Source organism: Callithrix jacchus, chromosome 7, assembly GCF_049354715.1.
Source record: "Callithrix jacchus isolate 240 chromosome 7, calJac240_pri, whole genome shotgun sequence".
Lineage (NCBI taxonomy): Eukaryota > Metazoa > Chordata > Mammalia > Primates > Cebidae > Callithrix > Callithrix jacchus.
The window spans coordinates 39431801-39553696 of record NC_133508.1 but is presented as its reverse complement, the minus strand read 5'-3'; the positions used below and the strand labels follow the sequence as shown (position 1 = coordinate 39553696).

At 60.6% G+C, this 121896-nt stretch overlaps 12 protein-coding genes and 3 long non-coding RNA genes across 55 annotated transcripts in view; 7 read left to right on the top strand and 8 right to left on the bottom strand.

The window, feature by feature from the left end:
* Nucleotides 1-9863: 9863 nt before the first annotated feature.
* MXRA8 (matrix remodeling associated 8) lies at nt 9864-14788 on the top strand. 2 transcript variants are annotated; one of them, XM_035307299.3, is made up of 10 exons: nt 9864-9964; nt 11673-11696; nt 11914-12216; nt 12300-12401; nt 12483-12953; nt 13117-13272; nt 13390-13429; nt 13531-13607; nt 13706-13786; nt 13970-14788. In XM_035307299.3, exons 1-10 carry the CDS (start codon nt 9916-9918, stop codon nt 13993-13995), a joined length of 1329 nt encoding a protein of 442 aa, XP_035163190.2. In that variant the 5' UTR covers nt 9864-9915; the 3' UTR covers nt 13996-14788. The 2 variants fall into 2 exon arrangements, with proteins under 2 accessions (XP_035163190.2, XP_054092797.1); XM_054236822.2 differs by lacking the exon at nt 11673-11696.
* A 1877-nt stretch (nt 14789-16665) lies between these two features.
* Nucleotides 16666-30438, top strand: DVL1 (dishevelled segment polarity protein 1). 7 transcript variants are annotated; one of them, XM_035307294.3, is made up of 16 exons: nt 16722-17200; nt 18492-18601; nt 22750-22819; nt 23022-23143; nt 23332-23435; nt 23676-23814; nt 25324-25417; nt 25508-25577; nt 25648-25787; nt 25988-26064; nt 26152-26219; nt 26360-26512; nt 27120-27251; nt 27337-27504; nt 27578-27784; nt 29194-30438. In XM_035307294.3, exons 5-16 carry the CDS (start codon nt 23360-23362, stop codon nt 29565-29567), a joined length of 1698 nt encoding a protein of 565 aa, XP_035163185.3. In that variant the 5' UTR covers nt 16722-17200; nt 18492-18601; nt 22750-22819; nt 23022-23143; nt 23332-23359; the 3' UTR covers nt 29568-30438. The 7 variants fall into 7 exon arrangements, with proteins under 7 accessions (XP_035163183.1, XP_035163185.3, XP_035163184.1 ...); XM_078330031.1 differs by lacking the exon at nt 18492-18601 and adding an exon at nt 28651-28689 and having other exon boundaries at nt 16903-17200; XM_078330032.1 differs by lacking the exon at nt 16722-17200 and adding an exon at nt 28651-28689 and having other exon boundaries at nt 18386-18601.
* LOC144576910 (uncharacterized) lies at nt 18311-22829 on the bottom strand. Its single transcript, XR_013519723.1, has 2 exons — nt 21935-22829; nt 18311-21010 (listed from the first exon to the last, which is right to left on the bottom strand). It is a non-coding gene; the product is annotated as an uncharacterized LOC144576910 (long non-coding RNA).
* On the bottom strand, nt 30385-35347 carry TAS1R3 (taste 1 receptor member 3). Of its 3 annotated transcripts, XM_078330022.1 has the most exons (8): nt 35098-35347; nt 34398-35001; nt 34090-34150; nt 33710-34010; nt 32845-33627; nt 32528-32731; nt 32277-32397; nt 30385-32148 (listed from the first exon to the last, which is right to left on the bottom strand). In XM_078330022.1, exons 4-8 carry the CDS (start codon nt 33974-33976, stop codon nt 31190-31192), a joined length of 2334 nt encoding a protein of 777 aa, XP_078186148.1. In that variant the 5' UTR covers nt 33977-34010; nt 34090-34150; nt 34398-35001; nt 35098-35347; the 3' UTR covers nt 30385-31189. The 3 variants fall into 3 exon arrangements, with proteins under 3 accessions (XP_078186148.1, XP_035163173.1, XP_035163172.1); XM_035307282.3 differs by lacking the exon at nt 34090-34150 and having other exon boundaries at nt 35098-35289; XM_035307281.3 differs by lacking the exons at nt 34398-35001; nt 35098-35347 and having other exon boundaries at nt 34090-34384.
* Nucleotides 35348-35620: 273 nt separating this feature from the next.
* Nucleotides 35621-39931, bottom strand: CPTP (ceramide-1-phosphate transfer protein). Of its 10 annotated transcripts, none has more exons than XM_035307304.3 (5): nt 39633-39931; nt 39166-39347; nt 37634-37946; nt 37103-37542; nt 35958-36198 (listed from the first exon to the last, which is right to left on the bottom strand). In XM_035307304.3, the coding sequence occupies exons 3-5, from the start codon at nt 37861-37863 to the stop codon at nt 36038-36040; spliced, it is 831 nt and encodes a 276-aa protein (XP_035163195.1). In that variant the 5' UTR covers nt 37864-37946; nt 39166-39347; nt 39633-39931; the 3' UTR covers nt 35958-36037. The 10 variants fall into 10 exon arrangements, with proteins under 10 accessions (XP_078186174.1, XP_035163198.2, XP_035163195.1 ...); XM_078330052.1 differs by having other exon boundaries at nt 37103-37499; nt 37742-37946; XM_078330048.1 differs by lacking the exons at nt 35958-36198; nt 39633-39931 and adding an exon at nt 35621-35756 and having other exon boundaries at nt 39166-39284.
* Nucleotides 39932-40015: 84 nt separating this feature from the next.
* Nucleotides 40016-52720, top strand: INTS11 (integrator complex subunit 11). 4 transcript variants are annotated; one of them, XM_054236820.2, is made up of 17 exons: nt 40016-40117; nt 44502-44599; nt 45055-45128; nt 46031-46259; nt 48795-48893; nt 48976-49010; nt 49366-49504; nt 49914-49978; nt 50415-50604; nt 50829-50912; nt 51284-51373; nt 51456-51618; nt 51704-51811; nt 51895-51956; nt 52032-52174; nt 52249-52378; nt 52464-52720. In XM_054236820.2, exons 1-17 carry the CDS (start codon nt 40090-40092, stop codon nt 52527-52529), a joined length of 1803 nt encoding a protein of 600 aa, XP_054092795.1. In that variant the 5' UTR covers nt 40016-40089; the 3' UTR covers nt 52530-52720. The 4 variants fall into 4 exon arrangements, with proteins under 4 accessions (XP_054092795.1, XP_035163187.1, XP_035163188.1 ...); XM_035307296.3 differs by having other exon boundaries at nt 40016-40408; XM_035307297.3 differs by lacking the exon at nt 51284-51373.
* Nucleotides 50526-55545, bottom strand: PUSL1 (pseudouridine synthase like 1). Of its 4 annotated transcripts, XM_035307302.3 has the most exons (8): nt 55396-55545; nt 55158-55215; nt 54857-55044; nt 54562-54711; nt 54315-54485; nt 53617-53671; nt 53373-53535; nt 50526-53064 (listed from the first exon to the last, which is right to left on the bottom strand). In XM_035307302.3, the coding sequence occupies exons 1-8, from the start codon at nt 55470-55472 to the stop codon at nt 53015-53017; spliced, it is 912 nt and encodes a 303-aa protein (XP_035163193.1). In that variant the 5' UTR covers nt 55473-55545; the 3' UTR covers nt 50526-53014. The 4 variants fall into 4 exon arrangements, with proteins under 4 accessions (XP_035163193.1, XP_035163194.1, XP_035163191.2 ...); XM_035307303.3 differs by lacking the exon at nt 53373-53535; XM_035307301.3 differs by lacking the exon at nt 50526-53064 and having other exon boundaries at nt 53155-53535.
* Nucleotides 55546-55601: 56 nt separating this feature from the next.
* LOC128928309 (uncharacterized) lies at nt 55602-56463 on the bottom strand. The gene is made up of 2 exons (XM_054236848.2): nt 55953-56463; nt 55602-55809 (listed from the first exon to the last, which is right to left on the bottom strand). The coding sequence occupies exons 1-2, from the start codon at nt 56308-56310 to the stop codon at nt 55745-55747; spliced, it is 423 nt and encodes a 140-aa protein (XP_054092823.2). The 5' UTR covers nt 56311-56463; the 3' UTR covers nt 55602-55744.
* ACAP3 (ArfGAP with coiled-coil, ankyrin repeat and PH domains 3) lies at nt 56194-70752 on the top strand. 5 transcript variants are annotated; one of them, XM_035307286.3, is made up of 24 exons: nt 56194-56355; nt 59971-60028; nt 60751-60870; nt 61046-61099; nt 61935-61993; nt 63346-63529; nt 63816-63860; nt 63949-64044; nt 64118-64192; nt 64662-64673; nt 65348-65460; nt 65544-65595; nt 65838-65938; nt 66024-66135; nt 66534-66742; nt 66832-66901; nt 67003-67097; nt 67173-67375; nt 67527-67634; nt 68273-68371; nt 68457-68683; nt 68882-68991; nt 69195-69305; nt 69469-70752. In XM_035307286.3, the coding sequence occupies exons 1-24, from the start codon at nt 56309-56311 to the stop codon at nt 69614-69616; spliced, it is 2508 nt and encodes an 835-aa protein (XP_035163177.1). In that variant the 5' UTR covers nt 56194-56308; the 3' UTR covers nt 69617-70752. The 5 variants fall into 5 exon arrangements, with proteins under 5 accessions (XP_035163177.1, XP_035163179.1, XP_078186149.1 ...); XM_035307288.3 differs by lacking the exon at nt 68273-68371; XM_078330023.1 differs by lacking the exon at nt 68273-68371 and having other exon boundaries at nt 56194-56822.
* A 971-nt stretch (nt 70753-71723) lies between these two features.
* SCNN1D (sodium channel epithelial 1 subunit delta) lies at nt 71724-78009 on the bottom strand. The gene is made up of 13 exons (XM_054236819.2): nt 77905-78009; nt 75289-75653; nt 74593-74800; nt 74149-74348; nt 73849-73937; nt 73609-73772; nt 73408-73506; nt 73043-73160; nt 72879-72957; nt 72740-72797; nt 72485-72543; nt 72302-72377; nt 71724-72191 (listed from the first exon to the last, which is right to left on the bottom strand). Exons 1-13 carry the CDS (start codon nt 77938-77940, stop codon nt 71868-71870), a joined length of 1875 nt encoding a protein of 624 aa, XP_054092794.1. The 5' UTR covers nt 77941-78009; the 3' UTR covers nt 71724-71867.
* Nucleotides 78010-80815: 2806 nt separating this feature from the next.
* On the top strand, nt 80816-84280 carry LOC108592487 (uncharacterized). Its single transcript, XR_004745649.3, has 3 exons — nt 80816-81059; nt 81215-81336; nt 84168-84280. It is a non-coding gene; the product is annotated as an uncharacterized LOC108592487 (long non-coding RNA).
* LOC128928312 (uncharacterized) lies at nt 82662-85196 on the bottom strand. The gene is made up of 3 exons (XR_008473183.2): nt 84567-85196; nt 84092-84207; nt 82662-84004 (listed from the first exon to the last, which is right to left on the bottom strand). It is a non-coding gene; the product is annotated as an uncharacterized LOC128928312 (long non-coding RNA).
* Nucleotides 85197-86747: 1551 nt separating this feature from the next.
* On the top strand, nt 86748-105098 carry UBE2J2 (ubiquitin conjugating enzyme E2 J2). Of its 13 annotated transcripts, none has more exons than XM_035307275.3 (10): nt 87521-87790; nt 89806-89939; nt 92148-92278; nt 94083-94358; nt 96839-96879; nt 102151-102253; nt 102327-102465; nt 102556-102728; nt 103057-103137; nt 103706-105098. In XM_035307275.3, exons 2-9 carry the CDS (start codon nt 89925-89927, stop codon nt 103094-103096), a joined length of 918 nt encoding a protein of 305 aa, XP_035163166.1. In that variant the 5' UTR covers nt 87521-87790; nt 89806-89924; the 3' UTR covers nt 103097-103137; nt 103706-105098. The 13 variants fall into 13 exon arrangements, with proteins under 13 accessions (XP_078186165.1, XP_035163163.1, XP_078186168.1 ...); XM_035307276.3 differs by having other exon boundaries at nt 102559-102728; nt 103706-104251; XM_078330039.1 differs by lacking the exons at nt 89806-89939; nt 102556-102728 and adding an exon at nt 86748-87231 and having other exon boundaries at nt 87474-87790; nt 103706-104251.
* A 3234-nt stretch (nt 105099-108332) lies between these two features.
* On the top strand, nt 108333-113542 carry C1QTNF12 (C1q and TNF related 12). Its single transcript, XM_003733313.6, is given in 8 exon segments — nt 108333-108682; nt 110713-110829; nt 110930-111014; nt 111101-111252; nt 111617-111725; nt 111999-112089; nt 112246-112324; nt 113444-113542. Coding segments are annotated over 8 exon segments (942 nt in total). The 5' UTR covers nt 108333-108472.
* A 7677-nt stretch (nt 113543-121219) lies between these two features.
* Nucleotides 121220-121896, bottom strand: part of B3GALT6 (beta-1,3-galactosyltransferase 6) — a 2695-nt gene continuing 2018 nt past the window's right edge. Inside the window, exon 1 of the mRNA XM_002750192.6 lies at nt 121220-121896. This exon is cut by the window's right edge and continues 2018 nt beyond it. The gene's annotated coding sequence lies outside the window, so the exon portion shown is untranslated.

Below are 121896 nucleotides of genomic sequence, written 5' to 3'. Positions count from 1 at the left end.
AGCAATTTTTCAGGCTCCTGGCTTTGCTTTCTAAACCTGCTCAAGCTTTTCCTGTGGTTACTACGCCTTCCTTTAGACACTGGAGCAGATGTTTCTGTAACTTCCTCAGAGTTTTGGCCCCCTGCATAACCTGTCACACAGGCTGTCCCTGCAGGGCATAGGCACTTCCTCTAACCCTTATCAGTTCTCTCAGCTGTTATCTTGGTCAGATAATAGAGCTGGTCCAGGAACAGCTCGCAGCTGGCCATTTAAAACATTCTAATAGTCCATGGAATACTCCTATTTTTGTCATTAGAAAGAAATCTGGTAAATGGAGACTCTTACAAGACCTTAGGAAAGTAAATGAAATTATGGAAGTCATGAGACCTCTACAACCTGGTCTCCCTTCACCTGTTGTTGTTCCTCAAAATTGGGAATTACTAGTTATTGATTTGAAAGATTGCTTCTTTTCCATCCCCTTAGCACCTCAAGATTGCTGCAGGTTTGCCTTCAGTGTTCCTGCAACCAATTTTGACAGGCCTTTTGAACGCTATGAGTGGACTGTTCTACCCCAAGGTATGGCGAATAGCCCCACCTTGTGTCAGAAATTTGTTGCTCAGGCAGTTGCGCCCCTCCATGAGTGCTACCTGGATGTTCTTTTGCTACAATATATGGATGATCTTCTTTTGGCTGCTCCTTCCCCTGTCCTCCTACAGGAAGCCTTTCGGGATTTAAGCAACCTCCTTACAAATTCAGACTTAGTTATATCTCCTGATAAAGTCCAAAAGGTGACTCCTTTCCATTACTTAGGTCGCCTCATTGACTCCAATCAAGTGTCCTCTAAGACTCCTGTCTTATCTACTGCCCATCTCAGTACATTAAATGAATTCCAAAAGTTTTTGGGAGACATTAATTGGATCAGACCTAGACTTAAATTAACTACTGGTCAGCTCAAGCCTCTTTTTGATATGTTCAGAGGCCCTGCAGACCCAAAGTCTCCCTGGACACTTACTGATGAGGCTAGACATGCCTTGCAATTGGTGCAAGATGCTGTCTCAGAACAAAAACTAAACTGTGTCTCTATTGGGGTATCTTGGTGTTTATGCGTTTTACGCACCTCCTACACCCCCACAGGCCTCTTCTGGCAAAAGGGAATCTTGGAGTGGCTCCATCTGTCTGCCAGTCGGCCTCGCAACGTTACTCCTTATCATGAATTAGTGTCCATGCTAATTGCCAAAGGCTGCCTCAGGGCACTTGCTTTCTTTGGCTCTGACCCGCCTCTCATAATTGTTCCTTACACCGCCCAAGAACAGTCCTGGTTATGGTCATTCTCTGACTCGTGGCAAATAGCTCTTGCAGGTTTCTCAGGGCAACTTTCCTGTCATTATCCCAAAGACAAAATATTGCATTTTTATTCTCAATATAATCTCATTTTTCCCAAAACTTGTTCTTTGCAGCCAATTTCTCAGGCCGCTTTGGCATTTACAGACGGTTCCTCAAACAGACTTGCTGCTGGACAGATTGATGATGTTCCCTTTTCTTTCCAGATGCCTGAAACTTCCACCCAAAGGGTGGAATTGCTTGCTGTTCAACATGTGCTCTCTACTTGTGGTCAATAAGTTAATATATACTCTGACAATCAATATGTAGTTAACTTGATTAATCTGCTGGAGACAGCACCCCTGTCATTCTCTGACAGTTCTGCTATAATACACCTACTTATTCCTTTACAGCAGACTATCCGCAAGTGGACTCATCAATTTTTTATTGGCCATATTCGTGCACATACTAACAAGGCTCACGTAGCCTGCAACTGCAGTTTCATATCACCAGAGAACAGGCTCGTGCCATTGTTAAGCAATGCCCTGCTTGTGTCTCACTTGCCTCAAACTACTCACACTGGAGTAAACTCTCGTGGCCTACAGCCTGGCCACATCTTTCAGATGAATGTCACCCATATTGCTTCTTTTGGTCATTTAAAATATGTGCATGTAACTATTGACACTTTTTCTCATTTCATAGTAGCTTCAGCCCATACAGGAGAGGCAGCAGTCAAGGACGTGACTGCTCATTGTCTACTCGTGTTTTCCAGCCTAGGTGCACCAAAGATTTTGAAGACTGATAATGCTCCAGCTTATACCAGTTCTTCATTCCAAACCTTTTGTTCTCAATTTCAGGTGATTCATAAGACAGGAATTCCCTATAATCCTCAGGGACAGGGAATTGTTGAACATGCTCATGCCACCCTTAAAACTTTATTACTTAAACTAAATAATTCACCTCCTTCCTTTTACAAGTCTCCACATGATGTACTTCAGCATGCTCTTTATGTTCTAAATTTTTTAACCCTTGATGCCCAGGGCCACTCAGCAGCTGATTGTTTCTGGCACCCAAGGGACTCAGCCACGCCTATGGTGTTATGGAAAGATTTTTTCTCTAATCAGTGGAATGGCCCTGACCCAGTGTTAGTTTGGGGCAGAGTTCACGTTTGTGTTTTTTCTAGATCTGCCCCCTCACCTATCTGGGTACCTGAATGACATGTCAAGCATGCCCCAAAGAGGACAGTCCTCTCCAAGACCAGTGACCATCCCATTTCCCCAACTGACATCTCCCCATCAGCCGTGCCCTCAGATGACTTCACTGAACTCCCTTCTCCCGAGAATCCGACGTCTACATCTGCAGAGGACAACGCCCCACTGTGCCCATCACCCTCGGCACCAGCTGGCGCCTCCTCAAGAAGTCCCAGTCCTGACCTGGACCCAGATGCAACGCCTGGTGACTGATGCGTCGCACATTGTTTGTCAGTAAGGACACTCTCTTAATCCGGCTACTCTGTTTTTAGCCATGCTAGCTGTTTTGTCCTGTGATCCTATGTTGGCACGTTCTGTGTCCACTTATGATTCCCCTGATGCTTTTTGGGCCCATGTCCCTGATCCTCCTTTACTCCGCCCTGTTACTTGGGATGACCCTGGCTTTCTTAACGACACCTCAATATTTGGCACCCCTTCAGCCACTCATATCTATCCTCAATCAGCAAATTACACCTTCTTTGGTCAATCCATTTCTCCTCCTATGTGTTTCCATGCTGCCAAACTGCACCTATGCCCTTTTGCTAGGGCCAGCGTCTTTTCATGTTCAAAATGGTCATTATACTATTTCCTGTTTAAATTGCCTACTCACAAATTGTATTGATGCTCTCCATGTTCCCTGTTGATACAATTCTTGTTGTTATGCTCCCTGTAAATATTTCAGGTCCTTGGTATGATGAGCATTCATACTCTCTGTTCTACAAAACCCAATCTCTGTTCCTTTGACGCCTAAAACGTTTCCTTGGTTATGCTCATTGCTGGAATTGTTGCCATTGTGTCTGTAATAGCTTCTACAGCTACAGCTGCTGTCGGTCTTACTAAATCTGTTAATACTGCTGTATATGTGAATCACTTAGCAAAAAATGCTTCTATTGCTATGAGAACTCAAATGTCTATTGATGACAAATTAGAAGCTAAACTGAATGCCTTAGAGCAAACTGTAACCATACTAGGGGACAAGGTGTATAACTTACAAAATAAACTTTCACTTTACTGTCATGCTCATTATAAATATATATGTGTTACCAGCGGTCCTTACAATGATTCCCAGTGGCAGTGGCCACTTATTAAGGCCCATTTACAGGGCATCTGGTCTTATAACAATCTCTCTCTTGACATCTCACATTTGCAGCAAGAAATTTCGGCCATTGACCTTTCTTGGTCACAATTACCTGATGATGACTCTATTGCTAACAGTTTTGTTGATGCCATGTCCTCTTGGGTACAACAGTTTCATATCCCCTCCTTTTCATCACTGCTTGCCATTGCTGCTTGTCTTCTTGTATTGCTGATGTGCTTGCCATGTATCTTCCACCTCTTGTTCTCCACCCTCCGAGAAGTGCAATTAAAAGTGTTTGCCCTTCATTTGCAAAGTAAAAAAACTGGGAGATGGCAGTGTTCACACCAAGGGCTTGAGACAGTAGCGTGACTCGCCCCATCTTGGCTGCTGGACCTATCTGCTCTCTCTCCCCGCTCTGGAGGGCTGTCGAGTTGAGGGGAGAATGGCTAAGCCACTGAGGCAAAAAACAGAATGCAGAGTAAGGGCCTGCGGTTTATGAGGACATTGTGCTGGCTACTTTATATCCCCTTTAGTCTCTGTGTAAGCAATAGGCTTGCTGCAATTGAGATACCTGAGAGGGGCAAAAGACCCCTGCCCATATTTTCTCAGGAGCTGAGCCTTTGCTCTACCTCCTGATGGAAACATAGTTAACAAGCCACCTTAAGGGAACCATTGTTTGTTTGCACTGTGTATCTTTGAAAAACATATATTAACTCTTGAACTGCTTTGTAAGCTATTATCACAAGCCCCCTTGAAACTGTTTTGTGAGCTGTTATCACAGGCCCCTGATAACTATTTTTGCATGATTTCTGTTCCTTTTTCTGTCTGCCCCCTTTTTCTGCTGAGCTAAAGTAAATGCTGAGCTAAAGTAAATGTAACAAGAAAAAAGGTATAAAAGCTGTCACCCACAGAAATAAAGTTGCTGCTTGACTGCAAGTAGACCTCCAGACTCCACTTTCCTATATTCTTTCACTTCCACATGCTCTCTCCCTCAGGTTGAATGAGACATCTACGTTGGTGGTCTCGGGGACTCCCGCAGGTCGGTAGCCCCCTCGCAGATGTGCCGGACCCCAACAGGACACAGTAGCCAGCAGAGGTGGCCTGGGTACAGGCCAGGGCGAGCCCTCCAGGTTTCCTGTGGCTGAGAACGGCACTGCAGGGGCACTCCAGGTCTCCACATTGAGGGAGCGCGGAAAGGTCACTGCAGGCTTCTGGATGACCCAGGGACCATGTGCTGTGTGCATGAGGCTGGGGCTGAGCTCCAGGGGATGTCCTCACACCCACCGCGCTGACACCAGAAACAGCAAAACTCCCTCCTCCAAAGCGCCCCCAGCACCCACTGCTGGCAGAGCTCAGCCTCGCCCTCCCCGCTGCAAGGAGCGATTCAGGATCCCCTCCAGGACCTGCAGAACATGGCATGCTGGGGGCTCTGGAGCAGAGCAGTGTAGCTCAATAACCAAGGCTCAGATCCATGAGCACTGGGATCAGTACAAACCTGATCGTTTTTCTTTTCTTTTCTGAGATGGTCTGGCTCCATTACCCAGGCTGGAGTAAAGGTGGTACAATCACAACTCACTGCACCCTCCACCTCCCCAGCTCAGGCAATTCTCCCACCTCAGCCTCCTGCAGCTGGGATCACAGGTGTGTGCCACTGTGCCCGGCTAACTTTTGTATTTTAGTAGAGACAGGGTTTCACCATGGCCAGGATGGTCTCGATCTCCTGCCCTTGAGATCTGCCCACCTCGGCCTCCCAAAGTGCTTGAATTACAGGCGTGAGCCACTGCGCCTGTACTTTTTCTTTTTGAGACGGAGTTTCACTCTTGTTGCCCAGGCTGGAGTCCAATAGCGTGATCTCAGCTCACCACGAACTCCATCTCCTGGATTCAAGCGATTCTCCTGCCTCAGCCTCCCAAGTAGCTGGGATTAGAGGCACTCGACACCACACCCAGCTAATTTTTGTATTTTTAGTAGAGACGAGTTTCACCATGTTGGCCAGGCTGATCTCGAACTCCTAACCTCAGGTGATCTGCCCACTTCAGCCTCCCAAAGTCCTGGGATTACAGGTGGGAGCCACCACACCCAGTCATGTTTTATTTTTGACTGAGTCTTGCTATGCTGTCCTGGCTGGTCTCCAACTTCTATGCTTAAGCAATCCTCCTGCCTCCACCTCCCAACATGCTGGTATTATAGGAGTGAGCCACTGCACCCAGACGATTTTTCTATCATAATTGCATACCCAATTTTTTTTAAAGAGACGGGGTCTCCCTATGTTGCCCAGGCTGGAGTGTAGTGGCTATTCACAGGTGTGATCCCACTGCTGATCAGCACCGGAGTTTTGACCTGCTCCATTTCCGGCCTGGGCCAGTTCACACAGGGCCCCCTGTGTCCCAAGGCCATTCCTGGCAGTCCCGCCACAGCTGTGTCCTCAGGCCTGGTGTGGCATTTGCTGTCACAGGTTGCTCCCTAGAGTTTGTCCTCACCCCTCCAACCTGCCGCACCCCACCGTCTCATTCCCGCGAACACATTCGGCATAGTCCAGGAGGCTGGGGTCTGAGACGGCAGTGCCCAGCAACCCTGCCACGCAGGAGGTGCACAGCACATGCTCAACAATGGGCAGAGGGAATACCTGTCAGCTTCCACTGCGTAGGCACAGGCCCATGTCTCTGTCTCTGTTTCTGTGTGTGTGTCTGCGGGTGTCTCTGTGTCTGTGTGCGTCTTTCGAGGTGTGTGTGTGCCTGTGTGACTATGTTTCTGTATGTGGCTCTGTGCATGTGTTTCCATGTGTCTTTGTGTATCTCCGTGTGTGTGTGTGTGTGTGTATGCATCTGTGTGGGTCTCTGTGTTTGTGTGTATCTGTGTGTGTCTGTCTTCATGTGCATGCATGTGTGTCTGTGTCTGCCTCCACCTGTCTTTGTGTGTGCATGTGTGTGCATATATGTGTATGCATGCATGTGCACGTTAATGGGAGTATGAGCTTGACATGCTGTGCATGTGTGTGTACATGTGTGTCTGTGTGTGCATGCTCATTGGAGTATGGTTTTGGCTATGCTGTGTGCATGAGTGTGTATGTGTGTGTGCATGCTCATGGGAGTATGCGCTTGGCTGTACTGTGTGTACATGTGTGTGCAAGCATGTGTATGTGTGTGCCGGTATGTGCACTCATGGGAGTATGGGCTTGGGTGTGCTGTATATGCATATGTGTGCATGCGTGTGTGTGTGCACACTTGGGAGTATGGTTTGGCTGTGTGCAGTGTGTGTGCATGCATGTGTGTGTACACACTCATGGGAATATGGGCTTGGCTGTTCTGTGTATGCATGTGTGTGTGTGCACGCTCATGGGAGCATGGGCTGTGCTGTGGGTGCATTTGTGCGTGTGTGCACACTCATGGGAGCATGGGCTGTGCTGGTGCATGTGTGTGTATACCTGTGTCTGTGTGCACGCTCATGGGGTGTGTGGGCTTGGTGTGCTGTGTGCGTGAGTGTACACGTGTATCTGTTTGCACGCTCATGGGGTGTGTGGGCTTGGTGTGCTGTATGCATGTGTGTGTATACATGTGTCTGTGTGCATGCTCATGGGGTGAGTGTGGTCTGCACGCTCATGGGCTGAGTGTGGGCTTGGTGTGCTGTGTGCATGTGTATGTATACATGTGCCTGTGTGCACACTCATGGGGTGAGTGTGGACTTGGTGTGCTGTGTGCATGTGAGTGTACATGTGTGTCTGTGTGTGTATGCTCGGGTGTGTGGGCTTATTGTGCTGTGTGCATGTGAGTGTACATGTGTATCTGTGTGCACGCTCATGGGGTGAGTGTGGGCTTGGTGTGCTGTGTGCATGTGAGTGTACATGTGTGTCTGTGTGTGTATGCTCGGGTGTGTGGGCTTATTGTGCTGTGTGCATGTGTGTATACATGTGTCTGTGTGTGCAGGCTCATGGGGTGAGTGTGGGCTTGGCGTGCTGTGTGCATGTGTGTACACGTGCGTCTGTGTGCACACCCATGGGGTGAGGGTGGGCTTGGTGTGCTGCCTGTGGCTCTGAGTGCCTGTGGTTTTTCTTCTCAATGAGCCGGGCTGCCTGGAATGTTGAGTCACCAGAATGGCAGCCTACATCAGGTCCTCAGTGTGGGCATGGGGCCAACTGACCCCTCTCGCTCCACCCTGCCTCCGAGAGGAAGACAGTCCAGAGCACTGGTTTGCTGGGGGCTTGGCCAGGGCACAGCGATGCCAGGGGCTTTGTTTTGTCCTGGTCTGTCCTCTTTCCAGAGGGAAAAATGCCAGGCCAGGCTGGGAGCTAAGTCACATACTCTCAACTCTGGCCATGTCCCCGGCTAGCAAGGGCTCCACAGTCCCAGCCTAGGAAGGGGCAGGAGGGGCACAGGTCAGTGGCCACAGGAGGAGCAGGTGGTCTGGTCACTGCTGGTCCTGCTTTCTCCTGTGGCTGTTTCTTGCTGAGGACCTAACAGGCAGGAGCAGGTAAGAGGCCTGGGGGCCTCCACAGCCTTTTGCTCCTTGCCCAGGGCCCCAGGGAGGTCAGCTGCCCCCGTGGCGCTCTCAGACCACAGCCTCTGGTCTGCAGGTCGGTTGGCTGGAGCTGCTGCCCAGAGAGGGAAGGCTCTGCAGGGCGTGTGACGTGCCCTGCCCTGAGGCTGTTGTGTGCATCAGGTACCCCTCTGGGCCTGTAGCGGACCTGGCTCCCCTCCCAGGCCCTTCCAGACCCAAGGGCTGACTCTGTCCCCCACACCCGAACTGCTGTCTGTCATCCTCCCTCCACAGGGGAGAGAGAGAACAGGGAGTGTGACCGAGGGAGCCAGAGAGGGAGCCAGAGACGGCAGAGGCCAAGGTCCCAGGGTGTGTGATGGAGACAGACCCGCCGGCAGGCCGCCAGCACTAATATAAACCAGTTGGAAAAACAGGAGGAGAGGCCAGCAGAGGCTAGGTCTTGAGGCTGGCCAGGTGGGGCTTGTTTTTCCAGAATCAAAAGCCCAGGGAGGGAGCCAGGCTGTCCAGGCAAGTTCAACCCAGAAGCTGGTTTGGAAAGGGGCTCCGCCCACCTGGCCAGCCACGAGTCTGACAGGTTCTGGGGGCTGGGAGTGGGGGTCTTGTGTCCTAACAAGGTCCCGGTCCCAGCCCTGCCCGTAGCCGCCCCCCCCACCACACCCTCTCACTGGGGCAGCAGCAGGGTTCCTCCCCTTGCCCTGAGACCAAGACTGATCAGACTGGGTTTCCCACTGTCCGAGAACTTGGGGAGGACTTGGGGACCAGAGCGGGGCTCAGGGGTGAGTCCCCCACCCACCGGGGCTATAAGGAGCACTCACTCCAAGTGGGCGGGCTGAACTCTGGGCTGAATGTTTCTTGTGGTTGTTCAGAGTTTTTTTTTTTTCTTGAGGTTTGCTTAACTAGAAGGCGTGGGTTTGGTACACAGTGTGGCTCTGTCATTTTGCATTTGTTTATGTGACTTTGTGAGTTTTCCCAGAGTTTCAAATTTGTGCCTTCTGTGGTGGGATCCCACTCTCCCCTTCCTGCAGGAACCCCTAACCTGGGACCTGGTTTCAGGGACAGCAGGACAGCCCTGGGGGACAGGGCCAGCAGGGGAAAGGTATGCCACACTCAGGACCCCCAGGCCTCATAGTACTCAGGGCAACCCCCCCCTCAGCTGACTCTGCAGGTTGTAAAGGGGATGACTGGCCAGCAGTGTCCAGCATCCTGTCCCAAGAGAGTCCACTGTGGCCCCTGAGGAGATGGTAATAAGGTCATGCTGGCTAAGGGTTGGAGCCGGAAGGGAATCTGGTCTGAAGGAGGGTGCCAGGGCGTACAGTGGGTTGGGGGGGGTCCCTGCACCAGAGGACTTTCTGGGGCCTGGAGCAGGCAAGGGGAGGCCCCTGCCCTGAGGTGGCTCACATGGGGGGAAGCCAGAGGCAAAGCCAAGGGGACACCGGACAGTCCCAGCTCTGCGCAGTCCAGAAGGCTCCCAGATGTCAGACACGCCCATACAGCATCAGGGACCCACGCCCTCCGACTGTCTTGTCCCTCCAAGGGTGGGGTCAGTACCCCCTCCCCAGGCCTGACCAAAGAACGGCTGGGCCTCTGCTCCCACACTGCCCCTCCCCAATAGCACAGCAAGGATGGGGAGCTGAGGGGCCCGGGAGGAGCCAGAGGGGGCGGTCCTCAGGCAGCTGACCGGCCCAGGGTTCCGTGATGTCACCGCGGGTGCTAAGGAGGGGGAGGGGTCGAGCTGTTTTTCTGGAGACAGACTTAGAGCTGAGTGGGACCAAGCCTGGGGCTGGACGGGGGGCCATGGCGCTGCCACCCCGAATCCTGCTTTGGAAACTGGTGCTTCTGCACAGTGAGTGTGGGGCGCTGGGAGGCGGCTGGGGGGCAGCATCTGGGGCTGCACAAGTCCATTTCGACAAAACCGCCTGTTTGAGCTTGGGCCAGGAGGGGAGGGAAGGCCCCACGGGGAAGAGGACAGGTCTGGGGGCACTCGGGAGAGCGGATCTCGGAGGGTGTGACGTCTTTAGTCAGCCAGCCTCCCCTTGCTAGGGAGCGGAGCCCAGAGGGCCAAGAAGGGCCAGGCAGCCTTTCTGTCAGGGCCCCTCCTGCACCCCAGCTTGCTGGGGGTCTGCGCTTTTCCCAGTTGTAAGGAGTGGGTCAGGGATTGAGGGGAGCCAGAGAACTGTGGGGCCTGAAGGGTCTGTTCCAGCCCCCGCTCCCAGGCTCGGGCCGGCCTGCTGACCGGGCACATTCCTCTGGGAAGCTCCCAGGCTTCCAGCCACGTCTCTGGGGCAGTTTTCATGTAGGATCTATGGGACGGAGCAGCCACCAGTGTCGAGTCACAGGATGGAAACAGCTTTTATTACCCACGGGCCCCGGTGTACAGGGCCCGCTGGGAGACTAGGGCAAGCGGGAAGAGACAAGGACCCCAGCCCAGGGCTTTCCGCACACAAGTTTCCCTTGAGGAGCTTTTTTTTTTTTTGGAGTGTCTCTCGTCATGGAGGCTGGAGTGCAGTGGCTCGATCTCGACTCATTGCAACCTCCACCTCCCAGGTTCAAGCGATTCTCCTGCCTCAGCCTCCTGAGTAATTGGAACTATAAATGCTCACCATCACACCTGACTAATTTTTTATATTTTTAGTAGAGTCAGAGTTTCACCACGTTGGCCAGGCTGATCTAGAACTCCTGACCTCAGGTGATCCACTTGCCTCAGCCTCCCAAAGTGCTGGGATTACAGGGATGAGCCGCCATGCCTGGCCGGAGAGTTTTAACTGGTGGGTTTAAAGCAAGCAGCACGAGCCCGTGGGGACATACTGTGACTGTGTGGGGACTCTGTCGTGTGGCTGTGGAGCTCGGGGTCTTTCGGGACACAGGGTTTGGTCACCAGAGGATGGTTGTGTTGGGCGGGTGTCTAGGTGGGCCAGCTTGAGGAAGGGGGCCACGAACTGGAAACTGTCTCGGGTGGCAGCCCTGCTTCCAGTCGGAGGAAGTCCAGCCTAGATTCAGGATGGATGCTGAGGCAGCCTAAACCAGTGCCAATTCCCTGCAAGCAGGAACGTGGGCCTGTGGGGTGGTGGCTGGGGTCACCACCCACATTCACCCTTCAGCCTCTGCCCCTATGGGGCTGCTCTGAGCCTTGGGTATGGTGTGGGGTCTGAGGACCCTGGGGCCTGGGGCACACACTCCCCCGAGGAGCGTGGGGGACCCCACAGACCCAGCCTTGGTCCCAGCGTTGGTGCTCTGGATGACTGGGCTGCAGCCAGGCAGAGTGGTCCCAGGGACAAGCACACACCCCAGAACCAGCCGGCTTGGGGCCTGGCGCTGGGGCCCACACCGACGGCCTGGCTTCCCCACCCCACAAGGGTAGGTGGCATCCACAGCCCAGCAGGGTGACAGGGAGGGCTACCCGAGCTGTGTGAGAGGTGCCCTCCACGCACCTAAGTGGACCGCACAGCACCCACCTTGTCTGGGACCACAGGAGGGATTCCGGGGGTCAAGGGGGGACCCCAAGGCCGGGTGGGGCTGCGGTTGGCCTCTCCAGCTCACTCATCTCCTTCCAGGCTCTGCTGTTCTTCTGCACTCAGGTTAGTGACCCTGGCCACAGCTGCATGTCCCCAGTCTCCCTCAGCCCCTACCGTCTTGCCAGGCCTCTCCCGTGGGGTCATCAGGCCCCACCCCTCCCCACTGACTCCCCCATCTTCATCAGGACCCTCGGGGCCCACCCCTCCCCAACTAACCCCACTTCTCCACCAGCACCCTGGAGGCCCGCCCCTCCCCCACTGACTCCCCCATCTCCACCAGGGCCTTCGGGGCCCTCCGCAGCCGGCAGTTCTGTGGTGTCGGAGTCCGCAGTGAGCTGGCCGGCGGGCGCCCGGGCGGTGCTGCGCTGCCAGAGCCCGCGTATGGTGTGGACCCAGGACCGGCTGCACGACCGCCAGCGCGTGCTACACTGGGACCTGCGCGGTCCCGGGGACAGCCCCGCGCGCCGCCTGCTGGACTTGTACTCGGCGGGCGAGCAGCGCGTGTACGAGGCACGCGACCGCGGCCGCCTGCAGCTGTCCCCGGCGGCCTTCGACGACGGCAACTTCTCGCTGCTCATCCGCGGTACGGAGGCGGGGGCGGGGGCGAGGGCTGCGGGGCTAAGGGGCACCGCCGAGCTCACGCGCGGCTTTCTCCCGGGTGCGCAGCGGTGGAGAAGACGGACGCGGGGCTGTACACCTGCAACCTGCACCACCACTACTGCCACCTCTACCAGAGCCTGGCTGTTCGCCTGGAGGTCACGGACGGCCGTGAGTGCGCCCCCGCCTTCCCGCCCCCGCCCCTCGACCCCCGCCCCGGCCCGTGCGCCGCTGACCGCGCCCCCTTCGCAGCCCCAGCCACCCCTGTCTACTGGGAAGGCGAGAAGGAGGTGCTGGCGGTGGCGCGCGGCGCGCCCGCGCTGCTGACCTGCGTGAACCGCGAGCACGTGTGGACCGAGCGGCACGTGGAGGAGGCGCAGCAGGTGGTACATTGGGACCGGCAGCCGCCCGGGGTCCCGCACGACCGCGCCGACCGCCTGCTGGACCTGTACGCGTCGGGCGAGCGCCGCGCCTACGGGCCGCCCTTCCTGCGCGACCGCGTGGCCGTGGGCGCGGACGCCTTTGAGCGCGGCGACTTCTCGCTGCGCATCGAGCCGCTGGAGCCCGCCGACGAGGGCACCTACTCCTGCCACCTGCACCACCACTACTGCGGCCTGCACGAGCGCCGCGTCTTTCACCTGACCGTAGCCGAACCCGACGCGGGGCCGCCCCCCCGGAGCTCGCCTGGCAACGGCTCCAGCCACAGCGGCGGCCCTGGTCCAGGTGAAGGAGGCCGCCCGGGGACCCGGGAAGGCGGGAGCCCACGCCCCCGGGGCTGCTCTGCCCCTGCCGTCCCTCGCCTGAGGCCTGTGGAGCCCAGCGGGGGTGGCCTTGGTGGGGCGCAGGTCGCGCTGGGGCCTGACGCCGCCCCCTCTCGCCCCCGCAGACCCTACGCGGGGGCGCGGCCATAGCGTCATCAATGTCATCGTCCCCGAGGGCCGGGCCCACTTCTTCCAGCAGCTGGGCTACGTGTTGGCCACGCTGCTGCTATTCATCCTGCTGCTGGTCACCGTCCTCCTGGCCGCCCGCAGGCGCCGCGGAGGTGAGGCTGCCTCGCAGAGCCAGCAGCTCCAGGAGACTCAGGGGGGCGGGGGGCGGCCCTCTGGAATGGCGGACTTGTGGAGAGGGCGGCACTGCCCCTGATATGTCTCCTTCCCAGGCTACGAATACTCGGACCAGAAATCGGGAAAGTCAAAGGGGTGAGTGGCCCCCTCCCGACCCTCCTAGGGACCAGCCTCCCCCTGACCGCCCCGCCCCGCCCCGCAACCAGCTGTAACCTCCTCCCACCCTCGCTTTCCAGGAAGGACATGAACTTGGGAGAGTTCGCTGTGGCTGCTGGGGACCAGATGCTTTACAGGAGTGAGGACATCCAGCTAGGTGAGGGGTGCTGGGACACCAAGGCACAGGTGCGGCTCTTAGGCCTGGGCTGGGAAGTGCATCCTGGGAGAGGACCTCAGCCTGCTCTCCTCCCACAGATTACAAAAACAACATCCTGAAAGAGAGAGCGGAGCTGACCCACAGCCCCCCACCCGCCAAGAACGTTGACCTAGACAAAGGTGGGGGGGGTCACCTCAGCCCATCTCAGAGCCTGCCCTTCCCCCCACTCCACCTCACCCGGGATCCCCGGGGGCCCTGCCACCTCCGGCTCAGAAGCTGGGGAGTGCTGCTGGGGGTCTGGGTGCCTCCCACTGGGATGAGGTGGAGAGCAGACACCGACCCCTGGTACCCTTGGCTTCCAGGGTTTCGGAAGGAGTATTGCAAATAGGGCGGCCCTGAGCTCCTGGCTGGACCAGCAGCTGTGCCTCTCCTGTCTGTGCCCCTCAGGGCGTCTCCTGATGTCCTGGGCTCGCCCCCTTCTAGCGGCTGGTCCCGCTTTCCTGGAACTTGGCCTGGGCATGTGCAGAGGTCGCCCCCACACCCCTCTTCCAAGGGTTTGGTGGCCGAATAGCCCCCGCCCCTTCAGCCTTTGCTCACTGGTGGCCCTGCCCACCCCTGGCACAACAAAGATCCCCCTGATGCCCATCAAGCCCTCAGACCCTCCTGGCTTCTGCCCACTGGGGGGCTGAAGACATTCCCAGAAGACTCTTGTCAGAGCCTGGCAGCCTGGAAGCTGTGGTCAGCCTCAGGGAAGGAGTCCCCACTCCTCCCGGGATGCTGCCTGACGCCCAGGGCTCCCAAGGGCTCCTCTGCCTGTGCCATGCACAAGTCCAGGCACCATCTGTTCTGCCCAGGGACCTGGTGACTGGCCCCGCTGTGCTGCTTTGGGCCACCTGGGGCTGCACCCCCTGCCTTTTCTCTGCTTCCACCCTACCCTAGCCTTGCTCTCAGCCACCTGACAGTCACTGGGCTCCCTGTGACTTCTGACTTGACACTCCTCCCTCGGCCCCTGCCTGGGCTGGAGTCTGGAGCTGGGGCCATATTTGGCTTCTGTACTGGCTGAAGACAGGGGAGGGGGTGAAGGTGGTTTGGGGTGGCTGGTGTTGCCACTCTCAGCACCCCATGTTTGCACCTGCTGGTGGAGCTCCCACTATCACAATAAAGTCCACATCTGATTTTTAGACTTGGCCCGGGTATGCCTCTGAAATCCTCCCCGCCCCCCACATGCCTTCCTCTCTCCAGCTGAAGCCCCTGCCATGGCGCAAAAGGTCTGGGTCTGGGTCCTCTGGGAGCCAGTGTCCTGGGAAGGGGACATTTGGGCTAGTTCTGTGTGGCGTGCCTCTGGTCATGAAGGAGTTGAGATCCTCTTGAGGGTGGACCTGGACGTGGGGAGGGGGCGTGCATGGTGGTGGCTGTGAGAACCCAGGGGAGCAGCTCTCTGAGACACACCAGTGGGATGTACTGGGAGTGGGAGTAGCAGGATGCGGGTCAGACACTTGTAAAGGGGGCCAGAACAAGGAGGCTCCCGCAGAGGCAGCCGGAACAGCAGGGCAGCTCCAAAAGAGTCCTGGCCAGGCCAGCTCGGACCCGGCCCTAGAATTCTTTCCCGCTCAGTTATAGGCTGGTCTGACCCAGAATCTCAGCACAAGTTCAGAGGGGGAGGTGGGGGCAGGAGGGCCCCGCGGCCCGGGGTCCTGGCAGCACAGACCAGCGACAAAGGGCTGCTTCTTGAGGCCGGCGTCACCACCCAACCCCATCCTCCAGTCCTCCCAGGACAGTGGGGATGGAAAAGGGTAAGGTGGCCCATGAGGACCCCACAGCAGCACAGGTGGGGAGGGAGGCTGATCTGGGGAGGTGTGGCTTGAAGATACACCTTCCTCCCAGCCCGGTGACCTCTGGCCCCACCAGTGCCCACAACGTCACTGGACAAGGTCCTTCCTGGCAGGGCCCTAGCTGGACCACGTCTGCCAGCACCGGAACTGGCCTCAGGCCTCTGGCTTCCAGCCTCTTTATTAACTTGTCTGGGATCAGGCCCCGGCATGTGTGGCTCCTCCTCCTCTGCTCTGTGGCTGCTAGCGTCTGACCTGGGGCAGGGACTGGCTTCCTCCCTTCCTAGTCCCTCAGCAGACGGCCCTCTGAGGTCTTCCTGCCTGGCTTCCAACGTCTGGGGAAACCAAGGGCTGCGGAAGGTGGCCCAGGCTCCAGGCACAGTGGGCTGGCTGCCGAGCTGGCCGGGCTTGGCTGGGTGGACGCCACGGCTCTCCCGCCCAGAGCCGGGGTGCAGGCAGGGCCAGGACACCGGGTCCAGCTTGACCGTCCAAACGCGGGGGCCTGCACTGGGTGATGGGTTTCTCTCTGAGGCGTTGCAGCCCCGGGCATGGTCATGGCCCGACAGATGCGAGAGTCCCAGAATCCTGCCGGCTTCGTGGGGACGGGGCCTAAGGGGCTCCACGAGCATCCACGCGCCCCCTTCCCCCTTGCTCCAGTCCTGTGCAGGCCCCTCCTCGCTCTCCCCAGCCTGGGTCGCCCTCTAGTGGCTTCCACGCTGCCTGCTGGGGTCGGGCCGGGAAGGCCTCCAGCCCCGCGGGCCCCGGAGCAGGGAGCCCGGACGCCCAGCGGCATTAGGGGGCTGCTCGGGGTCCCCCCTGTCCTGCAGAGGACCCCAGGACGAAATCCCTCCCGCCGCCGCGCGCTCCGACGCCTCCGTGCACGCCCGTGCCCACGTGCGCGCCGCTCCCGCCCGGCCTGAAGCCCGGACCCCGTGGGACCCGGCAGAGGGCCCTAGAGCCAGGAGCCTTCGCGAGGGCGCAGAGGGACCGGGCGCGTCCCTAAGGTCCCTCCGCCCGCCCCGCGCGCCCCGGCGCCCACGGGCCCAGGACCTGGCCACACAACACAGGGCCTCACCGGGGAAGCTGCGGGCGCCCGAGCGCGCGGCGGGGAGCGCGGGCCCGAGCGCGGGGGCGGGGAAGGGGGCGGGGCGAGCGAGGGCGCCTGCGTCTGCGCCTGCGCAGCCTCTCGCTCCCACCTCGGGCTCCCGTGACGTCACCACCGCGCGCTCGGGCGCCCCCCCGCGGCCGCGCTCAGGGCCCCGGGCCGGGCGGTCCCTTTAACGGCGCGGCCCAAGGGGCGCGGGCGGGAGCGCGGCGGGGCTGTGCGTGCCCTCCGTGCGGCGACCCTTGCGCCGCTCCCGGGCCAGGGGCGGATGGGCGGCCGTGGGCCGCGGGGCAGCAGTCGGGACGCGCGCGGGAGCCGGGGGCGGCGGCCGAGGCCTGGGCGGTCGGGCGAGGGCGCCCGGGGCCCTCGGCGCGGCGGGGCCGGGAGCGGCGCGGGCCGGGCGGGGCGCAGGCGGGCGGGCGGGGAGCGCCCCGCGTCCGAGCCCCGGGCCGGGCCCTGAGCGCGCGGGCTCCGCGCCGCCGCCGCGCCATGGCGGAGACCAAGATCATCTATCACATGGACGAGGAGGAGACGCCGTACCTGGTCAAGCTGCCCGTGGCCCCCGAGCGCGTCACGCTGGCCGACTTCAAGAACGTGCTCAGCAACCGGCCGGTGCACGCCTACAAATTCTTCTTCAAGTCCATGGACCAGGACTTCGGGTCAGTCGGCCGCCGGGCCCACGCGAACCTGGCGCGGGCTCGGGGCGGGAGTCCGGGGCCGCCCGCGCTCCCGAGACCTGAGACCGCGACGCGCCTCTGCCAGGTGCGGCGGGGGTGGCGGCCTCGGCCCGCGAGCGGCGCGCGCCCACCTGTCCGTGAAGCCGGGCAATGTGGCAGGCGGGGGTCCAGGCCGGGGTCGGACCCCGTCGGCCGCGTTTCTTCCGTCGGTGCGGGCCGGGGTCAGGGGCGTGTCAGAGGGAAGGAAGCAGGGAGGGGTTCTCCAGCCGGGATGGAGAGACTGAGGGGACAGGTTCACCGACCTGCCTGCTAGGGTTTACGGAAGCTTCGAGAGGCCCAAGACAGGTCGCCCCGGTCCCCTTCTCGGTCCCTGTGACAGGGTCGAGGCCAAGGACCACTGGTGTCCGTGAAACTTTATTCACTTGCCCCTGCTGTGACCTTCCTGTCGGCCCTTGTCCCCGCTGAGCCACAGAGCAACGCAGGCCAGCGGCTGTTTCCGGGCAGCCTGGGTTAGCGACTCAGCGCTGGGCCTCGGTGGTGGCAGCCCCGGCTGAGGAGACCCCTGCTGTGCTGAGCTAGGCCCTCTGGGACGGGGAGCAGGAGGCCTGGCCCTGCCCGGCCAGCGGTAACCTGAGTCCTGAGTCCCGGCTCAGCACTACCGGGGACGGTAGGCCCCATCGGCCTAGCAGGTGAGCCTGGCCGCTGTCCAGCAAGCTGTGTTCTTGTGTGTGGCCGTGTACTGGGACTGTGACATTAAGGCTGTTTGCTGGATTCTGTGGTTGCAGGGTTCCCCAGCAGCCCCAGGTCCCGTCAAGTTGGGTCCCCGCTGGGGCTGTCTGGGCCCAAGGGACATCTGGACAGCTGCACTTTCCTTCCCCACCCCCCCCCACCAGGGTGAAGCAGAGAGGGCAGGGTGCGTCCTTGGCAGCCTCTGAAGGCTGGGCGCTCCCCGCTCAGTTCGGCAGCCCTCCTGCCCGCTCCCGTGGTTTGTTTTCTGAGTCTGGTGGGTGCCTCCCCCTCTGGGGGACCTTGCAATCCCTGCTTCTCTGGGCCTGGGCTTTGGCCTTGAGCGTGGAGTTTGTGTCAGCACACTTTTGTTTTTGTTAGTTTATTATCATTACAAGTTAGCAGAGTCACCAGTGTTCTTTGTCACAGACGTGTGCTGCCAGGAAATGTGTGGTGAGGAGGTGCCCAGCCCCCAGGTTCCTGCCCCTGGACCATGCTCCGGGTGAAGCCCTGGGAGAGCTTGTCTTCTGCTTCTGACACCCACCAGGAGCTGCCCAGGGGAGAGACAGCCTGGCTGCTGCCCCTGTGCACTTCCAGCAGAGGCTGTGCCTGCTGGGCACACGTGGAGGACCTGCGGGTGCCGGGCCTGGGAGCACGGTAGGCAGGTCTGGGTGTTGAGGCAGGCTTGGTGATGAGGGCAGGGAAGAGACAGGGGAGCTTCAGTGTACAGCTGTGGAGGCTGCAGGCTCACGGGGGCTGGGAGGCACTGGGGCTGTGGAGGTCAGGGTTGGGCTGATTGTGGGGGTTGGAGGGATGGACTGGGGTGTTGCTGGAGGCACGAGACTGGGGCTTGCTCTGTGTCCTCTGGCTGGTGGCTTCAGGAGCCTACAGAGAACCTCTATCAGCTGCTTGCTTCTCCCTCCCCCGAGTCGTCCCAGCAGAGCTCTCAGCACTGCTCTGTGGACTCTAACCCTGGGGCAGGGCTGGTCATTCACTCACACTCTAGCTTAAGCGAGAGCTGAGCTAGACACTAGCCCTGGATGCCAAGTGCATGCAGCTGGAGGCTGGGGGAAGAGGAGGCAGGCCCTGGCTGGTCTGCGGTGGCTTCCACGAGAGAGGGAGCCTCAGGCTGGAGACCTCTAGAGGCCCTGAGTCGGGGCTCCCTGTGCCAGTCCCTGCTACACTCAGCCCAGCCCTGGTTCCAGAGCACGGCTGACCACCTTGCAGTGCAGGGAGCCTGGGTCGTGGCCACAGCCACGTGCTCTGGACTGGGCCCTACTCCCTATGCACGGCTTTGGCCCAGTAGGGGAAGGTCCTCCACCTGTCATCTACTTTTCATGCCCTGGTCACGGGTATTCTGACCCCGGAGAGAACTAGGGAGGGTCTCTGCCTGATGCTGAGTTTAGTAGTTGGCAGGGGTCTCACCCAGCCTTTGGCTGAGGCGGAGGAGGGACAGTGCTGGGCTCCCGGTCCCCGCTGCTGGGTGTGTGGCACATGCCGGGCCTGCTGGACTTGGAACTGAGCCCGTCCGTTGGGGACAGCTCCCGCAGTTCATCTCTGAGGCGGGGGTGACCCAGGCCCAGGGGCTGGGGGTTGGGTAGAACCAAGACTGTGGCTTCAAAGCCCTGGTCCCCAGGGCCGCCTCCCATGGGCCTGGGTGCTGTGACAGCTCCTTGTGCCCTGGGTGGTGCTGTGTGGACTGTGGAGTCGGGGAGGCTCTGCCTGGCTTGGACTGCTAGGGGAGCTCCCACTCCACTCTCCCTGTTTGGGGCCTGCAGCTCAGCCTCTCTGTGCCCCGAATGCCTCTCTGGTGTTGGAAGAGTCCAGGCAGTGCACCTCTGGACTCAGAGACACGGCCCAGCAAGGACACTTGAGCCTGTGTGGCCTGAACCTGGGGAGGGGCTCAGAGAGACCCCAGGACTCAGCACCACCCAGGGGACAGGCTGCTGGGAGAGCTGCTGGTTCTGGGATCACAGATTGGGAGGCCATAGACCCCCAAGGCTGAGGGCCCCGACCTGGGGGATGCACAGAGGGCTCTGAATGCATGGGACGCCTCTGTGCCTCCTGGCCTGGTCCAGCTATCCCTGCCAGCTTCCTGCTCTACCTTGGGGGAATGGGGTGCAGTTGGGGCCATGCCACATGGGGGGCAGCTGGCTGTGGCCTCTGGGAGATCAGAGTCTTCTGTGGCCAGTGTGGCCATGCTGGCTCCCGTGGCACTGTGTCTGAGTGGATTCCTCGCCAGGGTGGGTCTGTGGAGGCAGCATGCAGAGGTTAGCTGGGCCTCACGGGGAGTCCTGAGGTGGGGGCACAGAACTAGCAGGGGCAGCCCTGTCAGCTGCTCTGAGTTTCCACAGAGGCTTCTCCAGAGGTGCAGGGAACCCGGGTGGTGGATGCATCCCCCATGCCTGGCCAGCCTCCGGCACCCTCCCCCAACTGGCTGGGGTGGGGAGGGCAGGGCTCTGCCTGAGGCCTGGGTCTCTGCCCCCTGGAGCCCCAGGCAGGCCCCACCCTTCCTTCTTCGCTGTTTGGGTTCGGCTGCCGACCTCCTGACCCAGCAAGGCTGGGGTCTGCACCCTGCCAGGGGCAAGGCAGGACTCGTCACCCGGTTGGGCTGAAGAAGGTGGAGGCAGTAGGGCCTCTGGGCCCTAGCTGAGTGTCTGTGCAGGGGCAGGGGGCAGGGACATCTCAGGCAGCCTGGTGTCTTCATGCACTGCCCTGGGGTCCCTCATGTCCAAGTGTCTCCCTCAGATGAGTCAGAGGGTGCTGGGGTTGGGTGTGGCAGTGGAGAAGCTGCTGCCGGCCAGGCCACCTGCAGCCATGTGTCAGGGGCTGAAGTAGGGACCCTGCCAGGGTCTCTGCTGTGGCCAGACCCCTCAGAGGTAGGGCCTCACTGTGGGCCCTGGCCCCCTGGCTGCCGCTGGCGGTGGACTGGTGTCCATGGGGCCCGCCTCACCCTTGGTTGCTCCAGCCTTCCAGGTGTGACAGCACCTCATGGTGGCTCCCTCATCCTGGCATAGGGTAATGGCTTACCTGGGAAGCTGGCTCTCCTCCTCAGGGCTGTGGCTCCTGTGTGGGGCAGCAGACATGAAGGGGTCTGAGAAGTGATCCTCTCTGCTCTTTGGGGGCACCCACCTCATGGCAAAGTGGCTGCAGGACCCCAGAGGGCTGGGGAGGGGTGTCTGCTCCCACCCAGGCTGGCCCTGCCTGCTGTCCACTCTGCCCTGAGGCCTAGGGCCTCCTCCCAGCAAGTGGGTGGGCCAGGGCTTCCGCCCGGGTTTGCTGCTTTGCCGGGGGCTTCTGCTACCTGCTGCTGCTGGGGCCTGGCTGAGTCAAGGTGCCTGGAGCCAGGGGGCCTGGAGCGGCCAATAGGGGTGGCCCTACAACTGGCAGTGGGCGTGGTAGCCATAGGCCACTGCCTGCCAGGTGTGCACCCAGGCTGAGCCCGGTCTCCAGGCTCCCATTTCTCTACTGGGCTGAAGTCCCAGTGTGGAAAATCCTGCTGTACTGGGCATGGCAGGGTGCCAGGAGGTGGACTTCCAGATCCTACCCGGCCTGTTGCTTGGGCCCCCCTAGAGGTCACGGTGTGAGTGTTGGCCCTAGCCCTGCCTGCCTTGCCCCTTGGCCTGGGGACCTGCTCCTGCCCAGCCACCCCTCTGCGCTGTGTGGGTTACCACCCTGCCCTCTGAACTCTGAGCTCAGGTCACCTGGCCTCCTCCTGGTTCGTGTCCCATGACCCTCTGTAGCCTGCCTGGGTGCCCTCTGCCCCATTCCCAAGCCCATCTGACTGGGGGGTGGCATCTAGACACTGGGTGAGGCAGCTGGCCAGCTTGCTCTCCTGGCAGCTCTGCCAGCTCTGTGGCCCCTGCTGCCCTTCTATGTCTTGAGGTGTGGGGAGGCATGGTGGGGGGGGGTCTTCATCTCCCTGGGTAGGTGGACAGGACATGAGGGTGGTGGGCTGCCTCTTGGGGTCTCTGTGCCCTCCCAGCCCACCTGTGTCTGTCTGTCAGGTCTGAGCATCCTTGTGTGTGGACTGTGAGCCTGACTTGGAGTGGAGGGCAGGGGCTAGGCAGAGCCCCACCCTCACAGAGCCTGACTCCGGGCAGGCAGGCACAGGGCCTGGGAGCAGGGCGGTATGGCGTGGCCAACCTGATGGAGAGGAGAATGACAGGTCTTAGTGTAGGGTCAGGTGCATGTGGCCTGATGCCCTGAGTGCTGAGGGGTCGGGGGCTGGTCTGGAGCTGGCTGGAGGTGGAGTGGTAGACCTGTGGTCTGGGGTGAGAGACAGGGAACAGCCTGAGGAGCCTTGGCCCCCAGTAGGTGCAACTGCTGTTGCTGAGGAGGCTGGGGCCCAGCCTTGAGGAGTCCCAGTGTGGGGGCAGCCCTGAGGGGTCATGGCCTCCAAGCCCAGGGGTCAGATGAGATGGGGGTGGTTGGGGACAGGCCTGGACGGCGTCTGAGGCCACCTCATGGATGAGGTGAACTGTGGAAAGCTGGGCACAGGGGCTTTCCCAAGGAGTCCTTACCTTAGCTGTCTCCTGGGGGCTGGGGCCGATGGACCAACACTGCAGGGACTGGGAGCCTTTGGCTGAGCCTCCTCTGTGGGGCTGGTGGGGTCGGGCAGAGGCCCAGGATGTGACAGAGGAAGGACGGTTCCCAAGAGGAGAATGCAGTCATGGGGGCGTCCGCAGAGTGACATTGCCCACATGGGGGATGCGCCTGCTCTCCGGGCCCCAGGCTTCAGCCTCACCTGTAGAGCTACAGGGTTGGGCCCCCAGGTGGGGCCTCATGGCCGCATCTGCCCACAGGGTGGTGAAGGAGGAGATCTTGGACGACAACGCCAAGCTGCCCTGCTTCAACGGCCGCGTGGTCTCCTGGGTGAGCCCCCGTGTCCTGGCCCCAACTGCTCACCTGGGGAGCGTTCCAGGATGGGGCTCTTCCTGGGGAGGCGGTGCTTGTGGGAGGCCCTGGCAGGCTGGATGCAAATAGGGAATGGTGCTGGTCCCCTGCACCCTGGCTGCTCTGAGGAGGCGTCCTGAAGGCAGGTGGGCTGCCCTGAGTGTGCCTGCTCCCTCCACAGCTGGTCCTGGCTGAGGGTGCTCACTCAGATGCCGGCTCCCAGGGCACGGACAGCCACACAGACCTGCCTCCACCTCTTGAGCGGACAGGTGGCATCGGGGACTCCCGGCCCCCCTCCTTCCAGTAAGGACACCGCAGGGGCTCAGCCCTGCTACCCCAAGCCCATCATGAGGGCCGCTGGCTGGAGGGAGGGAGCCCTGCCTGGGCCAGTGGGTGGGCGTGGCACCTGCTGGGGCTGGGGTCCCATGGCCGAGGGGTGGCTGGACTGGGAGGCAGATGCCTCCCCACCCCACCCTGCTCTTATTGCACAGCCCGAATGTGGCCAGCAGCCGTGATGGGATGGACAATGAGATGGGCACGGAGTCCATGGTCAGCCACCGGCGGGAGCGTGCCCGCCGCCGGAACCGCGAGGAGGGTACAGTGATCATGTCTGCCCAGCTGTGGGCCCCCAACCTCCCTGGGACCTCATGATACACCCACATTCTTACCACATCATTCCTGCCCCCCAGCCAGTGGAGATGTCTAGTAGAGGCTCAGACCCAGCCAGCGAGCTGTCAGCTCCCAGACCCACAGGCGTGCAACACTGCCCAGACGGCCCCAAACCCGTGACCTCTGGGAGACCTCCCAGTCAGCTCCCAACCTGCTGCCCCCACAGCCACCCGGACCAATGGGCATCCAAGGGGAGACCGGCGGCGGGATGTGGGGCTGCCCCCAGACAGCACATCCACTGCCCTGAGCAGCGAGCTCGAGTCCAGCAGCTTTGTGGACTCAGATGAGGATGGCAGCACGAGCAGGTGTGTGTACGTGATGCGCATGGGTCTTCACACTGCATGTCTGTGTGTGCACGTATGCGAGCTGGGGTGCAAATGTCTGTACGTGATGTGCACGTGTCTGTGAGGTGTTTTCACACTACACACGTGTCTGCCTGTGTGCATGTATCTGTACACGTCCCTGTACATGTTGCTCATGTGTCTGCTTGTGCACATGTGCGTGACGTTTTTGCCTTGTGCACGTGCCTGTGTGCAGATGTACATGAGCATGTGTCTGCTTGTGAGGTGTTTTCACAATGTGCACGTCACCTCAGCCCCCACAGCTGTCTCTCCCCGAAGTTCCTGCAGACCCACCACAGCCTCATGTCTGTGCGCAGGTGTGTGCACATGTGCAGGTATGCCTGTGTGCAGGTGCCCAGGTGTGTGCATGCCAGTGGGTGTGCAGGTGTAAGTGCATGTGTGCCAGCGTACTGTGTGGGTGTGTACCAGTGTGTGTGCAGGTGTACGTGTGCCAGTGTGCCCATGTGTAGGTGTGCGTTTGTGCCAGTGTGTGTGGGGTGTGTGTGCACTTATGTGCATGTGTGCCAGTGTACACATATGTGGGCAATGTGCATATGCAGGTGTGCGTGCACAGGTGTGGGTGTATACAGGTGTGTACACACCAGGGAGTGCAGGCGTGTGCACGCCAGTGGATGTGTGAAGGGTGTGCATGCCGTGTGCAGGTGTGTGTGCTAGTGTACGAGTGTGCAGGTGTGTGTGTGCCAGTGTGCATGTGTGTCACTACGTGTGTTCAGGTGTGCATGTGCAGGTGTGTGCACACAGATTGTGTGGGTGTGCAGGTGTGTGCACGCCAGGGGGTGTGCAGCTGTGTGCATGCTGTGTGCCAGTGTGTAGGTGTGTGTGCCAGTATACTGTGTAGGTGTGTGTTCGTGCCAGTGTGTGTGCAGGTGTGAGTTTGTACTGTATACGTGTGCAGGTGTGTGTGCACACTTAAGTGCGTTTGTGCATGTGTGTTGGTGTACGTGTGTGGGCATGTGTACAGGTGTGCATGTGCAGGTGTGCTTGTGTGTGCAGGTGTGCGTGCACAGGTGTGCTTGCGCAGGTATGCTTGTGTGCAAGTGTGCACAGGTGTGCATGCACACAGGTTTGCATGTTTGCAGATATGCATGTTTGTGGGGTGTGTGCAGGTGTGTGCAGGTACATGTATGTGTGCAGATATGTGTAGATGTGTATAGATGTGTGTGCACAGGTGTGCGTGCATGTAGGTGTGCATGTGTGTGCATGTTTGCCAGTAACTGAGCTGGCTACATTTGTTTGTGTCTCTATTTGCCTGTCTCTGGGGTTTTTGTGTGTGTCCATATGCACATCATGTTTGCAGGACTTGGGGTGTGGATGTCAGGCGCTGAGCCTGCTCTGGAGCAAGCCTGGCCTGGGCCCCCCAGTTCCCAGCTTCAGCTCACCCAGCACTGGGGGCAGAGTTCCATCCCCCATTTATGTTACCAGCTCCTCTGAGCTCTGATGTCCTGTCCCCAGGCTGAGCAGCTCCACGGAGCAGAGCACGTCATCCAGGCTCATCCGGAAGCACAAGCGCCGGCGGAGGAAGCAGCGCCTGCGGCAGACGGACCGGGTAGGGGGCGGGGCAGGGTAGGGTCTTGGAGGGTGAAGGCAGCGTCGGGCAGCCCTGTTCCCCTCACATGCTCCCCACTCCTGTCCACAGGCCTCCTCCTTCAGCAGCATTACGGACTCCACCATGTCTCTCAACATCGTCACCGTCACGCTCAACATGGGTGAGGTCTCAGGGCGAGGGTTGGGGGGCAGGGGTGGGGGCTTGGCCATGGCTCACTGCCTTTCCCGCAGAGAGACACCACTTCCTTGGCATCAGCATCGTGGGGCAGAGCAACGATCGAGGAGATGGTGGCATTTACATAGGTTCCATCATGAAAGGCGGGGCAGTGGCCGCTGATGGCCGAATTGAGCCCGGGGACATGCTGCTGCAGGTGGGGCTGCAGGGAGGCGTGAGGCTGTGGGTGGGGCTGCAGGGACTTCGGGAGACATGAGGCTGCGGGTGGTTCTGTGGGACTTCCGGAGACGTGAGGCTGCAGGTGGGGCTATGGGGTGACTTGCGGCTGTGGGGGCTGTGGGGGCTGTGGGCTGAGCTCACACCCTGCCTGCACCACCCTAATCCCCACCCCTGCAGGTGAACGATGTGAACTTTGAGAACATGAGCAACGACGATGCCGTGCGGGTTCTTCGGGAGATCGTGTCCCAGACAGGGTGAGGGCTGGGGGTGCTGAGGAGGGAGGGGCCGGGCAGGGAGGTGGGGACCGTGACACTCTTGCTGTGTGACCACTACTCCTGCAGGCCCATCAGCCTTACCGTGGCCAAGTGCTGGGACCCAACACCCCGAAGCTACTTCACTGTCCCAAGGGGTGAGTGGCCCTTGGAATACACGGGGCAGGGTGGGTATGGGGCGCCTGCCGAGCCTGAAGGCCTCTCTCCTCTGCCCTGTGCTCTGCCCTCCCACCCCGTCCATCTGTCCTCCTGTCATTGCCACATGGTGGCCACCCAGCTGACCCGGTGCGGCCCATCGACCCTGCTGCCTGGCTGTCCCACACGGCGGCACTGACGGGAGCCCTGCCCCGCTACGGTACGAGCCCCTGCTCCAGCGCCGTCACACGCACCAGCTCCTCCTCACTAACCAGCTCCGTGCCTGGTGCTCCGCGTAAGTGGCAGCTCCCAAGGGGCCCAGCAGAAACAGGCTTGGAGGGCGAGGCTCTGCCAGCCTCCAGCATGGCCTCCTGGGCTGTCACGGGGACTGTCCCCAACACCCTGCACAGATGTGTTTTCACAGGCACCTGTGCCCACCTTGCGCAGCCCCGCCCTCCGTTCACCATCTGTGCGTTGGGAGCAGGGGATGTATGTAGGTCCCTGTGAGGGGTGCACCCAGGGGGTCAGAGGCAGTGCCCGGTCTCCACTCTGCTTCCTGCCACTAACACGACTAACAGCCTGCGCTTTCAGGGGTGGAGCATGCGGGGAGGGAGGGGATGGGGCCTGCCCCATTCTCATTATGCTGTGGTCTGCAGGGAGGGGTGTTCTCAGTCCAGTTTGCACCTAGGATCCTGATGAGAAGTGTCTGCAAGAGTGGGAGACAAATGTCCGGTCCCCCTGCCCACATCCCAGCCTCATGGGGGTCCATCCTGTGAGGGGCAGGGCCTTGCTGTCACGCATGCTCCAGCCTGGGCCGCTGTGCAGCCTCCACCCAGAGGCTACCCTGGGCCGTGGGCCTGCAGCCTGTCTGCACTGGGGCTGAGGGGGGCTGTGCCTTGCAGAGCTGGAGGAGGCGCCGCTGACGGTGAAGAGTGACATGGGCGCCGTCGTCCGGGTCATGCAGCTGCCAGACTCGGGACTGGAGATTCGTGACCGCATGTGGCTCAAGATCACCATTGCCAACGCCGTCATTGGTGAGTGCCCCTCCCCACTGGCCGACAGCGCCAGGGGTGGGGATGCATGCCTCAGGGCTTCGGGCTGACTGCTGGTGCTGGCCAGGAGCGGACGTGGTGGACTGGCTGTACACACATGTGGAGGGCTTCAAGGAGCGGCGGGAGGCCCGGAAGTATGCCAGCAGCTTGCTGAAGCATGGCTTCCTGCGGCACACGGTCAATAAGATCACCTTCTCCGAGCAGTGCTACTACGTCTTCGGGGACCTGTGTAGCAGTGAGTGAGAGCTTTGGGATTGGGGCGGGGGGTCTTGGCCCATGCGAGGCCCTCACCCACCCTCCCCCGCCAGATCTCGCGGCCCTGAACCTCAACAGTGGCTCCAGCGGGGCCTCGGATCAGGACACACTGGCCCCGCTGCCCCACCCGACCACCCCCTGGCCCCTGGGTCAGGGTTACCCCTACCAGTACCCGGGGCCCCCGCCCTGCTTCCCACCTGCCTACCAGGACCCGGGCTTTAGCTATGGCAGCGGCAGCACTGGGAGTCAGCAGAGCGAAGGTGAGCGCCCCACCCCCGCCCTGCCCTCTCCTGTCCCTCCCTGGCTCTGCCCCCAGCTTTGCCCCACCCCACTGCTGCTCTGCCCCCAGCTATGCCCTGCCCCCCAGCTCTGCCCCACTTAGCTGCTATTCCCCAACCCATGGTCCTGCTGTGTGCTTGGGCCCTGGGTGGGCTTCTTCTGGAAGGGGCAAGTGCCAGGGGGACCAGGGAGCCAGTGTGAAAGGGGAGGGACAGGGAAGTGTCTCACACAGGCAGCCTGGACCCCACCTCACCTGGGTGGGGTTGAGAAGGGGTCCTCTGGGAGCCTGAAGGCCTGGGTGACTATGCCTGGCAGGGGTGGTGACTGGTGCTCTTCCTGTGGTAGAGGCAGGAGGAGGCCACGTGACAAAGGCTGTGTGACAAGGACAGGGCGGGGTGGCCACGGTCAGGCGGGGTCACTTTCCAGGCCTCAGGACACAGGAGGGTGGCAGCTGCAGCCCGGGCAGGGAGCCCATGTGGACAGTGCCATGCACAGCCACGCACCCGTGGCTGGGATGTACCGGAGGATCCAGGGTGTCCCTGAGGGGTGGCCTGGTAGATGGGGTTGGTGAGGCCAGTAGGGTTTCTGCAGGCCAGGACAGGGTGCAGATGGCAGCCCAGAGGGCCTAGGAAGGACAGAGAGAGAGGAGAAGCTGCTAGAGGGCGTGGGGCTGCAGAGAAGCCATGCTGGGTGTCTGCTGACCCTGGACTGGCCCTTGCACCCACTTAAGCCCCACCCAGCCCACAATCAGGCCCCACTGGTGGCGGGTGGGTGCCAGGTGGGTGCTAGGCGGGTGCTAGGCGGCGGGCGTGTAACTCGTGCTATCCCTTGCCTTGTGCTGAACAAGCCTTAGACTGAAGGACTAGCGGAGTGGAGCCTTGGGCCGGTAAGCCAGGGTCCCTCCCGGCGTCCCTCTCAGCATGTCCCCACCTGGCCACATCCTCTGGCTCCCACTGCGTCTCGGGAGCCTGGGACGGGGCTGAGCTGAGTTATCCGTCGGCCAGGGCCCTGGGTTGGGGGGACAGTGGGGCCTCGGGTGGGGAATCCAGGATGGCCATGGGGGCACTGGGCACACGGGGCCCTCACTGGCACCTCAGTCTTTCAGCTGCAAGACCAGGCCCTCAGCTCAAGCATCAGGGTGAGGCATGGGGGCGCCCAGCTCACTCCGGAACCCCGCCTGCCTGCCACTGCCCCCACCAGCCTCTGCCTGCTGCAGCTGCCCCTGCAACCCTGGGGGTGATGCCCTGTCCTCGCACCTGCTTGGCTGTCCTACCTACCTGGCCTGCTCAGGCCACCGCTCCTGCCCAGTCACCTGGCAGGGGGTGGTTGTTCTGGATGTGACTGAGCCTGGCACTGATGGCCTCCTTCCCCCTCCTGTTCTCACCCCCAGGGAGCAAGAGTAGCGGGTCTGCCCGGAGCAGCCGCCGGGCACTGGGCCGTGAAAAGGAGCATCGGGCGGCAGGAGCCGGGGGCAGCGGCAGCGAATCGGACCACACGGCACCGAGTGGGGTGGGCAGCAGCTGGCGGGAGTGTCCAGCTGGCCAGCTCAGCCGAGGAAGCAGCCCACGCAGTCAGGCTTCAGCCACTGCCCCGGGGCTTCCCACACCCCACCCCGTGACCAAGGCCTATACGGTGGTCGGGGGCCCACCGGGGGGCCCGCCTGTCCGGGAGCTGGCCGCTCTCCCCCCGGAATTGACAGGCAGCCGCCAGTCCTTCCAAAAGGCCATGGGGAACCCCTGTGAGTTCTTTGTGGACATCATGTGATCTGTGGTGCCCACAGTCCTGCCTGGAGCAGGGAGCTGGCAGTCCTGGTGCATGCAAAGCTCGAAAGGGCTAGCCTTAGTGGGGGCAGGATGGACCATCGCAGTCATCTGCCTGACAGCCTGGCGGCTCCGGCTCCTGGAAGCAGCTGTGTCTGAGCAGTTGCGTTGGGGTGCTCCCTCTTTGCTCCTCAGTGAGAGCCTTGGGGACCTCCCAACCCCTTGTGTCTGGTGGTGACCCCTCCTAAGACGAGGAAGACTCCCTTGGGCTCCGGGCTGACCCCCATACCTCCTGCACAGTGGTGCACAGGACCCCTGAGGGACCCATGAGGTGCACGCCTGCAGTGCACAGGCCCATCCCTCTGACCCCAATGGGGCCTCCTGTCGGTGGAGCAGAGCCCCCAGGTCCCTCCTGCTGTCTGGGGTAGGGATCTAATTTATTTATTTATTGCCTGGCTGGTGCCTCGGTGGAGGAAGTGGCCCTACCACCTGTCCCACCCACCCCCACCCTTTGGAGCAGCCTGCACCTTCCCACCTCTCCTTCAGCCACACAGTCGAGTCTGAATGTGTGGAGGACAGGACGTCCTGCCCACCGCATCCCAGCCAGGGCAGAGGGTCTGTGGTCCTCAGGGTCAAGGGGCCCCGATGTTCACAGCTGCCACAGGGAGAGAAGTCTTGGGGAGATGAGTGGTCAGCAGGCCTGTCTTTGGTGAACGCACATACGCTGCCCGCACGCACCATGGCCCGCACACTGGCCCCCGTGTCTGCGCTGTAGATAACGTATCAAAGTCCCAGCGTCTAGATGGTTAACATAGAGCTGCTTCTGTGTAAATGCTGTTTATTTTAAACACTAAAAAGCATTTAATTTTATGGGACGGACATGTAGCCTGTGCCCCTTCTGTCTGGCTGGGCTGACTTGGAATGAGGCGTAGGGGACTGGTCAGGCCTCCACGGGGCCCTGCTGGGAGCTGACCCTGGGACCCTGTGTGGGCCTGGGGGGTTGCTGACCTTGGACTCTGGTGTGCAGTTTTCTGTCCATGGTGCTGGTTCTTGGCTCCAGGTCCCTGCACCAACCCCACTTGGGCTCTGTCCTTTGTTCTGGTGAGTCATGACACTACCCACTGGGCCAGGGGCAGAGAAAGAAGCCAGGTGCCACTCCCACCTGAGGAGGGGGGTCTGTGCTGTGCGAATGCCTGTGTCCCCACACCCAGCCTCCAACTACTCTGGTGCCTGGGTCCGATGCTGGGTGGGTGGGCCCCCCCCAAGGGGCATGGGCTTCCAGCCATCTGGCTAGGGACCTTCCTGCATCTTTTTCCTGAGCTCACAGGGTGGGTTTTGGGGATGCTGGAAGCCCTCCAGGTGTCCTGGAATGGTGGGGCTGGGTCACCTGGGCAGTCCTAGTCTGGGTGGAGAGGGACAGCGACAGAACTCAGCTCTGGGGCCCAGATGGTCATAGGGGTGTCCACATGCTACAGGCTCAGGGATCACTGTGGGGTCAGGGTCAGGCAACAACCCAGGGTCAGAATCTAGAGCTGGAGAGTCTGTAGGGGACACTGGTCATTGCTGGCTTAGGAGACATCTCAACTAGTTCTGGGTTCACCGGGGCTGAGGTCACAGGGGTCAGGGTCACTCAATTTTTCCCTGAGCTTCCTCTGTCCCCACCGCCATTCCAGCGTTGGGCATCCGGGCCCCTCCCAGGAAGAACTCGGGGGTGTTGAGCCCCGGCTGCCACAGGAGCAGGTAACATCTCGGCAGGTGGAAGGCGGCCAGGATGCCCAGGGTGCAAAGCAGGAAGGCGCCCATCTGCATGGCGGGCCTGAGGGCCACCTGCACGTTGGCCAGGAGGGGCACGAAGGAGACCCAGGTGATGAAATAGGCCAGCATGGCAAAGGTGAGGCCACGGGCGCGGTTGTAGCGGCCAGGCTGGCTCTGCACCAGGAAGGTGCCCAGGAAAGAGAGGAAGGCCAGTATGGCATTGGTGGCATGCACCAGGCCGAAGCTGACCCAGGATCGTGTGCAACAGTGTACCAGTGCCTCTGTGGGCAGCACGCGCCAGTCTGTCACCACCTCCGGTGGAAAGGCCAGCAGGTACCAGGCACACAGTGCGGCCTCCACCAGCATGGCCAGCAACACTGCCAGCCAGGCCCGGGAACCCCGCAGGCAGCCCCGCACCCGGTCTGCCCAGCTCTGAGGTAGCTCCGATTCCACAAAGGTCTCGGCTGCCTGCAGGAAGAGCGTGCTCAGGCAGCCTGTAAGTGGGAGATGGGATAAGGGCTGCTGGGCCAGGCAGCGGGCAGGGCTGGGCTGCCCAGGGAACAGGAGGACGCTAAGGCATACCAGGCCCAGACAGACCAGGCCGAAGCAGGCCAGGCCCCCCCCTGAGGCCTGAACTAGTGGGCTGTCCCGATGGTGAATGAACAGCCCCAGGGCAGCCAGCACAAGCCCCAGTGCCAGGCCCAGCAGCAGGAGCAGCAGCAGCACAGCCGGCTCGCTCCATGTCAGGAACCGAGGCCTGCGGCGGAAGCAGCGTGTGCTCCGCTCCGGGGACCACTGGTCGTGGCGGCAAGGGGTGCAGGTGGGGTCGTCTGGGGGAGAAGAAGAGAAGGGGGCTGGGGGCTGGCTTTGCCCCACCTCCCCCGTAGACTCTGGCCTCAGAGCCAGGACTCGGCAGGAACCCTGCCCCCATGCTGCGCTCTGCCTGTGCCTGTCTCACCTGGGTTGCGTCGGTAGCTGCCTGCCTCACAGTCTACACAGTCGTAGCAGCAGGAGTGGAAGCCCTTGACCCGGCGCACCTGGCCCTCCTGGCACTGCCGCGAGCACTGGGACACGGGCTCCTGGACACAGGCCTGGGGTCTGGCTCTGCTCGGTGAGCAACGCCCACCAGAGACTGGGATGGCCCCCACCCCCAGGCTGCGCCCTGCTGGGGAGGCTGCCACGGAGCACGGCCAGCACGCCCACCCTCACCTGGTTGTCGGGTGTGTGCCAGCGCATCTTGAGGCGCTCCGGCCAGAGGCTGCCGTTGAAGACGCCCACGTCATGCAGCTCAGGCACTGGGCCCCGCCACACCCACAGCTTCAGGTCATACTCCACGTCCACGTTCCCGCTGCTGTCAAAACGCAGCGCCAGCCCAGCCGCGTGGAAGGTCATGTTGTACATGTTCTGCAGGAGCTGTGGGCAGGAGACGGGGCTGAGCCGCCAGCCACCTCCAGCCCAGATACCATGGCCCTGCCCGGTGGCCAGGCATGTGCAGAGGTCGGCACAGCCCCTTCTCGCAGGCCCACCTGCCAGGGCTTCACAGGGTCCTGCTTGGGGCAGCCCGAGGCGTTGCAGCGCAGGGTGTTGTGCAGGGCCTGGGCCACACTGTACACAGCTGCGTAGACAGAGAACGTCTGGTGGTGCTGCAGCCTGGTGGACATGTTCTGCAGTGTGACATCGTCACACTGCGGGCAGCGTGGGCCCACCACGTGCTCCTCCAGGCCCTGTTCCCTCTCGCTCAGCGAGGCGCAGAAAGCCGGGTCAGCGGCCAGGGCCAGGTGCGTCTTCACGTACTGGGGGAACTTGGGCAGCTGGGCACCCCTCTGCAGGAAGCCAAGCACTGTGCCCACCTCGGCCATGCCGGGCAGCCCCATGACCAGGTCAGAGGTTAGCCAGGCCTCGCTGGCCACCCACACCTTGGGCAAGAGCCTGCGGTTGATGCTGTGCCTGAAGAAGGCGTGGGCAGCATGCGCGGAGGCAAACAGCAGCACCACCTGTATGCTGCTCTGGTTCACCTGGGGCAGCAGCTCCTGCACCTTGCCCACCCACAGGCCGTCGGCACGGGGCAGCGGCACCAGGCCCTCGTGTGCAATGCAGATGCCGCGTGCCGCAGCCAGGCCTGAGAAGATGCTGAGGCCCTGCCGGCCGTATTCGTCGTCGCTGCCCAGGGCGGCCACCCAGTTCCAGCCAAGCTGCTGCAGCAGCTCCACGGTGGCCATCAGCTGCACACGGTCACTGGGCACCGTGCGGAAGAAGGAGGGGAAGGTCTCCCGGGTGCTCAGCAGGTCCATGCTAGCCCCATAGCTGACCTGCGGGGGCCGAGAGGCGTCTCCTGATGCAGGGGCTCCCACGGGAAGGGCTGGGTGGGGGGTAATGGCGGGGGGCGCCGACCTGGGGCATGAGGAAGAAGCCAAAGAATTTCCCCGTGACCAGGGCGAGCTCTGACGAGTGGGGCCCGATGACGGCCAGCACTCGGGGCTGGTACTGCGTGTAGTTGCAATAGGCGGCGATGTCGTGGCTGTTCACCTTGGCCAGGAACATGAGGCTGGGTTTCATGGTGACCACGGACTCCGAGCACGTGTCAAAGAGGTCGTAGCCCAGGCGCAGCCCTGGCAGCAGGTCTGACTGGTTGTTGATCTCCTCCACGGCCATCTTCATGGCCAGCGCCCAGAGCAGGCCATTCCAGGAGAACCTGGAGCCACATGCAGCTGCAGGCAGCACCCCAGGCCTGTTCACCCTGACCCCCACCCTGGGCTGTTTCCCGTCCGTACCTGGTGCACACGAGGCTGCTGGGCCGCGTCCGGCTGTGGAAGGCAGCCTCCCCGGCCTCACCTAGGGGGAACAGCCCCCCCAGCATGTAATCCCCCTTCATCTTAAGTTGCCGTGACAGGCACAATGGGGCCCCTGTCCTAAGGTGTAGGAGAGCCCAGAGGCTGAGGCCCAGGACAGCGGAGCCCAGCATGGCAGGGGCAGCTTCCAGCAGGCACAGCAGGTGGCTGCCCCGAGTGGTGCCTTACATGTGAGACGGGGGCGGGGGGCGGGCAGAGGATTTGTTTAGCAAAACCCTTGCCATCCTTACCTACCACGTCCTGGGGCCCTGGTGGCAGTCCTTGATTTCCAGGCCTGAAGGTTTGTGCACCTCAGACTTCCTGAGGCCACTGCCAGGCTCTGCAGCCAACACTGATCTGCAGGCGGGCTGTGCTCAGCCACTGGCCTTGGACTTGTTCCCTGCCTGTGCCCGAGCCCCTCGGCACCCTCCATTTCTTGAGCTGCCCGGCAGGCTGTGGTGAGGAGCAGGAGTGGGGGGCCTGGAGGGCTCCGGGGTCTCAGCTGCTGTGGGAGGGGTGCAGAGACACCCAGCTCTAGGCTTTTCACAGGCACAGAAACACCTCCTACCCAGCCCTGGGAGCGTCAGGCTTCCAACTCAAGGCTGTGCTGTCAGGAGTGGAGGGCAGCCGGCTAGTCAGGCCTCCACCCTGCAGCTGGGTGGGGAGGGTTCTGCAGTGGCGGCAGTGACCTCACAGCCTGCTTTGGAGCAGTGTTCCTTGAGGGTCTCTGCCCTGCTGGCGTCTGATGCCTGGAAGCTGTAGGAGTTGCATGGCCAGCTGTCCTCATGCTGCTGACCACTCCTGCCTGGCAGGCACACAGGTGGCTCCTGCTGGGGATGGAGCTCAAGGCTGGACCTAAAGGAGGGGGCCACGCAAATGAGGGAGGAAGGGCCACAGGCAAACGAGTGGCAGCTGGAGCGGAACTAGGTGTATGGTGGGGCTCCACCTCACCTCCTGCTCCTCTGTGCAGGGGGGGCTCCTCCTCTGCCTCACTTTGGGGGTGCCCTTGGGGACACACCAGGCTCCAGGTGCAGACCCTCCGCTGAGGAGAGCTGAGGGGCACTTGACTTCAGCTGGGGCCTGGCAGACCTTGCGGACATTTACCAAGAGGTGCACCCCAGCTGGTGCCTCTTCCCCACAGTGCTGTGAGGGAGGACCCGTGAGGTACACGCATGACCACAGCACACACATACAGCACAAACACATGCACACACACGAGCATGGCACACAACAGGCACAGCACACAGGAGCAGGGCATGTACACATGGTATGCACAACACGGCACAGGAGTGTGGCATATGCACATGGCACACAACACGCACGGCACACATGCTCATGGCACACAGGAGCAGGGCACACCCAGAGCTCTGCAGTCAGCAGCCTTTGCCAGCACCTCATGCAGCTCCCACAGACCCTGAGGTTGGGTGGCGTCCAGGAAGACCCTGCCAAATTGCATTTCCTTTCTGTCCAGGCCTCTGTTGTGGCTGGGAGCAGCCCCTACCTCCACCCACACATCCCACGCAGGCCTCTGCTCTTCTGCACGGAAGCTGACTTTCTCTGCCTTCCCAACCCAGCCTTTTGGCTCTGGATGAGTCTGTCTGTTGCCTCACCTATAAAATGGGCATGACAGGGATCTTTCTACCTCTTTCTGAGGGGGACAGGCATACAGCAGCCCCAGCCTCAAGGCTGGCCTTTTCTCAGGGCGGATGGGTGCACCTGCCTCAGCTGTGTCCCTGGGGTGAGGACCCTCCCCACCCTCACTGGGTACCTGTGTCCCCCCCGGGCAATCAGGCACTCAGCACACCCCAAGGTCCATGGGATGCTGTGATTTATTAACGTTGGAAGACATCAAATGGGTTGCATTCCAAAAGCCTGTGCACCTGCCAGGTAGTCAGGCTGTCCCTCTGCCACCCTGAGCCACTGTGGTCCACTGTAAAGAGCCAGTGGCCAGGCCACAGGAACTGGCTGGTGGCTGGGCTGGGTGTGGCTGGCTGGTAGCCACTTGCCAGGCCATGGGGTCCAGGCCCTCATGCTCCATGCCCCTTGGGTCTCCTGGGGAGAAGAGACACAGCTTTTTGTTGGGAGTAGCAGAGTCCTGGCTCCTGGGGCCTTGGGTGTGCTGTGCAGACCCAGGGCAGCTGCGGGAGGCAGCCTGCTGCGTCGCTTGGGAGCTGGTGCCCTGCAGGGGCTGCAGGGAGGCTGTCCCAAGGGAAGGGCCTTCTCTGGCCCTTCTGTGAGGAGCCTCGATCTCAGCTCCTGGCCATTCCACCCCCAGTCTGCCTGGCACGCTGATGGGCAAACAAGGAAGTGAGAGGTGGTGAGACCCCCAAGGGCCCAGACCGCTCACTGTTGGGGGCTTTCTGCTAGCCTGGGCATGGAGGGGGCTGAGGTCCCTGGACTAAGTGTTTACCACCTGGGCAGACATAGTGTCCCAGGCCTGGGCCTGAGAGGAGGACACACTGGCTGGCAGAGAAAGGATGGAGTCTCCACACTCGTGACCAGTGACTTCACCCCAGTCCGCAGATCTGCCCGACAGGCTGGGGGGTGGCGACCTTTCAGGCTTTTGCAGGCCCAGCCCCCGCCCCTGCCCCCTCCATTTTCTGCACCGGGCTAGGCCTGGCTGGGCACGTGTGTAACAGGCTGAGGGGGAGCTGTGGCTGAGATGTCCTGTCCTGGACTGGGAGGGTGGGCCTCTTTGGACTGGGTGCCACCCTCTCTGCCACAGTGTGGCTCCTACCAAGCTCAGCTCACAGGGACAACAGCAGATCTCCTGTTCCTGGGAAAGGAACTGGAGATCCCCTAGAAAGTTCTGCTGTGGGGCCTGCAGCCCAGATCTGCAGCAGAAAAGCCCGCATGGCCTTGGATTCCTGCCACTACGGCAGGTTCAGCAGGGAGTGCTTGGCGTACAGCTTCTGGGAGACGTCATAGACACGCTCGATGAAGGGGAGGGCCTCACCCAGCATCTGCACGGCCTGCTCCGGGGGCCCCACGTTCATGGCCTCCAGGAAGACCTTGCGTGTGGGCAGGGCACAGAAGGCCACGGTGACGGCACGGCGCACGATCCAGGGGTGGTAGGCGGCCAGTGAGGCGTTGTAGGAGTCGGTGCAGAGCACGGAGGTGCGCGCATCCTCGGGGCTGGTGCGCAGGCTCTCCAGGAACAGCTGCAGCCAGTGCAGGGCGCGGTGCAGGCGCAGCAGGGTTCGGCAGCCGGACTCGGGGTGGTGGGAGCGCCGCTCCAGGTCCACCAGCTGGCTGCCCAGTTCATGGGCCACCATGGCCTGCAGGGTGTAGTAGTGCTCATGCTGTGGGCCACCCCTGAGGCGCTCCATGATCTGCAGCTTCGAGACCACGTCCTTGGAGATAAATGAGAAGATGGCACCCAGGCTGTTCAGAAACCTGTGGGAGGGAGCAGGGCTCGAGTCCTCGCCCAGGCCCGGGGCAGCCCGCTGGGGTGCAGGGGACGCGGCCCAGCCTTCCAAGAACTCACACACATCCGCAAACAGGCAGCAAAGCTGGTGGCAGCCAGCGGGAGGCAGATACCACATACGGGACTCGACAGGTGAGCGCCCTCAGGGAGCAGGTCCTGCGGACGCACCTGACCAGGCCCTTCCAGCTGGCAATGTAGGGGTCCAGCAGGACCTCTTCCTTCTCATTGAGACACTGCTTGAAACTGACCAGGACGACTTTCAGATTGAAACCTGTCTCCGAATCATCCATTTTTTGATAGGAACGGCAATACGGTTGGGCTGGGAAATACACTCTCACTGGGGTCAGCTTGATCTGTGGCTCATTTTCTCTGTCTGTGGAAGGGAACAAGAGAGCTGCGATCACTGCTGCCCGCTGAACACTCACGCCCCCTACGGAGCTTCCTCCGAGGAGCCGCCTGGCTCTGCTCCCAGCCAAGCGGTAGGCTCTCAGGCACACCACGCTGACGCACCCTTCATCAGGGTCTCGTACCCACAGACCTTGGCACGGCCCCTCCTGTGGGTCAGTCCCTGACTCCTCTGGCTTTATCAGACCACTCGATCGTGCCGTCCGCAGTGGGCGTCTCTGCTGTTGCTCTCCTGCTTATTTGTTTTTGTTTCTCTCACTAGAGGCTGTATCTGTTTTTTGCCAGCTGAAGAAATATTTGCCAAGAGCCCTGCCTAGAGCCAAGCACTGTTCTAGGCACCTGCGTGCACAGGGAGTGAGTGAGTGGGCAGCCATCGGGGGTGGGGTCAGACAACAAAGACAGGAAGTTCTGAGGTCATACATAAGGGAAACAGACACAGTAGAAAGCAGAGTCGGGGGAGCAGGGAGTGTGGGGGGTGCTGCCAGGGGTGGGATGGGGGCAGATATGCTGCCAGGCAGACTTCCCCCATCTTCCTCAATGCTGCATCCCCAAAGCAGAGGAAAGGCTGTGGGGCCAGCGCTTGCTGGATGGATAGATGCAACTGTTTTCACTACCGTTGCTGAAACTCTGAGTCCCACAGGGATGGGTGCCTGCGCTAAAGGTTTTACCACACTCAGAAGATTGCCGCAAGGCCCTCCTAGCAGCCCTAGGGAACCTTCCATGAGTGGCCCAGGCCCTGCTCTGCATTCTGCTGGCATTCACATAGTCACTCCCCAGACATCCAAGCACCCTTGCCCCATCTCCCCAAGTGCCCCAAGGGCCTGCACCTGCTCTGGGGACCCTGGGACTCAGCTGCATCCCCCTTGACCAGGAAGAACACTTGCCCCACTGGGCCTGGAGGTTCCTCGGCCCCCTGACTCTGGGAGCCCTGTCCTAACTTCCTTGACTGCAGGGACTCCAGCAGGGGTGCGGAGGGCACCCAGCCGTGGTGAGCACTCCTGGCCAGGAGCAGATGGGCAGGTTGCTGGGCCCTTCATCACTGGGGAGCACGGGCTGCAAGCCCTGCCCAACCCATGGCCCAGGCTGCTGGAGCACGGTGGCCCGGAGGTGCTGGAGCCTTGCCTGGCAGGCCCCACAGGTTGGGTTGCATGCTTGGCACCAGGCAGAGGCCCCAGATGTGAGCTCACCGGGTTTCAGGTGTGGGCGATGGCTGCTCTTGGGCCCCAGAAAGATGGCGCCCCAGAGACTTCCAGCACACTCCTCCCCTCCTCGGGCCTCCGTTCTGTCCACTGAGAAGATGGTCTCTGAGGCTCCGGGGTTTCCTTCTTGGTCACCAGATATTCTGCGGGCCTCGCCTTCCTGCCCAGATCTGAGCCAGTGGCCAATAGGAGCTGCCAGGAGCCTCTCAGGGCTGTGGCTGGTGGCTCAGGGACAACAGGAAGGGCAGTGGCAGTGCAGGAGGCAGGCAGCTCGCCAGCCCAGGAAGGTAACACAGGGCACCTCCAGTCTTTTCCGAGGGCAGCCCACCGGCCCAAGGTCAGGGTTGGGCGCAAGGCCGTCTGAGCACACAGCCTTGTGGGGGCCAGCAGGAGACGCGCCCCCAAGGCGCTTGGGTGGGACCAGGGCCCTGTTCAGCGAGCGCTGCGAATCTCACCTGGGAAGGGGCTTCAGATGGTACCGGACTGGGTGGGCACTGGTTCGAGTCCCTACTCCGCCGAGGGGTCCAGGAAGGGGCTGAGGCGCGGGGTGGTAGTGGGGAGGGGGCCGACCTGAGACAGCTCTGTCGTGCGCGGGAGCCCGGACCTTGGCCTCCCGCCCGCTCCAGCCTTCTAGGAGGACGTCCCCTCCCGCTCCCGGCCCCTCGGCGACCTTCGGACCCCACCGGTTGGGTCAGGCAGTGCGGCTGCCGAGCCCGGAGGGGCCGCATTCGGGGTCCGGGCCCCGCCCGCCTGCGTCCGCCGCTCTGATTGGTTCAATGCTGCCCAATCAGGCGGCCCGGTGAGCCGACCCTCATTTCCGGCAAGAGCACCGGAAGTTGACGCCGTGGTGGCCGCGCCTGTGCAGCGCATCTCTGTGCGGGCGGCTCGCGGGCCGGTAGCGCGGTGGAGAAGATGCCTGAGATCAGAGTCACGCCCTTAGGTGAGTGGGAGTCTCCCGGAGGGCTGTGGGGCGGGCTTCGGATGCGGCTCCCGGCGGGCTGGGCGCCCCGCTGCCTCCCGGTTCTCGTCGCGGAGCCTGGTGCGCGTCGCGGGCATCCTTCCGTCACTTCCTCCCCGCGCGGGCGCTGGTGGGAGCCGGGAGGCGGCCTAGTGCCGGCACCCGGGGCCTTCCGCAGTGACGCGAGAACGCGAGCCCCGAGGTTCAGGCGGCCGTGAGGGGACGACGCAGATGGGGCCGCGGGGCCTCCGCGTTCGCTGTGCGCTTTCCTCGGTGCGTTGACCTTCCTGTGCCGCGTGCTGCCGCTTCTAGTTCCTCAGTCCCCCAGCCCCCCAGCCCCTCAGCCCCTCAGCTCTCTAACCCCCAGCCCCTCAGCCCTCTAATCCCCCAGCCCCCAACCCCCCAGCCCCTCAGCCCCCCAGCCCCTCAGCCCCTCAGCCCTCTAACCCCCCAGCCCCTCAGCCCTCTAGCCCCCCAGCCTCTCAGCCCTCTAACCCCCCAGGCCCTTAACCTCCCAGCCCCTCAGCCCCTCAGGCCTCTGACCCCCCAGCCCCCTAGCCCTCTAACCCCCCCAGACCCCTAACCCTCCAGTGCCTCAGCCCCGCAGCCCATCAGCTCTCAGCCCTCTAACCCCCCAGCCCCTCAGCCCTCACTCAGCTCTCTAACCCCCCAGCCCCCAGCCCCTCAGCCCTCTAAACCCCCAGCCCACCAGCCCACCAGCCCCTCAGCCCTCTAACCCCCCAGCCCCCCAGCCCCTCAGCCCCTAGTCCTCTAACCCCCCAGCTTCACAGCCCCTCAGCCCCTCAGCTCCTCAGCCCTCTAACCCCCCAGCCCCCTAGCCCCTCAGCCCTCTAACCCCCCAGCCTCCCAGCCCCTCAGCCCTCTAACCCCCCAGTCCCTCAGCCCCTCAGGTCCTCAGCCCTCAGCCCTCTAACTCTCCAGCCCTCTGACCCACCAGCCCCTCAGCCCCTCAGGCCTCTAACCCCCCAGCCCCCCAGCTCTCTAACCCCCCCCAGACCCCTAACCCCCAGCACCTCAGCCCCCCAGCCCCTCAGCCCTCTAACCCCCAGCCCCCTAGCCCCCCAGCCCCTCAGCCCTCTAAACCCCCAGCCCCTCAGCCCCTAGTCCTCTAACCCCCCAGCCTCCCAGCCCCTCAGCCCCTCAGCTCCTCAGCTCCTCAGCCCTCTAACCCCCCAGCCCCCCAGCCCCTCAGCTCTCTAACCCCCCAGCCTCCCAGCCCCTCAGCCCTCTAACCCCCAGCCCCCCAGCCCCTCAGCCCTCAGCCCTCTAACCCCCCAGCCCCTCAGCCCCCAGCCCCCCAGCCCTTCAGCCCCTCAGCCCCTCTGTCCCTCTGTCCCTCAGCCCTCTAACCCCCCAGCTCTTCAGCACCTCAGCCCCTCTGCCCCCCAGCTCTTCAGCCCTGAGACGACCAGCCCCTCAGCCTCTTGGCCCCTCAGCTTCCCAGCTCCTCAGCCCCTTGGCCCCCCAGCACCTCGGCCCCCCCCAGCTCCTCAGCCCCTCAGCCCCCCACCCTCCCAGCTCCTCAGTCCCCCAGCCCTTCAGCCTTCCAGTCCCGCAGCCCCGCTTCTGCCTCCACTTCTCACTTTCTGTCCACCACCCTTTGTGCTCACATCTGACTTAAATCAATTGTCAGTTCAGCTCTTGTTCTCCTTGATCTTTGCAACATTGAAAAGATAGAAGAAAACACAAATGCATACTCCTAAAGGTCCTAACAGGCTGGGCACTGTGTCTCATGCTTGTAATCCCAGCACTTTGGAAGGCAAAGGTGGGAGGATCGCTTGAGCCCAGGAGTTGACGACCAGCCTGACCAACATGGCAAGACCCTGTTGCTCCAAAAAAAAAAAAAAAAAAAAAAAGGCAAAAATTAGCTGGGTGTGGTGGCTCAAGCCTGTGGTCTCAGCTATTGGGAGGCTGGGGTGGGAGGATCACTTGAGCCCAGGAAATTGAGGCTGCAGTGAGCCATGATGGTGCTACTGCATTCCAGCCTGGGCGACAGCAAGACCCTATTTCAAAAAAAGGTAAAAGTTGTACAGTATAGAACAATACGAAGAAGGAAAGAATTAATCAAAATCCAGGGTCTCAGAAACAACTGTGGGGACATGGTGTTGGTGGCCAACCCTCCTGATGTCCCTGGGCTTTTTCCGTACATGCCTGCCATGTGCTGTCTTGGAACCTGGGCCTTCCACTGAGCAGGAGGTCGAGGGCATCTTCCAGTACAGACACCTGGACGGGACTCCATGTCCTTCTCCATGATGTGAGTGCTTCCTCAGAGGGTGCACCCGCCCCAGCAGGGACACTGTGCTGTTTTTTTGTTTTTTTTTTTGAGATGGAGTCCCTGTCACTGGTCTGGAGTGCAGTGGCGTGACCTCAGCTCACTGCAGCCTCCGCCTCCTGAGTATCTGGGACTACAGGTGTGTGTGCCACCACGCCCAGCTAATTTTTGTATTTTTAGTAGAGACGGGTTTCACCATGTTGGCCAGGATAGTCTTGATCTCTTGACTGTGTGATCCGCCCGCCTCGGCCTCCCAAAGTGCTGGGATTTCAGGTGTGAGCTACCGCGCCCGGCCCACTGTGCTATTAATAGCTGCATTGAACACCCCGGCCTGCCAGGTCAGAGTTCATATCCCATTTTGCAGCTGTTAGTGTGAGCTCTGTTGCCCTCCCCTGCCCTCTGAGGCCTCTGCAGGGTCCTCCCAGCCTGCCCCTTTCCCATTTGGCCTCTTGGCTGCCTGTTCTGCCCACTATCTGGACAGTCCGATCTTTTTTGTGGCTTCAGTTATCCCAGACCTGTACCTGGGTATCTTCTCAAGGCACTTCAACCCAGGGATCGTCAAAGCAGAACCCGTTTCACCCTTCCCTGCACCAGGTACTGCCTCTCGGCCTCCATGGTCACTGAGCCAGTGCTGTGTCCTTGGGGTCACTCCCACGCCCTGGCCTTTGTGTGGCTGTTCTCCCACCCTGCCTGTCTGTCCCCACCCTGCTCAGACGTTGGCTTCTCAGGGGGAATTTTTCGTCATGGTTCTGGAAGTTTCAGGGCTTCCTTGTACTCCTACCTTGCTCTCCCTGTCACAGAAGCCTCTGTCTGGCACGCTCAGGACGCCTCATTTACTTGTCTGCCAGCAGTCTCCTTGCAGACAGGGATGCTCTTCCTCTGCCTTTTGAGCCCTGTTTCGTCCTCTAGTTCCAGGCTCTATTCCTGCACCTCTGTTGTCTTTCCTCCCTGGGATCAGCGTGGGTCCTGTTGGGAGACAGGGCTGCCACTGCCTAAGGACAGGGCTTTGGAATTCAGAAAACCAACCGAGCCCCACGTTTCGGGGCTGTGTGCCATGAGTGCTTCTGTGGCCTCAGGTCCTTGCCTGGAAAGACGGGCAACTCTCCCCTCCCACAGATGTTGGGGGGCCTCTGCAAGCCTGGCGTGGCTTGGGGCAGGACGTGCAGAGGGAGGAGACATCTGAGGCCCTGGCCTCAGAGAGCCCAGTGAGGGCAGAAACAGGCCTGTAATAGAACCTGAGACCCCCATCTGTGGCAGGCAGGCCCTTGGCCCCGTCACCCTGATGTATGGTTTTGGATGCTTCAGGTGGCTGGCAGAGGGAGGTGGGTGGGATTCAAAGGGCAAACCAGGCTGTTCACTGCCATCAGACTCCTGTCCAGGCGCAGACAGGAGCAGAGGAGCAGAGGCCCTGGCCCTTTCCTCATGGGCCCCCAGGCCACATGAGGGGCTGAGTATGCCTTGCCTGACCAGGGCCTCTGGCTGGAGCAGCTGGGCAGGGCTTCGTGGTTGTCAGGGGTATGGGAGGGGTGCAGATTAGGGTCCGCGTTGGGGACTGCACGGTGTGCAATGGTGGGCTTGTGTTGCCCACACTGGCCACTGCTGGACTGCTGGCACTGTGTTCGCTGTGGCTTGGCTGAGGCTGCATGGCATCCCTCCACAGCCGCACCACCAGCAGGCACCCAGTTCCAGCACGCAGGCACCTAGGCCCTTGCCTGCCTGGGGACAGATCCTGGAGGAGGTAGCCTTGTTGGTCTGCAGCTCTGCTGAGGGTCCAGCCACAGCCCAGGAGTGACCCTGATTGAGGTCTTGGCCCCACAGACCAGCACATGTCTCTGTTGGGCACCACGGACTACCACACAGTGCCCCACTACTCAGCCAGCAGTCCTCAGCCACTTTGAGAGGCCAGGGGAAGCTGGCAGGGGAGGGCGTGTGGGCTGCAGGCCCCAGCCCTGGGCGTGGTGGTGTGGGGCTTGGTCCCCTGTGTCCCTCTTTCTGTGAGTGGAGGTGGCTCTGCTTCTTAGCCCAAGTGTCTGTCCACACAGCAGTGCCTCTCACCTGCCCTCTCTTGAGTAGGGGCTGGCCAGGATGTGGGCCGAAGCTGCATCCTGGTGTCCATCGCAGGCAAGAACGTCATGCTGGACTGTGGGATGCATATGGGCTTCAATGATGATGTGAGTCCCTTGGGAAGGAGGCCCAGAAGTTGGGAGGGCGGGCCGTCCACAGTAGGTCCCTGGGCCTTGGAGCTGGGACAGTGGGGCAGTGGGCAGCAGTGGTTGTGACTGGATGTCTGTACCCTGCAGGGAGCAAGGATGGGTGGGTGTGGCTGGTGCGAGTCCCTACATGGGGAGGTCCCCTTGTGCTGCACTGGGCCCCAGCCCCAGGGTCCTATAGGGTGGGCTCAGCTTCCAGCTCAGATCTGTCCATGAGGCTGGGGGGAACCCTGGCCTCTCCGGATGCTGTGAGCAGCCAGGGATCCTGATGCCACCTGCGGGGTGGGAGTGCCCAGCCTGGCCTTGAGTCTGCACACAGAATCCTACTTCTTGGGAGCCGCTTCCTGGGGTGTGGGTGCTCCCACATGCTGCCTGGAGACCATGGCCGCAACCTGACGCCCTCATGCCCTTCGCAGCGGCGCTTCCCTGACTTCTCCTACATCACTCAAAACGGCCGCCTCACAGACTTCCTGGACTGTGTGATCATCAGGTGGGCACCCGCTAGGGACCTTGAGGGCCCCACGTCTGTGCCTGTGGGGCCTGAGCCGCCGTACTGGGCCTTGGCAGCATTTGGCAAGGGGCCTGCATCATTCTTGATCCTCAGGGGTCTTCTGGGCCCCAGGATCTGCTCCCTGCTTGCCTTACTGGTCACACACATGACCTGGTGTCTGCCTGTTCTTCTGGCCCTGCCCTCTGAACCCTGCCCTGCCCTCTGAACCTGGACCTCCAGGCTTCACCCTCTCCCATGCCTTCGCTGTCTCAGGAGCTTTAAACACTGTCTTGGCAATTCCAGAGGTCCGAGTCCGCCCTGACTCCAGCCTTTAAGGTCCAGCATCTTATGACCCACTGGTCTGGGTGGCCTTGCCTGGATGGCCACAGCATTCCTGCTAGTCCCCCCTTCCCTGCCCTCTCCTCCCCAGCAGCCAGAGAGGCCCGTGAGGCCTGGAGAAGCCCCTCTCTGGAGGCAGTGTCCTCACCCTCGTGGTTGTGGTTTCTTCTCTGACACGGCAGGGCCTCTGGTGCCTTTTCGGGGCTCGCCAGGCAATGTCCTTGCCCTCGGGTCTGTGCCCCCTTCACCTGTAGCTCCACAGCCTGTCCCGACCACCTGAAAAGCCAGTGGCTCCCCACTCACGGTTCCTTAGCGGCTTTGCATTGTTTGCAGGCGCGTCACCATCACTAACGTGTTCGCTTACTGCCTCACTAGATTTTCAGACTGAAGGTTCGAGGGAGACAGTCTTGTGTTTGCTCATTCCTGACTCTTCAGTCCTTGGGACAGGGTCTGATGCACAGTAGGCACTCAGTGAATGAAGGGATGAGTGACCCGAAAGCCCAGAGCGGGGCTGAAGGCTGGGGTAGGGTGGGCCCAGGCTGACCCGTGCTTCGTTCCCCCAGCCACTTCCACCTGGACCACTGTGGGGCACTTCCCTACTTCAGCGAGATGGTGGGCTACGATGGGCCCATCTACATGACGCACCCTACCCAGGCCATCTGCCCCATCTTGCTGGAGGACTACCGCAAGATCGCCGTAGACAAGAAGGGCGAGGCCAACTTCTTCACCTCCCAGATGATCAAGGACTGCATGAAGAAGGTGGTGGCCGTCCACCTCCACCAGACAGTCCAGGTCAGGCTCCCAGGGCCACAGATGGCAGTCACTGCCCACCCCACACCAACTGTGCCTTCCGCATGCTCTGCACAGCCTTGGGAAAGCTGGGGACTTACTCTTGTGCCCAGCACCAAGGGGACACCAGGAGGGGGCACCCGGCGAGCATGCGGGTCCCAGACCAGACTGGGTGCTGGCCCCAGGAGAGTGCATGCAGGGTGGGGGTGCACCCTGGTCTCTGAACCACTGGGCTCTGTCTGCGTAGCATCAAAGAGGCCAGAGTGGGAACTCGGAGCACTCAGAGTTGCCAGACTCGCTGGAGTTCCTGGGGTGTCACCCGGAGGGAGACAGGGACTGGAAGAGAGATGGGCCAGCCCTGAAGGGCGCCCAGTTCTGGGTGTGGCAGCTTGTGTGTGGGTCAGGGAGGAAGTGAAAAAGGCAAGTGACAGCTCAGATTTGTGAAGTTTCTCCCAAAGATGATGGATTTGTCTCTCTTATTAGAGTCTGTGGGTGTTGCTTTTGTATTTTTGAAACTGTATTATGTTCCTATATATTTTGGAACATTTCATCTTTCTGCTTGAAATTCTTGTCAGAATGAAGTGTATTTATCTTCTTTGGTTTGAAATTTTTTTATTTTTATTATTTGAGACAGGGTCTCCGACTCTTGCTCAGGCTGGAGTGTGATCTTGGCTTACTGCAGCCTTAGCCTCCCCAGCTCAAGTGATCCTCCCACCTCAGCCTCCCAAAGTACTGGGTTACAGATTTGAGCCACCGCACCTAGCAGCTCCCTCACTGTATTTCAACCCAGCAAGTCCTTATCTCTAATGCTTGGTGACATCAACATGTGCTTAGTCTATTTTTTTTTTTTTTGAGGGGACAGAGTTTTACTCTTGTCACCCAGGCTGGAGTGCAGTGGCGTGATCTCAGCTCACTGCAACCTCCGCCTCCCAGGTTCAAGTGATTGTCCTGCCTCAGCCTCCTGAGTAGCTGGGATTACAGGCATCTGCCACCATGCCCAGCTAATTTTTTCGTACTTTTAGTAGAGACAGGGTTTTGCCCATGTTGGGCAGGCTTGTTTTGAACTCCTGACCTCAGGTGATCCGCCTGCCTTGGCCTCCCAAAGTACTGAGATTACACGCGGGAGTCACCGCGCTCGATTGCTTAGTTTTATTTATGCTTGTTTTTTCTCTGTTGTGCTTCCTGCATTTTTCCCATCTTTTACTTGGGATAATTTGCTTTTTGCCTGAAGAATATCAGCATGGGTCTGCTGGTGATTCCATCAATTTTTATTTGCCTGCAAGTGGATTTATTTTACCCTCGTTCTTGAAGGACTTTTTTCTCTCAAGTGTGTAGAATTTTAGGTTGACTCTGCACTGTGCATGCATCCTCCTTTCTCCTGTCTGAAAGGCCATCTCTGGGCACAGGCACCTGTAGGGTTATGGCCTTCACTTTGGTTTTTGGTGCTTATGTGCTGATGGACCAATTTTTTTTTTTTGAGACAGAGTCTCACTCTGTCTCCCAGGCTGGACTGCAGTGGTGTGGTCTCGGCTCACTGCAACTTCTGTTTCCTGAGTTCAAGTGATTGTTCTGCCTCAGCCTCTTGAGTTGCTGAGACTACAGGTGAACACCACCACACCAGGCTAATTTTTGTGGGTTTCACCATATTGACTAGGCTGGTCTCGAACTCCTGACCTTGTGATCCACCCGCCTCAGCCTCCCAAAGTGCTGGGATTACAGGCGTGAGCCACCACGCCTGGTCCCAACACGTATTCTCAGCCTCTTCAGAGTTTGAGGCCTCTTGAATCTGTGGCTTGATGCCTTTCACAGGTTTTTTCCAGTGTTGCTTCTGTCCTCCGGGGCCGAGTTTGACGTTCCACCTCTGGAAACTTCATCATCCGTTTGTCTTTCCTGTTTCCTGATGGATATTCCCTCCAGTGTCTTTCAGTTCACGAATTCTGTTTTCTGGCGTTAAATTTGTCCATTGAATTCCTAATTTGGGTTGTTACAGTTCCTAGTTTTAGAATTTCCACTTTTGTTTTCGAGCCCAGGCTGGAGTGCAGTGGCACAATCTCAGCTCACTGCAACCTCCACTTCCCAGGTTCAAGTGATTCTCCTGCCTCAGCCTCCTGAGCAGCTTAGGCACACCCCTCCATGCCCAGCTCATTTTTGTATTTTTAGTAGAGATGGAGTTTCACCATGTTGGCCAGGCTGGTCTCGAAATCCTGACGTCAAGAGATCTGCCTGCCTTGGTCTCCCAAAGTACTGGGATTACAGGCGTGAGCTACTGCGCCCAGCTGTCAACATTCTTCATCTCCTCTTTCATCTCTGGTGCATTCGGAGTCCACGCTGGAAACTGCCTTTAGTGCCCTTCAGTCTTCCGTCTGTTGTTTCCCATTCTTGGTCCTTGCTGCCTGTTTCTCATGAACTTGGGTGCTGCGTGAGAAACAAGGAATGAAAGGCTCAGTTTGGTGCCCTTGCTTCCCACCCCTGCCACCCCCGCCCCTCCTGCCCCTCTGCTATGATGGCGGAGCCTGAGCGCGGCCCTGTCCTCCACAGGTGGATGATGAGTTGGAGATCAAGGCCTACTATGCAGGCCATGTGCTGGGGGCAGCCATGTTCCAGATTAAAGTGGGCTCAGAGTCTGTGGTCTACACGGTCAGTGGAAGGGGCTGGAGGCTTGGGAGGGGCTGCCGGGGTGGGAGGCACCCTCGCCATGGCGGCCTTGTTCATTCACCAGGGTGATTACAACATGACCCCAGACCGACACTTGGGGTAAGTCTGCCGAGGCATCTTTTGTTCTGAAGGCCCCCTTGGAGCTCGTGACCCATGTAGTTGTGGGGATGCCAGCCCTTGAGTGGACAACCCAGCAGTGTCTCCCAGGTCTGGTACGGCCCGGACAGCCCCTTCCTTCTGGGCTCAATTTCGAGAAGGCACAGGGTCCAGGTGGGATCTCTGTGCTTCCTCTCTCTTCCCAAGTGTGCTGTCCACAGCATTTTACCAGCTGGGTCTTTCCAGTCAGAGTGGCCTAGAAAGGTGGCTGGGGTGGGACTGGGGTCCAGCTTGTCACACCCAGCCCTGCAGCTGTGGGGACAGTCTGCCACGGCTCACACCCCCACCCATATTCTAGAGCTGCCTGGATTGACAAGTGCCGCCCCAACCTGCTCATCACAGAGTCCACGTATGCCACAACCATCCGCGACTCGAAGCGCTGCCGGGAGCGAGACTTCCTGAAGAAAGTCCACGAGACTGTGGAGCGTGGTGGGAAGGTAGCCGCAGCAGGGCTGGGGACACAGGCCCTCAGTCATGCTGGGCAGGTCTTTCTGGCAGGCTTGGCTGCCCTTGGCATGGGTCAGGGTCTCAGGGTGTGGGGTGCTACATTTTCAGGTAGGGAGAGAAGAAAGTTTGCTCAGCATTGAGGAGAAAAGCTCAGAGACCGACCTTCCCTAGGGAGCCCCTACCTCAGATCCTGATAAAGCCTTGGCCAGGGCCCCCATACCACTCTCTTCAGTCTCCAGTGTTGCTGGGATGGGACTGGGAGCAGATATGAGAGGCTGAGGTCCACACGGGGCTGCAGCTCTTGGGCGCCTGGCTGTGCCCTCACTGGACGCTGCTTGCTGTGCCGAGGGGCCATGCAGCCAGGGCTCCTGCTTGGGCCAAGCCTAGTGTGTTTCCCAGGTGCTGATACCCGTGTTCGCGCTGGGCCGCGCCCAGGAGCTCTGCATCCTCCTGGAGACCTTCTGGTAGGTGCTACCAGGATGGCTCTTTCAGGAGCCCTGTCCCAGATTGGAAGCTGCGGCCATGCACTGGCCCAGCTTGCATACAGTCCAGTGGCACGACAACCACTGGGTGTGGTGGGCAGCCCTGCCTGTGGTGGCACTCCCAGGGTGCCAGTGGCAGCTCGGCACCACTCGCTGCTGTCCTGGGGGGGGGGGGAGGCCTGTGACATTCCATTGATGCCACTGTTTGTGGCTCCTGATCCTCCACCAAGCTCGGCAGCCACAGGGCTTAATGGGACACAGGATGCAGGCACTGGCCTCCTGTGGTTATGATGGGAAACTGGGCTAAACCCGGCCTGTGCATGGATCATGCAGATGAGGTTATGGGGGTGGCCCAGCCAAGTCCTGCCCTGCAGTGTTCTCCTGTGGCCACTGTGCTGACCGGGATGGTGGTCCCCAGGGAGCGCATGAACCTGAAGGTGCCCATCTACTTCTCCACGGGCCTGACTGAGAAGGCCAACCACTACTACAAGCTGTTCATCCCCTGGACCAACCAGAAGATCCGCAAGACTTTTGTGCAGAGGAACATGTTCGAGTTCAAACATATCAAGGCCTTTGACCGGGCTTTTGCTGACAACCCAGGGCCAATGGTGAGGCCCTGTGGCAGGGCTGGCCAGTGTGTCCCTGTCAGTTGGCCTGTATACAGGTCCCTGCCCATGGGTCTCTGGGCTGGGCCTGCAGCGGGGTTGGGGGGCATCTCCTGCCCTGACTTGACCCCCCTGTCCCCGCCCTCTGTGTCCCACAGGTTGTGTGGCTAGGGGGTGTGGGGCATCTGCTGCCCTGACTTGACCTCCCTGCCCTCTGTCTCTCGCAGGTTGTGTTTGCCACGCCAGGAATGCTGCACGCCGGGCAGTCCCTGCAGATCTTCCGGAAATGGGCGGGAAACGAGAAGAACATGGTGAGGGCCATGGTGAGGTGCAGGAACCTGGAGGCTAGTGGGTTGTCCTGACACACTCTCCCTGAGCTCTTGCTGGCCTGGCCCCATGCTAGTCGAGGGACGTGGCTGCTGCCACCAGGAGATGAGGGTGACGTCCCACTGGGGCCTTTGAGTCTTCCTGTGATGCAGCCTGTCCACCTTAGGCAGAAGAGCCTCAGCCCAGCCCTGGAAAGTCTTTTGCCAAAACCTGAGCTCTCTGGAGTCTGCAGCTAGGCTTGGGAGGGCATCACTGGCAGGTGGAAACAGCTTCCAGGGGTTCAAGTTGGGGCATCCCAGGGAAGGCCGAGGTGCCAAGGCTGGGTCCTGTGGCTGAGCTCTGTGCCCGCCCCCAGGTCATCATGCCTGGCTACTGCGTGCAGGGCACTGTGGGCCACAAGATCCTCAGTGGACAGCGGAAGCTGGAGATGGAGGGGCGGCAGGTGGTGAGTCCCGACCCTCCGCGGGCTGGCAGGGCTGAGGGGCACCTCCTGGTGGTAACCGCTGTCCATGCCCTGTGGCCTGCAGCTGGAGGTCAAGATGCAGGTGGAGTACATGTCATTCAGTGCCCATGCAGACGCCAAGGGCATCATGCAGCTGGTGGGCCAGGCAGAGCCGGAAAGCGTGCTGCTGGTGCACGGCGAGGCCAAGAAGATGGAGTTCCTGAAGCAGAAGATCGAGCAGGAGCTCCGTAGGCAGCTGGGTGGGCGGCGTGGGGCCCACCTTGGGTCAGTGTGGGCAGTCTGCACTGAGACTATTTCTTCCCTGGGGTCCAGGGGTCAGCTGCTACATGCCAGCCAATGGCGAGACAGTGACACTGCCCACGAGCCTCAGCATTCCTGTAGGCATCTCGCTGGGGCTGCTGAAGCGGGAGATGGCACAGGGTACGTGGGCAGGGCAGGGCCAGGTGCTCAGGGTGGGTGGCTGGGAGTGGCCCTCACACTGATGGCCCCTGCTGCCTCCACAGGGCTGCTTCCTGAGGCCAAGAAGCCGCGACTCCTGCACGGCACCCTCATCATGAAGGACAGTGTGAGTGGCAGGGGGCCTCTGGAGTGGGGAGGGCTGCTGCTGTGCTCTCTGACCTGACCTGTCCCTGCCCCACAGAATTTCCGGCTAGTGTCCTCAGAGCAAGCCCTCAAAGAGCTGGGCCTGGCTGAGCACCAGCTGCGTTTCACCTGCCGTGTGCACCTGCACGACACGCGCAAGGAACAGGAGACTGCATTGCGTGTCTATAGCCACCTCAAGAGGTGCGTGCTGGCCCTGCCCCTTCACCCCCTTGGGCCCTGGGGGCAAGGCAGGGTCTCACAGAGCCTCCCCACAGCATCCTGAAGGACCACTATGTGCAGCATCTCCCAGACGGCTCAGTGACTGTGGAGTCCATCCTTATCCAGGCCACTGCCCCCTCCGAGGACCCAGGCACTAAGGTGCTGCTGGTCTCTTGGACCTACCAGGTAAGGGGTGGCCTCCACCCCACCGAGCTCAGCTCAGGTGTCACCACCCCCTCCCTGTCCCATGGTGCTCTTACTTCTGCCTTAGGACGAGGAACTGGGGAGCTTTCTCACATCTCTGCTGAAGAAGGGCCTCCCCCAGGCTCCCAGCTGAGGCTACCCAGCCCACCTATCTCACCCACCTTTGCCCTCACCTAGCTGGAGAGACCTGGGCCTGCACTTCAGGACTGTGGGTGCACTGGGCGAACAGACCCTGTGGATCCAGTCCCTGGGGACAGAGGCTGTGGGTCATGTGCCCACCTGAGTGGCTGTTTGCAGCTTAAGAAATAAACTGACCTCCAGGCTGCTTTGCCTTTATTCCTGCTCCTGGCCCCCAAAACGATGGTTAGGGCAGGGGGTCCCAGACAGCAGTTTCCAGTAAAAGCTGAACTTGGTGCCCCTGACTATGTCCTACACTACATCCTGCCCTGCCTGGAACAGAGATTGGCATCCAGGGTGGTGGGATCCAGGGGGACGAGGCCAATTTGGAGATCAGGCAGCAGTGCTGTGGGCCCTGGGCCCCAGGTGGCCGTGACTGCCCTGGCTTTACAAGCACAGGGCTAGGCCTGGTGTAGCCTGATTTTGGCTGAACATCCAGGGTCATTTGTGGCTCCCAAACTGTGGCCCATGCAGGGTGCAGGAAGCAGCATCTGTGGACACACCAGACACTGTGTCAGCATGGGGCAAGGTCGGCCCAGAGCCCTCCCTGCCACTGGGACCACTCCCAGGGCCAGGGCAGGATGGGCTGGGCTGAGGGGATGCAACCCTGGGGGGAAACCTTCACTCCTGCAGTCATTGGCTCCCAGCCTCCCCACCCCACACCTTGACTTTCTGTTTGGGTAATGGCAGGATTCCTGCCTGGCTGGGTGGCAGGAAGGCTATGCCTTCCCCCATGAGGACTGGGCCTCAGCAGTCAGTGGGCATACAGCAGAACCTTTCTTTGTCCTGCTGCTCTTACCAAGACTCCCGTATACCACTGACTTCAGGAATAAGCCATGGGCTGGGGCCAGGCGTGTCTGGTGCTTGCCCAGGGGGTCTTGGCTCTCCAGAATTGTCTTCACCTGGGCAGGTGCCAAAGCCCCCAGTCCCACGGCCACCAGCACAGCTGTCATCCTCCGTACCTGTGACCCAGAGCCGAGACTGCACAGGGGCCTGCCCACCCCTCAGCCCCACCCCCCAGGGAGGGCCCCAGAACAGCCCACCTGTCTATACAGGAAGGACTGGCTCTCAAACTCTAGACTCCAGAACTGCAGCTTCCTGGAAAAACAAGTACTTGTAGGTGCCTGTGGGGGCAGCCCACCAGCCTCAGACACAGAAAGTGATAGGGCGGGGCCTCAGACAAGCCTGGTTCTTACTAGCTCGTCTACCAGGGGCCTTGGCTGACCCTAGTGAGGCAGACAAGGAATGCCCAGGCATGTAGGTGGCCTGGCTATCCCTGAGGAGTTTGCCCGGGGACCTCACCTGGGGTCCTGGTGCAGGGACTGGTAGTGTGGCTGGTGAATGTGCCAGAGGCCCAAGCCTTATACCTGCTGCTCTGCATGGCAGTGTGGGGCTCACCCCAACAGTGGAGGTTCTGTCGTCAGAAGCTGCCACCTTGTGAGTGGCTCTCTGGACAGTACCAGGGGCAGCAGAAACCAACCACTGCCAGGTTGGGCCAGAATCACTGGCCCCAATGAAACCTTTCCAGTAGCTGTCAAGATTCTTCATTAGGCAGGGCACAGCTGCAGGCTGGGGGGTGTCCTGGCCACTCTACTGCCCCACTTCCTCCAGCTGACTAGGCCCTGAGAATACCCAGCTGTCTCTGTCCCACCTGGCCTCGCCTTTGCTGAGGGAGGTGCTGAAACTAAAATGAGTGCTGCCAGTCTGAGGGCAGGAACACAGCCTCTGTGCCCTTCCTCACCTGCTCTCCTGGGGGGTGACCAAGGGGCTGGTGAGGCCTGGGGACACGGAGACACGGCGCAGTGTTCGCACGGGGCTTGGTACCGGGCTGCCGGCCGACTGGAAGGCGCTGAAGTCGTGTGTGCCGAGGAGGTGCTGGGCTGCTTCTTGCATAGCAGCCACGTCTAGGCGGCTTCAGGGATCAGGGGAACTGTCAGGAAGGGGGGCCGGCCTGCCCCCTCCCTGCTCACTGTTAGGGCCACACTCACTCTGCCCGGAGAGCCCAGCATAGGTTGCGTTCAAACACGGGCAGCTCGTCAGACCGGTGACAGCCAGTGACCAGGCGGTACAGGTAGGTCCGGGACGTGGCTGCGTGGCGAGCGTGGAAGTCGCTGGGCACTCGGAAGGCCCGCAGGACCCTGGGGTAGCAGGTCAGACTCACCGGAGGAATGACCCCGCCCACCCGCCCGGGTGTCGACTTGGTTTGCCCAGACCGCCAACCTCGTCCACGACGGATGGAGTCGGGAAGGCAGAGCCCCGGGGCTGCTCAGTTCGCGGGCTCACCTGATGGCCGGGTGCCTCAGGTGGGTGTTGAGGGCCTCGGTCAGAACCTCGGGCGGGAAGGGCGGCCGGCCTGAGCGGCGCTGGACATCCAGGTGCGCCGCGTTGCTCAGGGCGTGGACCCCGGCGTCTGTGCGGCTGGAGATGGTGAACCTGACCGGCTCCACGGAATTGAGCCGCTCGGCGGCCTCCTACGGGACCGAGCCGCGGGGAGGGCGGGTGGGCCAGGCCGGACTCTGGGGACACGCGGGCGGGGGCCTCCCCCTTGCCCTTCACCGGGCGTCCCGGGACCCACTGAGCTCACCTCCAGGTAGTTCTGAACCCCGACGGCGCGCTGGGCGCCCCTGACGGCCGCCACCCCGCTGCGGGTAGAGGCGGGCGGAGGTTACCGGGGCTGCCCCGCCCTCAGGTCTCGGCCGCCCTCTGAAGCCAAAAGCCGCTTCCTCCCCCGAACGTTTGGAACTCCGTCTGCCCGCCCGCGCCCTCCTTCCCGCCTCCACCCGGGCCCACGTAGTGGTCCCCGCCGCGCCCGTGAAACCTACTTAAAGTCGGTGCCCACGTACTGGAAGTACACGAGGTAGCGCGCGCGCACCGAGCCCGCGGCCGGCGCCGAACCCATGGCCGAACCCAGCCAGCGGCGCCGGAGGTAGTCTCCAGCGCGCGCACGCGGCAATGGTCACGCTCTTGCGCATGCGCGGTCTCCCCGCCCCGGCCGCGCGCCACGGCGGGCTGGGGCGGGGAGCGGAGGCGGGGCCGGGCTTAGGGAGCGGTTGCAAAGTGCCCGCCCGCCGCCGAACGCAGGGGCTTTACCGCTACCGCGGCGCCCCCGGAGGCGCGCTCGCAACTACGTGGTGACCTCGGGATCCCGCGGGCGTGCGTTCGTTCACTCGCTCATGCATTCGCCGCAGCCCACACTCCCCGAGCGCGCTCGTTTGCCGCGTTGCGGCCAAGTCCTCCTAGAGGTGGTTTTTGCAAACGCCCTGAGTTGCGCAACGGCCAGGATGGCTGGAGCGGGCGGGGTCCGCGCCCTCCCCGCGCCCCACGGCCCGGCGGACCCTCCCCGAAGTCGAATGGTGCGGTCCCCGCCTCACTTCCGCACCCGGGTGGTCCGTAGACGCTGCGAGGGGCGTTTGGCGACGCTCCCCGGCGGTGACGTCAGGCGGCGCGCGCGGGCGGCGGACTTTGGCGACGCTCCCCGGCGGTGACAGCGAACGGCGCGCGCGGGCGGCGGACGTTGGTGACGCTCCTCGGCGGTGACAGCGGGCGGCGCGCGCGGGCGGCGGACTTTGGCGACGCTCCCCGGCAGTGACAGGCGGGGCGGGGCGAGGCGCGGCGGCCTCATTCCCGGGCCGGCGGGCGCCGAGGCGGCGCGGGCGGGACGAGCGGGCCGGGCCGGCGCGGCTGCCGCTCGGCGCCTCGGTCCTCGTGCCAGTGAGCGCCGCGGCCGCCGCAACCATGACCGTGGAGTTCGAGGAGTGCGTCAAGGACTCTCCGCGCTTCAGGTGCGCCACCGGGGGCCGCGGGGCTTAGCGCGGGCGGGGGGCGTCGCTGCCGCCTTTGTGCCCGGCGGCGGGCTGGGGAGGTCAGCTCCGGGCTGGGCCGCGGTCTCCGGGGAGGGGCTGGAGGACCCGCCTCGGACAAAGCGGCGGCCCCGCCCCGCCATGCCCCGGGGGCCGGAACAAAAGGCGCCCCTGTGCGGCCACCCCGGGACCGTCCGCCCCCGCTTTGTGTCTGCACCTCCGCGGAGGTGAGCCCCTCCCGGGTTCTGCGGTCCAGCTCTGGCCGGGGTCGTCTGGGCCCATGGGGGCGTTGGCCCCTGGTCTGTGCTTCGATCTTGTGTCCAGAGCAGCGCGTGGGGGACAGGCAGTTGGAGCCGCGTTTAAGGCCTGGGACAGGCTGCGTGGAAGCTTGAAGTGGTTTGAATGGCCCAGGGGCCTGGAGAGGAGGGGCTGAGAAGAGCGTCGGGAAGGTGAGGTGGGGGGCAGGAGCCGTGTCCACCCAAGTCTGAGGGTTTTCCATCATTCCTGGAGTGCAGGCGTGCACACCTGCGGGAACAAGGGTTTGCAGACGTGTGCACAAGGGTGCCTCAGCCTCGCTTGGTGGACATTTGGCCAGTGACAACAGAGGCAAGGAAGCCTTTGTCCATCCTCAGGTGCACACCTGCGTGTGGCCCCCACCTCTGCACATGCTTGTGCAGGGCGCGCCCTTGTGAGCTCTGCCCCTCTGTGCGCCTCCGTTGGGGCGCCAGGCCTTGCACAGCACGTGGGGGCGAGCTGTGCCACTGGGCTGTGCGTGGTGCCTGCATGTAGCCTACCGCTGGATGCACGCAGGCGTGTGCACGCGCCACTTCTGTGTGGGTTCACGTACTGTTAGCCACGTCACCAACAGACACACGTCAGCTTGTACACGCGTGTGCCACCACGGGGTGTGTCGGTGTGTGTGCACTCTCATTAGACACACTTGTATGTGTGGTACCACTGTGCAGGCATGTTTGTGCATCAACGTGTTTGCACATGCGTGCTTGGTCGTGTGTGTGTGCATGTGCGTGCGTGCCCTGGGTCTCTTGGGACCTGCTGGCAAGTCAGCCTGTGTGTGGAGCATGGGGAGCTTCAGCATCCCTGGAGCCCTCACCATGAGGCCTCAGGAGCTTTGGAGTGGGAGGCTCGAGGCCAGCCAGAAGCGTGGTCCCTGGCCCTGGGCAGAGGAACTGGGGCTGCCCTTTGCTCTCCTATCTTCCATTGCTGACCAGGGAAAGGGGTTGAACTACTCAGGCACCCCATGATCCTGCCTTGAGGACCCAGGCTGCTGTGGGGAGACGTGAAATGGCCTCCCTGCTGGGGGCTGGGCCCTGGCTGAAGCACCCACCTTCTCCCTGCCTCCTCTCTCAAAAGCCTAATGGACCTCCCCCCCGACACAGAGGGGCTGTGCTGCTCTTGCCCGGTCAGGTGGGGGTGCTGTGAGAGCAGGTTACAGGAGCTGGTTATGGGGCCTTTGGAGCTGCAGTAGGTGCTGCAGGGCGGCTGGCCAGGCTTTTGCAGGTGGGCTGTCATGGGAAACTGCCTCACCCCCACCGGGCACGGACTGGACTGGATGCTGGTCTTGGGCCGCAGAAGCCTGGCCCAGTGAGTTTTGCGGTTATGCTGTGATTTAACTGGGGTTTGAGGGGCTCCCGGAGGCTGACCTGGCGGTCTCCTGAATGCCCATTCTCAAGGGCCCCTGAGGGTGTAACTTGAGCTTCCTGGCCTTCCACAGGGCTGGGAGGCCGGGCAGGGTGGGCGAGAAGCCTGGGGTCACCCCCACCCTGGAAAGGGGGACCCTGCCTGCACCCTCCTGGTTTGGAGGGAGGGCCTACTGGCAGCCCGGGCACAGTGGGTGGGCAGGGGGACAGCGGAGCCTGCCTAGGGGAACCGCCCGGCCTCTGTTCAGCATGCCCCTCCCCTGGGTGGGGCTTCAGGCGCTGAGTCACGACTTCGAAGATGGGGGCAGACTCACCCTCCTCCCCAACCTCCAAGCTGCTGAGGAAGCCTGGGCTGAGCACAGTAGAGGAGGCCTAGGTGCCCAGGGCTGAGGATGGGAGAGCTCAGGGGCTTCCAGCAGTGGGTACAGCCCTCAGGGCTTCTGCTAATGTCCACCCTGTCCCCATGAGCATGACTGTGAGCTCCAGGGTACAGCTTCCTCTTTCCAGCTCTCCAGGGACACAGGTACCCCTGGCCCAAGGGCAGCAGCTTTGGATGCAGCTGTCTGCATCCAGCCAGGCTCAGGGGTGGCTGCAAATCCTGGGGTGTGGCTCTCTCTGCCGCATTCTCCCGGGCGATGCTTTCTTCTGGGTTATGGGATCCTCCAGGGGAGGGGAGAAGCTGAGGTAGAGGTGGGACTCCAGGGAGCTGCAGGCTGGGCCGTGGTGGTCAGCAGGTACCACAGCTAGCTTCCCTCCGTTGCCTCCTGCTTTGGGACTCAGAGTCCTTTTAGCTCCTTGGGAACAGGTGAGGGCTGCTCAGAGAGGACCTGGTGTCCTGCTGGTGTGGTTGGGACCCTTCTAGGTCCCTGGCTGGGGCAGCCTGGCGCCCGAGGCCCCAGCTCCTAATTGAGGACACGCCCTGTGCAACCTGAAGGCTCCTCCCCACAGGCCTGGGACACTTGGCAGCAAGGGGTGAAGCACCGTGGGCCCCGATGGCTTCTGCTGCCTAACCCCTGCCCTAGACCTGTCCCTGGAGTCCTGCGAACCAGGACTGGAGCATCCTGGCCCCAGGCCGAGCCCTGTGGTGCCCAATCCCCAGGAGGCCAGATGGCCCGGCCGGCCAGCTGAGCTGATTGTATGGAGTGCTCGGCTCCCGGGATCCTGGCCCTGTTTCCCTGTTTCCTGCTCCCGGAGGGGGGTGGTCACGTGCCAATCCTTCTGCCTCCCTTCTTCCGGGGATTCTCCCGCTGAGGCATCTCTGGTGATGTCATGGCTTAACTCTTCTTTCCCCAGGCAGCCCCACTGTCTGGCTGTTCTGATGGGAGTGGCTCTGAGGAGGACAGCCCACCCCTCTTTCTGGACTGCACCGCTTTGCAGTTGTGAGGTTGGGGGAGCTGGGGGTGTCTTTCCTCAGCTGGTCTGAGGCCATCTGGCGCTGCCAGGACCAAGAGCAGCCACCCTGCTGCCTCCACCCCGTCCTACGGTGCACGGGCACCAGGCCTGGGTGGGCTGCAGGAGTACAGAGGGGTGAGGGACAGGGACCGCAGGGCTGGGGGGTCCAGATGGGTCCAGGGTCAACTCTGAGCTCCTAGAGGAGGAGCTGGCAAGGCTGGCACAGCCCTTGGTGCACATCATCCCTGAGGGACTCCCAGCAGCTGCTGTCCTGGTTGAGGCTGGTCCAACCTTCTGCCCCAAGGGCACAGCAGTGCAAGTCAGGCCCATCCGCCTGTTTCTGTCTAGGGTGGGGAAAGTGTGCTGGATGGGCGTCCCAGTCCTGCCCCGGGAAGCAGGCAGACACCTGCATCTCCCAGCCCATTTCCTGAAAGCCACTTCCCATGGCGGAGCCCCTCAGGGTGGTCTAAAGAGGGGGTGAAGCCAAGCCTGACCCCGAGGGGGCCAAGGCTGCAGGTGACCCCAGCCAGCCCCGTTCTTGCCTCAGGGCGACCATCGATGAGGTGGAGACGGACGTGGTGGAGATTGAGGCCAAACTGGACAAGGTGAGGGGGGCCTGGAGCTCGTGTGTCCAGGACTGCTCTGTGCCCCATGCCCAGCCAGACTTGGGATCGCCGCAGGGCAGGACTGGCCTTCTGGCCTTATTAAGCCACACCCCCCATATGTGGAGCACACTCTGGCGCTCCAGGACCTGGCCTGTGTGTCTTAGTAGGTGTGTTCCAGGGTGCATATACCACACCCACATCTGTGGCTGACCCTGAGTCTCATCCCAACCAGGAGGGGCTGGGGCGTGATGAGTCCCCAACCCACGGTGACTGCCTGTCCCTTCTGCTGGCTGCTGGGCTGGGGATGTGGGAACAGCTGCTGTGTGGGCACAGTCTTGGTGTCTCTGGGCTGGGGCTGGGGCGGAGAAAGGAGAGGGCAACAGGTTGTGGAGCTGGGAATGAGGAGGCTTGTCCATGAGCCCCATGCAGGCTGGTCCTGCTGGCTCTGGGTTCTTTGCTTGGCTCCTGGTCCCTTACAGCTGAGAGAGGCCCTGGTGGCCCCACCCCCTCCCCCCAGACCAGCCTCCCAGCCCCAGGCAGGCCCAAGTGTGAGAAGCCTGAGCAGCAGCTGGGAGCTGGGCTGTGCAGCACTGAGTCCTGGGTGCCGACAGCCTGAGTGGAGCCCACCCTGGGAGCTCTCCCCGCCTGTGAGGCTGGCCTTGTGTGGTGGCGAGTGTAGGCACCAGTGCCCACCATACTCACTACACTCTGCTTGCCCGCAGCTGGTGAAGCTGTGCAGCGGCATGGTAGAGGCTGGCAAGGCCTACGTCAGCACCAGCAGGCTGTTTGTGAGCGGCGTCCGAGAGCTGTCCCAGCAGTGCCAGGGCGACACTGTCATCTCGGTGAGGGGCTGACTGACCTCTGACCTCAAGGTGGGGTAGGGGAGAGACCGAGTAAAGCAGACCCTCGAGGGGGCAGGCTGGTGTCTGCGCCGTTTGGGAGGGGGCTTGGAGGGTATGGTTGGGTGGCCTGGGCCAGAATTGCCATCTCAGCACAGGTCCCCATCTGCTCCTCCAGGAATGTCTGCAGAGGTTTGGTGACAGCCTGCAGGAGGTGGTGAACTACCACATGGTGAGCCTGGCCTGCCCAGCCTCCTGGCCACCTGCGGGCCCTGCCCAGCCTGGAACGGAGCTTCATGGGCTCGCTGGGAGGCCACATTTCTGCTCCTCCAGTCTGGGGTGGGGGGCGTCCAGGTTTTTGAGTCAGTGTGGGGTGGGGAACAGCCCTGGGGCTCTGCTGTGTCCCAGGCAAGGGTTACACTTGACCCCAGGGTTCCCTCAACTGGGCCCGGCTCTCGTCCCAGGCTGGCCTGGCTGCCATTTGGGTCTGGGTGGCCCCCGGGGACGCCAGCACTGGCGTGGATGGACACAGGACAGTCTGTGAGATGTGGGGCTGAGGCCTGGGAGCCTGAGCCGAAGACTGAAGAGGGGCCCTACCCCACAGGGGAGGTCTTGAGGTAAACCCAGCAGGAGGGCTCCGCCGCCCCTTTGCTCCAGGTCGTGCGTGGCCCTCTACACAGGGCTCTGATTTGGAGCCCAGGATCTGGATCCCCAGGCCCAGCCCTGGGTGCTCCCGGCTCTGACCCAGTGCTCCCTGCTGCAGGGATGGGCACCCCAGGGCGGCCACCTAGAACCAGGAAGCAGTGGGGCTCAGGCTGTGCCGAGTGCCCCGAGCTGTGTGGGCCACATGAGGGCCCAGGTGGGGCAGAGGGGCGGGGCCACAGCTGCCGCCACTGGGTGCCAACTCAGGCCTGGGACTGCTCCCCTGACCCCAAGGCTGGCCCTGCTGGGTGGGACCCACCCGTGTCTGGGCCTGGGGCAGTGCCCTCTGCTGGCGAGGAAGAGACCTTCTCTCTGGGGCCCTTTGGGGACTGACCCCAAGGATCTCTGCCCTCCCTTGCCCCTAGATCCTGTTTGACCAGGCCCAGAGGTCCGTGCGGCAGCAGCTCCACAACTTTGTCAAAGAGTGAGTGGCTCCCAGGCCCTCAGGGCCCCCAGGGCTGGGGAAGAACACTGAGGCTATGCTCCCTCCCTTGGAGGAGAAGGAGGTCTGGGCTGGAACGGAGGCACCCTGGCCCCAGGCCTCCAGGCTGCGCTGAGGTTCCGAGAGGCAGAAGGCTCAGAGGCAGACAGCTGGTGGAGTACGGGGGCCCCACACCCTGCATGTGTGGGTGGGGGTCCAGCCCCACAGTGGAGATGTCCAGTCCACGCTGGGTTTGCGGTTCTGGCATCTGGGCATGGGTGGTGTCTGGGCTGGACAGATCCTGAGAGTGAGGTGGGGAGGGCTGGGGAGGCCTGGAGCAGATGGGAGGGGCAGTGGGTGAGGAAGGGAGGCTGTGCCCAGGAGCAGAGAAAGGGCCTGGAGTGGAGGAGGATGGGGCTGGGCGTGGTGGCTTACACCTGTAATCCCAGTATTTGGGAGGCCGAGGCCAGAGTATGCCAGAGTATGCTCAGGAGACCAACCTGAGCAATCTAATGAGGGCCCCCATTTCTACAAAAAATAAAAAATATTAGCTGAGCTTGGTGGTACATGCCTGTAGTCCCAGTTACTCAGAAGGCTGAGGTGGGAGGATCACTTGAGCCCAGAAGGCGGAGGCAGCAGTGAGCCATGATCGTGCCACTGTACTCCAGCCTGGGTGACAGAGAGAGACTCCATCTCAAAAAGAAAACCCCAAGAACCAAAACTTAGCCAGGCATGGTGGCACACACCTGTAGCCTCAGCTACTTGGGAGGCTGAGGTGGGAGGATTGCTTGAGCTAGGGAGGTAGATGCTGCAGTGAGCCATGATTGTGCCACTGCACTTCAGCCTGGGCGACAGAGAAATGGGGAGGAAGGCAGCAAACCACACTGCCATGTGTGTACCTGTGCAGCAATCCTGCATGTTCTTCATATGTACCCCAAAACCTAAAATGCAATTAAAAAATAATTAATTTAAAAAAAGAGGTGGGGCACAGCAGTGGCTCACGCCTGTAATCCTAGCACTTTGGGAGGCTGAGGTGGGTGGACCAACTGAGGTCAGGAGTTCAAGACCAGCTTGACCAACATGGAGAAACTTGGTTTCTACTAAAAATACAAAATTAGCCAGGCATGGTGACATATGCCTGTAATCCCAGCTACTTGGGAGGCTGAGGCAGGAGGATCGCTAGAACCCAGGAGGCGGAGGTTGTGGTGAGCTGAGATTGGGCCATTGCACTCCAGCCTGGGCAACAAGAGCAAAACTCCATCTCAAAAAAAAAAAAAAAAACCCACGTGGGCGACTGCAGAATCTAGCAGGTGCCCCTCCCTGACCTCTGACCCCACCTGGCACTTGGCCTCCAGGGATGTGAGAAAGTTCAAGGAGACAAAGAAGCAGTTTGACAAGGTGCGGGAGGACCTGGAGCTGTCCCTGGTGAGGAACGCCCAGGCCCCAAGGCATCGGCCCCACGAGGTGGAAGAAGCTACCGGGGCCCTTACCCTCACCAGGAAGTGCTTCCGACACCTGGCACTGGACTACGTGCTCCAGGTCAGCTCCAGAAATGGGGCGGGGGGTGGGGACCAGCTGTAGCGAATGGAGGCCTTGGAGACCTCGTACAGCAGGACTGGAGGGATTTGAGCAGGAGTGACATTCCTGCTTTGCCCACGGGTGGGACCTCTGGACATGGGAGGATGAGGCTAGCGCAGGGCTGGGAGCTGAGGACGGCCTGGGGGTCTCAGGGAACCACAAGCAGCTCAGGTGGACTCTGCAGCAAAGTGCAGGGCTGGGGCTGCCTCAGCCTCGAGGTTTCACCTGTGGGCTTCCCCTCTGGCAGATCAATGTCCTGCAGGCCAAGAAGAAGTTTGAGATCCTGGACTCTGTGAGTGCGTGGGGGCTGCCCATGAGCACAGGCTGCTGGGTGCGGCTGGAGTGGGTGTGCTCCGGCCTCACCTGTGCTGCCCCCGCAGATGCTGTCCTTCATGCACGCCCAGTCCAGCTTCTTCCAGCAGGGCCACAGCCTCCTGCACCAGCTGGACCCCTACATGAAGAAGCTGGCGGCCGAGGTGAGCCTTTGGAGGGGCAGGGCTGGGGTGGGGGTGGGGCCTCCATGGCCTTCCCTAATGTGGCCCCCAACAGCTGGACCAGCTGGTGATTGACTCTGCGGTGGAAAAGCGTGAGATGGAACGAAAGCATGCCGCGATCCAGCAGCGGGTGAGGCCGCACAGCGGGCTCCCTGCACTCTGGGTGCCGGGGAGGCCCTTTCGTCCTCACCCCAAGCCTGGGCACACACTCCCTGCCTTGTCCTCCCAGCCTGTCTCCCACTGGCCCTGCCCATACCCTCTCTAGGGCACAGAGGCTGCTGCCCTTTGATGTGTGCAGTGGAGCGGCATGTGTGGGTGGGGTCTCTGCTGGGCTGCAGCTGGGACCTGCATCTCCTTCCTTTGAGAATGTGGTCACCCCTTTGGCCTCAGTCATCGGCCCCTTGTGGGACCTTTGCTTGCCTGCGGGACAGCAGCCCCGGCAACCACCCAGGTCAGAGGTTGGCTGCAGGCAGGAATGGCTATTTTGGGATAAAAGAGAGCCCCTCGGGAGTTTGGGACGGGTCCGCCAGTCGCCAGGAGTTGGGGGCAGCTGTCACTCACAGGCTCTCTCCCCACCCCCTCCTGCTCCGGCCCTTCAGACACTACTGCAGGTGAGTGAGTACTGGGCCTGGGCGGGGTGTGGCCTGGGGCGAGGGAGACCAGATGAAGCAGTGCCTTTCCCTCCCCTGCCAGGGGGTGGGGTGGGGGTGGGCTTCAGCACCAAGGACACCTCCTGCCCGCCTAATTGCACTCCGCAGTTGCCTGTGCTGTGAGAGGGGCTGGTTCTGGCCAGATCCCCACATCCCCCATGCAGCTGTCCCTTTCCGCCCCATGAGGCCTGGGGAGCAGGTGGCCTCGCCTCCCCTCCACTGCCCTGGCTTGCCAGACGGCGGGACACACAGGGCCCTCAGTGGCTCCCAGGTCTCCTGAATGGGGCTCTGTCTGCCCAGCTGGCCACATGAATGGGGCACTTAGGATGCAGAGGGCGGGGGGCAGTTTCCTTCCTGATCGCAGCCTACTTGTCCCTGCAGGGCTGGGGTGGGGCTGGCACTTTCAGGCCCCCAGCTGTGAACATGAGGGGTCTGCCCACAGGTTTCAGGGCTGTGGGCCTGGCTGAGGTCAGGAAGTAGCTTTGGTGAACCAAGGTCTCCCGCCTGAGTGTGTGGCCCAAGGCCTTGTGGCAGCCTCAGACAAGGACCCAACCCCAGCCTGTGCTCCAAGGAAGCCTAGAGAGTAGCAGGATCCGCCAGGGTGGGTGCTCAGGGGGAGGGCTCCATCCCCCCAGGACTTCTCCTACGATGAGTCAAAAGTGGAATTTGACGTGGATGCGCCCAGTGGGGTGGTGATGGAGGGCTACCTCTTCAAGAGGGCCAGCAACGCCTTCAAGACCTGGAACCGGTGAGGGGCCTTCCTGGGGGGCAGGAGTCACAGCAGTCCTGGGGTGGCTCTGCCTGACTCCCTGAGTCCCCCCACCCACCTAGGCGCTGGTTCTCCATTCAGAACAGCCAGCTGGTCTACCAGAAGAAGCTCAAGGTATGCCCTGGGCCTGGGCCCTGATGGCTGGACGCCCCACCTGGGCCACAGGGCAGACTGGTCAGTTGGGGTTGGCATGGGGCTGGAGCACCAGTGGACACCGGAGGCTGAACAGTCAGGGAGCAGAGAGCTGGAGATGGGGCTTGGGCGCTTGGCCCCCGGTCTCTAAGGCAAAGCAGGAAGGGGGCAGTCTGGGCTGGGGTAGGGGCTGAGGGCAGGGGCCACAGCAGTGCTGCCTACAGGACGCGCTGACCGTGGTTGTGGATGACCTCCGCCTGTGCTCCGTGAAGCCCTGTGAGGACATTGAGCGCAGGTTCTGCTTCGAGGTCGTGTCACCCACCAAGTGAGGAGGCCTAGCCCGGGGAGGGGGCCGTGGGGGGCGCGCCTGCCCACTGGAGTTGACGCCTGCTCCCCCCACCAACCTGCAGGAGCTGCATGCTGCAGGCCGACTCCGAGAAGCTGAGGCAGGCCTGGGTGCAGGCTGTGCAGGCCAGTATCGCCTCTGCCTACCGAGAGAGCCCCGACAGCTGCTACAGCGAGGTGTGGCCCTCGGCGCTCTGCCTCATGCCCATCCACCTGCATGCCACCATGGATGGCCCCGCCCCATGCCTGTGCACACGCCTGCCACCGCAGATGGCTCCTGCCCCACCCCTGCTGGTGCACACGCCTGCGTGCCACTGCAGATGGCCTCTGCCCATGCCCATTCACATGCCTGCCATCGTGGATGGCTCCTGTGGGCAGTGTGCTGCCTGTGCAGTGTGGGTGTGCATGTGTGTATGCGCAGTCTCTGCCCGTGGGAGGGTATGCATGTGCTTGTGGAGATGTGTGCTGGCGGGGAGGGCCCTGGCCTGCGCTGGCACTTCCGGCTGGGGAGGGGCGCTGCTGGGGGAACCACGATGGCCCCTTGTGGGACCGAGCAGCCCCACCCCATCCCTCAGAGGCTGGACCGCACAGCATCCCCGTCCACGAGCAGCATCGACTCCGCCACCGACCCTCGGGAGCGCAGCGTGAAGGGTGAGAGTGTGCTGCAGCGCGTGCAGAGCGTGGCTGGCAACAGCCAGTGTGGTGACTGCGGCCAGCCAGACCCCCGCTGGGCTAGCATCAACCTGGGTGTGCTGCTCTGCATCGAATGCTCGGGCATCCACAGGTGGGTCCCTGAGGGTTGGGCTGGGATGGAGGGTTGGGCGGGCTGGGGGCTTTGCCTCGTCCTGACTCATCCCTGCCTCTGCCCTCTAGGAGCCTGGGTGTCCACTGCTCCAAGGTCCGGTCCCTGACACTGGACTCGTGGGAGCCAGAGCTTCTAAAGGTGGGCGTGGGACTCCTGAAGGCCATGGGACCCCCTTTGTGGGGACGGGAGCTGGGATCTGCAGGTTTGCACTGATGCCCGCTCACCCTGTCTCCCACCAGCTGATGTGTGAGCTTGGAAACAGCACTGTGAACCAGATCTACGAGGCCCAGTTTGAGGGCACAGGCAGCAGGAAGCCCAGCGCCAGCAGCCCCCGGTGAGGTGGGGTGCAGTCCAGATCATCGGGGAGTCCCAGCCTGGGGGCATAGCCTCATGTTTACCCCTGGTCCAGGCAGGACAAGGAGGCCTGGATCAAGGACAAATACGTGGAAAAGAAATTTCTGCGGAAGGCACCTGTGGTGCCAGCCCGGGAGGCCCCAAGACGCTGGAGGGCGCAGAAGTGCCTGCGGCCCCATAGCTCTCCCCGCGCCCCTGCTGCCCGCCGCAAGGTCCGGCTTGAGCCCGCCCTGCCCTGTGTGGCCGCTCTGTCCTCAGGTGGGAGGCTGTGCCCCACAGGGCTGGGAGGGGCTTGCTTCAGTGGGGGATGGACTCTGTTGAGGTGCTGGGCAGGGACTCTGTGGGTGAGCTGGGGTTCCCTGCCCCAATTTGCCCATTCCCCGCTCTGAGCACATGGCTGCCCCTGCAGTGGGCACCCTGGAGCACAGGTTCCGCCGGGACTCTCTCTTCTGCCCTGACGAGCTGGACTCCCTCTTCTCCTACTTCGACGCAGGGGCCGCGGGGGCTGGCCCTCGCAGTAAGTGTGGGGTGGGCCAGCCAGGTGGCAGGGCAGGGCCAGGGAGGCTAGCCTGGAGGGTGCCTAGGCGTGGACGGCCCTTGCTGGGGAATGGAGCAGCATCTGGATGGGTGGGGGGCCTCCTGGCCACAGAGCTGGAGACTGAGGCCCTGTCGGGGGTGAGCTGTGCAAATGTGCATGTGAGCTGTGTGTGCCCAGTGTGGGCATGGAGCGGGTGGCCCTGGGGTGCTGGGCAGCAGAAGGTGCTGCTGGCTGGCCCTCAGCCTGGGGCCCTTCTGAGGCCATGCTGCCCGGCAGTTGGGTGGAGACCTTTCAGCCTGGGCCAGCCACAGACAGGGCTGGGGGCACACTGCAGAGAATGCTGGGTGAGCTCCAGTGAGACCACCTGAGTGGCGAGCAGGAGGGGCGGGCTTCCCGGTGGGCCTGGGCTTTGGGAGCTACCCCTGGTGCCTTTGAGCTGTTACTTGGTTTTTTTATTCTTTGCTCCTAGCCTGCAGCTGGCTCCTCCCAACCCCGGGTGGGAGCCAGTCTTGTCCCTAGGGGTGGCCCCTGGAGGGTGAATGGGGTTCCAGCCTTGCTGGGTTCTGGGTGGAGTCCAGCCTCCCACACTCAGGACTACCTTCCCTGTGGATCTGCAGGTCTGAGCAGCGACAGTGGCCTTGGGGGCAGTTCAGATGGCAGCTCAGATGTCCTGGCTTTTGGCGCGGGTTCCGTGGTGGACAGCGTCACTGAGGAGGGTGGGTGGCGCCTTGCCCTTGGCCCCTGCCCAGCCCTGGGGCAGCCCCAGGGAGGTCGCCTTCCCTTACCGCCCCCTCCCCACAGAGGGCGTGGAGTCGGAGGAGTCCAGCGGCGAGGCGGATGGGGACGCTGAGGCCGAGGCCTGGGGCCTGGCGGACGTGCGCGAGCTGCACCCGGGGCTCTTGGCACACCGTGCGGCGCGGGCCCGCGACCTTCCCGCACTGGCAGCGGCGCTGGCCCACGGGGCTGAGGTCAACTGGGCGGACGCAGAGAACGAGGGCAAGACGACGCTGGTGCAGGCCGTGCTAGGGGTGAGCAAGGCACGGGCACTGCGCGGACACAGGTGCACACTCGCGTTTGCATCTTCTGTGGCTCCCACACGAGGGCCGCCTGTCCGCCGTGGGGACCAGGTTCGGTCCCGGCTGGGGCGCCCAAGGCCGGGGTCGGGGTGCAGAGGCGCTGCGAGGGGCCGGTATCACGGCTCCGTCTGAGTAGCTCCAGCTCCCCAGGGCTCCTTGATTGTCTGTGAGTTCCTGCTGCAAAACGGAGCGGACGTGAACCAAAGAGACAGCCGGGGCCGGGCACCGCTGCACCACGCCACGCTGCTGGGCCGCACAGGGTGAGGCGCGCAGCTCCCGCCCCGCCCGGACACGTCCCCCCGCGATGGCGCACACCCCGCCCTCCCCACTCAAGCCGCGCCCGCGAGCGCGTACGCCCCGCCCTACGAGCACACACGCCCCGTCCCCAGACACGCCCCTCGACCGCCCACGCTTCGCCCTCTCCGCGTAAGCCGCGACGCGCCCCTCTGCCTTCGCCCCTCAGCCAGGTCTGCCTGTTCCTGAAGCGGGGCGCGGACCAGCACGCACTGGACCAAGAGCAGCGTGACCCGTTGGCCATCGCGGTGCAGGCGGCCAATGCCGACATCGTGACGCTGTGAGTGAGGACGGGCCCTCGGGGCGGAGCTTCAGGGGGTGGGCGGGGATTCGGGGAGCTGGGCCTGTGGGGCGGGCTTCCGGTGCGGTGCCTTCAGGGCGGGGTGGGCTTCCGGGGGCGGGGCTTCCAGGGCGGGGCCGTTTCACCCTGCACCTCCCCGCAGGCTCCGTCTGGCTCGCATGGCTGAGGAAATGCGGGAGGCCGAGGCTGTCCCCGGCCCCCCAGGCGCCCTGGCAGGCAGCAGCCCCACGGAGCTCCAGTTCCGCAGGTGCATCCAGGAGTTCATCAGCCTCCACCTGGAGGAGAGCTAGGACCGGGCAGGCCGGGCAGTTGCCGCCCCGCCCGGCCCGAAGCCCCCCGCGCCCACCTGGCTGCGGCCTTGCCTGTGTCCCGCGGGCCAATGCCCCACAGACCCAGTGCCGGGGTGCTTCGGGCCCCGCTCTCCCAGGAGGAGGGCGAAGCCCCAGCACTGAGTCTCTTGGAGCTTCACGTTTCCCTGGGGGTGTTGCATTGTCGGGTGCCCCTGACCCCACCTGGGGAACCTCTGTCTTCAGGTCACCCCTTTTCGGAGGCCTGGGTTGCTCATGTCACAAGCCACTCTTGAGGCCCGTGTCACCTGTGTCCCCTGTCCTCAGGGCCTGTCACTTAGTGCCCCACTTCTGCCCAGAACACTGACCTGCTAGCTGGGTCCCTCCTGCATACCCCAGAGCCCCTCCCAGGGCAGAAGGGGTGGCCAATCCAGGGAACCAACGAGTACCTCACTTAGTGACCCCAGCATTCAGGCTGGTGTCACGGGTGCTGGGCAGAGGGGCTCTGGCCTAGGTCCTCAGCCCTGGCTGGACGCAGGCGTCCCAAGGTCACGTGGCTGGCCATGAAGGTCCTCGTGCCAGACTGCCCCAGCACGTCCCTGCCTCCTCTGGAGGCCCTTTCTCCCGGTACTCACCTAGAGCCTGTGCATAAAGCCACTTTGCCACTTTCCACCCAGAAAATCTTAGTTCTTTGTATCGGATCGAGGGGGTTTTCTACAGACCTTGTCTGTCTTGCGTCTTTTGTCTGTGGACTCTTGAGGACACCTCAGCCCCAGCCCTGCCCCTGGCCAGCCTCACCCTTGGGTCCAGGGGTCCCTCAGCTCATTTTGCAGGGGTTGCCAATGCCTTCACGCACCCCTTCCCCGGAGAGGTGCAGGGAGGCGGAGCTTCCCCAACTCCGCCCATGTCAGGTTAAGGCCGGTTGGCTGGTCACTATGCAATGCTGCCCTGGGGAGGCTCCATGAGGGCACAGTGGGTGCTGGGCCTGGACCCCCAACTCCCTTGCCTGCTGCCTGTGACCCTGAAGAACAGAATTGACTCTTGCCCCTCCCTGCGTGAGCTTGGCCCTGCCTCCTGCCCAGGGCCCCTGCTGAGTGGGTCTCCCCCACCTCGCTGTGAATAAACCGCTTCACCCAGCACCTGCTCCTTGGCTCCAGTGCCTCGCTCTGCTCTGTCTCTGGGGAGGTTCTGCGTGCCCTGCCCTCCCTGAGGGGCGGTCCTGAGCCGGCCGGCCCTTCACCCAAAGGGATGCAAGTCAGACTCCCACAGGTCCCAGGGGGTCTGTCTGATGGGAGCCTGGGGGTTTTGACAAAATCTGGCTCCTGACACCCCTGGCCCACATTGTCTTGCTCTTCTACCCTTCTGTGTCCTAGACTGCATTCCCTGGTGGGAAGAGGGGTGGATGTGAACCAGTGAGGCCAGGCTGGGGCTGCTCCTGTCCCGGGCCCTCTGCCCAGGGTGGCTGCTGCGGCCACAGGTGCGGTCAGGGTTTCAGTTTCCCTGGCACGGGGTTGCTGGAGAGGCGCACAGGCACACACTGGCCACCAGGTGCAGTCAGCAGCTTTATTTCAGAGCAGCCCGAGCCACCGTGTGTGTCCTTGGGCGCCCCCTGCCTTCTGCCTCCACAGAAGCTGTGGCTGAGGTGGCAACACCTGACACACGCACATGGGCACATCAGACGTGTGGACAGGCAGACACAGACACGCACACGGGCATGTCAGATGTGTGGACACAGAGATGGGCACGCCAGACGTGTGGACACGCAGAGACAGACATGCACATGGGTGCATCAGACATGTGGACACAAACGTAGGTGCGTCAGACGTGGACATGCAGAGACACAGACGCACACGGGCGCATCAGACGTGGACATTCAGAGACAGACATGCACACAGGCGCGTCAGATGTGTGGACACACAGGCAGACCGGTAGGTGCGTCAGACATTTGGACACGCAGAAACACAGACATGCACACGGGTGCACCACTGCACGTCAGTACCTCCAGCTGCACTCGTGCACATGGGAAACCCCCCTCTGCCCTGGGCCTCCTGGAGACCCAACCCAAGCAGGGTGGGTGGTTGGTCGGAGGCCCTGACATGTCCGGCGCCTGCCTGCCCACGGGCCACGTGTGCTGCTCTAGCCGCTGGTCTGGGCAGCCAGGCAGCCTGTTTCCGCCACAGCTCCGAGGACCAGGCTAAGAGATGAGAGAGCCCTGGCGGGGCCGTTCAGGTGTTGGGTCTCAAGGGGCTGGGGCCTAGCCCAGCTCTCTTTGGTTGAGACTCTTGCCAGAGCCTGTGAAGCACCATCCATGGGAGATGAGGCCCGCTAGGCCCTGGATGGCTGACGTCCCACCTGCAGGTGTGGGCATCTGGCTGGCTTCTAGCTTGATGTTAGACAGCCCCGAGGCAGGGCGGGCCCTTGGCCAGGAGAACCACGCCTTGCGGAGTCTTCGGCCACCCAGCAGCAGGGTGAGGGCCGAAGCATCCAACAGCAGCTCTAGGAGCTCCAGGAGGGAGAGGACAGAGGCCCCAAACCACAGACTGCAGAGGCTGCCCATGGCGGAGAGCAGCTGCGGCACCTGCAGGGGGGTGGGAGCGTTAGGGGTGGGCCTGGGCCCCTGTGCCCCTTCTGTTTGGGGCCAGCCACTGGCTCTGCCCTATCCTGGCCCAGGCCGGGGGCAAGGCTCACCGAGTACAGGGGCGCTTCCTCCACTGAGCGGTAGTTGAGCTCCTGGTAGACAATGTTCATTTTGGCCAGGTTGCTCCTGGGGTGGGATAGAGGTGTGAGGGTGCTGGCCCAGACCTTCATGATGGGGGGTGGTGCAAGGGGAGAGAGGCTGGGATGCCCCCTTGTAGGGTGAGGTGCACCCACCTCTGCCCGTGGCTCTGACGTGGCAGTCCCTGCTCACCAAGTGCAGCCAGAGTCCAGTCCTGCACATGGAAGGTTTGCTGTGGCCACGGCTCCCCCATGCCCCCGGCTATCCTGGCACCATGGGTGGATGTGGGGGCAGAGACCACGGGGCATAGGCTGGGTCGGCCTGGTCCTCCTTGTCTTGGGTTCGCTCTGTGGGGCCTGCCTGGCTGTCCACACCATCACCCCACCCCTTTGGGCTCTTTGCGGACTTACAGCCGACTTGGCGGAAGGCCACCTGGAGGTCCCAGCAGAGACCTTGAATGCAGATTCCCTGGGAGAAACAGCCGGGTGTCACCTGCCACACTCCCTGGAGCAGGGACCCCTGGCCCTGACACCAACAGCCCCCTCTCACCTGCAGGGCCTGGGGCAGCGGGAGGCACAGGGGAGCTGGTGGGTCTCCAAGTCCTGGTAGAGGCGGTAGAAGCAGTGCCCTGGGGGAGAATCACAGGCACATGTGAGGCTCACCATGACCTCCCCTCGTGGCTGGCAGTGTGGGAGGCCATGGGCAGGACTCACCCCAGGCAGGGTGACGGGCTGAGCTGCAGTGCTCAGCCCCAGCCGGCAGCGGGTACAGGTAGTAACCGCAGGAGCAGGTCTCCACCATCTGCTGCTGGAAGCAGGACATCAGGCAGGCCTGGGGACACAGAGGTTGGAGCGGGGACATTGGGGGAGGAAGCAGAGATGGGGCACAGAGCCGGGACGTGGGATGGAGTGGAGAGCGGGGGCATAGCAGGGACGTGGGATGGAGTGGAGATGGGGAACAGAGCCGGGACACGGGGGACAGAGCGGGAGCCTCCATGGAGACTGCCTCCTCCGGGATCCTCCGGGACCCCAGTCTCCCCCATGCCCTGCAACAGTGCATCCCACCAGCCCAGCCTCACCTGCCTGGTGTAGGAGGCGTTGTGCAGCAGTTGCACCTCCACGCCCTCCCCACCTGCAGTGCAGTGGCCGTAAGGGTCCCCGAGCCGGTGCACCTCGTCCTGGGAGAGACACTTCAGTTCCAGGGGTCCTGCCCTGAGGCCCTGCCCCCACCCCCCAAAGCCCAAGCTGGGCTGGAGGCCAGGCTTCAGAGGCCAGTGCACCTCTCGGATGCTGATGGTGGTCTCTGTCCCTGGCCGGATGCTGAAGCTGTGGTGCTCCAGGAAGGGCATGTGGTTGTGGCTGTGGACCATGACCTTGATGCCAGCTTGTGTGGACAGCAAGGGGAGGTGGGCCTGCTGCTCAACTCTGAGGACGAGGCCAATTCCTGGGAGGCCAAGGGCTGGTGTGAGGCCACCTGACCTGCACACCTGCCCCAACATCGGCCATGGACTGGCACTCACCGTGGGTGATGCCGGGGTGCTGGGCTGTCCAGATGCCATCAATGGTGTAGCAGCTGCCATGGGTGGGGTGGTGGAAGGTCCGGAACTGCCTGGAATGTGAAGCCAAGCTCAGACCCTGAATGCCAGCCACCCGCCACCCATCATGCACCGCCTGAGAGGCCATGGCCTGCCCTGTCTCTGCAGAAAGCTGCTCGTGGCCAGCCTTGGGCAGCTCCCAGCATTCAGCCAGAGGGACCCCAGGGGTGTGGCCATGCTGTGCGGGGTGGGAAGGAGGGAGTGGCCCCCTTCTGCTACACTCACCGGTCCTGGCAGTCCTTGTTGTCGTAACTGCAGGAAAGGACAAAGTGGCCATCATGGCTCCTGTGGCTCCCGTGGCTGTCCTCCCACGCCACAGGCAGCAGGGCAAGAATGTCCATATAGTGGAAGTGGTACCAGTCCCGAATGGCCGCCACGCCTGACGAGTAGCTGCGGTAGAAGCAGTCACTGCCCGTGCTGTTGCACTGGAGGAAGGGAGGGGAGGTCGATTCTGTGGCCACAGCCTGGGGTGTGCTTCCGACTCAGGCTCCAGCAACCTGAGGTGCGCTCTCCACTCAGTGCACCAGCGGCCTGGGATGCGCTCCCCACTCAGGCTTCAGCAGCCCTGGGTGCACTTCCCACTTGAGGCTGCAGCCCTGCACCAGCAGTCCAGGGAAGCGCTCCCAGCTTGAGGCCCTGATGGCTACAGGCCCTGGCTGGGACACTCACCAGTCTGAACCCTACTCTGATTCGGCTGCCCAAGTGGCTCAGCCTCTGCAGACGGATCTCCCTGTCCAGGTGGAAGCGGGGATCAAGGCGGGAAATGGTGGCAGCGAGGGTGTCTCTCCCTCTGCTGAAGTTGACCTTGTACAAGGAGTGGATGTTCTCCTGGGCGAACTCGTCCAGCACCTCCAGATGGTGGAGTACTGGACTCGGCCTGGAAAGCAGGGCCAAGGAGTCAGAGCTGCCGGCCCAGGGGGCCCACACTGGTCACCCAGATCACTGGCTGACGGCTGCTGTGTGGCCCCAGCATTCCAGTGTGTGCCGCCCGACAGCAGCGCCTCCCCACTCAGGACGTCCAGCAGGGTGAGCTGGACGTGGAGCTGGAGTTGGAGGCAGTGGCTGCTGGTGAGGTTGCCCGGGAGCCTCACACGCTCACGGGGCCTCCCATCTTCCCTCCCGGAAAGCCTCAGCCTCCCCCACCTCCCCTCCCAGGCTCCTGAGGGCCTGGGTGTCCTTCTAGGGTGGCACTGATCACACCAAGTCCCCTCCTCGGCGGTCTGAGAGGTCCTGGCTGGGCACAGAGGTTTGGGGAGGTGAGGTCATGGTGACTGGGCTATGTGAGCCAGCAGGGCTTCAGTCAGAGATGGTCACAGGCCACAGGAGCTGGGGTGGCTGCCTCCCGCTGACAGCCCCAGCCCTCACCGGCGTGGGTTCCCGTTGCACAGGGTGACCAGGGGGAGCAGCTTTCGCTCCGAGTGCACAGAGATGGCCATGAGGACCGGGCGGAGCCAGTGGTGCTGGAAGAGGAGCCCGAGCTGCCAGCACAGCGCTACCAGGGCACCCAGGAACAGCAGCGCCCAGGACATCGTCTTGAGGCGGTTCCCACTGGAGCAGACCAGGCGGATGGCGCCATGGATGGTGGCATTGGTGCAGAAGAAGGTGAACAGCTCCCGGAACGAGGCGGGCAGCTCCACCAGCCCCTCCTGGTGCCCCTCCTCGTGCCCTTCCTCGGGTGGTGGCGTTGGCAGTGATGATGGCCCAGGCCCAGGGGGTGTCTGTGCTCCAGGCTGCATGCAAAGAGCGGCCTCAGCAGGGCACAGCCTGCAGCCACCCAGGCTGCCCCACCCCCCGCCCGAGCCTGTCATGTCCCTCAGCCCCCAGTGCCTGGCCCCGCCTGCTCTGACGCTCTGATAGGCCCCTCTGGGTGCTCCCACACTGCACCCCTGCTTCTCCCCAGACACTCAGCGCCCACCCCGGCACATCTCAGTGTGGCCTTGGAGCTGAGTCTGGGTGGCGGGGGCAGCAGGACTCAGGGAACAGGGTGTCCAGGCCCTGCCTGGCCCAGTCTGCGGGCAGCCTTGTGCTGGGTGGGTCTGTGCTGGCGTCCCTCCAGGCGGCGGGGCCTCTAGGGAGCCACAGGCCAGGTGACCCACAGAAGAGGTAGGGATTGTGGTGTATCCATGAGCCCAGCTGTGGGTTCCCAGGCCAGGCCCAGGGTCCAGTGCCCGCAGCCAGCACGGGAAGGGGGCACAGGCGGCAGACGTGCTCTGATTCCCACTGCACTGGCTCCCGCCGCATTTCACGTGTCCTGTCTTGGTCTGCTTCAGTGAGGCCTCCCATGCCCAGGTAGCCTGCTGCACTTCAGCCTGGCCCACTGCCCAGCCCGCTCTGAGGTACTCTGGGGAGGTGCTGGAGCGAGCCAGAACCTCGGGGCCAGGGGACACCAGGTGAGGGCGGCTCCCCGCAGGTGTGTGGGCCTCACATGCCTCCAGGCAGCCAGGCCAGGAGTTCTACCACCAGGCACAGGGCCCCACTCGCCCCGAGTCCCCACGGCTGGGCTGAGCCTCAATGCACGGTGCAGGGAGACTGAGGCTCAAAGTGTCTTTCGTTGTTTCTCTTCCCCGTGAGATGGAGTCTTGCTCTTTACCCAGGCTGGAGCGCAATGGCACAATCTCAGCTCACTGCAACCTCCGCCTCTCAGGTTCAAGCAATTCTCCTGCCTCAGCCTCCTGAGTAGCTGGGATAACAGGCACCCACAACCATGCCTGGCTAATTTTTGTATTTTTAGTAGAAAAATACAAAATTTTCTACTAAAATTTTCTATCATTTCATGATCCGCCCACCTCAGCCCCCAAAAGTGCTGGGGTTACAGGTATGGTCAGAAGGGTCTTTCTAGGCCAGGTGCAGTGGCTCAAGCCTGTAATCCCAGCACTTTGGGAGGCCAAGGCGGGTGGATCACAAGGTCAAGAGATCGAGACCATCCTGGTCAATATGGTGAAACCCTGTCTCTACTAAAAATACAAAAAATTAGCTGGGCGTGGTGGCACGTGCCTGTAATCCCAGCTACTCAGGAGGCTGAGACAGAATTGCCTGAACCAGGAGGCGGAGGTTGCGGTGAGCCGAGATCGCACCATTGCACTCCAGTCTGGGTAACAAGATCGAAACTCTGTCTCAAAAAAAAAAAAAAAAAAAAAAAGAAGGGTCTTTTGGACTCATTTCCACTCTACCTGCTGCACAGACGGGACAGCCCCTTCCCCCCAGCTGGGGCTGCCAGGCCAGGAGAAGCAGGAGCTCTGGAGAGGGGTCTAGGGGGCCAGTCAGGGCCCCCAGGGTTTCTGAGATTCAGCAAGTCCTGGACCCCGTTCAGTGAGGAGCCAGACCCCACCCTGCGTGGGCTGTGTGCCCTCCTGCCTGCATCCTGCGTGCGTGCATTTGTGTTTGCGTGTGTGGATGTGTGAGATAGGATCACTGGCCTCTCCACCCCGCACCGTCTGGCTCTGTGCCGAGCTGTGTGGCCAACACGTGTTCACATGTGGACATCCTGTGGGGCATGTGGCGCCTTGACAGGTGTGGTATCTGCTGTGTTCTTCAGGGGTCTGTCTAGCACACACTATGTGCCCCAATGGGACCAGTCCCTTTCAGGATAAGGAGGCCCTCAGGGATGACCTGTCCCATGGCCACAAAGTGGCCTTGTTCCTGGTGGCACATGGGGCCAGGCATGGGAAGGAGACCCCCCACCCAGCTCCTGGTTCCTCAAGGCAGGAGCCCCCCCGACCCCAACACTCCCCACAGTTCCTCCAGGCAGGAACCCCCACCCACCCCAACCACCCCCTCCACTGTACCTCAAGGTGGGAACCCTCCCAAACCCCCATGTTTCCTCTAGGCGGAAGCCCCCACCCACCCCAACACCCCCTCCATGGTACCTCCAGGCAGGAACCCTCCCAACACTCCCACGGTTCCTCGAGGAGCTCCTAACCCCCCAATGCCCCCAGTACCTTGAGGCAGGAGCCCCCACTCCCTCAGCCCCACCCACAGTACCTTGAGGTGGGAGCCCCCCTGTGCGGCTACTTCCATTCTCCCACCTGAGCTGCCGAGCTCAGCCACTGCAGGGGTGGCTGGCAGCTCTGGAGCAGGATGCAGCCTGAGGCCGGTGGGGCAGCCTCCTATTTAACACAGGCCACTGGGCGTGGGGCCATGCTGCAGGCAGGGGAGGGCCCGGCCAGGGCAGCCACACCTGCTCCAGACCCAGAAGGGGAATTCCTGGGGGACAGAGATGCCCATCCCTCTGCCGGGTGAGGATTTCCCATCCTGAGCCTTGCAGGGGAGGCCTGGGGTCCTGACCCTGGCTGAGAGTAAGGGGTGGCAGCTTATGGAGAGGAGGGCAGTGTGGGGCTGAGACCCCCTGGGAAGCCACATCTTTCTCTGCTGGCTCCTGGAACTCAGATCCTGGGCTGTCATGGACTCCTAGCACTCCCTCCCTTCCCTTCCTGCTCCCCTCCTGTAGCTCTGACCACAGGAGTGTGTGGCTGATGGACACTGGGTGGGGACCTCAGCTCCCAGACCCATGCATCTCTCAGGACCAGCCACCCAGCCTTTGGGACAGGTGCTAGCATGGGAACCACCATGGGCCTGGGTGTGGAGACGGCACCTGCTCCTCTGAGTGGGTGCAGGGGCTCGTCCTCACTGCTGGACACTACGGCCACCACCAACCACACCACACACTGAGATGACATGTCACAAGCTGAGATGACACGTCACACTGAGATGACGGGTCATGTGCTGAGATGACACGCCACATGCTGAGGTGACCTGTCACACACTGAGGTGACACGTCACGCTGAGATGACATGTCACAGAGATGACACATCACGTGCTGAGATGACGCGTCACGTGCTGAGATGACATGTCACACGCTGAGATGACACGTCATGTGCTGAGATGACATGCCGCACTCTGAGATGACGTGCCACACTCTGAGATGACGTGCCACATGCTGAGATGACATGTCACACGCTGAGATGACATGCCACATGCTAAGGGCACAGCACACTTTCAGTCCACACCCACACCACACACACCAAAATGCCAGCACACATGAAGGGGATTCACCACATGCTAAGACCCCACGCACGCTAAGACCACATGCTGCCCTGAGTCCAAGTTAGTGTCCTAGGCTGATGTCTCCAGCCCCAGTCCAGTCATGTGGGGAAGGCAGCTGTCCCTGTCCCCTGAGATGCCCCATCCCTGTCTCTATTGTGGGACCCTATATGTCCAAGCGGCCTCACCATCCCGAATGGCCAGACCCCGGCCAGGCCCAGGTCGGAAGGGGGGGCTCTGCATTTCTGAGGCCCTGTCCTGAGTGGTACTAAGTCCCTGGGCTTGGCAGACCATGGCTCTGAGGAGGGTGAGGTCACCTGCCTGCCAGTTCTGCAAGGAAGCCGCTGCCACCGGTGATGTCCCGAGAGGGAAGTCATGTGGAGTCACCTGGGCCTGTGCAAGTCACAGCCCCGTCACAGCTGTGTGGCCTTCCCGGGTTACTCAACCTCTCTGAGCTGATTTCCTCAAGTGCCAGATGGGACTGGGGCACATCTCCACTCTCGTGACTGGGCTAGCTGATGTTACGGAGACCCCACAGGCCAGTGGCAGGGCCCCCGGACACAGCACAGGCCTGTGGCATCTCCCCCACCACATCTGGATGGCTTTGCTGCCAAGGAGAGGGACACCCACAGCCTGGGGGCTACTTGGCAGCCAGGGGCAAGACCCTAGACGCCTGCCGGTAATTTTGGCTGGAAGCGGCTTGTGCTTTGCTGCATCCCTGGAAGTGGCCTGGTGGAGAGCCCAGCCTTGATGCAGGGTGCAGAGAGGGAAGGAGCTCAGGTCTGGCCAGAGGGGCCCAGGCCAGCCAAAGGGCAACTTGCAGGGAGCAAGGCCCAGGCTTCCTGTGGGAGGGGAGCCCTGGCTGGAGGAGGGTGCAGCTTCAACTGCCTGTGTCCTGCGGGGCCTGAGTCTGAGTGCATCTTGGCTGGACCACGGAGCTCCTGGCTCCACTCCTCTCCCTCCTCCCCAGGGAAGCCCTTGAAGGCCTGAGGTTCAGTTACCCACACCCTGTATCAGGACGGAGAGGAGGCAGAGGAGGTGGCCACAGAACATATATCCAGTGCTGGTGAAGCTAGACGGTCTTTCCCTCTCTTCTGGCCATCCCCTTCTTGGCCCTGTGCAGCGGGTATAGGGGGTGGGGAGCGGTGAACCCAGTCCCTGGCCCATGGGGCTTCTGTGGTCACTGCACCATGGCTGTGTGAGCCTGAATGAGAGAAGGGACAGGCCAGCACCCCTGGCTCCCGTCAGCCCTGCACCTCTGCTCTCTCCCAGGAAGGATGGCCAGGCCACATTTACTGAGCATGGCTGTGAGCTCACCCCGTCGGGCTGCTGTGGTGGCCGGGCCACAGGTAACAAGGAGCCATGTTGCCTCCCATGCCAGCGCTGCCCTGGAGACTACAGGCACCTGTTGACCCCAGGTGGGAACTCCTACTGCAGAGCCCAGTTTCCTCTCTTGGGGAGGAAAAATCATAAATCATAAAGTGTACTAAGAACTCTCTGTGAAGCCCTATCCTATGCAGCTATTAGACATGCCATGCTTACAGGCACATAGTATATTCTATATCCTTGTATTTTAACCGAGATATCTCTGCTGGATGTGCTCACAGGCATGTCCCAGCTCTCCATTGCTTTTACCTGTTTTTGTTAGCCAATTGGGTTTTAGTTTAGATTGTGAGGTCTGGCTCCAGCCAACGGAGATCAGACACAGCAGTAAGGGCAACCCCAAATGTGTAAGGGATAAATTTGTGTGTTTTCCTTTGTTCATTGTACTCTCATGGCACAATGGCTAATGAGCGTACCCTTCCTGCAGTCCAGGAAGTAAAAATAGCGTTGCTGAAAGATCCTTTGTCTCAGTGCTATTTTTTCTTTGCAGCACCAAGCATCTATTTCCAATAAGGGCAATTTACTGAGGCCTGGGACCTTCCCACAGAATCCCTGCTCTCCCAAAATCTGGCTGAGATCTCAAGTTTATTTTGCTGTACAGCTCCTTTTCTGGAGCTTTACTTGCTTCCAACAAGGAAGGCAAGTTTTCCTGCTTCTATGACAATGGAAAGGCTGGCAGTGTCTGGAGTTTGAGCTCACAGCCAACAGGGAAGGTGAGTTTGAATTTTATTTCCTATTTCTAGGATGGTAGACAGCAGGCTTGAATGGGGCACCATTCCTAGGTAAGTAGCTGAATTGGGATTTTTGTCTTGGAAATTTTCCTTAATGACTAAAAATTGACGACTAGCTGGTTTTCTTTTTTTTCCAGATCGAATCTTGCTCTGTCATCCAGGCTGGAGTTCAGCGGCACAATCTTATCTCACTACAACCACCATCTCCTGGGTTCAAACGATTCTCCTGTCTCAGCCTCCTGAGTAGCTGGGACCACAGGTACCCACTGCCACGCTTGACTATTTTTTTTTTTTTTTTAGTAGAGATGGTGTTTCACCTTGTTGGCCAGGCTGGTCTTGAACTCCTGACCTCAGGTGATCTGCCTGCCTTGGCCTCCCAAAATGTTGCAATTACAGGTGTGAACCACCGCACCTGGCAAATTGCCTTTTTCTTAATACAAGGAGAATGAACCCCTTTTGGGCCCCCTTACTGCTGTGTCTGATCTCCGTTGGCTGGAGCCAGACCTCACAATCTAAACTAAAACCCAATTGGCTAACAAAAACAGGTAAAAGCAATGGAGAGCTGGGACATGCCTGTGAGCACATCCAGCAGAGATATCTCGGTTAAAATACAAGGATATAGAATATACTATGTGCCTGTAAGTGCCCGTAGGAAGTGCATTCCTACGGGTCTTCACTGTTGCTTTTTCTCCCAAAATTAAGCCATCTGGCTTGTCTGTGCACTTGCAGGAGGAACTGAATTGTTGTTTTCATAGATAAATGAGGGAATGAGTTTTCTCAGATCTGAAAAGAAGGGCATTTTGCGTCTCCCAGCTGAGAGGTGCCCCAGGTGACTGGGAAACAAGTGGGAGAGTCTTGGGGTCTGATCCCCTGTGATGTGCAGCAGCCCTACAGGGAATCCCCAACACAATTAGTTTAAAAAGTCTTGTCCAGGAAACGCACGTAGGAGCTGTCACTCTGGGGTTTTGAGTCCTCTTGGAGGTGTTGGACTTCCAGAGAGAGAAACTGAGACACGTAAGAGGGCAAAAGATGACACCGTGGTGACTCACTGTGGAGTCCCGCCCACAACCAGCACACTTCCACTGCCCCGCTGAACCCGGGGACACAGCTTAGCGCCTCCTTCTGAGGAAAAAAAAAAGTGGGAAATAAATCATCTAAGACTCAGGAAAGACAAGAGAATGGCCCCCTTTCGGGCACCTTGCTGGTTTTATGGTGCTGCTACTGGCAAGTGTTTGTATAAAACTGAAAATTTTGAGAGCATGCCAGGTTTCTTAGGGCCTGGCTGGTTCCATATTATGGTCTTTCTGACATATTTTAAACTGATGGGCAAATTCCATCCAGGAAGCATTCAGAGCCCAAAGGTCAGCCTGCAACTCCAGAACTATAGAGTTGCTGGCTGGGCGAAGTGGCTCACGCCTGTAATCCCAGCACTTTGGGAGGCCAAGGCAGGTGGATCACCTGAGGTCAGGAGTTCAAAACCAGCCTGGCCAACATGGTGAAACCCTGTCTCTACAAAAACACAAAAATTATCCGAGCATGGTGGCGCCTAGAACAAGGAAATAAGAGAGAGACCAAGAGAAGTTATAGATATAAAGAAGTATTTTTGTTAAGAAACGTTACAAGAAAAATACTTTTATCTGAGAAAGAATCTTGCATGGCGAATTTTTGTCCTAAAATAAATGACTAGGCTGGGTGTGGTGATTCACTCCTGTAATCCCAACATGTTGGGAGGCCAAGGTGGGAGGATCATGAGGTCAGGGGCTTGAGACCAGCCTGGCCAACATAGTGAAACCCTGTTTCTATTAAAAATACAACAATTAGTTGGGTATGGTTGTGCATGCCTGTAGTCCCAGCTACTCGGGGGGCTGGGGCAGGAGAATCATTTGAACCCGGGAGGCAGAGATTGTGGTGAGCTGAGATTGAGCCACTGCACTCCAGCTTGGGCATAGAGCAAGACACCATCTCAAAAAAGATAAATAAATAAATAAATAAATAAATTACTGGTTAAGAGAGATGTTCAGGACAAAGTAGAAAGTTCAAGCATGTCATAAATGGTCTGTGCAAGTTTAGTAAAAAAGGAATTTATAAAATTGTTACATGATAGATTGGTCATGGTGGCTCACGCCTGTTATCCCCCAGCACTTTGGAAGGCTGAGAAGGGTAGATCACTTGAGGTCAGGAGTTCAAGACCAGCCTGGCCAACAAGGTGAAACCCTGTCTACAAAAATACAAAAATTATCCAGGCATGGTGAAGCATGCCTGTAGTTCCAGCTGCTCAAGAGTCTGAGGCAGCAGACTCACTTGAACCTGGGAGGCAGAGGTTTCAGGGAGCCAAGATCATGCTATTGCACTCAAGCCTAGGCGATAGAATGAGACTCCATCTCAAAAAAAAAAAAATTGTTTTAAAGGGTAATGAATGCCGGTCCATGTCCATTCCTATCTGGCCTAGAAAATTTAATTGGCTGTAAATCTTTTGACTCTAAGTTCCTGGGTCATAGGGAGTCCCACGAAGAGACAGGATTGATCCAGGGCTGGCAGCCACACTAGCCCAGCAATCCTGTGGGACACAGTAAAGATGTGGTAGCCATTGATGTTGGCTTTGGCACATCTTGGCCAGAAGAGGGTGAATGTAAATAAAAAATGAAATTCTGGCTGGGCGCGGTGGCTCATGCCTATAATCCCAGCACTTTGGGAGTCCGAGGCAGGTGGATCACGAGGTCAAGAGATTGAGACAATCCTGGTCAACAAGGTGAAACCCATCTCTACTGAAAATACAAAAATTAGCTGCGCATGGTGGTGCACGCCTGTAGTCCCAGCTACTGGGGAGGCTGAGGCAGGAGAATTGCTTGAACCCAGGAGGCGGAGGTTGCGGTGAGCCGAGATTGCACCATTGCACTACAGTCTGGGTAACAACAGCGAAACTTGGTCTCAAAAAAAGAAAAGAAAAGAAATTCTAAGGCCCCCAACCTTCCAAATGGACCCCTCCTCCCAGCCACAGGCACTCCAGTGTTAACCTGTTAAACTTGTCCAGGCTGTGATGGGAAGGTGTTGTGGGTCATGCCTCATGCCTCTTCTCTTTTGGAATTTCAGGAAAAGCTGACCAGCATTCACATCAGCACAGGCCTGAAGTCTGATAGGAAACATTTACAATCTATTCTCTCTCAAGCCTACGACCTGAGGCTTCTGCTGCACAGAAAACCACGACCCCTTACGGCAACCCAGACATTTTTTTCCGCTGATAATAGCTTCTTCAACCAATTGTCAATCAGAAAAATGCTGAATCTACCAAGAACCTAGAAGTCCCCCCAAACCACCCCGCCTTCTCCTGCCCTTTCAGATTGAACCCATGTAAATAAATAATGTCTTCCTAAAATGTATAAAAGCAAGCTGGGCCACAGGCATCTTGGGCACCTGTTATCAGCACCTCCTGAGGCTGCCATGGGCATGTCCTTAACCTTGGCAAAACAAGCTTTCCAAAGGGACTCAGACCTGCCTCAGATGCTTTTGGGTTTGCACCCTCCAGGCTGGGTTTCTCTCTCCTTCAAGCCCTGGCCAGACAGTGCCTGCTGGTCAGAGGTAGCCAAGGCTTTCTGGTCCGACCCTGGGTGCCGGAGGAGGCGGCGGCAGGAGGTAGCAACTGGGTTGGGGATGATGTTTTCTTGGGACCCTAAAGCAGAGTGTCCCCCGCTGCCCAAGACGCTGGGTGGTCCCCGTTGTTCTGCCAGATGAAGCCCTCCTGAGGTCTGACCCACAGCAGAAGGGCGGCTCCTGGCCTCAGAGGACAGTCTCAGGGTTGAGAAGGTTACAGGTACCATCTACCACCAACTTAGCTGCTTGTGCCGTTCCCGCTGGCTAAGGCCATCAGGTCTACGGCTAGAGGCCTGGGCAGCCTGAGTCCTGCTTACCAGAAGGCCACAGATGTGGGTGGGTGGGGTAAGGGCCATGGTGGGGTCTTGGCAATACGTGCTGGCCACACCTGTCCCAGGTACCTTCCCTGGGGTGTGACTCAGCTGCGCTCCTGAGCAGAGGCCTCTGAGCTGAGCCTCATGCTGCAGCCTTCCCACCTGCAGGGACTCACAGGTATCTTCTCTTCACACTCATTGTTACTGAGGGACAGATGAGGCAGGGGCAGGCCTTGATCTGCCGTGGGCCACAGCCGTGAGTGTACACACAACTGGACCTGCTGGTGCCTGTATCTGCGGCCAGCATGGCTTCCCTTACATAACTTTCCATGCTGTAATAGCAGCTCGGCCTGCCCTGCATGGGAACGGCAGGGGCCTGAGAGGAGGCACAGGAAGGAGGCTTGACGCTGAGATGTTTTCTGAAGGTGGAGCTGGTGGCGGCAGGCGTGGAAGCAGGCTGGATTCCATGGGCTGAGGCCGCGTGGACACTCCTCCTGGCTTCTGCCCCAGGGCCTGCAGCAGTGTCTCAGACCTGCTAAGGTGTCCCGGAGGGGCAGAGTCGGGGCTGAGCATGGACGCCACCTGTCCTCTGCCCACAGCCACCGCGGGATGACCCTCAGTGTTCGGCCACCTTGCTGACCTGTGGTTGTCTCCGAGGGGCAGTCAGGATTGGGGTGAAGAAGGCCACGGGCGGTCGGGCGTGGTGGCTCAAGCCTGTAATCCCAGCACTTTGGGAGGCCGAGGCGGGTGGATCATGAGGTCAAAAGATCGAGACCATCCTGGTCAACATGGTGAAACCCCGTCTCTACTAAAAATACAAAAAATTAGCTGGGCATGGTGGCGCTGCCTGTAATTCCAGCTGCTCAAGAGGCTGAGACAGGAGAATTGCCTGAGCCCAGGAGGCGGAGGTTGCAGTGAGCAGAGATTGCGCCATTGCACTCCAGCCTGGGTAACAAGAGCGAAACTCCGTCTTGGGGGGGCGGGAAGAAGGCCAGGGGCAGCTTGGTGGTGAGGTCCACCTCCCGATCCCCCATCAAGGGATCACCCTCAGCTCCCCACTGTTCTCGGCTGCCTCTCAGGGAGGCGGTGGGCCGTGTGCCCGCCCCCAGCGTCCCATCCCAGCGCCCCACCACCTCCGCTCCCTCCCACTGCGTCTGGGGTCAGAGAGACAGGTGGAGAGGAGGCAGTGCCTAGTGCTTTCTGAAGTCTGGCCAGGGGGAGGCCAGGGGCGACCTGGGCTCGGTCAGGCACCTGAGGGGAGGGTGCTGGGGTGAGGGAGACCCGGGGCTGGGACGCGGGCGTGGGTTGCAAAGCGATCCCACGCGTGACATTCTCGAGTCCCTGAACGAGAGAGCTCTGAACTCCCTGGCGCCCAACCCTCCGCCCAGCCAGGCCTCCAGGGCTCCGGGACGCTTCACGCCCGGTCCGCGCAGCGCCTCCCCTGGGGCCGGCGAGAGCGGAGGACAAGGCGGGAGCCCGGAGCCGGGAGGCGGGAGGGTAGGGGTCCTTTCTCGGCCGGGGTCGCCTTCAGCCGGGCCTGCCGCCCTGGGCCGGGGCATTTAGAGAGGGGACGGCGCGGCCTCCTTATCCCGGACTCTCAGCACCCGCTCACGGCGCCGGGAGCCGCCCGTCAGTGCGCACGCGCCGACCCTTCCTTCCCCGGCGGGCGGCGACAGAGAGTCGTGGGCGCGGTCCGCCAGGCTGCCTAGAGCGGCCGCCCTGCCTCCGTGCCGCGAACCAGAAACGGAAGCGAAGCTGGCCCCGCCCCGCGAGCGGCCATTTTGGAGGCTGAGGCGGTGGAGGCGCAGCGGCGGGTTCGGTGGGCCCAGTCCCGGCGCGGTGCGGCTGTTTCGGGCGCGGGCCCCGCTCGTCCGCACCCTGCTCCGGCCTCGACCACGGCGAGCCTGAGCGCGGCGGCGGCCCACGCGCGGCGACAGGGAGAGGTGAGCGCGCTCTCAGGCCTGCGCCGGGTCCTCGGGCCCGCTCTCTACCCCGCCGGAGCCGGCCACGGCGGCGACCCGGGGCTGCGGGAGACCCTGCGCGACGCCCCTCAGTTCGCGCCGCCTCCCGCGGGGTCCGGTCCCGAGCTCTCCTGCCCGGAACCCGAGGTCGGTTACGGCGGGCGCCCGGAGCTCCGGGTCAGGGGCAGGTCGCGGACTCGGCCCCTCGGCCGCGACTCCCGCGAAAGCGAAAGGGCCCCTTGTCCGTTGGGACACTTGCCGCGGCCGCCAGGACGGGCAGCCTTGGTCCTGGTTGGTAAATGGATCCCGGGAGTCTGTCGGGGGAGGGCTGCCCCCGAACGCTGAAACCCCGAGACAACGAGCGTGCCCGGGACGGCGCTCAGGGCCGGTGCGGCTCCGCGCCGGCGGGCGGGGGAGAGACCCGGGCCTAGGACCCGGCCCTGAGCTGCGCGTCCTCCCCGCCTCTGGCCGGGTGTCACCTCCTGGCCTCCTTTTCAGTGCCTGCCACTTAGCGCGTGTGTATTTCACTCGAGGCCGGTTGCCAGCCTCTTGCCGGACCCAAAGAGGAAGCGGCCGAAAGGTCGGGTCTCTGCTCGGTGGAAGGACGGCGAGGAGCGCACGCAAGGCTCGGCTGGGCCTGGCCGGTGGCCCTGCGCCCTGCTCCAGGGGAACCTGCACGTGTAATCTGGCTTCCGGATAGAGGGTCGTGAGGACCTCGCTTAATCCAAAGTCCAGCCCCTGAGCCTAGGGCATGGTTGGGTCTGGGTGCCTGGAATCGCAGTCCGTCACTTGCGTGGCCTGGCACCCCTGACTTCCACTCTAGGCGGGGGCGTGCCTGAGTGACGGGCAGGTGAGCAGGGCAGGTGCGTGCATGAATGAGTGACAGGTGAATGTTCCGCCTCTACCGGCCGGGGCTCCCATCCTGTCTCCGGAGCAGTCCTGGTGGAGCAGAGACTTCCGTGGATTCCTGGGCCTAGGTGTGCCGCTCGCCCGGCCAATGGGTCAGGCCAACGTTTTCTGCCACATCCCCTAAGCAGGAAAGAGCTGTCCAGAGAAAGAGGGACAGGGTGACGCTGGGCAGCCACCACCTCATAGTGCCTGACACGGTTGCTCTCTGTGATTCACCTGCTTTAATGCTGTTTCCGTGTGTTAACTTTTTTTTCTGTGCCTTTTTGTTTTAAAATCATCAGCTCTTTCAGCAGGATGATACTATACACACGATGTCTCTTGTCTGTGAGACGTGTCTGAAGGGAACCTGAGACACATATGCTTCAAACTTGTTCTCAGAGTTTGCTTCCTTTGCGGATTTTTTTTTTTTTTTTTTTTTTTGAGGCAGGATCTTGCTCTCTTGCCCAGGCTGGAGTGCAGTGGTGTGATCTTAGCTCCCTGCAACCTCTGTCTCCTGAGTTCAAGTGATTCTCCCCCCTCAGCCTCCCGAGTAGCTGGAATTACAGGCACCTGCCACCACACTTGGCTAATTTTTTGTGTTTTTAGTAGAGATAGGGTTTCACCATGTTAGCCAGGCTGGTCTCCAACTCCTGACCTCAGGTGATCTGACCACCTTGGCCTCCCAAAGTGCCGGGATTACAGTCTTGAGCCACCATTCCCGGCCCCTTTGTGGATTTTTATTTTCCTTGTCCTTCCTGCTGTCATTTTGGGATGATAAGAATTGAGGGAAATAGCCCTCTGGTTTCCCGAGGCACAGAGAACGCTGTTCTGTGTGAAGCTTAGGAAGGGTGGCTGGGAAAACAGCAGTTGAATCATGAACATGATTTTAAAAGCCTCTCAAAGTAAGTATGGGAGGGAAACTTTCTTGTGGCTGACCAGATGGAACCTGTTTTATTTTTGCACAGCTCTCCATAAACTTTCCTGCAGCCTGGCCACTTAGCTAAGTCCAGACGCAGCTGCAATAGAAATGTCCAGTGCATCATTTTGTATATGGCGGAGTGTTAGCTTCAGGGTGAGCTTTTGAAAGGACAGCCCGTTTGGCGGTGCTGCTTGGGGTCATGGCTGTGTCCACCACCAGGTGTTGGCCCAAGGGGAGCTCCCTGGCCCATTGGCTTCTTGAGCCACGAGCTGGGGATGCTGCTGTGTGGGAGCACTTCCTTCCCGGGTACGACCGTAGCCCTCCTCCTGGGGAGACACTCCTTAGGCAGAGGAGCCTGCCCTTGCCTGTACTGGGGCCCAAAAGGGCCCTGCGTGGTGTATGGGGTCACATGGAGGCCAAGCGGGAGGCATTTGGCAGGGAAATCAGGGAGGCCTATGAAGGCAGTGGTTCCAGCTAGGCCCGGAAGGGCCTAGGAGAGTTTACAGTACAGTCTGGGCTGGGAAACAGCTGTGAGAAGGAGTGAGTGTGTCAGTCAGAGGTTTGGAAGGGGGCCCCGACTGTGCTGGGTCTTGGGATTTAGGAATGAGGAGGGCTGTATGTATGGGCTACTCTGTCAGGGGCTTGGCAGGCAGGAGGAGGTGTTGATGTTTATTTGCTTGGCTGTGGGGTATCATGAGGGTGGCTGGGCGAGTGGGTGATCTGAACAGTGTGTTGACTTAGGGGGTACAAGAGGGCCTTGAAATGGGGAGAAACTAGAAGCTCAGACCTTCTGAACCCACGGTGTTGGGCAGGGGTGGGAGGCTGCTGGAGTGTTGATGGGAGAAGTGATGACATTCTGTGTTTGGACAATGGGAGTGGGAAGGACATGGTGAACAAGGCTTACAAGGGTCAGGGACCCCAGGACAAGAAGCAGAGGTGGGTGGTGCTTCTTAGGCTATGCATTTGGGAGCATGCTGTGGGTGCCCTGGCTGTGCCCTGCTCTCTGGGCCTTGGGTGTGTGGGGTGAGCAGCCAAGCCCTGGCTGTTACCATCCTCAGGTTAGGAGCAGACACTAAACAGCCTGGTGGTGATGGTTCTCTGAGGAGGAATAAACCAGGCAAAGAGGCCAAGAGTCTGGAGATCTCTTGTGGGCGGAGACTGAAGGGAGCCGGCGTATATGGCTGTTCTGCAGGTATGCAAGTTGGTTCTCCCACTGTTGTAAAGATGTATCTGAGACTCGGTGAGACTCGGTCTTCTTTTTTTTTTTTTTTTTTTTTGAGATAGAGTCTTGCTGTGTTGCCCAGGCTGGAGTGCAGTGGCGTGGTCTCAGCTCACTGCAACCTCTGCCTCCCATGTTCAAGTGATTCTCCTGCCCTAGCCTCCTGAGTAGCTGAGATTTCAGGCATGTGTCACCACACCTGACTAATTTTTAGTAGAGACAGGGTTTCACCATGTTGAGCAGGCTGCCTTGGCTTCTCAAAGTGCTCGGATTAGAGGCATGAGCCACCGTGCCAGGCTGAGATTCGGTAATTTATAAAGAAAGGGGGTTTAATAGACTCTCAGTTCTGTGTGGCTGGGGAGGCCTCAGGAAACTGAAAATCATGGCAGAAGGGAAAGAGGCACATCTTACATGGTGGCGGGTGAGAGAGAGCGAGCAAGAGCAGGGAATACTGCCTTAGAAACCATCAGAGCTTGTGAGAACTCACTGTCACTGGAACAGCATGGGGCTGACCACCCCCATGATCCAATCACCCCTACCAGCTCCGTCCCTGAACGTGAGGGATTATGGGAATTACAATTCAAGATGAGATTTGGGTGGGGACACAGCCAAACCATATTAGCAAGCGTCCCCAAGTGTAGAAGCTGGAGCGGAGCTGACTTCAGGTTTGTGTAAACTGGGAGGTCAGGATGGAGATCATTGGTCACTGGCTGTTACTGATGGCCAGCGACGTCCAGGGATAGTATTAAGGTGTGTGGCCATGGCCTGGTGTGGTGGTTCACGCTTGTAATACCAGCACTTCAGGAGGTCGAGGCAGGCACATCACCTGAGGTCAGGAGTTTGAGACCAGCCTGGCCAACATGGTGAAACCCCATCTCTACTAAAAATACAAAAAAAATTTGCTGGGCATGGTGGCATGTGCCTGTAATCCCAGCTATTTGGGAGGCTGAGGCAGGAGAATGGCTTGAACCTGGGAGGGAGAGGGGAGAGGTTGCAGTGAGCCGAGATCACATCACTGCACTCCAGCCTGGGCGACGAAGAGTGAGACTCTGTCTCAAAAAATAAATAAAATAAAAATAGGATTGAGTTGCAGCTGGTCTGATGCGGTGGGAGCCCTATGTTCTCATCAGCACGCCTCTCCCCAGCCTCAGCCATGGCTCTGGGGCCTTGTGCCCAATCCAGCCTCTTTTGCATGTTGGCACCTCATGCCCCGTGCTTGGCCCTCAGTGCTGTCTTCAGTGTCCCTCATGGATCCACCAGAGCGACCTTCCTCACAAGTTAGGGTCTGTTTAAGGCTTGGACCTAAAACCCCTGTGGGGCCAAGGGCGCAGTGGTTCCTGCCTGTCATTCTAGCACTTTGGGCGGCTGAGGTGGGAGGATCACTTGAGCCGAGGAGGTCAAGGCCACCGTGACTCAAGCCTGGGCTACAGAGAAATATCTTGTCTCACAAAAAAATAAATGAATAAAACCCTTTTGCCCTGGCCCTGCCTCCCTGGGCAGTCTCACCCCTGCCCCTCACTGTGCTTGGCCCCACCACACTGTCCTGTCTCACGTGTGGCCTGTTCACCTGTGGCCCCTTCTACCAGGAAGACAGCTGCTCCTCTGCCCAGCGAGTGCATTGGAGTCTCCAGAGCCTTAGTCACTCTAGCAGCAGAGGCTCCCCTTGTCTGCAGTTCCTTTTGCTTGTGGCCAGCAGAACATGTTGGGCAGCAGGTCCTGGGTGTGTGGAGGGGCTGGTGGTGCTGCTTGCCCTTTTCCGTAGTGTGGGTTCTCCATCATGAGGGATCTTTGAGCTCAGAGTTGGCAGGTGTGAGTAGCTCCCCTCGGAGCCAGTCTGAGGCTGAGGCCTTGGCACCACCACCTCAGGCCTTGTGAGGGTGTCCTATGTGAGTTCTTTGAGGACAGGGGTGAGAATTTGGGTTTCTGCTCATCTTTGAACCTGAGCTGTACATTGGGTCAGTGAAGGTGGTGGCAGAACAGATGGGAAAAGAAGCCGCAGGGTGGGTGGCAAGTCAGGGTGACCTGTGAGCTGTGACTTGGTGACGGGGCTGAGGTATGCACTTCAGGGCTGGGGCCCAAATGAATGGCGGGCTGCAGAAACAGGAGCCAGGGGTGCGCTGGGGGGAGAAAGCCGTGGTAAGCATTGCTTCTCTTCGTCAGTGTAGATGTTGTTTTTAACAGATGAGCAGCACCAGCACTAAGAGGGCTCCAACCACAGCAACCCAGAGGCTGAAGCAGGACTACCTTCGAATCAAGAAAGACCCGGTGCCTTACATCTGCGCTGAGCCCCTCCCTTCAAATATTCTGGAGTGGTAAGGCTCCGCGCCACTGATCACCCCGAACTGACTGTCGCTGCCACTCAGGCCTCCGCTGGCCTGGCTTGGTGAGCCTGGTGCCCCGGTCATGGCATTGGTGAGGTGCTCCTGCACCCTCACCAGGGGTGAGTGTGTGCCCAGGGGCCTGTGGACACACTCTGGTAGTTTTCCCAATGGACGCATGCCAGGGACATCACAGAGCTCTGCTTGACTCAGGCTGGGGCTGGAGAGAATCTCTGGTGTGGGGTCATTGGGCAGGGGTGGGGTCCAGGTTGACTCAGGCTGGGGTTGGAGAGAATCTCTTGTGTGGGGTGATTGGGGGCAGCTGGGGTCCAGGTTGACTCAGGCTGGGGTTGGAGAGAATCTCTGGTGTGGGGTGATTGGGGGCAGCTGGGGTCCAGGTTGACTCAGGCTGGGGTTGGAGAGAATCTCCGGTGTGGGGTCATTGGGTGAGGTGGGTCCAGGTTGACTCAGGCTGGGGCTGGAGAGAATCTCTGGTGTGGGGTCATTGGGTGAGGGGGGTCCAGGTTGACTCAGGCTGGGGTTGGAGAGAATCTCTGGTGTGGGGTCATTGGGGGCAGCTGGGGTCCAGGTTGACTCAGGCTGGGGTTGGAGAGAATCTCTGGTGTGGGGTCATTGGGTGAGGTGGGTCCAGGTTGACTCAGGCTGGGGTTGGAGAGAATCTCTGATGTGGGATCATTGCGTGAGGGGGGGCTCCAGGTTGACTCAGGCTGGGGCTGGAGAGAATGTCTGGTGTGGGGTCCTTAAGGGAGGGGTCCAGGTATGCAGGGCTCACAGCTGCTGCTGGTGTGCGCTCTAGGTGCTTAGAGGAGAAACTGCCTTTCTAGACTCGACTCTTTGCTTCCAGATATGGGAATTAGCCTGTTTTGGGCTAGTGTAGGACTAGGGTTTGACACTCCTGTCCCTGGTGCTGGCTTGGGCCAGGTGCCTCGACCCTGAGGCTGACGATGAGAGGACTTGTGCCTCGTAAGCATTCATCTCACAGTGACTCTTTGTTGTTGAAGTCTGGGGCTCTGAGAGTGCATGCCGCTCTGTGGAAACGCCGCTGTTGCAGGGCTGCTGGTGATTGGGTAAGAAATAAAGTGTGGGGATGTTTTATATTTTAGTCTTTAAAAAATCAGTTTTTAGTTTTTTTAAATTGAGAGAAAAGATATTTCAGTGAGTTGAAAGGAAGTGTGTTTTGTTCAGGGGCTGCTTTCTCTGGCTTACAGAGGAGGCCCAGCGCAGGCAGGTGGAGGGTGCCCAGGGTGAGTCAGAGCCTCGGCCACCAGAGTGCTCTCTGCGCCCAGTGCTGAAAGTCAGATACGGCCCCAGGACATAGTTGGCAGGTGTGAGGGACACGTTCCACAGTAGCTACTGCCTCCCTGATTGCGAGGACGCCCTCGATGTGTGGGGAACCCTCCCCAGAATTCTGTGGGTCGGGCATCCCCAAGACCCTGCGCAAATTCAATGATTGGCAAAAAACACTCAACTTAAAATTATAGAGAAGAAAGCAGTAGCCGGAGTAAGAGGGATGTGGGGCAAAGTCTCCAGGAAGCACAGCACAGGCCCTGGGCCTCTCGAGGGCTATGCCCCAGTCCCAGCAGCAGGCTTGGGTTTGGACAGCATGCATGGAATGTTGACCAGAGAAGCTCATTTGAGACTAAAACATATTAGGGGAAGGCCCAGGGATTTTATGGGGCTGGTCCTGCAGGTACTCTCTGCCTGGCACCTGCCAAAATACTGGACTTGCTGGAGCAGGGGCTCAGCGTAGACCATGTTACTTGTTCTGTTTTGGCAGTAAGCCCTGTTGTCAGGTGGTGGCAGCTGGCCTGGACGGCAGTGTCAGACCTGTCCCGCAAGAGCCCCTGGCGCGGCCTGCTAGATGTCTCTCCCTCCCTGAGAGAAGAGTGCTTTTCCCGAAAAGGCCTGTGGGTGCGTTACGGACCACGTGGATTCCATGTTATCTCAGCCACCGCAAGGCTGCTGGGCTGTGTCTCAGGAAGAGGACGACTTCTTCGTGTGTTCCCAGTTTCCACGGATTGGGCACAGTAACAAAACAAGACCACATTCCTGGGTATATTGGGTGCTGTGCTCAGAGCCATTTGGTTTGTGGGCCACTGACACACGATAATGGCATTTTTTGAGTAAAAGATATCAGCTGGCAGAGAGCAGGCATCACAGACGGAGTCTTGCCCTGTCACCCAGGCTAGAGCGCACCACCATGCCTAGTTAATTTTCTTTTTTTTTTTTTCTTTTTTCTTTTTTTTGAGATGGAGTTTTGCTCTGTCGCCCAGTGGCACAGTCTCGGCTCACTGCAACCTCCGGCTCCTGGGTTCAAGCAATTCTCCTGCCTCAGCCTCCGAGTAGCTGGGATTACGGGTGTCCACCACCATGCCCGGCTAATTTTTGCATTTTTAGTAGAGATGGGGTTTCACCTTGTTGATCAGGCTGGTCTCAAACACCTGACCTCGTGATCTGCCTGCCTCTACCTCCCAAAGTGCTGGAATTACAGACTTGAGCCACCAAGCCTGGCCCCAATTAGCATTACAGTGACAGCACACATGTCCTGTGGGAGAGCATGGGAAGGGCTTGCAGCTGGCAGCAGTGTCTGGTTTCCGGCATCTCTGGCCGGTTTTACTTTCTTCTCTGTGCTCTTCTGTTTTGTTTGGGAATCTGTAAAGCCCAGACACTGCTTTACATAAAGCGAAAGCCTTATTCGTGTGTGTGGAGGAGTGTGGACCAATTTGCTGTTGCTCCTGGTCTCAGGGTGAGCTCTGTGTGGGGAGTTTGGCTTTGGGGAGAGTCACGGCTGTTCCTGTTCCTTCCGCTCCAGAACAGCTGCTCAAGGTCACTTCTGGCGTTTCTAGGAGCATGAAAGGGGCTGGATACAGAGCCAGCGTCATGTCACTAGCTGTGTTTTAATTAGGGTACATGCATGATACCAAAAAGTACATTATATATAAGCGCATTTTTAAAGATATAAATTTTGTTTTTTTGGGGGGTTTTCTTTGTTTTGTTTGTTTTTGAGACAGAGTCTTGCTCTGTCGCCCAGGCTGGAGTGTAGTGGCATGATCTCAGCTCACTGCAATCTCCACCTCCTGGGTTCAAGCGATTCTTCTGCCTCAGCCTCCTGAGTAGCTGGGACTACAGGTGTGAGCCATCACGGCCGGCTAATTTTTGTATTTTTAGTAGAGACAGGGTTTCATCATATTGGCCAGGCTAGTCTCAAACTCCTGACCTTGTGATCTGCCCGCCTCGGCTTCCCAAAGTGCTGGGATTACAGGTGTGAGCCACCACGCCCGGCTAATACAAATTTTAAAATACATTTTTTTTTTTTTTGAGACAGGGTCTCTGTTGCCCAGATGGAATGTGGTGACACAGTCACAGCTCACTGCAGCTTAAACTCCGGGGCTCAGGGAATCCTCCCTCCTCGGACTCCTGAGTAGCTGGACCTACAGGCATGCACTGTCACCCCCTGCTAACTTTTTTTTTTTTTTGAATAAAGGTGGGTCTGTGTTGCCTAGGCTAGTCTTAAACTCCTGGGCTCAATGATCTTCCCACCTTGGCCTCCCAAAATGCTGAGATTATAGGCGTGAGCCACTGCACCCAGTTTTTCAAGTACATCTTTTTTTTTTTGAGACGGAGTTTCGCTCTTGTTACCCAGGCTGGAGTGCAATGGCATGATCTTGGCTCACCACAACCTCCGCCTCCTGGGTTCAGGCAGTTCTCCTGCCTCAGCCTCCTGAGTAGCTGGGATTACAGGCATGCACCACCATGCCCAGCTAATTTTTTGTATTTTTAGTAGAGACAGGGTTTCACCATGTTGACCAGGATGGTCTCGATCTCTTGACCTCATGATCCACCCGCCTCGGCCTCCCAAAGTGCTGGGATTACAGGCTTGAGCCACCGTGCCCGGCCTCAAGTACATCTTAATAATGTACTATGAAATTAAAATTTATTTAAAATACCAGGTTTTTTTTTTTTTTTGGGATGGTGTCTCGAGTTGTTGCCCAGGCAGGAGTGCAGTGGTGTGATCTCGGCTCACGGCAACTTTCGCCTCTTGGGTTTAAGCAATTTGCTGCCTCAGCCTCCCAAGTAGCCGGAACTATAGGTGTGTGCCACCATGCCTGGCTAAGTTTTTTATCTTTAGCCATACTGGCCAGGCTGGTCTCAAACCTCTAACCTCATGATCTGCCCACCTCAGCTTCCCAAAGTGCTGGGATTACAGGCGTGAGGCACTGCACCCAGCCTCAGTTGTTATTAATGATTAGAGAGGATTAGTTTCATGCATGTTATAGTGTAGAAACAAAGCTACTTTATGGTAAACTTATATAGTCTCAAAGATCCCATTACACAGAGACTAAAAGCACCCATAGTAGAAGAGACTGGTGGCTTTGAAGCCGTGCTGCTGTGTGATGTTCCACCTTCTTTTGTTTACCTTCTGCCTGAATGTGAATGATTTTGGCTGGGTCCTATGAACCCCAGGCTTGGAATTTCCAGATTTTGGAGAATTTGCTGTCCTCAAATCCCAAGTAATTTTCTTCTCTCCCTTAGGCACTATGTCGTCAGAGGCCCAGAGATGACCCCTTATGAAGGTAAGGATTCTGTCCTCAGGTGGCAGGTTTTATGTTCTGAAACAGCCTTGCCTGTTAAACATCTTTTATTTGCAAACAACAGCCTTTCTACCTTGGATGGATGTGCCTTAGTTACATAGGCTTAGCTGGAACTCACCTCCAGCTGATTCTCTGAGCCCTGGAAGTGTTTGCTCCGCATTTTGTTGGCTGACGTCTGTCAGTCTGCAGTGGAGGCCTGTAGTGTGAGTGTTCAGCAGCCTCCAACACCATAGGGTCAGAGCTGAGAAACCAGACCGGGGTAGACACTGAAGTTGGCCTGTTTGCTGTTTCTTAAGACCTGGTGAATATCATCAAAAGGAAAGAAAGGCATATTATTCACTGTGTCTCTGTGCTGGGTGCTCTCAGGGTCTTGCGATCCTCAGAACCGTCTCTGAGCTAAGCAGGAGTCTCCCTGTGTGTTGTGGCATGTGGGGCTTCAGGAGGCTGCAGGACCTGCCCAGCATCTCAGTCTCTCATGGGCTGCCAAGGCCGACTCAGGTCAACAGCCGCCACCTAGAGTCCCAGGTGTCGTTACAGAGCGGACACTGGAGTGGTCAGCAAGTTTCTGGGGCCTTGGGGGGTGCTGGCACCAGCCTCAGGGTCTGGGCCAGGTTAGGAGTCGGCGTGCCCATGGACGCTGTCCCACCGGCAAGTGCAAGGCAGAGCAGGGCCAGGTCTGCAGCTGCTTGGCTCTCCAGCTGCAGGGCCCCAGCTTCAGGGGGCTGTAGCAGCAGGCTCTGTCTGCCTGTGTGTGGGGCTTTGGGTGCGATTTCACGAGAGAAGGGTGCTACTGCTGGAGAAGGGTTGCTAACCCTGCTTGGACTGTTGGGAGGGTGGAGGGTGGGTAAGAATGAAAAGGGTCAGGCTCTCCTAAAGGTACTTTGGCTGAGTTATCACAGCCTTACCCGAGTACTCTCCTTTGACCCAGGAATCCCAGTCTGGGGTAATCTGCAGCCAGTGTGCAGGAGTACATCTAGGGTGGGTGCGTGATCCCAGCGTCACTGATGGGGACCAGCACTGGGGTTGCCCAGGCCAAGGCGAGATACGGCCTGGGAGCAGGCATCCAGGGCGTGCATGTTCAAGTATTGCTAACACAGCATAACCACAAGCGAGCAGTGCCCTTTGACAAGCACAATTATGCCAGCTTAAAATTTTTTTTTGTTTTGTGGTTTTAGTATTTTTGTATCTTTTTCTTTTTTGGGCGATGGAGTTGCCCAGGCTGGAGTGCAGTGGCACGGTCTTGGCTCACTGCAACCTCTGCCTCCCGGTTCAGGCGATTCTCCTGTCTCAGCCTCCCGAGTAGCTGGGACTACAGGCGCCCACCACACCCGGCTAATTTTATTTTATTTTTTTTGTAGACGGGGTTTCACCATGTTGGTCAGGCTGGTCTTGAACTCTTGACCTTAGGTGATCCGCCCGCTTGCCTCCAAAGTGCTTGGAACAGGCTAATTTTTATAGTTTTAGTAGAGATGGGGTTTCACCATGTTGGTCAGGCTGGTCTCTTAACTCCTGACTTTGTGATCTGCCCACCTTGGCCTCTCAAAGTGCTGGGATTACAGGTGTGAGCCACCAACGTCCAGCCAGTTTTAGTGTTTTTGAAATAAATATTTATTAATTCAGTAACCACATCCCCCAGCTCCCATCGTCACCAGCCAGGGCAGTTGCTGGTGGAGACAAGCTGCTCCCTTGACAGGGTGGGACACAGTCGGGAGAAGGGGGGCAGCCCCTGGGGGTGTGCAGGGGCATGGCCATTGCCAGCCCCAACCCTGTCACTTGTCCTTTATCTTGGTCTCCTCCCATCCCTTCAGTGGTTGCCTTATAGCTTTGGGTGGCTCTGCTGGTCCCAGGTCTCAGGAAAGCCTCCCTTCAGAGACAGAAGGTGTCTTCTTGCTGTCCTCCCTTTTCCCTTTCTGTGACACTGCTGCTCCCGCCTGGCCCTCCCCCTCACTGGGGCTGCCTTCTGCTGTTTGCAGCTCTACCCTCTGTTCTCCTTCAGCGTCTCCAGGGAACCAGGCCCTCAGAATTGCCACTTGCCAAGGGGCTCTTCTCAGGCCTCAGTTTCTTGGCCTCTGGTATCTGATGTGACTGCTGATGGCTTTCTTCCCGACTTTGGGATGTTCTGACCCCTATTCCTGCCTTTTTGGCGGCTCCTGTGTGGAGTCCGTGTCTTTTTGCCCTGGCATGCGTTAGTTGTGGCCCCTCCACATGCTGGGCTCCGTGGCCGTTCTGCTCTTGGTGCTGTCTGACAGTTCAGAGCTGGCTTCCTACAAATGTTGCTAAATAACTCCCGAGTTAATCTGTAGATTTCACACAGTCCCAAAAAAATCTCAGTAGTTTTCTTTTTTTTAACACTACACAAAATTTAACACTATACAAAATTACAATGTAAATTCTAAAATTTACATGTAAAGGCAAAGGACCTAGAATAGCTCAAATGACTTCTCTAAAGAATAAAGTGGAGTCGGTGGTTTCAAGACTTACCCCAGTGATGCGGGTCAGGCAGGGGTAGGGGAGGAACGGGCCATGGGGCAGAAGAGCCAGCTGGGCCTTCGCCTCAGGCTTTTCAGTAGATGGTCTGGGGCGTGGGGACATCCCTGGCCACCATGTTCAAGTTGCCAGGGACCCACTTCAGGATGAAGTGGGTGTTTCCTGATTTTCACCTGTGCAGATGCCTGGTGCTGTGAATATCTGTGTGTGTGGCTCTGGGTGCATTTGTCTGTGTTTCTTTGGTTGGTGGCAAGCAGTGGGATTACTGTCTGGGGCTTCCTGACAGGTCTGTGCTCAGTGAGGCAGCAGGGTGCCTATCTCCCAGCACCCTCTCCACTCCACATGGCCCTTTCCTGCCGTGTAAATCACACTTCCCCATCAGTACCAAGCTAAACGTCATCCCAAAATGGCTTTGGCTGTTCCTGCTTCCTCTTTAGACACATGCCTGTTTCTTTCATTCTTCCGTTTGGCCTTTCCTGATGATCTCATGTGTCCTCTGGGTGCCGTTCCTTGGGGTTCACTTCTCTCTGGTGCACGTGGCTTCTCACCAGAGTGGGTTAGTGACATTCGTTCATGCCAGCTCTCCACTGTCAGCTCCACCTGTTCTGTGCGTCCTCGAGTGCCAGCCCTGGGCAGAGTGCAGAGAGGATGCTGCAGCGCCCTCATGCTCAGCAGTATGTCAGAAGGTGAAGCTGTGTTTCCATCTCGGATCTGTGGGAGGGAGAGCAGCCCCCAGTGATCGAGAGAGACAGAAAGGAAAACAGTTTTGATCACCTTCGGGCCCTGAGGTGCCCAGCCCCCTGGGAGGCCACACACACAGGGAGGCCAGGGAAAGTGGAGAAATGGGGACCCCCAGACCAACCCTTTATTGAGTCTAGGGCATTCTGCACACAGGTTTCCCTCGGAAGTTTTAAATGGTGGTTTTAAAACACACGGGCACAAGCCCCGAGGGGCCACTCTGTGACTGTGAGGGACTCTGTGGCCCGGCTGCATAGTCCATGTGGGGCTTGGGGTCCACAGGGACACAGGGAGGTGGTCACCAGGGGGCAGTTTCAAGGAAGGGGGATGTGAGCTGGAAGGTGTCGGCGAGGGGGTGGTCCTGTTTCTGGTCAGAGAAGGTCCAGCTTAGATTCAGAATGGATGCCGAGGCAGCCTGAAGTGATGATTCTCTGTAAGATGTGAAGTGGCTGCAGGGCAGGGGTGCTGCTTCCTGCACAGGCTGGCTCTGGAGCAGAAGAGCTGTGGCCATTTGGAACTTGAGTTTCCTGAGGCAGGGCTGTGCACAGGGAGCCTAGGGGGACAGGCCGGTGCTCCTCAGACCTCTGGCATGTGCAGGTACACAGGCGGCATGCACGCACACACGACACATGCACACGTGGCACGCATGCACACATGACACACGTGTCACGCATGCAGGTGTGTCTGGGGATGGCGTGCACACGTGCACACAGCTGCATGCACATGAATACACACATACCCCCATCACACACGCAGGTGTGGCTGAGAAGTCCTGGCTTGTACAATTCTGCTCTGCTGGTTTGGGTTGGCCCAAGCTCTAAATTTCCAACCAACTCCAGGTGTAGCCTGGGCAGCTAGGGTGTGGGCCTCAGGCAGGGGCGGGACTGCCGTGAGGCAGCTTATGGAGGGTCTGGGAGCAGGGGCTGGGGGAGGCCACCCAGGGTGAGGGGCTCTAGATTGATTTGAAGGTGGGGCCAACAGGATTTGTTCATTGGGTTGGGTGTGATACCAGGAGGTATTTGCCATTTGGTGGAAGTGGCTGGAATTCTGTCCTGAATGTGGGCATCTGGGTGCTGTCCTGTGGTTGGTCAGGGTAGTGGCCTGGAGTGTGCAGCGGGCCTGTGGGTCCAGGATGAGGGTGCTAGCTGAGCAGCCATTCCAGGGCTCCTGATGGGAGGCTGTGAAACTGGGGTGACCCCAGGAGTGTGCCAGGACTGAGAGGAGAGGGCCCTGTGCCTGGGTGGGTGAAGAGGGGCTAGCTGGGGTGGGAAGAGGGGGCAGGAGGGAGGAGCCACACCAGGGTGGGGCTTTGAAGAGGTGGAGCCAGGAGTGGCCCCTGATGCCAGGCCGAGGGTGGTCAGAAACCAGTGGGGACGTGTGGGTGACCCTGAGGTCGACCTTCAGGTCAGGTTTGGTAGAGCAGGGAGAAGGCCGGGTCAGATGGACTTGAGAGCATGGGAGGGGAGGGTATGGGGACAGCCACAGACAAGGCCCTTCTCCAGGGGTTCAGGTCAGAGCAAGGGGCATTTGGCAGAAATTAGAGGGATATGGGGTACAGAGTGGTGTGTTTGAGGTGGGTTTTGCTGGCCTCTGGGTGCAGTTGGGTCAGGGAGGCAGACAGTACTGGAGAGTTGCTGGGTCGGGACCCCAGTCTTGGGAGGGGCAGCCTCAGCTGGACCTGGAGCTCCTGATATGCTGGGGGCTTTGCAGACCACTTTCCGGCCCCTCCCCTCCTGGTTGGGGTGTGTGTGTGGACATTCTAGGGAGAGCGTGGGGGTGTATAGGTGGGGTGTGGAGGGGCGTTGGGTCTGAGTGGTCGTGACAGTGGGGTGGAAGTGGCGTGGCACTGGACAGTGAGGTCGGGGAGGCAGGGGGACTGAGCCTGGGAGCTGGTTCGGGTCGGAGAGGGCAGCGAGAACTCGGGAGCGGGGCTGAGTGGGGGCATGTGGGAGGGGTAAGACCCCCAGCCCCTCCTCCTGTCCCCGCTGTGGAGGACGATAAGGCTTTTTCTGTTTTGTTTCCATGTAGGTGGCTATTATCATGGAAAACTAATTTTTCCCAGAGAATTTCCTTTTAAACCTCCTAGTATTTATATGATTACTCCCAATGGAAGATTTAAGTGCAACACCAGGTAAGGACCCGGAGGGGCCAAGGAAGCTCTCCGGCTGAGGGGAAGTGTGCACTGACTGGCCCCTGTTTTGCAGGCTGTGTCTTTCTATCACGGATTTTCACCCGGACACGTGGAACCCAGCCTGGTCTGTCTCCACCATCCTGACTGGACTCCTGAGCTTCATGGTGGAGAAGGGCCCCACCTTGGGCAGCATAGAGACATCGGACTTCACGGTGAGGTTTAGAGCAGCTCTCCCTGGTGGGCTGTCAGCCTTGTGTCTGGGGCTATTTCTGCTCCTGAGTTGCAGCTGCCTTTCTTCTCAGCAGGCAGGGCTGGGTGGAGTTCCTGCCTTGACCCCGGCACCATCATGGAGACTGCTCTGCTTCGGGCTTCCGCGTCACACTCAGCCTCGTGTTCCCCTCTGCCTCTCAGTCTCGCTTTTATCCGAATCAAGCCTCATCCACACCCACCAGGGGCTCCGCCTTGGGATCTTGGGGTGGGCCGTGGCAGTGCCGGTTGCACAGCCTGGGGCGGAGGGGGGGGGGGGGCCTTGCCAGCAGAGAGCATAGTGTCTGTATGCCTTTCTCGCTAGCTTGTTTTATTTTTCTATTTTTAATAGGAATCAAGTGTGATATCATTAATTGATAATGGAAAGATCAGTAAGCCTTTATGAGATTCTCAGTCAGTTTGCTGTGAAGAGCATGCTTATTAAATGCTTTCTACAGCATGAAGACTGCAGCTCTTGACTTGGAAATAACCTGTTTTTAGAAGTTTGAAAGAATTGAAGTTAGTTTTCTGGCTGATTCCCTTCTCTTTCTTCCTAGAAAAGACAGCTGGCAGCACAGAGTTCAGCGTTTAATTTAAAAGATAAAGTCTTTTGTGAATTATTTCCTGAAGTTGTGGAGGTAAGAATGAGAAAGTAGGAAGTGGGTTTTGCCTTCCCCTGTGTCAAAAACACTGTCAGTCTCACTTCTTTCCGAAGCTTAAGGTTTGTATCCTGAAGCTGCAGATCTTCCCAGAGGACAGCTCCTCTCTGGGAGCCCTAAGGCAGGGGAAACAGAAGGCCTGGGCCCTGAGGGGTGACCTGCCAACCACCCAGGGGCTGGGGGCTGGAGGCTGGGGGCTGGGCCTGTCCCACAAGGGCGTGGAGCCCGTTGGCTTGAGTGGCCCTTACATGGCCTGGGGATGGCTGGGACGCACAGCAGCTGCCTGAAGCCATGTGGGACTGGAGTGGACCCTGGTCTTGGCCTGTGACTCAGCCCTGCTCTGATCTGATTGAGTGCAGGGGCCCAGAGGGACAGGCGCAGTGAGGCCGGCCCCTTGCTCAGGCCCTCGCCTGTTAGACAGGGTCAGGATTGGACACAGCCGAGGTCTTTGTTCTTGGTGGTGGACTGTGGGCTCCTAAGAATGGGAGTGCTGGTCCTGAAGGCACTGGTTGGAGACCAGCCGAGTTTCTCACTCTTTTTCTCTCAGGAAATTAAACAAAAGCAGAAAGCACAAGACGAACTCAGTAGCAGACCCCAGACTCTCCCCTTGCCAGACGTGGTTCCAGACGGGGAGACACACCTCGTCCAGAACGGGATTCAGCTTCTCAACGGGCACGCACCAGGGGCCATCCCAAACCTCCCAGGGCTGCAGCAGGCCAACCGGCACCACGGACTCCTGGGTGGCGCCCTGGCGAACTTGTTTGTTATAGTCGGGTTTGCAGCCTTCGCCTACACCGTCAAGTACGTGCTGAGGAGCATCGCGCAGGAGTGAGGCCTGGCACCGAGACCAAGGCGCCACTGAGGGCGTGTCGCACGAGTGTGACCTGGGCCGGCCGGACATGCTGCCCAGTGCAGGCAGATGTTTAGGTTTTAAAACCTAGAAAGGAAAGCAAAAGCCAAAATGTGTGACTGGGCTTCGGAGGAGACTGGAGACTCCACCCTGCCCCTGCCACGTGCCGCTGGCGTGCTGGTTTTGTAGCTTATCTTCTGTGTTGTCTTTGGATCTGTTTTAGTAAACCCGTTTTTCATTTTATTAGATTTGGTCGCTTAGAAATACAAACCCGATGCCGACTGCAGGCTGTGCCTGCGTTCTTGGAGCTCCCGGCTCCTCCGTGGGTGGGATCCTGGGGCCTGTTGGTGGGGCTGGCCGTGTGGTGACAAGGCTTAGCAGGGCCGGTGACGGCCGTGGGTCAGGATCCAGGGAGATAGGGTTTGGTCTCAGCATTTTAAAATGTGTTTACTGGCAGTCAGAATGAGACGCATTCCTCCTAGAATGTGCTCGGGCTTTTTTGCTGCAGTGGAAGTCAGGAGCCTGCTCACTGTGGCCACGAGGGGTTGCCCTTGACTGTGGCTTCCTTAGGGCAGGGCATCCTGGGCGCCCCTCTGGCTGCTGCAGGCTGGGGGGGCCTCAGGGACCTGCAGAGCCTTTTCTCTGAATTCCTGAGGTCCGGGGGCCCAAAGCCCATGCTCCTGTGCTGTGGAAGGCGCAGGGCTGGAGTCCCTGCAGGAGGCCCCGTGGCCGGAAGGCTGGCTCTGCGCTCAGGTTCCCGCGCCAGCCATGGTAGGTGACGGCTCCGCGGTGCGTTCGCTCTTCACAGAAGACGGCAGAGGGGACCATGGCCCGGGAGAGGCGCCAGAGTTGGCGGGGGCTGTTTCGGGCCCATGGCTCCCCACATGGCGGTCGCCTTCCTGCCTCTGTCCATCCGTGGCTTTGCCACGTGGGATGTGCCGAAGGTGGGTCATGGTCGCAGGCAGTTGCCCACCTGTCCCAGAGGCGGCGTGAGAGAGGCACAGCCGCGCGCCTTCCACCTTTCAGAATTGCTTATAACTTAGCGCTTGTGTGTATTGAACCTATTCTTGTGGAAAAAAGTCTTTTGTCACATCTTTGTTTCTGAATTTCATGCTGCCTCGTGTCTGTGCTGGCCGTGAAGCATGTCCATGATTGGGGGTCACACCTGTTTGCCTGGGGGCTGTGTGGCCGCTGTAGGGCAAGGTGCGTCCCAGTAGGGAGCCTCTGCAGCCTCGGCCCCGGTCCCATACTGGATGCCTACGCCGCTGCAGCCTTAGCCTCCGTGACCAGTAGCACCAGTTCCAAAGCCTGCTGTTGCCCGAGGGTCGTGGGAGAATGCTGGCAGTGTTTACTTGACACATTACTGTCAGGTGTGGTCACTCCCACCTATAATCATCCCAGCACTTTAGGGGGCTGAGGGGTGGATATCTTGAGCCCGGCCTGGGCAACGTAGACCCCATCTCACAAAAACTACAGAAAACGACCTGGCTGTGGTGGTGCACACCTGTGGTCTCAGCTACTCAGGAGGCTGAGGTGGGAGCATTACCTGAGCCTAGGAGGTGGAAGCTGCAGTGAGCCGTGATGGAGCCACTGCACTCCAGCCTGGGTGACAGAGCGAGACCGTCTCAGATGTTTTACTTGTTTTCTACGTGTAAAATCTCAATTTTTTTTTTTTGAGACAGAGTCTTGCTCTGTTGCCCAGTCTGGAGTGCAGTGGTGCCATCATGGTTCACTGTAACCTTGACCTCCTGGGTTCAAGAGATCCTTTAAACTCCTATGTAGTCCCCTACGTAGCTGGGACCAAAGGTGAGAGCCACCATACCTGGCTAATTTTTGTAGTTTTGCAGGTATGGTGCACAGGCTGATCTCAAACTCCTGAGCTCAAGGGATCCACCTGCCTTGGTTTCCCAAAGTGTTAGGATCACAGGCACGAGCCACTGTGCCCGACTGAAATCTTACCTTTTTTTTTTTTTTTTTGATACAGCCTCACTCTGTCACCCAGGCTGGAGTGCAATGGTGCAGCCTCGGCTCATCAGGTTCAAGTGATTCTCCTGCCTCAGCCTCCATAGTAGCTGGGACTACAGGTGCCACCACCATGCCCAGCTAATTTTTGTATTTTTAGTAGAGGTGGGGTTTCACCATATTGGTCAAGCTGGTCTTGAACTCCTAACTTCATGATCTTCCTGCCTCAGCCTCCCAAAGTGCTGGGATTACAGGTGTGAGCCACCCCGCTCGGCCTTGAAATCTCAACTTTTAACGACCCATAGTCAGCAGTGGAGGTGGCCCGGCGGTGCCCATGGCCTGTTGTCTGCACTGGCCCAAACTAAAAGATGATCTTTTGCCCGTGGGGCTGGGCTTTTCTGACCCTCTGTTCCCATTTCCCCTTAGAGGAATTGTGGGCTCCTCTGTTGTTGCGCCACTGCTGGGGGCCGACCTTGACCTTCCCGTCACCCCCCCGCCCCCCCCCCCCCCCCCCCCGAGCAAGGTGCGTCCTATCGCCAGGCAGACCACAGTGTGAAGCCTTTTAGTGAGGAGAGAAAAGCCCCTTAAAAGTTGATATTCCACAGACACGTGCAGCTCGTGGTCTCAAAGGAAGGTGTTTCTCGTGCACTCTGGCACCCTGGAGCTTCTCCCGGAGCTCATGCCCAGGCCGGCCTGATTGCTGATTACCAGCTGACGCCGAAGAGTGCTCTGGGTCTGCGGGAGCTGCTTTCCCTGTGTGGCTGGCCGGTGGGTGGGCAGGGCACCATGCTCCTTTGCCATTTTTCCAGGGCCTGGGGGGTGTCAGGGTGTCTGGGTAAGGGGGTGTAGGGGGTGGGCAGAACCAGCAGCTGCACCTGAGCCTCCCCTTGGGGCAGCTCATGGCTGTGGCCCAGGGTACCCTGGAGCCTTGGTGGGTGACCAGAGGGTGGGGTCCTCCTGGTTGTTTTCTGGAGGGTGTGTGGGGGCTGCAGCGTGGGTGCTGAGTGTCCCTACCTGGGTGCCAGGCTTGGCTTGTTTTAAAGGCACCTGGGGATGGGAACAAGGAGTCACGTCCTTCCTGCTCCCGGGTGTTAGGCCCAGCCTCCCGTGGCTGCTCATTTTCCTGCCTGTCCTGTTTGGAGTCACAGGGGAGCACATTGCCAGTAGGTGACACAGAAGAGTCGGTGCCCTACCTGTGAGGTGGGGTTTGGTAGCCCTGGGCAGGGGTCTCCTTGGCCAAGGCACCTGCCCACCCCTCTGCCCCAAGCCTGGAGTGACGGGTATGGGATCTGCCTTTACTGACCCATGCTGGATGCTGGTCACATCTAGGGCTCACCTGCGGGGTCCGGTGGGGCTGGTGCAGTGTGGGAACTTTGCCATGTCTCCAGAGTTCTCCACAACCTTTGTGGACATGGGGCTGGGAGGCTTCACCCCCTTTACCAGGGGACACGGGTCGGGAGGCTTCACCATCTTCCCCAGGGGGCACGGGCCGGGAGGCTTCACCAGTGTGCTCTGGAGATGCTAGAGTCAGCTTCTGAGGGCTCGGAGGGCAAGGGGGCAGCCAGGGTCCCTGGCAGGTTCCCAAGCATCATCCCCATCCCAGCTTGGTCTCCGGTGGCTCTGCACTGGGCTGGGGTCTTGACGTAGCTGCCCTTGTGTCTGGCAAATGGGGGGGGGTCTGGAGTGTTCAAGTTGCCCATCAGGGCCGGCACATTGAACTTCCTGTTAATTTGGGGGCCACTCAGCCTCAGCCAGGACCAATGGCTGGGGTTCTTCCAGCCCCACCTGGCTACCTGCTTCCCCCAGCCACTGGGCCCAAGGGGCCTATTGCCTTGACCTGGCCTCACCTGACCCAGGCTGTAACTTGGGGCCCTGCCTTTCCAGCCAGGCCCACCAGCATTCCTGGGACCCTGGGCTGGGCTCTGAAGGCAGGGCACCGGGAGGGCCTGGGTGAGGAGGTTGTGGGAAGGGGCTGGGCTCTGTCCATGGATGGTGGCTGCAGCTACCGGGGAGCCCTTGGACACTTGCTCCTGGTGGCTGGTTGCAGAGGCTGGTGTGGGAGGGCCAGGTTGAGTTCAGCTGGGAGGGAGAGTGAGGAGTCAGCTGTCTTCACCGTTCCCAGGATGAGGCGGACTTTTGGGGAAGCGGGGAGGGTCAGGGTGGGGTCTGTTTCCAAATGACTGGGGAGGCAAGGAGTGGAGGTGGGGGTTGGGGTCTCCACCTCACCTCCGCCCCTGGCCGTTGGGCACCGGGTCAGATGGCAGCTCATCGGAGTATGAGCCCTCCCCTTGGAGCCCGTGAGGTCTGGGGAGGAGGGGAGGGGAGGATTTATTTGGTGGTGGAGTTAGCAGGCCAGAGGGCTGCGACACCCGGGACCTGAGCAGGGCCATCCTGCCATTGCGCTGAAGATCTGGGCAGATCCCTTCAGACATGCAGTGGCGCAGGCTGTATGTGCCCCTGTGCCTGGTCCCTGCTCGGGGGCTCTGAGTGGTGGCCATCCCTATGACTCTGCCCTGGCGCCGGGACTCACTGCGGGACGGAGCCATGCAGCGCTGGGTCAGAGCCGTGGTTGTGGCCCTTCTCTGGCTCGCTCTGCTCTCGGGTGTTGGGGCCCGGCGGGAGGCCAAGAGGACGCGGCAGGCCAGCCAGAGCGGGGATCCCCCCACTGCCACCGCCACCGAGTCTTCCCTCGGGATGCCGGAGGTCCCTAAGGTAAGTGGCCAGGACGCATGTGGGTGCTGCCGTTGGGGCACTTGGCGGTTGCTTGGAGCTTTGGCTGTAGGCTATCGTCCCCCAGCAGGCCCTGTCGCTTCTCCAGGCCTTGGCCACGGGTCCTGTAGTGGGAATCTGCTGAAACCTGACCCGGCCAGCCTCTGGGAAGCCCTCTCCTCCCCTGCGGCCAGGACCTGGCCCCCAGCTGTCTGGGGTGGCTTGGCGAAGGGGGCTTCCTGCAGGGGTTGGAGGCTGCAGTTAGCTCTTTGAGGCCTGGGCCTGCCATGTCCTGAGCAACCTGTTGCTATTGGCTGTAATTGCTGATTTCGGGGTGGGGGTGAGGAGGGGTCAGGCAGCTTGTTAGATGGTTTACCAGACCCCCTAAGAGCCCAGCGCCCCATAACTCCTGTGGCTGGAGACACCGCGGCAAGCCTGTTGCTTGTGCTTTTGGGGGTCCTGTGTAGCCAGCACCGCCTCTTGCAGGTTAAATCCTCAGGACCCAGCCTGGCCAGGCATCCTCACAGAGGCAGAAGGCCCTGAGCCCACCTCAACCCTGGGCTTCCTCTCCTGCCAAGGGTCCCCCGATGGGTCTCTGGCTGCTGCTATCAGGCCCCAGGACTGGGAGGGGAGCCACAGTCACCAGAGCAACCCCTGCCCACAGCCCTCACACCTTTGCTGCTGGCTTCCCTCCTCCCAAGGGCGTCTCTGCGGCAGCCACTCTGGCTGCCGTTCAGCCCCCGAGGCCCCATTTTCCAGATGGGCAGGCTGAGGAAGCTGGAGGCCTTGAGGCCGTGGCTCTGTCAGCTCAGGAAGAGTGGGCTGGTTCCCGGCATGAGGGCCAGGCTGGCATGGCTGGCAGGGGTGGGGCGGTGGAGGGGTCCTCAGCACTCTCGGCCAGTCCCAGGGAAGGGAGGGGTGCCCTCTGCCCAGGGCTGCTCCAGGCCTCCCTGGAAGGATGTGGGCTACAGATGTGTGCTCAGGCTGACCCTTCAGGTGTCCGGGGTGGGGTAGTTCTGCAGTCTGCTCTCTGCTGCCTCTGGCCCTCATTCTCCAGGTAGTCTGATGCACACGCCCCTAGGGCACTGGGTTCCTCCAGCATGTTGCAGGCGGCCAGGAGAGCCAGCAGATAGGGGGTGCGTGAGAAGTGGGGGGTGCATTCGAATAGTCTTGGCTTGTTTTTCCCTAGGCGGGCCCGGGTCAGGGATGGGGACGTGCCCACCCTCCTGTCCCCCACGTTCCCATGGTAGAAGCCTGTCTGGTCCACTGGGAAGACCCTCTGCTGTGTCCACTCAGGAGGCCAAGGCCATCTTCAGAACCTGGGCCTGCTGTGTTTGGAGCTAGGCCAAGCTCAGGATGGGACTCTGCTGTGGGCCAGGGTCCCTTGGCTCGCCCTGCCCTGGGGAGGAGCTCTCTCCCGGCCAGGTCGCACACTTGCTGTTGGAGCCTGGCACTTGTCCGCTTGCAGGCAGGCTGCCCCAGCCCATACCCCCTTAATGCTCCTTCTCTGACTGTGGGGGCTGGGGTGGCTTAAGAGTGGGTGATTGGAGGGGGCATCAGGCTCTTGGGGCAGCTCTACCCCACCGTGTCTGGCCATTGCTTGAACCGGGTGGGCTGGCCCCAGCTGCCTGGACCTGAACCCAAGGAGTGGGGTGAACTGGAAGGTACAGGGTCCTTGGAGGGAGGGTCCATGCCCCCTCCCCCTCTGTGAGCCACTTGGCCTGGTGCCTCTGGGACTCCCAGTAAGGCCCGTGGAAAACTCTCCTGTCTTCCCCACAAGGCCCCATCCCGCCTCAGCCAGGGCCAGGCCCCCGGCCGGGCTCAGGACGTCAGGGTCTGGCTGTGTCCACAGAAGCCCTGCATGCTTGCCCTGCCGGTGCCTGGCATCGGGACAGCTTCTGAGGCCCCCATGGCAGTGGCTGTTCTTTCTCCTGCCGGCGATGACTTGTGGCATCTTCCCTGTGTTTGCACTGGGGTTCCCGGCTTTCTGCAGGGCACAGCCTCAGTGCACTCGCCCCATCCCGTCCCTTCAGCCCTCCCAGGCCTCAGGACCTGAGTTCTCAGACGCCCGCAGGACGTGGCTGAACTTTGTCCGGCGGCCGGGCACCGCCATGTTGAGGAAGCAGTGCCTAGGCCGGGACACAAAGCCGGTGAGCCCGGCTGCTGCAGGGTCTGAGCCAGAACGGGGTGTGGTGCTGCCTCCCACTGGGTCCCAGTGGGACCCTCACCATCGTCTTCTGTCTCCCCCAGCGGGGCCTCTTGGGCCCCCCAGGACCTCCGGGTGCAGAAATTACCCCAGACACCCTGCTCCAGGAGTTTCAGGAGATGCTGAAAGGTCAGCTGCCCCAAACTGCCCAGGGTCCGGAGGTGTCTGGGCCCCCAAACTGACCCTGCTGGCCGCCTGTGCCCTCCTCCCCGAAGAGGCCATGGAGTACCGGTTCTCAGGGCTGCTGGACCCCGTGTGGCCCCTGGGGGTGGGGCCGAGGCTGGTGAGCGAGGCCTTTCACTGCCGGCCGAAGGGCCCCCGCTGGGTGGACAAGCGGACGCTGGTGGAGCTGGATGGCTTTCAGGCTGTTAGTGGGGCCAGGAGCCCAGAGGGGGCCTGGGGCCCAGCCCGGTCCAGAGTCAAGGAGCTGGGTGGGGTCCCAGGTGGGTCGGAGGTCTGGAGGGGGCTTGGAGGGCAAGGGGCTGCCTCGGGTCAAGTTTGGGAGGCCCTGGGGGGCCCGCACCACACCTTATGCCCAGGCCAAGGATGGGTCTCGGCAGCCGGGAAGCAGGGGGATCCTCCTGGGTGTGGGCTGGAGGGTCCGCCTGTCGGCACCCACAGTGAGAGTGAGGGTCCCGGGGAGGCCTGCTCCAGTAAGGGGCTGTCGGCTGCCGGCACCTTCTACAGGAGGGGTCTGTGGGGTGCTGGCTGCTCACCCGCTGCCCTCATAGCCTGCCACCCAAGGCGCCTTCCTGCGAGGCTCGGGTCTGAATCTGGCCTCGGGTCGGTTCACAGCACCTGCGTCCGGCATCTTCCAGTTCTCTACCAGCCTGCACGTGGGTGAGCCGGATGGAGCTGTGCTGTGTGCTGCGACGGAGCTGGGGCTGAGCTTCCTGGTGGTGCCTGGCTCTGGGCACGGGTCCCATTAGAGAGCTGCGCCGCCCCCCCCCCACGGGGGCCTTGGACTGGATGTGGGGTCGCTGCTACACTCTGGGCCTCAGGCCCACCCTCCCCAGCCCAGCAGGCATTCCTGGGCCAGGTGCCCCAAGCCCCTCCCCCTCTGGCCCCGCCCCCACCCCCCATGCGCCACCCTTCCCAGGGCTGTCTCCACAGACCATAGTGAGCTGCAGGGCAAGGCCTGGCTGTGGGTCCGGGATGCCATGCATGTCCTCATCTGCATCGAGTCTCTGTGCCAGCGCCACATGTGAGTGACCTCAGACCCCGCTCCAGTCACAGCCCCTGGGACCACCCTTGGTCTGGGGGGGGTGGTCACAAGCCGCAGGGGTCTCTGGGCACTGGGGTGGGTCTTGGCCCCATGGACCTGCAATGTCTCAGCCTTGCCCTGTGGGGCTGTGTTCAGGTCCCTGGAGGCCATCTCAGGCCTGGAAAGCAACAGCAAGGTCTTCACAGCACAGGTGCAGGGCCTGCTGCAGTTGCAGGTGAGGCGGGGACGGGAGTGTGAGAGTGGGTGGGGAGTGTGAGAGTGGGTGGGGAGTGTGAGAGTGGGCGGGGAGTGTGAGAGTGGGCGGGGAGTGTGAGGCTGGGTGGGAGTGTGAGGGTGGGAGTGTGAGGCCTGGTGGGAGTGTGAGGCCTGGTGGGAGTGTGAGGCTGGGAGTGTGAGGCTGGGTGGGAGTGTGAGGGTGGGAGTGTGAGGGTGGGCGTGTGAGGCCTGGTGGGAGTGTGAGTCTGGGAGTGTGAGGCCGAGTAGGAGTGTGAGACCTGGTGGGAGTGTGAGGCCTGGTGGGAGTGTGAGGCCAGGTGGGAGTGTGAGGCCAGGTGGGAGTGTAAGGGCGGGAGTGTGAGGCCTGGTGGGAGTGTGAGGCCTGGTGGGAGTGTGAGGCTGGGAGTGTGAGGCCTGGTGGGAGTGTGTGGCCGGGAGTGTGAGGCCTGGTGGGAGTGTGAGGCCGGGAGTGTGAGGCCGGGTGGGAGTGTGAGGCCGGGTGGGAGTGTGAGGCCGGGTGGGAGTGTGAGGCCGGGAGTGTGAGGCCTGGTGGAAGTGTGAGGCCTGATGGGAGTGTGAGGGTGGGAGTGTGAGGCCTGGTGGAAGTGTGAGGCCGGGAGTGTGAGGCCTGATGGGAGTGTGAGGGTGGGAGTGTGAGGCCTGGTGGGAGTGTGAGGCCTGGTGAGTGTGTGGCCGGGAGTGTGAGGCCTGGTGGAAGTGTGAGGCCGGGAGTGTGAGGCCTGATGGGAGTGTGAGGCCTGATGGGAGTGTGAGGGTGGGAGTGTGAGGCCGGGAGTGTGAGGCCTGGTGGGAGTGTGAGGCTGGGAGTGTGAGGCCTGGTGGGAGTGTGAGGCCGGGAGTGTGAGGCCTGATGGGAGTGTGAGGGTGGGAGTGTGAGGCCGGGTGGGAGTGTGAGGGCAGGAGTATGAGGGTCAGAGTGTGAGGCTGGGTGGGAGTGTGAGGCTTTGCCAGGTGTGAGCAAGAGGGATTGGGAGCGCCTGGGGCGCAGACCTCTGGGGCCTCACACCTCCAGGCACAGGGCAGGTGGACAGATATTGCCTGTTGAGTGGCTGGGGTGTGGCTGCCCGCGGTGGTGACATCCCCGTGCCTCTCACAGGCTGGGCAGTATGCCTCCGTGTTTGTGGACAATGGTTCCGGGGCCGTCCTCACCATCTAGGCGGGCTCCAGCTTCTCTGGACTGCTTCTGGGCACGTGAGGGTGCTGTGGGGGGCTGGGTGAGGAGCTGCCGCCAGAGTTCGGGAATCCTCCTGTGGGTGCCTGTGGTCATCACAATAAAGAGCTGCCACCCTGGCTGCCACCCTCGAGTGCTGTGTGGATGTTTCAGTGGGGGTGGAGGCCGGGCTGCTGAGGTCTGGGGAGGGGCCGGGTGGGGGCAGAAGGGTGCTGCTCATGCAAAGCCCTGGAGCTGGGACTTCGGGCCACAGAATCTCGGGGCAGACTGCACAGCCTGGCGTGGCTTGGTGGGGGCTGGACTCTGCTGAGGCAAGCCTTGCAGGTGCCACGTCGGCCCTGAGGATAAGGACCACCATCCTCGGAGGCCTTGCTCAGCTTGTCCACGGGCCTGCCCAGCCTTTGGGGGCCCTGGAAGCTGCGAGGTTGGGACATAGCACAGCTCTGCGCCCTCAGGAGGCCTGCGTCCTGGGGGGGATGTGGGGGGGGGTTCTGCGTGGGACAAGAGGGCGTGCGGGCCACACCCGGGACCACGTGCTCACATGTGCTGGTCGCCAGAGGTGTGCGGAGCTGAAGGGCACCCCTGTGGGCTCAGGTTGGCCCAGACCGTGCGGTGCTCTGGGCACTCAGATGGAGCAGGGGTGGGACCAGCAGGCTTCTCCCTGATATCAGAATTGCCCATGGAGGGTTGGGTGGGCCCTACGTACGACCCCCATGCCACTGCCTCCTGGCAGGATTTGGGTCCCGTCCCCCCGCCCACCCTATTTTGGCTCTGGCAAACCTAGACCAAAGAGCAAATTGTCCTCAGGACATCTGGGCCTCTGCTGAGCTGCAGACATGTCATCTCAGGGCCCTTGGTGGGTGGTGGGGTCCATGGCTGTTACCCCTTCCCTGGGACCTGGACCTGCTTGGGCTGGAACCTGGGCAGTGAGGCAGGACGAGTGAGGTGTGTGGGTGGGCACCAATCAGCAGGGGGTGGGCCTGGCTGCTGACCTGTCCCACCTCTCTCCCTGGGGCCCCCATGGTGACATAAGGGGCTGGGGCTGTCTGGAGGGCCTCTGCTTCACTTGTCCAGGCTGTGGCCACCGGCCTGGGGGCGTCCAGCCAGGCAAGGGCTGGCGATAGGCAGCACTCTGGGGCCCCATCCAGGAGGCAGGGTGGCAGGGAGGTCAACAGCTTCAGCACCACTTCAAGGGTCCCGAAGCCCTGATGTGGGGTGCGGGATACCAGCCTGGATGCAAAAGACCGGGCTTGGGGCTCCTCTATCTGCTCTCAGCACCCCCTTGGTGGGCACGGCCTGCCCTTGGGGCCCGGACCCAGAGCTCAGGGTCTCTCCCCTCTACAGCCCCTGCCCTGCTTGGCCACAGCGCTCCGCAGTTCCCCTCCAGAGAGCAGGGCTGCTGCCCGTCGCATGGGGGAAACATAGGCTGTGTCCCAGAGCTGGGTGGCGGGGATGGCAGTGTTGGAGCCCTGAGGAGGCCGGGTGTGGCCTGCACTCTCCCAGTATGCGTGAGACCCAGGGCCGCAGACACCCCTGTTTGCTTCAAGTTTTCAGCGGCTCTCCCCGTGCCTGGCTGGGCCTCGCTCACCTGTCCTGCCCTCTGTTCCCCAACCCTGGGCGAGAATGGGCTGGGACCAGGCACCCCAGATCAGGCAGCACCCAGCCAGGCCCTTCTGAGCTCTGCCCCAGCCTCACTGTCTGGGAATGGGGGCCCTCCAGGTCCTTCAGCAGCAGCCTGTCCCCCACCCCACCCAGCCCTGGAGCAGGGAGCTGTGATGACAGATGGAGATGCCAAAAATGGGACCCAGGGCCCCAGAGAACCAGACAGACAAAAGACAAGGAGATGGGGAGGAGGCGCCGGGGCAGGGGTGGGGGCCAGGCGGGGGCTGAAGGAGGGGCTGGGGTGGGGCTGGACGGGGGCTGAAGGAGGGGGGATAGGGCATCCTGGCGCCGGTGCCACCTGCCTGGCTTCTGCCTCCTCTTCTGGTTTCTGCCCCCATCAGAGGTGATCAGCCACTTAGCCACAATTCCCCGGAATGTGCTGTTTTTTTTGTTTGTTGGTTTTTGTTTTTTTTTGAGATGGAGTTTTGCTCCTGTTACCCAGGCTGGAGTGCAATGGCGCGATCTCGGCTCACCGCAACCTCCACCTCCTGGCTTCAGGCAATTCTCCTGCCTCAGCCTCCCGAGTAGCTGGGATTACAGGCACACGCCACTATGCCCAGCTAATTTTTTGTATTTTTAGTAGAGACTGGGTTTCACCATGTTGACCAGGATGGTCTCTATCTCTTGACCTCGTGATACACCTGCCTCAGCCTCCCAAAGTGCTGGGATTACAGGCGTGAGCCACCACGCCCGGCTGGAATGTGCTGTTTCTAACCACAGGGGCTGGGCACCCAGGAGCAAAGGAATGGGCAGGTTGGGGCGGGGTGGGCAGCTGCACTGGAGGCTCCAGGACCCCCAGCCCACCCAACCCAGGCTCCACCTGCCAGCGCAGCTCAGCCACACCCCTCCGTTTCTCTCAGCCTCAGTTCCCCAGCTGGGCCCACACTGCAGTGTTTGCTGGAGGAGGGATCCTGGGCTCTGAGGGAGGTGGGAGGTGTCTGTCACCCAGCCTGAGTGGGGGTCCCCAGGGTAGGCGCAGGCCAGCCAGAGACACTGAGGGTGGGGGGCCGAGGGGGCCCAGGGAAACGGAATTCTCCTGGCCTGTGCCCCCCGGTTTGGGAGCTGGGCTGTTGTGTCCCAAGCATCTGTCAGCTTTCTGGACCCTGGCGGGGGCACAGCCAGAGAAGCCAGCTCAGCCTGACCCCTGACCCCTCCGTGACCTCCACCAGGACTGACTTCCCAGAACTCCTGGTTGGGGCTGGGAGCGTCGGAAGCTGCTGCTGTGGGCTTCCGGCCATCCTGGGAGGAGCCTGGAAGGTCTGAGGCCACCTGTGGTCTGGAGGATGACGAGGAGGTCCTAGCAGAGCCACACTTGCGACCCTTGGCTTCTCAGCAGTGGGTGCTGTCTTGTACCCCGGCCAGCTGAGTTGAGGGGGTTTTGTGGCATCTGTAGCCACGGCCAGTGCCCCAGTCCGAGGAGAGGCCCCAAGGCCACACTGCACAAGCCCTCCAGCCTCATGCGCACGCAGGGCAAGCCCTTCCCTAGGGCCCCAGCTGCACCTGCCCAGCCCAACCTGGCATGGCGGCCCCGGGGCTGCCTCAGTGAGGACAGAAGCAGTATTCCCAGCCCATGGTGATGTCCTGGTGTTGAACTCAGACATGTGGATGGCAGCTCAGGGCAGCTAGAAAGTCCTCTTGAGGCTAGGAGCACTGGCCACCTCAAGGGAGGCAGCAGGAGCCAGGGAGAGGCGGGGCTGGGGACTCCTGGCTGTGAGGAGGAGGCTGGGCCCAGCCCCGGCCCTCCTGTCAGGTGTGGACACCCTTGTCCATCTGTTCCTGGTGCCTCGAGGGCCCCACTGTTGGGGCATGTGGGGGATATGGCCGCCGTGGCCTGGCCCCTGGGGGTGCCTGGGTATGGACTCTGGCACTGCAGCTGGGAGAGGCAGGTGCTGTGGGGCCCGACTTTGGCATCTGACTTTGCCCCCTCTCCCCACCCCTGTTGCCCTGCTGGGAGGGGGTCTGCTCCAAGGGCCCCTGGGCTGCCCGCCTGCCTCTGGAGTAACAGCCTGTTTCTGTAGCCTGTCCCGGGCCCCAGACCGCACCACACATTCTGACCACTGTCACCTGGGTTTCGGAGGCAAGCGTGGCCTAGGAGGTGTGGGGGACATCTGGGATCCATGTGGGAGCCAAACAAACCTGCCTGTGCTTCTTTTTAAATATCTGTTTGCCCAGGTGCTCGGTGTTGACCCGAGTTGAGAGTTGTGTCTCCCTGTGACTGGTGCGTGGCCTGTGTGTCTTCGGGTCTGTGAGGGGCTTTGCCCTGAGGCTGGGACTCTCTGCAGAGCCAGCAGCTTGGCCTCCTGGGAGCAAACCCAGGGCAGCTGGCCAGGGCCTTGGGGCCTGAGCCCTCAGTCCGATACTCAGTGCCCGGAGTGGCTGTGGGCAGAGTTCCTGGGGTCCAGGCCACAAAGTCTTCATCCTGCCAGGGAGCCTGTCACACCAGTCAACAGGGGGCCCACAGAGCTGTGATGGCCGCCCCGGCATTTGGGGCTCCCTGAACTGGGTGAGGGGGTCCAGAGAGGGGCCTTCCACCCCCCAGCTAGGGGCTGCTCAGCGAGCCGTCCTTAGGGTAAGCCCCTGGGAGGCTACTTTCTGCATGCAGAGTGCTGCCTTGGGACCTGCGGGGGGGGGGGGGGGCAGGCGGAGTGGGGAAGGGGGAACTGGATCTAGGGAATGGAGCTGGGGGCTGGAGCGGCTGCGGGGGCAGGAGGTTGGAGCTGGGGCAGAGCTAGGGCTGGAGCTGGGCGGGTAGAGGTGCCAGAGCGAGGTGGGGGGCTGGAGCTGTGACCTGTGGCTGCAGCTCGAGGGCTGGGCTTGGCCAGTCTGCCCTTCAGGCCACTCTGAGCTGCGGCAACCTCAGCGCCTGTCACCAGGGGTCTCCTGTGGCCTGACCCTGGAGTGGCAGCGTGTCTGGGAGCTGGGAACACGCCCGGCCCTGCCTGTACCTGCTGAACCACCGGCGTGTCTGTCCACTTGTGCATCTGACAGGTGCACAGGTGGGCCTGGCAGCAGAGGCCTGGAAACAAAGGGTCTTTGTTTGGGAGGCCAGGGTAGTCCCCGCTCTGAGGCAGTGACTCACAGGGCCTTGGTGTGATGACATCTGTGTTGCAACAGCCGTGTGTCATGCATGCGACATGGGGCCTTCCACCCACCCCACGCCCACGGCCCTCACGTGGGGTGATAAAGCTTGACAGGTGGCCAGGGCTGGAGGGCTGGGAAAACCCCGCCTTGATCTCTGCAGGGAGGTGTCTCCAGACCCCTCAGTCCCCCACCACCCGCCAGGCCTCTCCATGCCACACGGGGGGTGGGGTGGGGGGAGCAGGGCACCCCTCTGCAGCAGGAGGCAGAGCCTCCGGACTCAGGTCCTCAGAGCCGGTGCCTTTTAGACTGAATTCCAGTGCCTGGGCCGGAAGGGCTGGGTGGGGCCAGTCTGCAGAGGTGGTGGAGGGTGAGGCACCGTGACCCCGTCACCCCGGTGGGGACTTGGCCTAGCTCTGCCTATCATCATTCCCTCTCTGTCCGAGGTGGGTGGCTGCGGGTGCAGAGCCCCAGGGGGAGGCTAGGCCTGCCGAGACTGTCAGACACCTCCAGAGGGTGGGGCCGGGGCTTGAGTTTCCTTTGGCATGGGTCACTGGGCTGGGTCAGGCACCGGGTCCATGGGGAGGGGAGGGGACTGTGGGCCTCCTGGGCCCCTATCCTGCCTGCCCAGCTAGCCCTGGAGGGTCTGAGGATGCCTGTGTTGTTTGCTCTGCAGGATGAAGCTGAGGAGGTCCTGGCAGAGCCACATTTGCAACCCCTGGCTTCTCAGCCTTGGGTGCTGTCTTGCAGCCGTGGCCCCGACGGAGCGGGATGCCCCAGCCCCAGTCCAAGGAGAGGCCCCAACGCCACGCTGCACAGTTCGCTGGGCAACAGGAGCAGGGCAGAGGCCAAGGCTGGGAGCGGGAGGAATGCCTGCCCCTCCCACCTCCACCTCCCTTCAGCCACTCCTCCTCGGACCACTCATCCACAGTCCACCTCTGCTGGGAACCCCGAGGAGAGAGGAGGGGGTGGGTCCCAGGGAGGCCCTCTGAGGAAGAGATGAGGCCCAGGACAGGGTGGGGCCAGATCTCAGCTCTGTGGGGTGGTTCTGACCCGGCTGGCGTGGGGCAGTGGGCCTCCCGAGAGCAGGGCGGACATCGGGGGAGGGTCGGCAGGGACGGTGCGGAGGGCAGGGAGGCCAGAGGGAGGGGCTGTGAGGTCTGGGGGTGCAGAGGTCTGAGGGAAGGGAGTGTGGGCACCCAGAGGCCAGCTTGCTGGGGTGGCATGGGTTCCAGTTCCTGGGCTGTGGGAGCGTCTGGAGTGGGTGGCTGAGACCTCAAGGGGAGGCCCAGGGAGTGCAGGGAGACCCAGGGGTTTGGCCTGTGCCCTCTCAAAAACCTCCTCTTTGAGGACCCTAGAGACTGTCCAGGTCTGTGGGATGGACAGGCCAATGGGGACACAGAGGTCTTTCTCCTCGGCCCACAGCAGGAGAGGGAGATGCCAGCTCACCCCAGAGCAGGAAACCAGGAGAAAGAGCCGAGCCCCTGAAATCAGGGTGCAGGCCCCACAGAGCCAGTCCATGGAGCTGGAAACGTCTTCACTGGCTGTTGGCGGGCCCAGGAACAGGGCCTTGTGTGAACAAGGGGCCTCCTCTCCCCTCTGGGTGTGGAGGGCCGGGCCCGCCCGTCTCAGTGGCCATCTGCTCCCCAAAGCTCCCAAGCTGTCTGCTTGTCAGCTGGTCTCATGGTGGCATGGCTGGGGAGCCTGGGGCTGGTGGGGCAGCAGGAGGGCCATGCCTCCTAGATCTGAGGACTCAGCCCAGACTGCTGGCCAGGAAGAGGGTAGAAGGGTCTGGGGTTATCCAGGTGGCAGGGGCCAGACAAAGGCCTGCCGGGCATAGGGTGTGTGCTGAGCCCCTGGAGGAGGAGGAGGAGATCTGGACCCATCAGTGCTGGGAGTCTGCCCACATGGAATACCAAAGAGACCAGGGCACAGGGAGCTGGGCTCGCACCTGGGGCTGCTGGATGGGGTGTCTCCCCTGGAAGACCTGGAGATCACCCTCCTGAGGTCCTGGGAAGAGACCTATGGGCAGAGCCCCTCCCCCTCCTTGCCTGGGGCGGGGGGTCGTCAAGCCTTGGCCTCAGAGTCATCACCTGGGTCCCGGTTTCATGGCCACACAGCTGCCTTTTCTTTCTAAGGATGCTAGTAAGACCACCTCGGTCTGGGTTTAATGTGACTCTGCCTGCAGCTTCGGTGTTAGGGCTTGGAACTCAGTCCAGAACAGGAGCCTCCACCACCGCCACCATCCCAGCCAGGCACAGGGGGCAGGTGAAGGCCTGGAGGCCTCAGGGGTGGGAGTGCCCCCAGGCACAGGCAGCGCTTTGCATCTTGGGAGCTGATGTCAGGGGGCAGCCTCCAACGGGTGGGGGCAAAGGGGCAGGACCAAGAGGACGGCAGAGGTGGGTACTCTCCTCCTGAGGGATCCTGAAGGGATCAGAGCCCTCCCTCTTGGCTTGACCTGCATTCCCCGCCGGCCATGCACCTCCTGGGGGCTGGGCACACACGGCTGCTCCATGCCTGTCCAGCTCCAACACTGTCCCCTCCACGGTGGGCTTTCAGGTCACTGGTGGAGATACATCCATGGGGCTCAGGAAAAGTCAGCTGTCTTGTATCCCAAGTTCCCACATGGAAAAGAACTCGGTGACTTCCCATTTCCCGAGGGCCTCCTGGTTCAGCCCTGGTCTCTGGGAACTGAGTACATTGGTGGGTGGGGAGCTGTATGTGCTCAGCCTGGGGGAGGGGATGCCATGGCACCTCCACCATCTAGAGGAGCCACGGGGCAGGGAGACACCAGTGAGCAGGGAGGATCCACAGGGCAAGTTCGAGGTGAGGCCAGAGAGCTGTAGCTACCCTGGCTCTGGACCCCCAGCTGCCGCCCCAGGTCCAGGTCCAGCAGTCAGCCCACGTGTCCTCTGAACCTGTTCACCAACGTACACATGGGAGGGTCAGTCCAGGGCAGGCTTTGTTCTGATTTAAAATTTAATGTCTTAGGTTGAAAAACACTACATTTCCATTTTTGTATGTCAGAAGTGGTTGCAAACGGGATTTTTAGACTCTTTCTATTGGGGGGTCTGGGGCATTTGCACTGCATTCCACAGGGGCAACTCTGGGGAGCCACAAAGAGCTGGGTAGTGCAGGGTGAGGTGTGGGAGGCCAGCCCTTGGTTCAAATCCTGTTCTCCACTGTCCATGAGGTCCTCAGCAAGTTCTCTGGCCTCTCCAAGCACACACAGGTTTCCTCAAGCAATTCCAAACTCCAGAGGAGACATCCAGGAAAATCGGCTGGCAGGGATCTCAACACCCATGATGGGCAGACCCTGGGCTCTAGTGTGCAACCCCTGTGGGAGGGGAGAGCCCCATCCTGCTCACACAGGGGTCTGTCAGTCCCAGATTCAAGGTGGCTCATTGGAGCCTTAACTCATCTGCCTGACCTAGGGATGCCTCTGGTCCCACCTGTGCCTCCTGGGGGTGTGAGGATCGCTGTGCACATCACTGAGCAGAGCACCTCCCACCCCATTCTGTCCTCCCTGAGACCACTGCTTCCTTCAAACAGAAAAAACCCAAACCTGCTCCCAAACCCATGGCCTGAGCCTGACCCCGACCCAAGCCTGACCGTGACCCTAATGCTCCAGACTGGAT

Excerpts from the sequence above, each read along its gene's own strand:
- MXRA8 (XM_035307299.3), top strand. The coding sequence starts at position 9,916 with ATGGCGCTGCCACCCCGAATCCTGCTTTGGAAACTGGTGCTTCTGCAC. Across the intron at positions 11,697-11,913 it reads TGCTGTTCTTCTGCACTCAG|GGCCTTCGGGGCCCTCCGCA; the intron begins GTTAGTGACCCT and ends CATCTCCACCAG. Across the intron at positions 12,217-12,299 it reads CTTCTCGCTGCTCATCCGCG|CGGTGGAGAAGACGGACGCG; the intron begins GTACGGAGGCGG and ends CCGGGTGCGCAG.
- DVL1 (XM_035307292.3), top strand. The coding sequence starts at position 17,031 with ATGGCGGAGACCAAGATCATCTATCACATGGACGAGGAGGAGACGCCG. Across the intron at positions 23,144-23,331 it reads TCCCGGCCCCCCTCCTTCCA|CCCGAATGTGGCCAGCAGCC; the intron begins GTAAGGACACCG and ends CTTATTGCACAG. Across the intron at positions 25,418-25,507 it reads GCCTGCGGCAGACGGACCGG|GCCTCCTCCTTCAGCAGCAT; the intron begins GTAGGGGGCGGG and ends TCCTGTCCACAG.
- TAS1R3 (XM_035307281.3), bottom strand. The coding sequence starts at position 34,280 with ATGCTGGGCTCCGCTGTCCTGGGCCTCAGCCTCTGGGCTCTCCTACAC. Across the intron at positions 33,628-33,709 it reads GCTTCTTCCTCATGCCCCAG|GTCAGCTATGGGGCTAGCAT; the intron begins GTCGGCGCCCCC and ends CGGCCCCCGCAG. Across the intron at positions 32,398-32,527 it reads GGCACACACCCGACAACCAG|GAGCCCGTGTCCCAGTGCTC; the intron begins GTGAGGGTGGGC and ends GCCTGTGTCCAG.
- CPTP (XM_035307304.3), bottom strand. The coding sequence starts at position 37,863 with ATGGATGATTCGGAGACAGGTTTCAATCTGAAAGTCGTCCTGGTCAGT. Across the intron at positions 37,543-37,633 it reads CTGCCTGTTTGCGGATGTGT|GTTTCTGAACAGCCTGGGTG; the intron begins GTGAGTTCTTGG and ends TCCCTCCCACAG. Across the intron at positions 36,199-37,102 it reads GCAGGCCGTGCAGATGCTGG|GAGACCCAAGGGGCATGGAG; the intron begins GTGAGGCCCTCC and ends TCTTCTCCCCAG.
- INTS11 (XM_054236820.2), top strand. The coding sequence starts at position 40,090 with ATGCCTGAGATCAGAGTCACGCCCTTAG. Across the intron at positions 51,374-51,455 it reads AGATGGAGGGGCGGCAGGTG|CTGGAGGTCAAGATGCAGGT; the intron begins GTGAGTCCCGAC and ends TGTGGCCTGCAG. Across the intron at positions 52,175-52,248 it reads GTCTATAGCCACCTCAAGAG|CATCCTGAAGGACCACTATG; the intron begins GTGCGTGCTGGC and ends GCCTCCCCACAG.
- PUSL1 (XM_035307300.3), bottom strand. The coding sequence starts at position 55,472 with ATGGGTTCGGCGCCGGCCGCGGGCTCGGTGCGCGCGCGCTACCTCGTG. Across the intron at positions 54,712-54,856 it reads CTGAGGCACCCGGCCATCAG|GGTCCTGCGGGCCTTCCGAG; the intron begins GTGAGCCCGCGA and ends CTGCTACCCCAG. Across the intron at positions 53,065-54,314 it reads GTCACCCCCCAGGAGAGCAG|ATGCTGCTTCCTGCACCCTG; the intron begins GTGAGGAAGGGC and ends GTGTGTCCACAG.
- ACAP3 (XM_035307286.3), top strand. The coding sequence starts at position 56,309 with ATGACCGTGGAGTTCGAGGAGTGCGTCAAGGACTCTCCGCGCTTCAG. Across the intron at positions 63,861-63,948 it reads AGTTTGAGATCCTGGACTCT|ATGCTGTCCTTCATGCACGC; the intron begins GTGAGTGCGTGG and ends CTGCCCCCGCAG. Across the intron at positions 67,635-68,272 it reads CGCGGGGGCTGGCCCTCGCA|GTCTGAGCAGCGACAGTGGC; the intron begins GTAAGTGTGGGG and ends GTGGATCTGCAG.
- LOC128928309 (XM_054236848.2), bottom strand. The coding sequence starts at position 56,310 with ATGGTTGCGGCGGCCGCGGCGCTCACTGGCACGAGGACCGAGGCGCCG. Across the intron at positions 55,810-55,952 it reads AGCGTCTACGGACCACCCGG|GAGGACTTGGCCGCAACGCG; the intron begins GTGCGGAAGTGA and ends AACCACCTCTAG.
- SCNN1D (XM_054236819.2), bottom strand. The coding sequence starts at position 77,940 with ATGGAAGTAGCCGCACAGGGGGGCTCCCACCTCAAG. Across the intron at positions 72,798-72,878 it reads CGCTGCCCCAGGCCCTGCAG|GGAATCTGCATTCAAGGTCT; the intron begins GTGAGAGGGGGC and ends TGTTTCTCCCAG. Across the intron at positions 72,544-72,739 it reads GGCCTTCCGCCAAGTCGGCT|GACTGGACTCTGGCTGCACT; the intron begins GTAAGTCCGCAA and ends TTCCATGTGCAG.
- UBE2J2 (XM_078330038.1), top strand. Across the intron at positions 102,466-103,056 it reads TAGAGACATCGGACTTCACG|AAAAGACAGCTGGCAGCACA; the intron begins GTGAGGTTTAGA and ends CTTTCTTCCTAG. Across the intron at positions 103,138-103,705 it reads TATTTCCTGAAGTTGTGGAG|GAAATTAAACAAAAGCAGAA; the intron begins GTAAGAATGAGA and ends TTTTTCTCTCAG.